The sequence below is a fragment of the Bacillus rossius genome, chromosome 1, assembly GCF_032445375.1.
Source record: "Bacillus rossius redtenbacheri isolate Brsri chromosome 1, Brsri_v3, whole genome shotgun sequence".
Lineage (NCBI taxonomy): Eukaryota > Metazoa > Arthropoda > Insecta > Phasmatodea > Bacillidae > Bacillus > Bacillus rossius.
In genome coordinates, this window is record NC_086330.1 from 42,158,754 (window position 1) to 42,261,453 (window position 102,700).

The 102,700-nt window shown below is 42.6% G+C and overlaps 1 protein-coding gene across 1 annotated transcript; it reads left to right on the forward strand.

The window, feature by feature from the left end:
* The first annotated feature begins 1,946 nt into the window (after positions 1-1,946).
* On the forward strand, positions 1,947-59,243 carry LOC134535095 (parafibromin). The gene is made up of 10 exons (XM_063373972.1): positions 1,947-2,113; positions 24,766-24,871; positions 24,959-25,221; positions 28,737-28,950; positions 32,377-32,554; positions 37,572-37,711; positions 41,065-41,183; positions 41,348-41,577; positions 47,023-47,164; positions 58,514-59,243. Exons 1-10 carry the CDS (start codon positions 1,983-1,985, stop codon positions 58,548-58,550), a joined length of 1,560 nt encoding a protein of 519 aa, XP_063230042.1. The 5' UTR covers positions 1,947-1,982; the 3' UTR covers positions 58,551-59,243.
* Positions 59,244-102,700: the final 43,457 nt, after the last annotated feature.

The following is a 102,700-nucleotide window of genomic DNA, read 5'->3' on the forward strand; positions in this document are numbered from 1 at the left end:
TGAATGCTTGAAAAGATCTCAGGGATTTTAATGGGGGTTCGGCCTCGTGGCTATAGGCAGGGGTGCGCCATGGATCCGTATTCACCTGGGCTGTTCAGGCCACCCAGGACGCCTTGAAAATGATTAATAAACGGATTACAAAACACTGCACTTTATTCAACGTTGATACACTGATTGGTCCCGTTACTGGCCGCGTCCGTTGTCGAACCGCTGTGACACACGTATAAACACGGGCGAACAATACGCGCGACCAGGGTAGATTGCAAAGTGAAATCAACGGGTTGAAGCGGTGGCTACGTGTCCCTGAGTAAGATTCAGTACACAGTCACGGAATTGTGGTTGCAACAAATTATGTAGAAAAGTAAACGAATAGCGGAAACCCTGTGATCAGGGTGGTTTGCAGTCTAGCCTGCGACGAAAAACTAAAGTCTCGAAAAGTTACGCAATCACGTCAGTGTGCGACGTACACGTAAAGTCTCAATGAATGGCAAGATAGTCACTTAAAACACACGTTACAAATTGCACTAAAATATGAAGAAAGTTACAATACGAAAGTTAGTCAGTATTTCACAAGATTCTCGACGATAACAATTAATTGGCTACTGAAGCCGAAAACTGTGTGCCAATATTACGCTGTCCTTAAACTGGACATGGCCTTACGTATTAAGTTAAAGATCCCTGTAGGGAATAAATTATTAAGCTAAGAGTCGCACGAAGTATCGTGCGACTGAAGTGGGGTCGGCGCCGAGCTGATTGAAAGGTTTGTAGAAACTTACACTATTGCTGAAATGTTGAAGAGAAACTAGAAGTGCTGGCCCGACGTTCGCGGAGCGTCCGACCCCTGAGAGCCCCTGATGGTAACTGAGCGCGAGACCGCCCGGCGGCCTCGCGCCTCAACGCGTGGAACGCGGGAAAACCGACCCGACCAGTTTTGGACTTAGAAACAAATTACACAACATATGCTTATGAGACAATTAGACATAATTTCCCTTACATGAACCCTTCTTTTAAATTGTCATTAATTTGGTTGTTCTAATTAACGAAATAATCAAGTGTTTAGTTAGGCGCATTGCCACACCCGGCCGGGCGCTGTCGTCGTCGCGGTGTTCGTTGCGGTGCACTTTCTTACACTTTGTGAAGATCACGCTTGGGCGTGTTCGCCGCACTTCGGAGCCAGTGTTGTTGTGGCATTACGACCTTTGCGGACCAGAGGGAGCACCGGCGGTTGGCGTCAACCGTTTCAGCTTGTCGATATTACTTTGCAACCTATCCTGGTCGCGCGCGTCGTTTACGTTCAGAGATACGCGTGTCACTGCGGTCCGACAACGGACACGGCCAGTACCGGGACCAATAAGTGTATCAATACTGAATAAAGTGCAGTGTCCTGTAACTCGTTTACTAATCATTTACAAGGCGTCCTGGGTGGCCTGAACAGCCCAGGTAGGTTCCGAACCACGACGCGCTCCTGCCTGCAGCCACGAGGCCGAACCCCCGTTAAAACCCCTGAGATCCTTTCCAACGTTAATATTTAATTAAAAACTTAAACAGGCAGCGGGATTGGCATCAGTGATATGACATTTTTACTGTCGCATTTTGTTTGCTTTGCCTTGCAACTTGCAGTTATAAGTCGCGATTGCGACACGCGACAAGGTAAATATTCTTCATCCTAATGCCACCAATAATTGTTGCATTCAAGCCTATGCTTACTGATTTCGTACACTCGTATGTGTCCCTGCCGGCATGGTATTGGCATAATGGCATTTAGTCTTCTCTGAGAAGCATTTAATTCCTTTTATAACTTGATTCTTTCCATACAATTATTGTTCAGGTTTCAAATTAGGTTGAGTAAAGATATTAAAAAATTTGGAAGATCTCAACAAAAATGCGACCAACTTCGGAACTCAAATTTTTTTTTTATCAATCCTCGATGAAATGGCATTACTTTCCGAAATGTATCCACTCATCCATGGTATGCAGCAAAGATGGCTGACCCGTTAAGTTTGTTGCGACAGTACAATGTCAATAAAAAAGAAATTATTGAACGTGATAATCAAATTATATTCGGTGAATTTTCATGGCCAAAGCATGTCAAGACCAATTACTTGACGTGGGGGTAAGTAAAATTTCTATTTTTACTTTTTTATCTATTGAGATTAAGCTTTTACCATATGGTGTCTCTTGTAATGCTCTTGTTGACGTCTGAGGTTTGCTATGAGGCCTAGTGGACTAAGCGTATAGCATAGCTAAAAATTATAAAAAAAAATATTTTTCTTTTGTTAAACAGTTTTTAGACAAGTAAAGTATGTAGTGATAAGTAGTGCAATACCTGTCCTTTGAGGTGTGTCACTTAAATTGGAATCTTTAATACAAGATAACTGTTGCAACTAATTGCACTCAAAAAATAATTTTAATTTTTCAGTAATATATGAGCAAGGCATTGTGCCAACTCTAGATACGTGATTAAAATGCCTAGTTTGCAAGACCATTTTAAATTATCTGTGTTTTACAGAAGTATGTCAAAAGTCATAATATAATCCTGTTTGTAAAGAGATGATTAGATATGCATATTGTACGGGAGTTTGTTTTTAATTTGTGGCATTTTAATAACTGGATGGAATATGGAATAAATGCCTGTTTTGGGAACTTTAAATATTAGCATTATTCATAGTGATATGTGTACAGCACAAAAAAAAGCACAAATATATAGGTTTAGAAAAACATTTTAATCTACATTTAACAAGGTTTTCTCCCCAAAAAAATTACATTCATTGTAAAATTTTATAATATTATTTTGTTGGTTTTTTTTTTATGTGAAGATTTTGAACTCATTCAAGTTTTTTATATACAATGTATTAATTCATGGAATTGAATGGTAGTAAGTATATTTTGTATTTATTTTATATAGACTAAGTTATTTGGCTTGAAGCACTGATTTGCAGCAGTGGAGTTAAATTGTGTTAGATTGTAGTTATGAAAAAAATTATAGGTATAAAAATAATGACTAAAGATTTTAGAGGGGAAAGATGGATATTTGGGTGACTCTGCAGATTAGTGGCATCTGTGATAAAGGTGAGTAATAATTTATGTATTAAATTCATATTATTAATCTAGCTGAAGTAGTCCAGATCACAATTTAATAACAATAGACTGAGTATCACCAGCATGGTATCACTTACATCATTACCACCCCTACATTCTTTCAGGACAAGGGTGGGAATATGGGGGTTTTGGTGGGGAACCACAAACAACACTGTTTTTAAAGTATTTAATTGATGAAATTTTATTCTTTTTTGGTATTGTAAATTAGACTATAATCCCCCTCACTCTAGTTTATTAGTCTATTTTGCGGTACTGATATTTCATTATCAATAAAATTATGTCTGCAAATGTTACAACTTTTGGCGTTATTGTAAAATATAACAGTGTGACTTATATAACTTATTAGAATACTTCTTGATACTGAAATATAAAAATTTTGGAAAAAGTTGTGAATTATAAATAAAATACCAGTATCACAAAATAGACTAGTCAGGGTGAGATTGTTTTTTTCTGTTTCATGATACTGATGAAATATCTCAAAAAGTCCCAATTTAAAAATTTAAATACCAGTATTGCCAAGTAGACTAGACCAAGTTAGAGTGAATTCTACTTAATGATACAGATGAAATATAATCACAAAAAGTTCCATTTCCAAAAAATTAAATACCAGTATCTCAAAGTACACTATACTGGGTGGACTGTAGTCTACTTCACAATCAGGGCTGGAAAGGAAAATAATAACAGGTTAAAAAAACTCAAACATCTGGGTAATTTTGTTTTAAACCAGGTTTTTTTATATATTTTTTTTTATTAAATTAGTTATTTTGATCCTACCATGTTAAATGAAAGCCATACAATATCCCTCTTTCTGCCACTCATGTTGAACCAGAAAAGTTATAACATCAAAGAAATTAAGTCCAGCAAATCTGCACATCTGACTGAGACTTAAACAAGAAAGGGTATTTCCCCACATGAGGAGGATTCTCCATAGAATGGGTGTTTCCCACAGAAAGGAGATTTACAGTACAGTCAAGGATTCCCCACAAAATCAGAATTTTTTAAAATTATTTATTTATTCTCTTTTTTTACACTTGACTACAATTTACTAATTAATTTAATTTGTAGAAGTGTTTAGCTGGCTATAATTTTTAACTTAATTCAGATAATTTAAATGATAAGTACTTAATTAGTATATAATTATTTGTTCCCGTAAATCACAAGAAACGTTAATGAGCAAATTATCTTATACCTATATTATTTCTCTAGCCTGTTTTTCTGTCTGTCCGCGCGATCATCCTTATTCCTTGATCAAATTCCATGATTTACCCCTCATTTTAAAATTTTATCGTGCTGACTAATGACGAAAAATAGATACACAGTCTAAAACTGTACCGCTTCTCTTAAATTTGAAATTTAAAGCCATCTAAGAAGAGGTCCTGTAATGGATGCGTCAATTTTTCGATAGATATTGAATATGGTTCAATAAATATTGAATCGGATATCCACTTGAAATGTCAGCATTTGCATATTTCTTTTTTAAATTGCACTTCTGTCATAATAAACAGAACTTATGGTAAAGAAATCTTAGAGGATCCTTTAACTCAACCAAAAAATTCCACCAAAAAACCACTGAACCAAAATTGTGGCACGTCAGACTTTTCTTATAAGTAAGTACTTTTGGAATTACTGCTGATATTTTGTATCACAAACATAACCTACAAACATAACCTCTTACATTTACTTCTCATAGCATCAGTTAGCCGCAATACTCCAGAGGTGCCCACCCCCCCAAACACTATGACTCACCCCCCCCTAACCTAATGATGCCCCCCCCCCCCCCCCCCCCCCGAAATTTTTTATGCCATTTTCTCAATGATTTACTCAATTATTTTATAATATTATACTTTTTTAGTATTATATTTTATCACATTTTGCATTAATTAAAAATGATTTTCTAATAATAATTTTGGTCATATATCAGGTACGTAATATTTCCATCCTGAACCGACAGATGCCAAACTGCTTTTGTTGAGGAAAGTGCGGGGTTGCCAATTTGATTTACAAGATCCCTTTCAATTATCAAAGCACCAGAAACGTATTTTCACATTAGAAGCTATAATTATGTAAATAATATATACATTTTTCTCGTCTTTTAACCACCCCCCCTGAAATTTTAATTACGCAGTCTGCGTCGTTACCCCCCCCTTGTGGGCACCCCTGAATACTCAATACTTGAATAAATTCTTTGTTAACATTGCAGGTTAATTAACATTGAGGAACTTTCAACTTCCATTTAATGTGAAAGTAAAATTGAATTGCATTGTTTCTTACAATACTTATGTAAAAAAATATATGTAGCAGCTATTTGTACTGATGTATTCAATTACATGTCTTCTTTTGTACCAACACCCGTTTACTTTATTCTATTCTTCTTCAAAATGTCAATTCTCCCAAATTTTTAAAGAATGGAATGCCATACAAAACAATTTGGTGCACTGCGGAATTCCGCACGGGTCGACAATTGTTATTAGAGTGGAATTAGATCTTTCATTAAAATTTATTAAGATATTCTTTGTAAAAATACGTTTAAAAAAACCTATTTGGTATAAAAAAAACACTTATTTTAAACCATGGTTTAAACAGTGGTTTAAATCAGCCAACCCTGATCACAATACCACGGAAATATTATGACAAAATGTCTCGGTTTCATCATATGAAATATTAGTATCGATAAATAACCTGGTAGAATATGTCTATTTTACGATAACCTTGACTTATAATTAACCTAAAGGAAATACGCAAAAATTTCTGCATCTACATTCTTTTTCGCCAAAGCCCATAAATTTCTCTGCTTATACCATAAGAATATACAGGTTATAATAGTGTCAGCACAGCCTTATTTATGACTTCATGAATATCCCTACCATAGTGTGATGTAAATGTATGTAATTAAGTTTTTTTTATTAGCTCAACTACCATATCCAAAATTTACGCTTTGTTTTATTTTTCACTTCAATAGTTGCAAAACTAACCTAACATGCAACTCACCTCTTACATACCACATCAAACAAAAATCCACATTAAACAACTACAAATCACAAATCTTTTAAAGGAATATAAACCCACTTTTGTTGTGTTTATGGCATTTTTTTACTGTCAATATTTCTCTTGTAGGTATTAAATTTATGCCAAAAACAAAAATTGCCATTTCTCCATTTAATTTATCCCATATCATGAAACACAAACTACTACAATTTCACAACCACACATTATTTATCTACACTGCACTGTTTTATTAATTTAATATAAATAAACATAGCCTTGCTCTTCTCATGTGACTACTATACTTTTACATGCTATATTTTTCTTTGTTCAATTTGTTATCATTGGCATTGCAACTTCCATGATGTCATACATTTCCCCTACTTTATTTTCAACCAATAGGAATCTGGTATCATTAAAGAACTTGATCCAGTGTAGCTAACCAAACCTAACCAACGTTTCACTTAAGTTATTATTCGACTTATTTCCCAGCAGCAGCGACTCTACTCAGTTATCTTATGTGTTCTTTGGAATTTCAGAGATCCCGTCAACCACAAACGTTCCAACATAAATTAACTATAGAAACTGTTAAATTGTATCACCTTCGTATATTTTTTAAAATAAATTTTGCTTTAAAATAATAAAAGCTGTGATAAAAAGTTTTTTTTTTAAAAGGTCCTGGGGTCAAATGTCCCACCAATCATAATGGAGTTGCCCAAATCAAAAAGGAATAAAAACATACTTGGATTATTAAACATGTGCATGCTACTTAAAATAGCATACACATCCACTACGAAAAAAGCACAGTTGTGGTTAAACAGGGACCCGGTTCTGTAACAGGGAAAAGCAGGAGTGCACTCTGGTGGTTTAAGCTCCAACCGACTTGGGTTCAATGTTCACAGACATTTATTTTCAAAACCAAGAATTGGTTCCATTAACATACTATCCCACACAAGCAATCCCTATTATTAAACACAGAGATAGCTCGTACATTGCTTGATTACAAAAGGATAACATACTGTAGCAAGCTTCAGTGATGTTAAAATATTACTGAATAGATTACCTTGACAGTATTGAATATGTAAGAAAAAAGTATGACTGAAATTGCAATTGCTTAATACATTACCAATAGGCCTATAAAGTTAAAAATAACACAAAGATTAAGAGTCGCAAGTAAAGTTCACAAATAAATTAAAAATCCACCAAAGTTGAACTCTCAGTTACATGAACATGCATGGGATTACAAGATATTTACAGTTACAAGCAATACCAAAAGCAAATGATTTGGGTCCTCTAAAGGCCCCGCCTACCTGGGCGCACATAAAGTGTGTAGAGCTTCAGAAGAAGCTATGTGATTTGAAAACTGTTAAAGATATCCTAGTGGTGTCTTTTAATGAAAAGAATTTAAGAGTACGCTGAGGGCAAATGGATAGTTCTGTTTCTGTACTTCATTTTTAATCTTTATTTTTAGGAAAGTGAAAAGAGCTAAAACACACGTTTAGAATCATTTTTAGACATAAATCATCCATAGAAGATTTTTGAAAGTACCATTACACTTTCATTTCTTTGCCATCTAGTGTTTTGTTTACACTCAAATTTCATAAAATTACATAATGATGAGAAGACCACACCATTTCACAGCCTTGTGCTTAGAGGAGGTACCATGCTAGAATCACCACCAAGCATCACACTTATCATCCCACCTGACTTATGTTACTAATTATTTCTTGGCAACTGGTTTCAAAAGGAATATTTGGTTAAAGTATAGAAACTTTTTTTCTGTGTAGTGTTAGTGTGTGTGTGTATGTGTGTTTCTGATTGCTATTTCTTAAAAAACATTAAAAAGACTGTAACACAATGCTTCTGTAGGCAACTCCCATCCTACATTTATATGCCTTGTTCGTAAATAAACTGTCAGACAAAAAAAAAGGATTGGCTCGCCTGAGACGTCTGCTACAGCCTGGGGCTAATGGTGCAGTCGGTGCTGCTCTCTGGCGGCCTACAGGGGAAAGAAAGAGGAAGGTTAATAATGTCGCCACCAGGTGTCGCAGGCGTTAGCTCCACTAGCTGGCGATAAGTGAAGAAGATACTATTTCTGCCGCTAGATGTCGTGTGTGGTCCATATTTGCACATATTTTTCCTGTGGCAAATTGTCCTTGAAGTAGACCACTGCCTGGCGGGTTCACGTCAGGGCAATGATCTTGGGCTAAATTCTGAGAACCAAAAGGGGGGGGGGGGGTGGCTGGGTGTGAGGGTGGACAAAAAATGCAACTAGGCTGGGAAAGCATGTCCTAACGTGACTTTCTATGAGTGAACCTAAGACGTGTGCGTGACGGGAAGAGCTGTTGTAAGCTCTTCTCTGAGAAGTGGTAACAACTCGTCCAGAGCTGTTGTGTGCAAATTTAGTCATGCAGGGAAATAATATTACAGACCACGGACATGACTGCAAGCGAGAGAAATGTCATCCGGGCTGCTAATGACGTCTTTAGACTTGCAAAAGATCAGATTGGCTCCTGAGAAAAGGTGCCTCGGGCCACTGGAGCAAAGTTTAACTAAGTAGAGTACACCAGCCTAACAAAGTGTAAATCACCCTTTTGTAACCAAATTATGTAGAAAATAAAATTTCCAAATATAACTTACAATTATAATAAAAATTTAAAAAAATGTTCCGAAATACCTAATTTCCGGCACATACAGCACCGCTCATAAATCAAACCAAAGAAGATAGAAATTTAATCACGCTAAATGCTACCATTTTGGTTACGTTGAAGCAGAGTAGGTAAAAAAACAAAACATATATATTACCATAAACATTCCACACTGCTGTAACAGTGGATCTTTTAGTTTCACAAGGACATGAGGAATGAACAGACACAAGGTGTGATTCCGTCTGAATATAATTACTCCATATTTATTTAAATGATAAAATTTATAACAGTTGAATGAGAGATATAAAATGTGTTAAAGTATAATTACAATTACATAATTAAAAGAGCTCTCGCATATGTTAAAAATATGGTGCCGGCTCTAATTAGTTTATTAAAGGTTTCATTTAACATAAATAAACAAATAAAAAAATACAAAGAGGCACAAACAATCCCATTGCAAGTTCTTAAAGTCCAGAACGTAAGTTTTATATAATTCTTATTTCTTTGAACGTAGTAATTTAAATGTTGTTCCAAAAGGTTCATAAATGCTGTAGGACCGGAGGTCTGATGTTCGCTGGCCAGAGTTCAGCAGTCAACGTGGTGTCAGGACACCTGTTTGTTGGAGAGGGCAGGTGAAAATGCGGCTAGTTCCATATCCGGCTCTTGGACCCTGTCTGTCAACAGTCAGAATCAAACATGATCAGAACTGGTACACAGACAGTTAGCAAACTGGGCAGAAAATGCCCGCAAAAAGATAAGGTCAGGGAATAAAGCTGATAGTAACTCACCAGACAGGGAAGTTGGCTTCTAGGGTCTGAAGCGTAGCACGTCCATATCTGAAGATCGCGTAAACGCGAGAGTCGCGGACGTTTCCATAATTTCAAAAAAAAATTATTTATAAAAAATAACTACTATGCTGTGTACTGTACAGATGGACTAAACTACTTAAAGAATTTATAGGGATAGCATCCCTTGTCTAATTGACTAATCGTCGGTTACGGCCGGACAGAAGTCTTGTGGTGCGTCTTGCCGATCCGCTGATAACCTAAAACAGTCCGTCTGGAATCGCGACGCGAAGTGTCCGCAGAGGGGCAGTGTCTCGTAATTAAAAGGAATAACTCCATTAAAAGGTGGTGGGGGGGGGGGTAGACTAGGGCGTCCGGACCGAAAGGTTCCGAAGTTCTCCGAGTGGGGAGTGGGAATCACAAAAAACTCTGACTTCGATATCTCGAAGTTGGTAGCACTGGCCGATATTAGCGCTACCTGTTGAGGGTTATCTGATACAAAAAAGGGATTGACTCGCCTGAGACGTCTGCTACAGCCTGAGGCTAATGGCGCAGTCGGTGCTGCTTTCTAGCGACCTCCACTAGCTGGCGACAAGTGAAGAAGTTACTATTTCTGCCGCTAGATGTCGTGTGTGGTCCATATTTGCACATATTATTTCTGTGGCAAATCGTCCTTGAAGTAGGCCACTGCCTGGCGGGTTCACGTCAGGGCAATGATCCTGGGCTAAATTCTGAGAACCAAAAGGGGGGGGGGGGTACTGGTGGGTGAGGGTGGACAAAAAACGCAACGAGGCTGGGAAAGCACGTCCTAAGACATGTGCGTGGCGGGAAGAGCTGTTGTGTGCAAATTTAGTCATGCAGGGAAATAATATTACAGACCACGGGCGTGACTGCAAGCAGGAGAAATGTCATCTGGGCTGCTAACAACGTCTTTAGACTTGCAAAAGATCAGATTGGCCTCTGAGTAAAGGTGCCTCGGGCCACTGGAGCAAAGTTTCACTAAGTAGAGTACACCAGCCTAACAAAGTGTAAATCACCCACTTGTAACCAAATTATATGGAAAATAAAATTTCCAAAAATAATTTAAAAGTATAATGAAAATTTAAAAAAAAAGTGCCGAAATACCTAATTTCCGGCACAGTGATGTGAAAATGTATTATTCATACAATCCAGATACATCAAGACTTATGACTTAGTGAGAATGATGATGGCATTAACAATGCTTGTAAGGTTGTAAGCAATGCCAACGACTTAGTAATTAAAGTTGAGCAGTGCTGTGTGGTTGAGCATGCTACACAGACTACAATCATGGCTCAATCAAAAATGGGCTCAAGCATAAAACAACAAAACAAGTAATCTAAAATTAATTAATTATTAATGAAAATAATTTTGACCATGGGTACCAAAACATTAGACAAATATTATTTTTAAGTTTCAATTTACAGGTAACTGTCTAGTTATCTATTGCATCTACAACACACGTCTTCCCTTCTGCAACACACACACAACAATTCAAGCACACTTAACCAGAACAAGAACACGGTGCTCTGGCCCTTATAAAGAAGTAGGTTTGCAACTCGTGCATGCGTACAATCCAGAATGCCGATTGGGGAATGGAGAAACAAAGCAAAGAGAACCTAGGGAAGAAGGAATGCAACCTTTCCAGAGCATAGAGTATTCCAGTCCAAATGCTTGGTAAATGAGTCCTCAGCACACTTTATTCCAGTAAATCAGTAAAACAAACAAATGCATAATTGCTATCCCTTAGTCTAATAAGCATTGAAACATTGATCCGGTACTTGTAACAAGAAATTCATTCAGATGATAAAGTGGCCTGATAGTAAGCCATTTGTACAAGGTTTTTTTTTGTACTATGAAGTTTATGAATTGAACTCCAACACTTACAGTACCACAGAGCTCCAGTTGGTATTAGCCAGTGGCCTCACAAACAAGTGAAATTTTAAAAATTCTCTATTTGGTAAAAGTTCATGAATTTAAAATTACTGCTTTGGATCAAGGAAATTGTGGATGTTTTTGTTCTGAGTGAAACTAAGTGGAGAGGTAGTTGGCAGATGGAACTGAGGGATAGCTATAATTTCTACTGGATGGGAAATGCTGAGGGAAAGATAAATGGAGTAGGCTTGGCAGTGAAGGAAGGATGGTAGGTGGAGTTAGGAGGCATCAGTGACCGGATTATACAAGTGGTATTGCATGACAAAGGAAAGAAATTGGAGGTGCACCAGGTGTATGCACCACAAGTGGGCTGTGTAGCTGAGGAGGAAAAGGAGAAGTGTGGGAAAGAACTGGAGAAATGATTTGACAGACAATGGCAGATAGTAGTGGGAGATCTTAAAGCACAAGTGGGCAAAGATAGAAAAGGTCTTGAGGAAGTGTTAGGAAACGAAGGGTGGAGAGAAAGAAACAATGAAGGTTAGAAGTTGCTGGAACTTTGTGCAAGAAATGGAATGAAGGTACAGGAAAATGAGACATACACAAGATAGCAAGGTACAGTTGGAATGGTGAACATAAATCCATCATATATTACTTCCTGCTGGGAAAAGATGTGAAACAGTAAACAAAAAATATTAAAATGATACCAAGTGTGTTCTGGGTGGGGATCATGGGTTATTAGTAGTAGAGTTAAAGGGCTGGATCATGCAGAAAGGAAGTAACCCAACAAGAGAAGAGAATAAGGGTGTGGAGACTAAAGAATGAAGAGAGACAGAAATATGTGAGAAAGGTAAAAAGAATGACCTTTCCAGGGATGAGATAAAAAGCGTCGAGAAGGAATAAGAGAGATTTAAGAAATGCCTGGTAGGAGATGCAGAGAAGGTGTGCGGAAGAACAAGCAGTAAAAAGAAATGGAAGGAAACACCTTGGTAAAATAAGAGAGTGAGAGAAGCAGTGAAGGAGGACAAAGCCTTCAGAAGATAGTTTAAAAGAAGGTGTTCCACTACAGAAAAGGAATATTAGGAGAGAAAAAAAACGTAAAGCAAAGAAAGTGATCGAAAAGGAGAGAAAGAAATAGATGCAATAATGAACAGAAATGCTAGAAAAGGATGTGGAAGGAAGCTATGGAAGAAGCTGTGATTGAAGAAGTGTTAATAAGTTGAGTTAGGAGTATGTACAAGTGAAACAAAGGCAGTGTGTAAACTATAAGAGGGATGACGAAGTGGTTTAAACAAGCCAATGGAGTGGAGCAGGTTAGAGCATTGTCGTCATTGCTATTTACAATAGTGGTGGAGAGAATTGTGAAGAGAGGGGAGAAGGAAAGATGAAGGCCATGCTATTTGCTAATGATTTGATGGTGTGGGGAGAAAAGGAATATGAGGTGCAATATAAACTAACAGCATGGAGTGAAGAAGTGAGGTATGAGATTCAACACTAAAAAGAGTGAAGTGATGTTCGTGACAAGGAACAAAAATGGATTAAGGAGATGCACTGAATTAAATGGTGTTTAGTTAAAACAAATAGAAACCTTCAAGTATCTAGGAAGTGTATTGGAGGGAAGGGACAAAAACAAGTAGGAAATAGTCAGATGAGGACAAAAAGGGAATGCATCTACAGATGTGTAAAAGATTTGGTATGGAAGAGAGAGGTGCTATTAAAATGCAAACAACTGTTGTACAATACATACTATTTGCCCATATTCACTTATGGAGCAGAGACTTGGGCTGTTGACAAGAGAGATTCTGGGAAAATCAGAGCAATAGGAATGAAGTTTATGAGGAGTGTGCTGGCACTTATGAAGCGAGACAGGATCAGGAATGAGATGGTACAAGCAAGAACAGGAGTACAGAAACTTTAATAAGATCATTGAAAAAGCAAGAACGAGATGGTATGGCCATGTCCAGAGAATGAGAAAAGAAGACTGCCTAGGAAAATGAGGGAGTTGAAGTACTTCGGAAGAAGACCCCAAGAAAGACTAAGGAGGGGATGGAAATAGCAGATATTTAAAGGAGTGCGGAAGATAGGAGAAGACTTGAATTAAGTGAAGGATGAGGAATAGTGGAGTGACAGAGGAAGATAGTGGCATTTTACTTTGCTGACCCGGCCATAGGATGGAAGCAGTTGGTGGTGGCAGTGATAGTGATGTGAAATAGTTTTATGATTTGTTTTTAACTTTTTGTAATTTGGTTTAAAATATGTTTTGAATTACTTTTATGGTGTCTCCATGCATAAATAATATTTTCACAAATATAAAAGAAACATGTTATGAAGAAAACTGAAGACTTGGGTGTTAGAAACCTTTTTATCTAGACAGACATGTTGAGTAGAACTTGTAAACATGTCTTTTATGACCCATCCTTACTATGACATAACTTAGCTAATTGTCATGTTTTAAAATAATTATACATTGTAAGAAGTTAATCAAGGGCCAGCCATGTAAATAAATCACTTAATAAATCTGATCTAGATATTCAATTTGTTTGGAATTTTCTGTCAGTTATCACAGTATGGCTGCTAGTACTTCCAAAGTTTGCTTTAGCAGTTTGACGCCGTCCCCGCTACCTCTGATTACTTAGACGTAATTTTGTTCAGTTCGTGATCTCAGGGAAGGTTCGGCCTTGTGGCTAGAGGTAGGGGTCAACGCAGTAGGGCCCCCCGAGCTGTTGAGGCCACTCGGGACGCCTGAATAATAACACAAAACTTCTTCAGATAGTTGGTGAATTTAATACAGCACAGCCCAATACATGGTGCTGCCCGTTCTGGCCGTAACGGTTTGCCCGACGCGACTAGTCACACGCGCAGCTCACTTCCTCAGTGGCGGCTCACGATTCTTATGCGCGTGAGGGGCAGACTCGTATACGTGACGCGAAAATTACAAAAGACACTCTGACATGGCACACGATATTTTGACGCACAATACACTACACTATACCTAACTCTACATAAACTGGGCTAGCAGCACGTAGGCCCGTGTCTCCGGCGACTCTACGTGGTGTCTAGGGATGTCCCAGGGACTGAATCGTTATTAAGTCTGATAGCACGTGTCGCCTGCTGGCTGCCCCGTGCGGGCCAAAACTAAGTAGCCGGTAGGCTAGGTTGGACGTGAAGCGCCGACGTAAAACCACATAATCTCCCCACAGTACTTACGTATGACGTTGAACACTCATCTTGAGCACTGATTGAATTAAGTTAAGTACCTCATGGTAAATTTAGGCCGACCGCGGAACTGTACGTAAAAGGTTGAAGAGAAATTACACTATTGAATACTACATGTCGGTGAATGCAAAGGTTGAAGGTTCCGCGTTGCGCGCAGGCTGCCGGCCTGGTTGAGCTCTCGAAGGACACTGGCTGTGTTGCCGCGCGCGACCCCCCTCCCCCGCCAGCCCTCCCGCGGAAACGTGTGAATTTCGCGGGAAACTGAACCGGCCAGGTTCGGGACAAATCGCACAGTGAAACATGGTTTTGCAAAGACTGAATTATTAATTAATAAAAAATAATGTTTAATAAAATCCTGTGGAAAAACATAATTATAACAATTTGTTGTAGTGTGGCGGAAGGATATGCCACACCCGGCCGGATCCTTGCGCCGGTGTAGCACTCGTTGTATGGCGTTCGCCTCGTCGCACGAACTGCACTTTGCTGCGCGCACGGGCACGTTCGGTGCACACGCTTTTGCGAGACGTTGATGAGGCATAGCGGTCTATGCGACAGAGGAGCATTGGTGGTCGGCGTCAAATGCCCCCCCTTCTCTGAGACCGCCATGTGCATCAACGCCTCGCTTCACACGCTGAGCACTTCACTGACGTTCGCCGCACTGCGAGCCCTACACTACGCGGCGGAGTGGATGGTGTGTTGTGATGTAAACATTCTGCCCTGAATACCTCTCCCACTCAATGAATGCTAAGGGGTTATGCCCTGACCCGTGTCCTTTCCCCCCCTGGGACTGGGCAGCGACGTGCGCCTCTTCTAGCTCAATATGGTGACAAGTGGGTGGGGGGGTCAGCGTGGTCGGGGTGTGGCAGGGTGGTGGAATGGATGACGTGGGCGGGGGGAATGATAGGGGTCCGGCCACGAGTGTTGGCACCCCTGGATCGCCCCTTACGGGCCGCGCCCGGGTGGAGTAGCTCGACGGGGACCTGGACCACTCGTAATCCGCCAGGTAGGCCGGGGGTCGGCGGGCCCTCTGTGGTCGTGTGGTGGGGACTGTGCTGGTAGGGGTCTCCACTGGGCAGAGTGTGGTAGGTTCCCTCGTGTCCGGTTGGGTTGTCGGGCAGCTCGCCTCCACGGCGGGGACAGGTGCGAACTCTACCGGCTCGCTGTCGTCCGCGCAGCACGTCCTGACCGGGGCCCGACGTCTGCGGGTGAGGCGCCTATCCCTACTGTCCGGCTCCTCCCCATCCTCGGGCTCGTCCACGGACACCCGGAACGTGGCGTCCGCCAGGCTGAGGTCCAGCGGCCACAGTGGCTCGTCGTCGTCCTCCTCACAGACCTCCTCCCCCTCCTCGTCAGGAAACCAGACCAACGGATTCCCCACCTCCTCGGGGACGTGCGGAACTGTGGCCAGCGGCACCGGGGACCTGCTCGGGGTGTCCCGGAGGTCAGGTTGGGTGCACTCATGTGCCTGATCGGGGCTACCCACGTCTGTGTCGCCCGTGTGCATGTCCCCCCGGGTGGTGGGTTCAGGTGCTGCTCCTTCCCGCGGCGTATCTGTAGCTTCCTGGAGTGTGGGGGATGGTGAAGAGGGGGTCGTTGGGCCAACTCTGACCCCGTGCGCGACTACGCGCAGGTCATCCCGGTGCATTTTAGCGGGCCGCCCCCTTGGCGTCCGGACCGCATAGGATGAGGGGCCCGTCCTCCACAGGACCTCCCGCGGCTCCGACCATCGGGGCGCCAACCCCGCACAAAAGTTACACGCCCCGGAAGACAAGTGGTGCTGCCTGACATATACCAGTTGACCTGGCTGGATGGGGGGTGGGGGGTGACTACTCATGGGCGTGTGGGCCGCCAGGAATTGGGCCTGCCGTTGTCTGGCGTGCTCCCTCCCCTCCTCATGATTGGGGCGCGCCACCGTGCCCATGGTGACATCGGCCACCCTGCTTTCCCCGGGCAACGCCAAGTTCTTCCCGTACAGGAGCTCGGCAGGGGAATGACCGGTGACAGCGTTGGTGCGGCGCCGGAGGCAATACAACAGCTTCGGCAGGTGGACGTCCCATTTGGAGTGGTTGTCCCCCAACCTCAGCCGCAGCTGCGCCTTGACCTCCTGGTTCCGCCTCTCAGTGGGGTTGGCCTGGGGATGGTAAATGGGGGTGGTGTGGTGGTCGAGACCCCAACGGCGACAGTCAGCTCTCCAGCGCCTCCCGCTGAACTGACAGCCGTTGTCCGTCAACAGCACGCGCGCAAAACCATACCGCGGGAATATCTCGTGGTCCAGCAGGGCGGCTATGGTTCCGGCGCGCACGTTGGACACCGGGAAGGCCTCGACCCACCGGGTGAAAATGTCTGTGATGACGACCAAGAACCTCCTTCCCCGGGTGGTCCGCGGGTAGGGCCCCATTATGTCCAGGGCCAGGGTGTGAAACGGGTCGCGGGGCCGGCGGGGACGCTGCTGCTCCACCCCGTCAGACCGCCTTGTCTTCCTCTGCTGGCACTGCTGGCAGCGCCGCACCAGGTCCCGTACGTCCCGCGTCACCCCCGGCCAATGGAAGGTCTTACGGATGTCTAACTGTGTTTGGTGCGCACCTGGGTGTCCCGCCAGCTCGTGCGTGTGGTGGAAGCCCATGACCTGCTCGCGGGCACCGAGCGGCACATGAAGGCGCTAGGCGTCCATGTCCCCTGGTACCCGGGTCTCCAACACCCCATCCACGCACCTGTGGTAGGGGTGAGCCTGCTCCCCACATGACCGCACCTCGGCCTGAGTGGGGTCGTCTGTCCGCTGGGCCTGTTTCACGAATTCCACTAATTCACTGAGGGTCTCCACAGGCAAGACGGCGGGATGATCGGGGGCCCTTGGGATGTGAAATAAAGTTGCGGGCGCCTCCCCCGGAGTGACCGGCGGCGCGGCTCCCTCTGGCGGCAACAGCCCCTCCCAGTCCTGGTCATCCTGAAACGTGTTGTGTGGGTCGGGATGGCGCGACAACTCGTCGGCGAACTGGTTGTCCCGTCCAGGGACGTGCTCGACCGCGAAGTCGAAGTTCTGGAGCATCAGCGCCCACCTCGTGAACTTCGACTTGCGGCCCTGGGCGGAGTCCAGCCAGCGGAGACACTGGCTGTCCGTCCGCAGCGTGAACCGGCGGCCCTCCAGGTGGTGGCGGTAGCGGCGCATAGCCCAAACGACGGCCATGCACTCCTGCTCGTTCACATGGTACCGCCGTTCGGGCTGGCCGAACTTGGCGCTGGCGTACTCCACCACCCGGCGCACGCCTTTGTCCCCCACCTGGTATAGGACGGCCCCCATCCCCTCCTGACTGGCGTCTGTCTGAAGGAACAGGGGAAGGTCAGGCTGCAGACGGGCGAGCTGGTGGCACTCGCGGAACTGCCGTTTCACCGCATCCAGGGCGGCGTCCGCTTCGCTGGTCCACTGAAACCGGAGCTTGGGTGACAGCAAGTCCGTCATTGGGGCTGTGACGCTGGCAAAATGCGGAATGAACGAGCGCAGCCAGTTGAGAAGGCCCATCAACTTCTGCAGCTGCTTGCGGGTTCGTGGGGCGGGTTTGGACTCAATAAGGTTCAGGTGCTTTGGCAGAGGGCGGCAACCCTCCCTGTCCACCATGTGCCCTAGGTACTCCAGTTCAGCCGCGCCCACGTGGCATTTCTGGGGGGCGCACGTCAGGCCGTGTCTGGCCAGCCGCTCAAGGACCAGGCCGAGGTGCCGGGCGTGGTCCTCCCACGACCGTGACCAGATGATGACGTCATCCAAGTACGCGGCGGCGAACTCGCCCGCGTACCCGTCTAACACACGCACCATCATGGCCTGGAAAGTCGCGGGGGCGTCCATCAGCCCGAACGGCATGGCACAGAACTGGAAACGCCGGCCGTCAGGGGCAGTGAACGCGGTCTTCGGGCGATCCTCTGGATGTACGGGCACCTGCCAGTACACGGACTTGAGGTCCAGGGACGTGAAGATGCCCAGCCCTGCCAAAGCGTCTGTTATGTTGATGAGCGGGGGTGGAGCGGGTATGGTTACTGAATTGACTGGTTTGAAATTCACACAAAAACGCATGGAGCCATCTTTCTTGTTCGCCATGACAATCTAGCAGTTGTATGGCGACTCACTGGGTTCGATGACTCCATCGCGTAGCATTTCGGTGATCTGGGTCTGGATGACGTGCCTTTCAGTGGGTCCGAACCCGTATGGTTTTACGAACTGGGGTTGGTGAGGTCGGGTGGGGATGGTGTGTTCCGTGGTTGTGGTACGGCGGAGCATATCGGTGGCCGCAAACACCTGTGGCTGTTGAGACAAGACACTGTTTATGAGCTCTACATGGGCAGTGGGCACACCATTCCTCAAGTCCGCGAGCGTGATGGGTGTCCCCTGCTCGGCGGGTGGCCGATAGCCCAGGCTGTAAACTGTGCGCCGCTCATGGTGGCCAACGTGCAACCTCCCCTCCCTGACCTCCACAGTGGCGTCCTCCTGCGCCAGCCAAGGCAGTCCTAGGATCAGCGTCTCCCGTAATCCCTCTACTACTAGTGCTGGTGTGTGACTAACATGGTCCCTGATAGAGATGGTGATGTTCGCGCGACCGACAATACGCGCTGTCGCCCCCTGCGTCGCTAGCTGTACCTCCTCCGCACCTGAGTCAATGTCCCGTACGCTCGAGCACTGAGCCGACACATACGTGTGGCTGGCGGCCGTGTCGACAAGGGCATGCACTGGCTGTCCATTCATCCGGACGGGAATCCGGAGTAAATGCCCCGCCCCAGGTCCCAACTGCCCTAATTGGAACGACTCACCATACTGCTCCCGGGGCACTGCCGCTGCCGTCCGGCGGTCCGCAGGTGCTGCTGGTGTCGCCGGGGCCACCTGGTGTCCGGTGCGGCTCGCCGACGACCTGGTGCAGGCCGCTGACGAATCGGGTGCGCCGCGCCCGTCCGTCCTGACGGGGCGTGCCGGTGTGTCAGCGGACACCGCAGGTGCTGCCGGTGTCGCCGGGGCCACCTGGTGTCCGGTGCGGCTCGCCGACGACCCGGTGCAGGCCGCTGACGAGTCGGGTGTGCCGCGCCCGTCCGTCCTGACGGGGCGTGCCGGTGTGTCAGCGGACACCGCAGGTGCTGCCGGTGTCGCCGGGGCCACCTGGTGTCCGGTGCGGCTCGCCGACGACCCGGTGCAGGCCGCTGACGAGTCGGGTGCGCGACGCCCGACCGTCCTGACGGGGCGCGCCGGGGTGACAGTGGAGGCCGGGCTAGGGTTCCGGGGACAGTGGCCAGCCATGGCACTACCCCCTAGCGGGCGTTTCCCGACGTGGGGCCGCCCGCCCCACGGGCTTGCCAGACAGCTGCCCGCGTGGGACAGACGTCGTGCCAGTGGTACCGCTCCTCACGGCAGTACTTGCAGCGCGGAGCCCCCTGGTTTGGTGCCCCGGTGTTTTCCCTGGGTGCGGCACGTCGGGACGGCTGCTCCCCCTTTTGCCTCGGCACTGGCTCCACGTACGGTACCAGAGCCCTGGAGTCCCCGGGGGCCGCTAACATCGGTGGCGACGCTCCTGGCCGTTGGGTGGACGGCTCGCGGCTGCGGCGGACAACTTGCATGTCGCGCTCCACCTCGTTCGCCAACCGCACGAATGTCTCCAGTCCCTTGTCGGTGGCGGCCCTAAGGAATGGCCGCAGTTCGGGCAGCATCAGCTGGACGACTACCCCTAGCATGCTGCTGTCGTCCTCTCCTTCCGCCAGCCGTCGGTGGAGCCGCGCCTTAGACCTGATGAAGGCCTCCGCGCTTTCCCCCGCCTCCTGAGGCCGGCAGAACAGTGACTGTTGACACCGGGCCCGGGCACGGGCGTCGTTTAAACGCTCCTCCATTCCGTTGGCGAAGTCGCCCCACTCCATGCCGTATTCTCCGGCTGTGGTCCACCAGTCAAGGGCACACCCCCTCAGCTGATCGCACGCCTTCTCCGTCCACTCATCTGTAGGAACCGCGTATCGTGCCAGCCTGTCTCGGCATGTCCGCAGGAACTTTGCGGGGTCCTCGTGCTCCTGCCCTCCGAACTCCGGCAGTTTGAGGGTGCCGCCGGGGCGCGGTGCGACAGAGGCCGCCGGCATCGCTGACGGTCTGTCCAGCGCGAGCTCGCACGCGCGGCACATGAACAGCCCATTCCGGAAGTTGAGGAACTCCCGGGCCTCGGTGCACGAGCGGTGCTTCACGGTGCCGCACTGGTGGCAGAACGCCACCTCATCGAGCCGCCGATGACATCCCCTCGCGCCGCACTTAATTGTCGACGTCGGCCCTGGTTTTCTGTCGTCAAAGTCTGTTTTGTGCTTTCTCTCTGTGTCGCAGGTACAGGTGGCGAAAATCCCTGCCGCGGCATGATTTATTGGCAACCCTGGCAGGAGGCATGCGTGGCATACCCCTTCCATGTCTATGCTTATCGCTCCGTCACGGCTCATGTTCGTGCTCATGTTCGGCGCGTAGCAGCTGCGCAGCTGCGCCACCTGATCCGTGTGTGAGGCGCGCGGACTTCCGCTCCCACAGCCGTTATCTCGCCTGGCGCGTAACTTGATGCGCGTCTGGCGTGTAACTTGACGCGCGCCTATCGCCAGGTGCCCGCTTTTTTGGCTGTCTGCGCGTCGCGTCCGTTTCCGCGCGATTTCTGACTACCTACGCGAGCCCTTACTGGTACACTAATTTGAAGTATAAAATTTGAAAAATTTGAGAAAAAATTTGAAAAATTTGAAAAATTTGAAACAAAATTTGGAAATTAATTTTTAGAAAATGAAAGCCACACTAGTTGGGCGCCAATTTGACGCCGTCCCCGCTACCTCTGATTAATTAGACGTGATTTTGTTCAGTTCGTGATCTCAGGGAAGGTTCGGCCTTGTGGCTAGAGGTAGGGGTCAACGCAGTAGGGCCCCCCGAGCTGTTGAGGCCACTCGGGACGCCTGAATAATAACACAAAACTTCTTCAGATAGTTGGTGAATTTAATACAGCACAGCCCAATACATGGTGCTGCCCGTTCTGGCCGTAACGGTTTGCCCGACGCGACTAGTCACACGCGCAGCTCACTTCCTCAGTGGCGGCTCACGATTCTTATGCGCGTGAGGGGCAGACTCGTATACGTGACGCGAAAATTACAAAAGACACTCTGACATGGCACACGATATTTTGACGCACAATACACTACACTATACCTAACTCTACATAAACTGGGCTAGCAGCACGTAGGCCCGTGTCTCCGGCGACTCTACGTGGTGTCTAGGGATGTCCCAGGGACTGAATCGTTATTAAGTCTGATAGCACGTGTCGCCTGCTGGCTGCCCCGTGCGGGCCAAAACTAAGTAGCCGGTAGGCTAGGTTGGACGTGAAGCGCCGACGTAAAACCACATAATCTCCCCACAGTACTTACGTATGACGTTGAACACTCATCTTGAGCACTGATTGAATTAAGTTAAGTACCTCATGGTAAATTTAGGCCGACCGCGGAACTGTACGTAAAAGGTTGAAGAGAAATTACACTATTGAATACTACATGTCGGTGAATGCAAAGGTTGAAGGTTCCGCGTTGCGCGCAGGCTGCCGGCCTGGTTGAGCTCTCGAAGGACACTGGCTGTGTTGCCGCGCGCGACCCCCCTCCCCCGCCAGCCCTCCCGCGGAAACGTGTGAATTTCGCGGGAAACTGAACCGGCCAGGTTCGGGACAAATCGCACAGTGAAACATGGTTTTGCAAAGACTGAATTATTAATTAATAAAAAATAATGTTTAATAAAATCCTGTGGAAAAACATAATTATAACAATTTGTTGTAGTGTGGCGGAAGGATATGCCACACCCGGCCGGATCCTTGCACCGGTGTAGCACTCGTTGTATGGCGTTCGCCTCGTCGCACGAACTGCACTTTGCTGCGCGCACGGGCACGTTCGGTGCACACGCTTTTGCGAGACGTTGATGAGGCATAGCGGTCTATGCGACAGAGGAGCATTGGCGGTCGGCGTCAAGTTTGCTTTCAAATTATCATCCAAATAAAAAAGTTCAAATTTTGTATATGTGATACTGTTCATACTGTAAATTTGTGTATGTTGAAGTGAAGTATCCACACTTCAAGATAAAAAAAATGCTAAGCTAGATGTAATTGGTTTTGTTCTGAAAGCCATGCCTTCAATTTTTTTTATGTATAAATGCACAGTATGCACATTTATTGGGCAACATTTGGATTGTGCAGTTAAAAAAATAATTAGTTATAAACTGATATTTTCATAATAATCTTTTTAATTCCAATTTTTATTGCCGTATGGTTACAAAATAACTTAATAACAACTTAATAATATGTGCATGTTTGATAAGAGGATCAAACACATGCAAAACTGTCTTGGAAAACAATTACTTGATATTACAAAATAATAACACATTTGAGTGGCATGTACTAAGTATGTGTGAGTAGCTTTTTCTTAAGAAGTGGCATGTCAGAACAAAGCCCGGACAACCTAAAGATAATGTTGCTACCATAGGCTTGTTGCTCAAAAGAGCACGAACAAAGTTCACATGTGTCGTAACTGAAAGGAAAGCGTTCTATTGTTTAGCGTGCTAGAACAGTAATCTGACTCATTGTCTCCCGTCCAAACCTCGGACATACTTCCGTACTTACTTCTTGCCTTCAAGTTACACAATTTGTTTTGGTCACTCTTGAAGTACCTTCCAGTTTTGAGCACTCTGAAAGTTTGCATCTGGGAAACACAGTCCACTGTCAAGGTGCACTAATTTACATCAGGATATACCTTTATGTATCTGGTGCAAAATAAAATTGATACATCTTATAAATTAAAAATTTTTTCAGGAGAAGCTTCTAAGGATTTTCATACTTATACTGTGAAGTAAATAGAAGACAGTCCAGTTCAAAGCTTTTTAATGGAGGTTGTAATAACTGTAGTTGTACCAAGCGATGGTGGCGCAAGAATAAAATGTCGTCTATGCTTTCGGGAGGACCCGGGTTCAATCCGTGTCAATCCATCCTTGTCTAGGTTTCTCGAAATTTTCCAGGCAAATGTAGGCCATTGGTTCTGAAATATTTTGAAGTCTGGCACATTTATAATCCTAAACGTAATTTTTGGGCAGACTATATACAAACATAATGTAAATCATAATGATAACACATATATAGCAATCACAATAATACTACTTAGAAAGCATAAATACTGTTATATAAATAATATCAGAAAACCTAACCATAGTTTTGAATGTAAGACAACATAATAAATTATTAATAAAACCATTTAACAAGTGGGAAGTGCAGTAACCTGGGTTGTTATAAGTCGTTAAAATAACACATAATAATGATGTGTTAACAAAAAGTAGTGTGTATTGTGTGTGTGTATATACACACACACACACACATATATACACACACACACCCACACACATATATATATATAAATGGTATAATAGAGTAACTACATTTATTTTTATATTTGGATACATATTTCTCTGGAATACCACAGTCTTCTAAGGTGCACTGGTGTGCCCTGGTGCACACTATGAGAACCACTGCTATATGCCAAGGATGATTCTTATTATAATTTCCTAGGTCTGTGTTTCATTTTGTTTGTTTCTGTCTCTGTTGACCTTGCTGTCAATGAGACATCAAGCCCAAATAATATAAGCAATATTTATTCTACTGAAGTGTTCAGTAAATAAGTTAAATTATTTAACTATCCAATATTACAAATTATGTATATTACTTGTATTGTAAGCAGACATTATGTGATTTTACTTATTTTCTAATGGTTAGAGAAAGAGATGGAACCACGGTTGAGAACACGTTATTCATGCTCTGTCATGGAAAAAAAATTAAATTGTAAGTAATAATTAAAATAAAAATTATTACAAACATTTTAAGTATACGGTATTTCCTATTCAATTAATTATTACACCTTTTATAAAAGTTTATGCTTATGAATTTTTAAACTCTAAAAAAAATATTCATAGGTACATGACCTTAGCCATATCAGATTGACAATTAAAAACGTCTGAGTACTGATTACATAAAAAAAATAACCAAGAAAACATGGTGACCATCTGTTCTCTAAGTACCTACATTTAGCAATATCTGGTTGAGAAGTAGCAGTTTCAGTGTGAGAACTAACTTTTTGTTTGTTACCAGCTCTGGTAAGGATGGAGCCCCAAAAGAGTATTACAGCTTGGAATGCTTGCTATTCCTTCTCAAGAATGTCACACTCACTCATCCCGTGTACGTCAGGCAAGCTGCGGTAAGTATCGAGGAGGATGGATGCTTCCGTCTCGTTGCTGAATGTAGTTTTGTTCAAACCACCAGGGGACCTCTTTTATTTTTCCAGGCCGAAAACATTCCAGTTGTACGTCGACCGGACAGGAAAGACCTGCTGGCGTATCTCAACGGAGAGACTGCGTCGTCGGCAAATATCGATAAATCTGCGCCTCTTGAGATCCCTACGCAGGTGAAAAGAACAGCGGAGGACACCCTGGAGTCGACTGCCAAGAAACCGCGGTTCGAAGAAACTCAAGTGCAGAAAGTGAAGGAGCAGCTGGCCGCCAGATTGGATGCCCCGAAGGAAGCTTCTGTCACAGTTGACAACATCAAGTAATATTTTTTTTCTTTCTAGCACTATTCATTTACAAAATCAGGCATCATGGGTGTAGATCTCGAGGGAGAGGGGGTAGGTGGCCACCCCCTTCCTCCTATAATTATAAAGCCCCTCACTGATGACTTTTGTCGGTTAATCACACTCGCAAATCCCTTTGGTTGCCGATTTTGCTTGCCCTTTCCTGTAAATCTTACAGATTTGCACCCCTTACTGTAATGGCCTCATTTTCACCACTGCCAGATTATCTGGTCACCAAGCATCAACATGTTTTCAATGGTTTTGACCTAATATTGTTTTTCATGCAGGAAGTTTTGGTAGAACAATAAAACGAAAATTTGTATGAGGTATCAGTTTGTTGCTGGTATTAATTGAACAGGTACATACGGTAATATCTAGTTAAACTGGAAGTACCCAATATCATCAACAAGTAGCTACATAACAGTAGAAAATGAATTTTTCAGTTGTATTTGTTACTACTTTTTAACATATAATCATGATTATCTATTTATAGAATTGAAGCACAAATTTTGTGACAACTTTCTTGATTAGAAATTTCATATGATTTTTTTATTTTTTTATTTTTTGGTTCATTAACATATATTAGCAATAATGTACAGCTGGAATTACAAATTCAGCAACAACAATAGAGAAACTTGCATCTCTGTGAAAAAAGTTCATTTTTACACTGTTTGGTCACTAGCTTTCTTACTCATCATTAATGAGAGTAATTTAGATTTATTAACAAAACTTTGTAAGGTACTCAGTCTGTACAATTTATTTTGTACATATATATGTGTCGTGCAGTCAAACCATTTTTTTTTTTACTCTCTTTCCTCTCCAATGCTTTGCTTTCCTGAAGTTAATGGCTTCTGTACAATCAATGCTCACACACTAATCATGTTGTTTTCTTATTAATTCTAGACACATGACTTTCTGTGCTCCTTGACTTAGGAATTTAAATTTATAAATGGTTGTTGGTTCACAAATAAGCAATACCCAGAATGTGTTGAGGCTGCAACATATAGACCTGAACAATATATATAATTTTTTGAACCTGGACCAGTGTGTCAAAATAAAAAAAAAGTACAATTTTTTATTTATTTCTAAGTTTATTCGTACGCATCCTTAATATCCTTAAAAATCCTTTATTTGTCTTAATTGAATAAGGGCACCGTCCTTAAATTTCACGAAGAATTCATAAAAACTCCTTTATAAAAACTGACAGCATGCAAGTAATGGATAAATGCGGAAAATTTTAATATTATTTTGTTTGTGACTTGGCGGTAAACATGTTTTTTGGGCCACGTGTTCAGATTTTATATATAAAAAACATTTTGAGTTAATTTTTTGTGTTTTGTATCTCACCTTCAAACTGAAAGCATGTGTTTTACTGTCTCTATATTATTTGTATCAAATTAAATTGTAGGGCTTCTAATTTCAGATAGTTACTGTGTTTGGTTAGATATGTGTTGCAGTGAGAATTATGGACAATAGGGGCTTATCGGTAAGAATCCAACTAACCAAAGAAGCTATATATTTTACATTAACTATTTTCTTGAGGGATGTTGTAATATTACAAATAGTTTTCTACCTCATGATAGTGGTGAAGGCGATTAAGTAAAAAGGTCCTTAAAAAGTCATTAATTTTTGTCTACACAAGAAGGTACGAACCATGTTACGTTTTTCCTGTTAGGAGAAAGTGCCCATTATTTGTCACCCATCCTTTCATGTCTACAGGTGAAATGGTATGTTCTAATTTTTTAATGAGAAAACTGAACTATATATTGCTAGTTTCATGCAAACACGTTAGTATGACATGTACCACAATCTCCTCCCAGAAATGCCTAAACGCTAGTGACGTGCCACAAAATGATGAATCCTACTAACAACGTATAATGTGAAAGTTTGGATGCTTGTTCCTCAATCATGTCTTTAATCATGAATGGATTTGGATTAAATTTAAAACTCAAGTAGCCCACATTCTGGATTAACAGATAGGTTACATATAAATTTTAATTTCTGCCCCTGGAGAGTGAAAATCATGTAAATTCAGTTTATTTTTATTCATTCGTAGGAGTTAAGACATTGGGCATGAATTAAAAACATATGAACTGGTGTTATTTTCTCTATGTATGCCAAGCAAAACTTGTTAAGTTTTGGAGTTAATATTGTTGTATCCAAAGGAGGCCACATTATCATTGTTAGCCTAAAACATTGGAATTTACAAATAAATAAAAGTTTAACTGTGTTTTTATGCTATTACGAGAACTATAAAGATGAAACAAAGAAGCAGGTATGTTCTTACTTACCTGAAATAGTTATAGAATACTACATAGACAATGTTGCTATACAGTTCTACTGCAAATAAATATTTGAAGATTGCTGATATTTTTAATCTAATCTTTTACATAATTTTTGAATGGAATATAATTGCTCTGGTCCTACTGAATATATAAATGTGAAAATGGAAATTTTCGGATGATTATTACTCAGTTACATCTTTACTACTGAACTGGTTTGAATAAAATTTTACTATTGTTAGAAAATTCCATTGCTAGTAGAGTGAAAAGGTGTAAGTTTAGTTTCATAAAAAGAAACATTCCTACAAGGCAAATTGAGTTTATTTGGTAGGAATAATAAACTTATAATAATATGAACTCATTTTTACCATTTTCGTCAATTAAGAGAATGAAAAAAATTCATTTGATTATTTATTTAAAAAAATATAAAACTAATTAATCAAATTTAAGATGAGTATCCTACTAACAAATAGTTGTAAAAGTTTGTAATTTTTGTTACTAATATCTTTACTAATGAACCAAATTGTATAAAATTTAGAACCGTGGTACTGGATTGACACATCGTATCCTACTTTAATATTAATGTGAAAGTTGCAAATTCTGGATAGTTGTTTCACAATCATTTCTTTGCTATTGAACTCATTTTTATTAGTTTTTTTAGTAGAGGTTGAAATATATAGGATTTTTAACATTAGGGACTTTTGTCCTGTAAATAGCATAGTTCTTTGGGGTATAGCCATTAAAATACATGTACAAAGATAACACAAGGTGACATGGGCCATGATAGCAATACTGCCTATGTTTGGGTTTCAATAAAAGTTTGGTTGCATCATTATTTAAATTTTATAATAAAAATAAAAGAGCAAAATCTTATAAATATTTTCCTACCACTATAATATGATGATATTGCAGATATAGATTCATGCAGAGATGAGTGTATATCTAGATTACATGCGACAAAATGGAAATCGGACTCATCAATGATGAATACTACAGCTAGTTTGTGATAAATAGTAGTAGTTTACATTAAATCTGTACACAAAAATCATTTCCTGTAGTAATTCAGGCAGAATTAAATTCCATTGGACTGGTCTGGATTTAATATTTAAGAGAACTGGTCTATGGTATTTTGCATTAGAAATGAATGTATTACGAAATAAATCAAGTTTGGGAAGAATGTGATATTGTGACTTAATTTTTTTTTTTTTCAGATCATTGTCTGAAGCTATGTCAGTAGAGAAAATTGCTGCGATAAAAGCAAAACGTTTAGCAAAGAAAAGGACTACCATCAAAGGAAACGATGATATTGGCCTTGGCTCGGACCTGAGGGCTATATTAGACTTTGATGTAGATGTTACTAAAGATATAATCTCTCGAGAACGCCAGTGGAGGACTAGAACGACAATCTTGCAGAGTGCAGGCAAGGTATGTCTGAAGAACATTATCTCATTTCATGAACAACTACCCAGTAACCTCGTTCATTGAGAATGTGTGTGAAAAATTAAAATACATTGTCAAGTTAATTTATAACCATATTTATTTATTACAGCTTATTTTAAATGAAAAGATGGTGAGTGAAAGTGGGAGGACTGGGTATTTTTATTTTTATATTTGGTATTTTACATCTTTAATGTTGCCTGCAAGCCAAACATGCCTGAATTACTAGAAACTTCCAGCACTCCCTGGTTGCTTGACACATACATTGAGCTGGTGAAAGAGAAACAAGATGATTAAAAAAAACACTGCAGAAGGTGATTGAACATGCGTGGCAAAGAAAGAGGTGACACTGGGGTCTTGTCAGGTCCCTGATATACTTATCAAACACTTTCCGTTAACTGGGCTCATTATTATGCCTCCTAAATGTTGTTTCACTTCCTCTACACTCTAAGTTTAAAATGGTGACTTACATTTTTAGTTAAATTTCTAAATTAGGATAGCCTATCAGTTTAGCACACAGTAAATTTGACTTCCCAAAAAAAAAAAACTTATCTGGTGGTATCATGTTACCTGCTACTCAACCAGGTTCTTTGTTCTCTATCATGAATGCTCTATCTTAAGTCTGTCTACATGATACAATTGCCAAGAGCCCTAATGAGTGGCCCACTACGAAGGGTGGTATTCTCCCAACTGGATTAACTTTTGCCATCAAACGCTTATAAGAAAACTCAATGAAGAATTCAACCTGCACATAGGTTTGAGTTTGGTTCCACCATTTTCAAAAAATTGTAATTTACTTTAGATTAGTTAAGCCTTTCTTTCACATGATTTGTGTCTACTGATTTACCCTAATGATTGTAGAAACCCCTTAAAAATAGGCTTCTGTTACCGAACTTCTTTTAAAGAAACAAGAACGTGGAAGGTTGTGTACTTTTGAGAGAAAATGCTGTGGAGTTTGAGATTTTTGCAACCACACGGGCTTGAAAACCAATAGATGTATGAAAATATATGAAGCATATAAAGCATAAAAGACAGATATCTTTTACTTCCCTGTGTAATGAATAGAAGTACAGTAAACTCCCGGTATATCGCGCCTCGATTGATCGCGGAATCGGGTATATCGCGGGTCAAACCATGTCCCCCAGTCAGAAATGAATAATAATAATGGAATAAATGGTTAACAGCCGATTAGGATAATTTTGCGTTGTAACTAACAAACTAAGCATCGGGCAGAAAAAAGCCTAGGCGTAGAAAATGTACGCATTAAAATTCTAAACAAGATATCTCCGTACATTATTCCTCTATCTTGTAGGGTTTTCAAATTATGGTCCAATCCAGCCCAGTGATATTTTCTGAAACACTAGTTCTTAACGTCGCTTTATCTCACAAATGAAGCATCGGAACGGGGACCTGATAAAGCCCACCGTCCAGCGACATTATCCAGCGTGACTCGGCTGGGGATTGATGTTGGATAGGCTTGGTTGTCGGCAAGCCCTGGGTAGGGAGAGGCGAGCCGAGAACATGGAGAGAGGTAGAGATTAGAGCGGGCAGAAACACCAGGGGGAGTGGGGGAGGGAATGTGTTCACGCAGCACACAGGCAGAGCATGAGTCACTTGACTGAGCAGCGTCGCTGCGTACAAGGCAAAATCAGGTAGTCCGGTGTTTAAAATTCCACTCCAGAATATTAATTGGTACTTTACTGGACATCTGTATATAAATGTTTTGTTACAACTTAAACCTACAGACGTAATATTATTGGGTAATTCATTGTATTATACAAGTTCATCTTTTAACTTTGGTATAATGTTTTAACATTAAATAGTAAAGTAAATCGGCTAGCGTAATTTTAATCTTTGCCCAGGAATTCCCAGTGGTCCAATATTTACGTGAACCATACTGTACCACTTTTGCCGTGAGGTAGTAAACAAGTCCCGGAAATGTTTATGTGTAGCGGTCTCCCGACCTTTAAACAGAGGCTGGGGAATATAACACTTGCCGATCCGAGCCACACACACTCAGCAACTCGACACAGCGTTTGGTGAAATAAGTAAAGACAAAGTTTAACACGGTTTTTAATACGGCGTCACTGATGGCGCTAAAATTGAATTGGCGCAATTTTTGTTTCCCACATGTGACCATTTATAATTTACTGTAAGCATGGATAATAAAGTTTAACCACTTGACACGATAGACGATTCTTTATTTTTTATTGTACGAATGCTAGACTCGTTTTTTTCCTGTATCTGCGGCCTGCTTCTACAAAATACAAGCTATCTGTAAGTAAATCTAGAATTTTTATTTTGTCAATCAAACTCGGTACTTTGCGATTAATATTCGGTTTGAAGTATCACTACGGCCTTTCTTTTTAGAAGACTTGGACCACAGAATCGTGTGTAACCGCACACACTGCACTTACTTTGTTACGGACTCTGACGAAGCAGATACTGTGGCTAACACCACGAGACTGGCAGCAGCAGCTTGTGTGCCGCACGTGTGTATGGCGGCGTGTGGCGCGCTCGTAGGCCGTGCGACAAACTGTGCGCGGCACGCGGAAAAATAAAAACAATTCAACATTTAATATTTATCTTTAAAATTTATTATTTTTATTTTTTCACCCGTGTTTAGTGAAAACTGCGGATGCAAAGTCCGCACAAAGGCGGGCCGTCTATACTGTGCGTGCTTGCCGACCTATTAGAACACAGGCGGTGTTTTATGCCTTTTGACCTTGGCACATCGAAACATCGCGGTTATGCAACAACGCGGGTAAAAGTTATGTCCCCCGACAACCGCGTTAAATAGGGAGTGTACTGTAGTAGAGAAAAGGTTTTTGCCAATGTAAGTGAACAATTTTTAGATTGTGTTTTCCTGCAATATTAAGAATAATTTTCATTGCATGAATTTTAAAATATAAAAAAACTAAAAATCTCCTTCACAGTAAGTGAACCCTGAAATATTTTTGGTTTTTTGGGAAAAACATTTCTGCTGTTAAATAATAATATATTATTGGCAAAGAAATATAAACGTGACCTGCAAAGTGACTCTGCACTAATCAAACTTATTTTGGAAAGGATAATGTTTAGAATTGCATGCCTTATTTCCAATAGTCAAACTGATTTAACCATCAACACACTAAAATAATGTAGAAAAAAAATATTATTGTAACGACAAACAGTATTGTACAAATTAATAACTACATAATAACTGTTGGGACTTAAGCTTACATCTTGTGTTGCAAAGCAGACTTTCTACACATTCCCATGTTGAAATTTCCTATCATATATGTGACATAGCTGGCTGAAAAATTGTAAGTGGTTCTGATTGGGTGTCATTAGACATGTATAACATATGCTAGGCCATTTGCTTGTCAGTAGATAGTGTCATGCAGAATAAAAGTTATTTTTGTTGTATTTCAGATGTTTGCCAAAAATATTTTGGCGATAATGCAGTCCATCAAGGCCCGTGAGGAGGGAAGGCACAGACCGCCACAGCCAACCCCTGTGATGACTCCCCACGCCACGCCCTTGAGGTCTATGCCACAGCCGGCTGTGTACAACCGGTATGACCAGGAGAGGTTCATTCGGCAGAAAGAAGGTCAGTCACTTCACATGTTTATGAGGGATTTCGCCCCGTTTAAAATATTAGGTGCAACGCACAGTACAAAATTGTTACTTTTTTTTCGGGCTCACCTTATTGTTTTTGACACTTGAAGAAGTCAACATTTTTTTTTTGTTTGGTGTAGGTATTATTAGTTAGTATTGGGTATGGCTATAACAACATAAATGGTATTATAAATGTTTCATTCATGCTTTATCCTACCAATAATCTTGATAAATTATTCAGCTTAGAAAAATTGTAAAAAATAGATGCCTGCAAGGTGGTGAAGTATGTTTTCAAATAGGCTCGGATCACATGCAATGTTGATCTTTTTTTTTAATTACTTTTATATAAGGCTATCTCTAAAATTTCAACTTGATACCTCCATTGCATTTGTTCCTCACTAAAAAAATTTTCAACGTATATTCACTTATTGTATTGTATTGGGTGAAAAAAGTCATGCAATAAATAATAATAACTAGCACATATCTAGTACCTTATTTTGCAAATATTTCATAGCCTAATCTCATATTTACATTATTCCAGGTTTCTTAAAGTACCTACAGTTAATTTTACGTGATTACATTGCTCAAAAAACTTAAAATGTTTATTCAGCTACAGTAAACTCCCGGTATACCGCGCCCCGATAGATCACGGAATCGGGTATATCGCGGGTCAAACCATGTCCCCCAATCAGAAATGAATAATAATAATAATAATAACACAGTAGAACCTCGTTAATTCGTGATGGTCGGGACCGAGATAATCACGGATAACCGAATTTCACGGACTAGCGATTAAAAGCCCGGAAGTTCTTGTCAAGCTTCTCAGACACCGGCGTGCAGCTGGGTTAAGGCCAAGGTCATGTGACGTAACATCTACCGAGGCTTACTGCGCCTTGGCAGCAGATGGATAAAAAATAGTAACCTCTCCATTATTTGTGTTAATTGGGACCCGCCGATGCCCGGATAATTAAAATCCTGTAAAAAAAAGTAATAAACCCGGATAATCCGTTCACGGTAAGGACCGTCTTCGAATTAGTCTCGGCTTAAAAAAATACGGCACTGCCTAACCATTAGTTCACGGTCTTAGAACAGCCAAAGAGAGAAAGATAAGATCGTGCTGAACCCCCCACCCCCCCTTCGTACAGCCGAATGCCAGCCAGACACGTCACTCGCCAGGCGCCTGCCGTGCGTTGGCGGGTGGAAACAAAGGGAGACGGGAAGCAGAAGTCAGGACATCCCCCGCAAGTTTAAAGAGTGACAAATGTGACAGCTGAAAGGGGGACGACACAAAGGGTCGGTACAAACAGCGTTACAGAGTTTGGCGGTCCATGCGAAGGCTTGCAGTGTTTGCCGGCCGCCGGCCCGCGTGACGTTAATTTTAAGCGCTGACAAATTTTACTTCTCTTTTTTTTCTGCACTTTTAAATCGTCCCGGATTATCCGATTCCCGAATTAGCGCGTTACGGATTAACGAGTTTCTACTGTAATAATAATGGAATAAATGGTTGACAGCCGATTAGGATAATTTTGCGTTGTAACTCACAAACTAAGCATCGGGCAGAAAAAAGCCTAGGCGTAGAAAATGTCCGCAGTGGGAATATAAGCGCCAGTGATGAGAGGGGCGATTAAGCCGAAAGGGGGAAGTCTGGTGACCTTGAGTAGTTCACTCATTTCCGTCTGCACACTTCTCGTGGTCACGTGTGTTGACAAGCGGAGACATATAAATGTTTTGTTACAACTTGAACCTACAGACGTAATATTATTCGTTGTATTATACACGTTCATCTTTTTACTTTGGTATAATGTTTTAACATTAAATAGTAAAGTAAATCAGCTAGCGTATTTTTGATCTTTGCCGAGGAATTCCCAGTGGTCTAATACTTACGTGAACCATACTGTACCACTTTTGCCGTGAGGTAGTAAACAAGCCCCGGAAATGTTTATGTGTAGCGGCCTCCCGACCTTTAACCAGAGGCTGGGGAATATAACACTTGCCGATCCGAGCCACACACACTCAGCAACTCGACACAGCGTTTGATGGAATAAGTAAAGACAACGTTTAACAGACTTTTTAATACGGCGCCACTGATTGCGCTAACATTATTTTGGCGCAATTTTTGTATCACACGTGTGACCATTTATAATTTACTGTAAGCATGGATAACAAAGTTTAACCACTTTACACGATAGACGATTCTTTATTTTATATTGTACGAATGCTAGAATCATTTTTCACGTATCTGCTGCATACTTCTGCAAAAGACACGCTATCTGTAAGTACGTAAATCTATAATTTTTATTTTGTCAATCAAACTCGGTACTTTGCGATTCATATTCGGTTTGAAGTATTACTATGGCCTTTCTATTTAGAAGACTTTGACCACAGAATCGTGTGTAACCGCACACACTGCACTTACTTTGTTACGTACACTCAGACGAAGCAGATACTGTGGCTGACACCACGAGACTGGCAGCAGCTTGTGTGCCGCACGTGTGTATGGCGGCGTGTGGCGCGCTCGTAGGCCGTGCGACAAACTGTGTGCGGCATGCGGAAAAATAAAAAATAAAATTCAACATTTAATATTTATCTTTAAAATTTATTATTTTTATTTTTTCACCCGCGTTTAGTGAAAACTGCGGATGCAAAGTCCGCACAAAGGCGGGCCGTCTATACTGTGCGTGCTTGCCGACCTATTAGAACACAGGCGGTGTTTTATGCCTTTTGACCTTTGTCACATCGAAACATCGCGGTTATGCAACAACGCGGGTAAAAGTTATGTCCCCCGACAACCGCGTTAAATAGGGAGTGTACTGTATTTATTTTTCAGAACACTGGAAAGGATGCCATTTTAGAATGGCTTGGCGTACGTATGTTGTACATTAGTAAATTAAAAAAACAAACTACGTAAAGAAAATATTTTGTCTGGAACCTACGTCTACAGCGGCAATTAATAGGTAGTATTGTTTTTCGTCCGAACACGAAAGTGTTTCACTATATATCTTTATAATATGGTGGATGACTTTATTTTTTGTCTACAACAAATATTATTTATTTAACATGTAGTTTCGTGTCTTTTATTGTAAAACAATTCTTGATGTGACATTTGAAAATGACTACGTTTTACAATTTTTGAAGTTAGGAAAAAGTTTTTCCAACCAGAAAATGGCATAAGAAAAGAAAAATAATATAAAGTTAATTTTCTGTTTGTTTACATTTTTCGTTTTGGTGAGGTTTTAGTTTATGTGCAGGATTTTTGGCACTCTATTTAATGGTGTCACAAGGAGTGTTTCATGATATTAGCTGTTTTTTATAAGCAAAAATATAAAAATAGCACTCCAAAAGTGTATTCTTCAATATTTACTAATGTTTCTAGATTATGCTGCAATGGGCCATTTTTTAAAATTGACTGGTTTTTATAAAACTCAATAGACTGAATGTAATTCTGAAGGAGAGCCTTTTGTCCATAAAAATTTAAAAAAAAATCAAATTTTTTTGTTACTTCCTGGTACGTTTTCAAGCCCGTTTATAAGAGGGTATTGTAATAAAAGTAGATTACCATTTTAACTACTGGTTAGATTAGTACATTTAAACTGGCATTAAATGGTGATAACAGTTGGTTAGAGTTGGGATATCTACGTAGAAAATACTGTTAAATCATGTTAGTTAGGAACTATGAATTTAAAAGTTAGCTTATTTTAACCTGAACAACTTTCCTTGGTAATTTTATAGTATTTTTAATGTAACTAATCTAACCTAAGAAACTATTCAAACAGTTTTACAGTATTTTTAATACAGCTAACATAACCCAATTGATAATTTTCACAATATGTTATATAGCTAACCTATCCTAACCATTCATTAAAACAGTGAACTGCAGTAAACTACATATTTGCTTAAATCACAACGATCTCTCAGAAAACAATTTGAAAATACATCTGAGAGTTAAAAAAATTTGAATTTTTTTTTCTAGATTAGATGCTTTCCTCCAGAAATCACAACTAACAAATTTTAGTTTAAAAAATAATTGTTAAAGTTATGTACTATCAATATTATCTTATTATTTTATTTGCAAAAACCACACAATTTTCCTTGACTGCAAATGCCTTCACATTTACTGATTTTTTTCCATAATCCAGTGGGAATAAAATATGTACTCAAGTTTAAAAGAATCATAAATAGATATAATTGATAAATATATATTTTACTTATTCATTGACACAAATGACCAACTCGTTGAAGACATATATAAACTTTGATATAATGGTAATGATATATTATCATAAACACCAGGAACATAAAATTATATTAAAGAATTTCTGCAATTACTTAAGCTTAGCTAGATTTTTAAGGACTCGATATGAATAAAAAAATTTTGAAGTGGGGACTCAACTCAGAAATTTTCATACTCGTCCATCTCTAATTATTTACAAAGTCTTAAACAAAATTTTACACCCACTGTATTACAAGTGAATATAATATGTTGAAAATATTTGTGACAACAAAAAAGGGCGTTATAGAGTTAAAATTTTAGAAATAGCCCTTAATTTATGAAAACATTAACATGGCATGTGTAACCAAACCGTAAGCTTCAAATTATTTATGGTTTAACTTGTTTAACAGTTAAATAGTTATGTAGTTGATAAATTATTCATTCAATGTTATTGTAATAATGGTTTGTAATGCATATTGATCTGTGTATAATTTCAGATGAAATTGAGTACTTACATTATGGGGTATATGGGCCATGCTGTACTCACAGTCCTTTGTAAAATGTGCAGAAAATTGACAATGTTTTATTTGCAAATCTAAAGTGTAATACAGCTTTCCCTCTCAAATTGATTGTTTTCTTTTGTCAGTGATTCCTGTTTATGGTTTTTTTTATCATATACAACATTACCACATAGAAACATTAGCAAGTGAATATTAATTTTTATCTTCTTTACATTAAAAATTGTAATAAACTCTCCATTGGATTTACAGAAATAAATATGTATATTTTATTTGTGCAGAGACTGAGGGTTTCAAAATCGACACCATGGGAACATACCACGGCATGACTTTGAAGTCTGTAACAGAAGGAACACAGCCAAAGAAACCAGTAGCGCCTGTTCAGCCAAACATTCAGCCTGTCAGTAGGCCTGTGTCGGAGGTACATATCTGTGTGAAATGTATAATTTTTAGTTTGTAGTATGTTCATTGGTTTTTGAAGTGGAACTTTTGTGTTGAAAGAGCTTCAATTTTATAGTGTTCTAAAAATTTTGATCGCATGAGGGGAATAGTTAGATAATATGTGGTGGGGGAACCGGTAGAGCAGGAGATGGCAGGGGAGAGGCAGAAATGACACATCATACCTGTACAAGTCTACATTTGTATACTTGTATACTTGCATACTGGCATACTTGCACAATTGCATTCTTGCACACTTTCGTACTTCCATACAGTAGAGTAATTTAGTACTTGCTTACTTGCATATATATTTTTTGACTTGTGACCTCAGCCAAAGAATTCAGTGGACTCCAAGCACACACTATTTTTTAATCATGGGCCTAGAGTGGTATTGTTTATGTAACACTCCCTTTCCCTCCCGACTTAAAAACAAATTATGTTAAAGACATGATTTTATTTGTTATTGTGTTTAATTCTTTACTTTATTGAACAGAAAACATGGCCACCATTCCATGATGCATTTACATGAAGACTAAACTCGTAGAACAAACAACTTCACTTGATCAAACACGTTAGTTCATCACTTGGAAACAATATTTACTGATGATTGTCCAATGTTAACTTGAAAGCTGATGGTCTCTTACAACTCGCAGTTACAGTGGTTGAGATTATCATTGTTCTCTTGGCATGGCCACCCCTTGGTATTTGAAGACTATATTTGTTACAGATAAAGCTGAAAATGTCTTAAGTTTTACTTAATGCAATATTGGAAGTACATGTGATTTTGATTAAGTTTTGTTCTTATATGTCTAGAGGTGTGAAAGTACCAGTTTTTCTTCACACTTATTAGGCATTTATTTGAAAATATAAATATACATATGTAGTGTGGTTTACCACCCCCACTAGTACAAAACTTCACAAAAAAATGAATGTATTACTACACCTGACATTTATATCACCATAAGTGTGTGAGCAAATCAAACTAAAAATTATCAATAAATTAAATTTTCTCTTAAATGTTTGGTTGATGAAGTGATAGCGGCATTACAGAAAATAACAATAAGTTTAAAAATCATTTAATTTTGCTGCAAAAAATATTTGTCATGAAACTGAAGCAATACAGTAGCAGTACAATAGCAGCAAGCTGTTCATCAATAACTTTGATCAACATGAACACAATTGAAAGAAATGTTCTAAAAATAAAATTTAAAAATATTATTTACTTACAAATTGCATACATACCGTATTTACTCGCGTAAAGGCCCCCCTTTTTTCCCCAAATTTTGACTCCAAAAAAGGGGAGGGGGCCTATACGCGAATTTGGAGGAAAAAATAGATTTTTCTTTTCAAATTGTGCGTCTTTGTTCGAATGAGGATTGGCAGGGGAGGCAGCGACGGCAGGAGGGAGAGAGAGGCAACGACTCCGCAGGGGGGAGAGGCAGCGACTCCGCAGGGGGGAGAGGCAGCGACGCACAAGAGGGAGAGAGAGGCATAGACTCCGCAGGGGGGAGAGGCAGCGCTTTGTCAGGGGGGGAGAGAGGCAGAAGCAGCGCTATGACAAGGGGGGAGAGAGGCAGAGGCAGCGCTGGGACAGGAGGGGAGAGAGGCAGAGGCGTGGCTTAACCTCCCTCCTGCCAGCTAGCCAGCCAACCAGACAAAGGAGTGTTAGAATCCTTGACCCACTTCCCTTCCTCCTTCACTTCCCCTCTTCTTCTCCGACAACACTGCACATCAACTGCTTACTTCTGGCATGCCTCACGTCGGTCCTACTGAGAACAGACAAACTATAATACCAGTCTCTGTATCACTGCCGCTTACAAAATCACCTCCCGCCGCTCACAATACATGGCTTGTTGTTTGATGCATGCCAAGCTGCCCTGCCCTCAGATAAACCCAGAAAAACACTTTTTTAAATTTTTTTCTCAAAAATGTTTACAAAACAAGGAGGGGGGCTTATACGCGGGCGGGGCCTTTACGCGAGTAAATACGGTAATATGTGTAATGATTATTTTCATATTACACCTATTTAAATATATTTAAAAATGAATACCTTAATGAGCAGCTAAAGGCTTACAAAATATATACACAAGACAAAATTTTAAATTACAAATTTGTATATGACAGTTGCGCAACTAAGAAATTTCTGGACATTGTAAAACTTAATTGGGTCAAAGAATTTACGTAAATTGCACTATCTTTAACACTCTAAAAAAACATACTGAGTATTAAACATATTTCTACCCTTTTTTTCTGTCCCACTAGTGGTATTTATGTGTGAAAAAGTTCCTGTGCACAGCTTTATTTACGAGTGGCAAACAATGTGACAACGCTGCGATTCATTTAAATTGCTGGTTCATAACAATGATGGGTGTGTCCAAGTTTGATGATTCTTTGAGACTTGTAGAACACCGCATGTATGGATGAACTGGCGGGACGAACTTGCTTGAAACGCTGCGTCAATTTCCTTCACCTGTGGTCTAGTGGGCATGCTTAATGCCTCATGCCCAGGCATAAACCAGGCCCCGGTAAATCTTGGTAAACTGGCCAGCTGTGATCACTGGCCTAGGCGTAAATGGTCCTCCAGCAGGGCAACAAAACATAGCTTGTAATGCTTGCCACTGTCACCTGCCACATCATGTCTTGAAGATGCAATAAGTTTGGGCGACACTCCAATCCACACTCCACAGTTGTACGTAAAATTTCATTAGCCACTTCCCGAAATTATTTTCCGCTTTGCACCAAACATCGCAGAAGCCCGGCGCATAAGCGCGTCACACACGTGCATACATTCCGGCCTGTCAGCTGATCTGCAGACTGTCAACTTGCCCCCTCTCTTGTCTCTTCTCGCACTCATCACTAGTGTATGATCAAAAGAAAATACGTCTGACAGACCATCATATGTTTACACACTTATAGGTTTTTTAATAAATATATAACTATTTCTTTGCCCAAATACTAATAAAATAATAAAATATAAATAAATTTAGGCCCTCGAAAATCACACAAAAATTCACTTTAAATATTCAAATTGACAGTTTGCTTTTTCATCTGGTTAATTCTAGTCCTTTCTAGACTGTCATTCCAAGTTTATGCCAACTTTGAAATAAAATCATCACATAATTTTTCTTAACCACTAATTAAAATAAGAGGAACAACTTATAAACTGAAATTAGTAACATAATAAATATATTAATTTAAAAAAAAGGGGGTAAGCACAAATAACAACTGGAATTGACGTAGCACTTACTACGTCATAGTAGTACCTGTTCATAATACAAAATTTTGTAATGATATGTATTTTTCTGTGTTGATTGTTTTTGATGAATTTCTTTTCAGGCTCGTGTAAGTCTGCAACCAAATAAAAGAATCTCAAGGACACCAATCATCATCATTCCTGCTGCCAATACTTCTCTTATAACTATGTACAATGCCAAGGACATCCTTCAAGACCTCAGGTACATATCACTTAAGTACTTGTAAAATACTTTTGTTGGGCCATATTGACTTTTGAAGGTTTATTATGATTGCACAAACAGCGTACACAGTTTTATAAGCTGGTTCAACTTAATTTTTGCCACTATCTTGGAGCATCAGTTTGACTTGTTATGCTTGTTTCCAGATTCGTGAGCACAGAAGAAAAGAAAATGCAAGGAGTGAAACGTGACAATGAGATCCTGCTTCAGCGACGCAAGGAAGGTGCGTTCACTGTTCCGTACAGGATCATCGACAACCCACAGAAGCTCACAAATGCAGACTGGGACCGAGTAGTTGCAGTTTTTGTCATGGGACCTGCGTGGCAGTTCAAGGGTTGGCCCTGGGACGGCAACCCTGTCGAGATATTCTCAAAAGGTGATTCATCTATACTGTCTCTTATTTTTATCTTCCACCTAAGAGAGCAGTTGAGCATTCAGAGCATGTCGTGAGTGGCGACACTACTGTAGTTAAGATTGAGCCCGGTGGCGCTGTGATAAGACTCTGAACTAGCATTTGAGGCCGGGGTTTGCCGCTCCATTCTCTAAAGGAAATTAGTATGTACTTGTCTATTAAAAATTTCTCCTCCTTTGAGACAAAAATAAATTTGTGGTATATATATTAGTAGATATTTTTACATTTGTGTACTCACATTATGATTGGATTTCTCGTACAATGGACATACACAAACACATAGTAAATACAAAAATTTTTCAAGACTATGATATTTTGAGCACTGTTACCATCCATTCAGGAAGAAAGTTTATTACATAGTATCAAATTTTGCATAAAGTATTACAGTGGAATTTCGTTACAACGTTGTTCAGGATAACGTATCTTTCAGTTCAACATAAGATTTTAAATTCCCTCTCAAACACCAATGTAAACAATGTAAAAATATTTCACTCTAACATTAAAAACGTATCCTACCTTTCAATACAATGGCCATTCTTTTCCAGTTATCAGGAAAATTTTACATAATTGTTATTGTGTTTGCGCAGGGGTTCTTTAATATAAATGTACATTATTAGTGATGGGATTTTCGATACTTCGATACCTCGATACCTTCGATACTTGACGGTATCGCAAAGTATCAAATATCGAAACTGTAAGTTCGATACATTTTTTCGATACCGGAATGCTTGTTCATTTGTATTGAATTAAGTTTTGAGTCGCCATCGTACAAAATACAACTACAGTAGAACCTCGATGATACGTTCCCGTTTCATACATTTTCCCGTGTCATACGCCGATTAATTTTGGTCCCGCCGAAAGTACTATATTTACAATGGTTTACTTTCCCAGAACATACACTTATAAAATCATTAATTTCCCGTTTAATACGTTTTTACGAAGCGGAAAAATCCTAAAATGCACAAATTATTTGTTATATTCCTCCTGATAAACTACGTTTTAATGCTTTTATTTTGAAAAACTTTCATTGTTTACCTTTGCAAACGTAAGAAAATAACTTTATCACACCATAGATATGGATAGTATCAGGAAGACTGTGCACTTCGCTAGTAGCATCTATGGCCAGCACCAAGCGAGACTAGTGGCGCAAACTAGCAATGATTATGAAAATGGAGCACGCGCTTTACCAAGGCACGGATCTCATATTTTGTGCATTCATTAATCTTTGAACTGAATATACCTGTTTGTTATTGTTTTCTTGCGATCGGATTGTTTTGTAATTTACATTTCTGAAGTTAAAATTTTATTGAAAATTTTTCTGTTGCATAAAGTTGTTTGTAAAATGAAACAAACAAGCAAATATTTCTGATTTTTTTTTTTTACAATAGCCTAATTTTTTTTATTTCTAATTTAGGCTTGGTGACTTTGCACCCCCTCCAAGAAAGGACTTCATAACATTTTGTAAGGCAACTGTTTCTCATTTTGTATTTCACTTCCATTTTTTATATTCATATTTATACTCAAGTCTTTAAAGTTGTTTGCAGTTTGTATTTTTGTAATAAAGAGGGAATTTATATAGTTTAAAACTAATTTATGTTATTTGTAATAATTGTTACTAATGGGAAAATATTTTTCCCTGGAGTATCGAAAGTATCGAACTGAAAAAACAATATAGAATCGAGTATCGAAAATGTGGTATCGTCCCACCTCTATACATTATGATTAATTTTTATCACTTTCAAGAATTGTTAACAAGTACCGTATTGGTCCGAAAATAGGCCAACCTCGAAAATAGGCCGACCCCTTCTACAGCACACTCAAAATCAGGGAAAACTGCATTTTTCAATTTATTTGCTTGAGCCCGCCAGCGGCGCACATTCTTCTCGTCAACACCATATTTCCGCCCAGCTTCCACATTATTTGTGGTTTCTGCATATCTTATTACACTTACTTTTGAAATTGGCAGAAAAAAAGCAAACAATGTTTATTTTTTGAATAATCGATAAAATAGCACTGTAACGTAAGACGACAATATGATAGTGTTATGATTCGAAACACCCGTAAATTCCGCAGTTAAACTCGCGATATCGTTCACACGACAATCCGGATATTTGTCTGAAAATGTTTTAAAAACATTCAACACAATAGTTTTCTGTGGACTTTTCAAAAGCTTTCCCGTTCTGTGTTTTACAAAACTCAGTCCAGCGTCAGCCATAACAAACCGTGCGCGCACGAATCCGAAATACAACTGTTGCGCCGGGCATCAACTGTACACCGTACACACGGCGTCTGCTAACATAATTGTAAGGAAATACTTGCTGACACGTTAAACTGTATTGGATATCAATGGTGAAACGCTATAATGCTACATAACAACAATTGTTATAAAAAAGGCAGTGTAAAAATACTTGCAAATGGTACGTAACCAAGGGACTATTTCTTGCGCACGAATAATGTGCGCGGCGGCCGGCAGCCAATGAAAATGTTTGTTTACAAGAGGCTTTGTCTATTCCAAAACTCAGGTAAGAGTGAAGGGAGAATACGGTAAATCTTACGGCAAAATAATTGCGGTTTCTACTAATTGTTTACTGTAAATACCACATTTTACAAGCAAATAAAATTACAGCAGCCAGTTAAATACAGTTAAAAAATAACCAGACCAGCTTTTAAAAGCTATGTGCTACAAGTGACCACATCTGTGTACATAACTTAAAGTATGATACGTTATTGGGGTTAAGTGTGTTTATTATTTTTCTAAGTTGGAAAAATTGCTAATTCCACGTAAGTACAGCATAATTTTAGGTCAATGAATTGTATATCTGATAACAGTTTTATGCCATAAGTGATTCTCCTTGAAATGTATGTGTTTAATTATACTATTTTGGCTAGTGCCCCATTATAGGCTGACTCTAGATTTCAAGGTTGACAAAACTGGCAAAAAAGGTCTGCCTATATAAAACTGCCGGTATAAAACGTAAAAAAACACTGTCTCAACGAATCATAGAATCATAGAATCATAGTACAGTATAACGCACCATTCTTCCTCCTCCATGGATCACACACTATAGTGCACAAGACTATCTAAACAATTAATTGCTGTCTCGCCCCTCTTCAAGACAATTGTTTTTAACTGCGCCATCTTTTGGTTATTTGTAGAGCACGTTTTAAAAGTTTTAATTAACGCATATATGTATATTTGTAGACACAAACATAAAATAAAAATTATATTATAACTTATATACGAAATAGAAAATCCAATAATGTTAATTTATGCAGGTTAAGTTTTGAACTGTTTGGTGTCACAACATGGCCGACACGCTTTAATTGTGTTGCCATGAAGGTTGGAGTGTCGCCTGGCACAGCCATGCTCGTGACGCGCGCTACTAGTGCGGCGCTATGGTTATCTATGGATGCGAGGTTTGTTTACGTTTGACGTGACGCGAGGCAAACAATATTGTTGATTGAATACTTTAATCAGGATGGATGGCCAAACAGATAAAAAGAAACGCAAGCAGTTCACTTTGAAGGAAAAAGTGTAAATTTTAAAAGAAGTTGACAAAGGCAGTAAAATTGCAGATGTGGCACGGTCGTTTGGTTTGGTGCCCACTACACTGTCAACAATAATAAAAGATCGCGAAAAAATTATTAAACTGTACGAGCAGTCATCTTTATTTGCTGGTCGCAAGAGACTTCGCCTAGGAGATAACAAGGGAATTCTATCCCAATAAATGTACATATCTGCAAAATAGTTTAACCCATTTGTCATTTTGTGTTCGACAGATATAAATTTTGTATATGTAGGCCTTGAATTTAGGCTACTGTATAATTTTCAGTAATTTTTTTTTATATTCTTGTGGTTTTACAAATATTTGCTTCCAAGCTAATGTAACATTTGATCCCCTAATACTTTATTTTTAAAAATTAAAAAATACTACGTTTTTAAAGGTAAATATATAGACTTTCAGAATAAAGTACTTTCATTACTAAGTATAAAAGTTGAGGCTTTATTTATGTACTTTATAACGAGATTCTACTGTATTTATTTATGATGTAATAATATTAAACCGTTATTCTTGTAGTAGCCCCTGTATATTAGATGTATTTATACACACACAGTATTTTTCTTTTACTTGTATTTGATTAATAGAGATAAAATTCTGTCAATTTAACGTGTTTTATAATAATTATAATAATAATAATAGTTGTGTATAATCATAGCACCGTTATTTTAGGGCGTCCAAATTTGAAGGAAAAAATTCTCGCATAAACGTTGCATGGTGGTTTTGGTCCTGCTGTTAGATTCCAAGCGTTTTGTGTAGGTAGTTTTCCCATGTAAAACAATGTATTTTAAAGTTAAAATCATTCTGATATTACTGCTTACTTATTTAACTAACAAAAATACACTATTGTTTGATGTGTAAATTTTTTTGAAAAGGCATCTTTAAACGTTATAACCTTTATTTGTTCGTCTTCATCGCCGCTGTGTACCGCTTATAAAAATGTAGCAAGCCCTAGTAAGCATCATTCTCATTCATGTTTTGTTATGTTGATTCCCGTATAGAGTGTGTGCATATAGTAGTCGAATATAGATAGCTCACCGATTGCATGCAATGCGTGCGCTCTGTGTAGTGTCTAATTAACTACCTTTGATAGCCCGCACTCTTTATTGGTAAGTTTGTACTACAACGATAGTTATGCGTTAGTTGCAGCTCATGTTGGGTCACAGTTTTAGCTTTTCTTTTTAAAGTTGGACAAAATGTTTTTGTTGTATGCCTTACTAATTTTAATTGTTTGGCGTGCTTTTGTGTACTCTAATTTTTAAATAAACATACTTTCCATGAATAAATTTTGTTTTTATGAATAACTTTACTTAACAAAAAGTTCTTTTTTTGCATAAAAGTTACACCCCTACTTTTCAAACTTAATTTTATTATAAAATGTGTGATTATTATATGATAAAACACAGTATTCAAAAATATTAGAATAATTATGTCAAATAAAATTTTAATAACAACTTCTTTGTGGGAAGGAGATAGTCAATTGTTTTCATGTAGAGTATATTCATTTGTGATTTCTGCAATGTTCTTGTTGACTATGTGTAGGTGGCGCCTATGTGTCTAGAAGGTCGGAGAAACTTGTGGATTCAGATCTGGAAAAGTCTGGGTATATTGAAATTTTAAGCTTGTAGAAACCCTGCTACAGGCGTGGTAAACTTGTTCCCAATTTCCCTGAATCAAAAATTTTTTTTCCATGGGAGTACAATACCTGTTTTTGGTACACTTAAAATTTGGGAACCAGAATTTATGGTACAATATTATGATTCTTGAATCAATTGAATTGAATTGACTCAACTCATTTCCCTGCTATATGATGTGTGTAAACAATACCATGATGGGATTTCTTTTATAGTATGTGCTTTCCACATGAAGTATGATGAAATGAAGTTAGATGGGAATGTTGGCCGATGGGCTGTTCATGTTATCGAGCTGTCCCGGACAAAACGGCACTTGGACAGAGCTGCGCTCATGGTGTTTTGGGAGAAACTAGACAAGTAAGTCCTTAAAACTGTCTAATGTTTCCTGCTTGCATGCTCTCATTGCATAAATTTACAGAATTTAATAAAATATGTTTTGCATTTTAATAATGAGTAGTTGTAATGGTTAAGGCCAAAGGATTTAGTTAACATAGGGATGATTAGTATTATTAGTATTGAAGTAATTTATAAGGGTCATAATACCAAAATTGTAACAATGTAAATAGTAATACAATGATATTTACTATTGTATTTTCCTTTTTGTTATGGATAAGTTTTGATTATTATTATTATTATTATTATTATTATTATTATTATTATTATATCATCATCTTGAGAAAGTGTGGTAATATGGTAAGTTTTCAGTGTAGGTAGTTGGGTTGTTTTAATTTTTCCAATTTATATCAGAAAATCTATTAATTATACTAGTAATTAGAAGGGTTATTGGTTTAGCAATGGTTTGTTAGATGCTACAGTTTTTTTTGTGTGTTCTGGTATTGTGTAAATATATTTATGGTTTAAGGCCAGTTTCACCATCTTTCGTTTCTGCAGTGGGTAACTCATTCGTGAACAAGGCAGTGTTACTTACAATGTGAGATATTATTCTTTTGTTAGCTAGCATGAGTGGCCTGTTTACTGGTTTAAATTTTAGAAATCAAGGAAAAATAAAATCAATTACTTTGTAACTCTTCAAAACCTATTTGTTGTAGTGATAATAATAAGCTATTAAAGTTTATTTTATTATCACTTGGCTGCGACTTGAATGACAATGGGGGGGAAAAAAAATGTGTGCATGTAAGTGTGTTTTGAAAACAATTGACCCTATTTTAAATATTCAGAAGTGTTGAGTGCTATTTATAGTCATTAGTTATTACAATTTATGATTTTATAAATGTTATCTTATGATTAATTTGTATACAATATTTATTTTTGTTATGTAGTAATAATAATAAATATAAAGTGACTCGCCAACATACATGTGAAATGACTTACGTATATATTATATCCCTTAACACTACCGTACAACACCATATATATATATATATATATATATATATATATATATATATATATATATATATATATATATATATATAAATTTGTTGATGCAACTCACTGCAGAGTATAATAACTGATTAAGTTGGCAGGGTGTTACTTATAACTAAATAAGAGACCATTGCATACCTTTAGTAAGAGAATTATCAATTTTTTTAATATGTTGCAGGGATTTATTTTGCATTTTAATGAAACTCTGTTAAAACTTTTCTCTTCTTAATGTATACAGTATGTTCCTATAAATGTAAATACCTTTTATGGATCCCCAAATCTGATTTTGAGTGGGATTTTTACCTTTAAAATTGTTTCATGTTCAGTAGAACTTCATTTTTATGTACCCAGGATTTGCGAATTTCCATAGTTCACATATTTTTATTTGCGCTGTCATTTCTCCATCAGTACTAATGCATTACTTTCTTGCTTTATGCGGAAGCATATCCAGTAATTTATGTTGAAACAGCACAGCATCTGATAGAATATCGTCAGTAAAAAGTTCAGACATTACATTATATAAAGTTAAAAGTGAAAATGATTATTGTTATTTTTAATACATTGATGCTGGTGTCTTAACACATGTCCATAAAAAATGTTTCTGGAAGCAGTTAGCAGCAATGAATTCCAAACATGGCAATGAAAATTTAATGTTTTTCTATTTCATAACTGTAGTGATTGTTTGAAAGTGGTTTCATAGTATTGTTTCCTCCAAAATCTTAAATCATATGCTAACATGAGATTATTCACTGTGTTCGGAAAAAAGTGTTGGAAATCTCTCTCAGTCAAAGAAAAACTGGACATTTTGAGATGCTATGATGCACAAGTGGGCACCCAAGTTTCTCTTGCTAACAAACCTAAGATTTTTTGTTCAACACTAAACATGATTTTGAAAAATTACATGATAGTAAAAAAACTCTGTTAAGTTTGGGGCACAACAGTAAAGAAGCAAATGTATACAAGGACATCAAATTTCAAAAAGCTGGAAGTGATTTTGAAAAAGTGGTTCATGATCAGCAAATATCCCCATCAGTGGAGTAGTACTTCGTGAAAAGGCACTGCAAATAGCTGGTAGGTTAGGTATCAAAGATTTCACTTCATCTAACAGCTGGATTTACTGGTTCAATGAAAGGAATAATATTGTGTTCAGTACAATATGTGGTGAAAGTAAAGGTGTGAACATAGAAACAGTTGAAACCTGGAAAACTGAGTAGTTGTGTCTTCATTTCTTGGACTATGCACTAAAGGATGTATTCAATGTAGACAAAACTGGACTTTTCTATGGTATTTTTCCAAGTAAGACACTCAGTTTTAAAGGAGAACGCTACCATGGAGCTAAGCACAGTGTTCTTCTTGCGACAAATGCAGATGTCAGAGAAAAGCTACTACCATTTAAAATTAAAAACATTAAGAATTCCAGATATCTTAGGCTGGTCTTTCAAGAGACAAAAATAAGGGTTTAGATGTTGAATATGCTACACCTCTACCCTAACCATGTTCCTATTGCACAAAACCACTCCTAAACCCTTAGATAGGACAGGACCCATTCTCTTATTTTTAGGAAATGAATTTTAGTGTCCTGTATGTGACCTATGTTGCCCAAACGTCAACGCATGCGCAGAGCTCACTCATTTGTTGATTTTGTCTAGATGGCTGACCCGTAAGTGGTGCCATTAACTCGTAAATAGCCACTTTCGTGAACATCGGGGAATTTATCAAGCGTATTGGTTTGCCAAGTAAAACTTTATGATAGTGAAACTACCTATCCTGGAATACATTTTTTACTTTAATGGTCATAACAAGATATTATCACATCTTAAAAAGTACTTGAGAAAATTAGAAAAGCAGTTCCATTTTTGTGCAATGAAGCTAGTATCTGTGAGATTTATGCCATAACAATTGTATTGAGGGATGCAAAATGTCTGCTGGAATGCATTGGAACCAATTTCTAGCCTCTCACAGGGCACAGTTTATTAAAACGGTTGAGAACTGTTACTTTACTGGGATTCGGTTAGGACACATTCTTGAATATGGCCCTCGAGTTAGGTTACGGTTGTATCCCAACAAAGGTAGTGCTTATTCGCTACCTTACCTGAACATCTTAGAATACTGCCCTTACGAACATAAAAATGCTACCCACAAAGTAACCATCAAACTTGATAGCTCGGATGACTGTGGTAGCATTTTTAAGAGTGCGAGGGAGATAATATTTTCTCGCGCGCGGTCAGTTGAAGTGGTTAATTTTTTTCCTCATAGGATAGCGTTGCATTCGGCCAGAAGAGCGTACAACGCGTCATCGTGTGGCGATCCCGCGAACTAGTAGGAAAACGGAATGCCACCGGGTGAGGGGGGGGATAGTGGTGTGAGATAGAAAGACAAATGAAGGACGGCTGATAGGTTGGAATGAGTCAGCTGAAGCAGCCGAGGCAACGGCTTTGTGATGTGCTGAGAAGCACAAGACGACACTGGACTATCACGCCCGTTTCATACAAACCAGACAGAGCGGATAGATTTTTTTTTTTTCGTTTAAAGGAACGCCGTTTTTATGCTTAACTGTTTCGGCATCCGTGGATGTTACTGTGTGATACAACACCACTTCATTTAAATTAAAACCGTTCAACAGTTCTGGTACATTAAATATTACAAAGTAAAATTATCACTCATGTTTATTTTACATTTTACTGCAAGCGAAAAAAAAAAAGAACTTTAGATACAAGTCTACACTACATACCTAATAGTTTATTATTGTCATCTGCCTGACAACTGCAGAACGAAACTTCTTATTTATACCTTTTTTAATACACTTGACGTTTCTGACTCGTGTTTTGTAACAAATATACCGTTGATTTGTAGAGAATAAAACACAACATAATTTGTTAATAGTTTGAGAAGATAACAGCATATTCAATTCTGAAAAATCTGCGATCTCGGCACTTTCCGCATTACAAAATATTGGTTTGACCTCAACTTTTTCTGCTCTTATCGCGCGAGGTGGCGTTAATACCAATGGCGCGTCCTGATAGGCTGGAACAGTTTTCCGCTCTGTCTGGCCGGCTTCCCGACAACTGAAGCTGAATTACTCCAGGAAATATTATCCTAATCAGTTTGCTAGTTTACTATTTTCTAAATGAAAATTTGTTAATTGTTTCTCCAAATTTTGTTTCGAAGTTAATAAAAAAAAGTGAAGTCCGTGTAGTCTACGTTTTTGATTTTAAGAAAAGTCAAACAAGAATTTGTCTTTTTTTCCCGCAATGGACCTAGATAATAGTTTCTATATTTTCTGTAAATCCAAATGTCCATACTTTAATTTTAACTTTAAGTTAACTTTTATAAATGTATGTTGTGTATAATTAAGTATACCTTTTTTTATCGATCAACATAATATTTGCTCCGTAACCAATTAAGTGAACTTAAAAATCAATGTTACTGGCATTACAGTATATTACACATAAATTATTATTATTATTATTATTGCAATCACAACTGGTAATCATAATTTAAACAAAACTACTATAATCTATTTCATTGTACGAATTTTGACGTTTAGCTTGTGAGAAAGGTCTCTGTGAACAGGATTGCAAAGATCTTATTTTACCAGAAAACTATTGGACTGCCAGAAACTTTTTAAAAAGTGAACGTCAAAGTTCGGACAACAAGGACTTTATCTCAATGGAAGTTAATTCTGAATACAAAATATTACCATATCGGTTTTTCGAAATTTAATGACAGTTCACTATATTATCATTGTGTTAAGTATATTGAAATTGAGCCAATTTCTCGCTACAGAAAGGAAACGTATGTCTCTTCTCATATAACGTAGAACATGGTCGTGGTAACTACCCACCTATATACTACCTCTGAAGGTACAATTACTAAACTCGCATTCGTGGTGGTCTGGGTTTCAATCCTTTTCCAGAGAGTCTTGTTATATTTTAAAAAGTGTATCTATATTGCTGCAAATATTAGAATAAATTATATGTGTCGTTAAGAGCCTTGACCGTCTATGGTGGAAGGCCGCGGCCTAAGGTGTGGGAGGGCTTGCTGCCTGTCGCTCAGTGGCTGTTCTGTAATTGAAGCTACTGTATATCTAAATATGATACAGAGACTATGACAGCTAATGAGCGACAGCCATTAACCCTAGCACACCGCGGCCTTCCAATAAAGATGCCCATGAAGAGCCCATCGAAAATTAATATTGAAACATGTAATTAATTTGAGTGAAAAATTATGTTTTACTTAAGATTTTTCTTCGTTCATGTTACGTAGCGTTTTCTTTCCATAGGCTAGTCATAGGTTCGCTAACGTAACCAAAGTAAGTTTACTCTTGGTTATTGAGCACTATATATATATATAGAATACATATAAAGTTTACATATATACACAACGTGTATCTAAAACATACGTACAAACTTCGGCAGGCTGTTTCTAGAAAGTATACAAGACGAAAGCCTAATAACCACTTTACTCATAAATCGAGTTACGAACCTCCGAAAATGGAATTTTCCATATCTTGAAATTAATATCACCAGTAAGTAAACTGTGGCATATGATTTTTTTAGAAAGGAAACTTTACACCTTGCAAACGTGCTTTGTAATGCCTGCCCCGGTTTTTTTAATTTATTATTAGCTTTTCAGGTGATAAAATGTGCTAAAACAGAAATGCCGTTATATTCATTGAAGGATGTTCATTACAACCTACGTATCTAGTGGTGAAAAATTTGCGTTCTACAAAATCATCAGACACAGTGCAAGTTATTCAAGAATAAGAAAATTTTATTTTTGGGGGTTCAAAACTCCGAATCCATTTACGAGAAAAGTATGGTACACAGGTTTTCGTCTTGAATTTTCGCCAGGAATATTCTGCCAGAATTTGTCAGTATGTTTTAGATACACGTTGTATATTGAATACATTAGAAAGTTTACATATATATATATTTATATTGAATACAGTAGAAAGTTTACACATATAATATATATAATACATTACTAACTTTAAAAATGTATATAGAATACTTTAGAAAGTTGACATTCCGTGTTCCGCCCTTGCAAGAATCAAAGTTTTACAAATCGCATCCACAAAATAATAAGTAATGTGTGCAGAAAATATAAAAGATTATGGAGTACCTATATTTTAAGAAAATGATATGAAATGCGTGGAATGCGCACTGGCCAGCCCGGCGCCGCGCCGCCCGCCCTTTCCCGCGCTATCTTCCCACGCTGCGGCCGGTCTCGATGCTAGTCTCTGCACTGCTGTTATTTGAAATATTCAGATACATGGAAAGTGTTATACAATCGTTTTAAAGATTTTGCAATCAAAAACAAACTAATATCATCAATTTAAAAATAAGTTACCTAACTTTTATTTTTCCGCCTTGCAGAAAGAAGCAGGTTTCCTTTGTCACTATTCTTTTTAAAACACGTCTTATTGCCACCAATTGCAGCGTTTCCCACCTATTTCAATTTAAAAATGTGGCTTCGTGGTAGCGCGATACAACAAAACAAGTAGTGACGACCTCCGACATGTGTGACATCTGTTATGTGTTACTGCAATGAACCTCTGCGTGCGGAGTGCCCGACATCTGTTTGTGGACACGTGAACTACGATGTGTAAAATTTGTTCTTCGTCTACCAATTACAAAGGTTACTGCAGAACAGATTTTTCAGCTGGTATTGCTTCTAAATGATCCTGCTGTTTCTAACTCATGCACACATGTGTGTTGTAAAATATTATTATTTTGTTTCCCATTTCCAATCAAATTATACTAGCATTCGTCTACTAAACTTCGCCGTTTTTAGGAATAATTAGTTAATAAAATAAGACGCATACCGAAATTTCGAGTAATAACATTTTTAAGATCCATCTTTACTCTGTAAATAATATTTTACCAAAATCCATTTTATGTCATGGCATTTACAGAATCTGCTCCGCCGCGAATGTCGATTTTGCTGCTCGGAACCACATGTATCGCGCACTCTTAAGTCTGTTACTTTAGATGCATAGTTTGGAATTCAAAATCAAAAAATTGACTTCTTTATTGACCAGTGTCCAGGACATCTACATAATGTTGAGCTGAGGAATGTAAAGTTAGTATTTTTTCCTGCTAACTGTAACAGCTATCTGCAGCCCTTAGACTTGGGCATAATACACATGTTCAAGGTGAACTACAGGAAAAGGTTGTGCTGAAAGCTTTGTGCATGTTTGAATCTGCAAAAGACCACAACACAATGAAGTTAAGTGTTCTTGATACACTTTATAATATTGCCTATTCTTGGAAAAAATTACAGCCAGAAACTGTAGCTAACTGTTTCAAGAAAGCTGGATTATTTTCCTCTGGAGTGACTGGTGTTGAAGATGTTTCCAGTCAGTAGTGAACAACTTTATAAAGATGTTTCAAAACTTCAAATTTTTGTGACATTCTGTGTTCTTCTAGTATTAGACAATACCTAATTGGAAATGACAGAGATTGAAGACCTGAATGACATTGGGAATAACCTTCTAGCATAAAATGCTTCTGTTGACAGCCAAGAAGACAGTGAAGAAAACGAAGATAATGATGATGAAACTATTCCAACGCAGGCCGAATGGCTATGTAAAAGTTTCTAGTTTCAGTAATATTGAAACCTAATCTCAGCCCTGCACAAACTTAAAGTAAACATTGAGCACTTGTGCAGACTCTATTTGAAACAGTTGCACATTTAAGATTTCTTTAAGGGCCAATTTTATAACCTGTCAAACCTAAAGCTAAAATTTAACTGCCATATAGCTCTCATTTTTGTCTTACTACCCCCAGATGCCTGACTCTTGAGATATTGTTTTCCATGGGTGGCTGGCTGGTTAGCCTGGAGCTAACGAGCATCATAAAAGAAAATGACGAGATATAAGGCGAGGTTAGTTGCTGACAGTGATAGTGAGGACTATTTAAGAAATTCCAATGCAGTTTAATGCAAGATTCTATAAACTGATTTAATACTTCACACAAAATGCATCTTTCCATGCATCGAAGTTTGGTTAAACATTACATGATGTGATAATGTAGGTAGGCCTATCGCTGAGTTGTGTATTACATTAGTGTTTAGTTAATCCCTAAGGAAATTTTATGTGTGTATGTGTGTGTGTGTGTGTATATATATATATATATACACACACACACACACACACACACACACACATACTGCATTTGAAAATATTGAAACCAGTGTCATTCCAACCTATAAAATTCGTGTGTTTGTGAGAAATATCTTGTAAATTAACTACAAGAACTCGTGGTAGGACTGAATATGCACATTTATTCGTACTAAAAGTAATTCTAATCCGGGATTGAAAAGTACGTGGCTTGTTTTCACCCAATTACAATTAAATTTGAAAATAAAGGTTATCCTTTCTTCCCCTCCCTATCTCACAAAACTTTACTGTATTCCTTCCGTGTAAGTAACATGCATTGATACAAAAATGGCACAACAATTAACCCCACACTAGTGAAATGAAAATCATCATATAGAGTTCCGAGGCAGGGTCTACGTGGATGGATTATTAAATAAACTATATGTTCTGTAACAGAAACCTATATTCTCTATATCTATAATTTTTGTGTGTAGACAATTATTTCCATTGGCTTTGCCTTTAATTAACCTAACAGAAATTGTGCTTTGAAATACAAGAGTGTCGTTGGGAACAAGAAAATGGTCTCGGTTATGCATCTTAAATATTAATTTTATTGTTTAATGCAAAGAAAGTTAGATATGAAAATAGTTTTTTTTAATTTTGTGTCATGTTATGTAATTCTGTTACCAGATAAAGTTTATGTATGACATATTATTTTGTTGTGCTACTGCAATGGGGGTTGAAGTGTTCGTTGAAGTTTAGGGCGCCACCACATGTATAATGGGCATGTGGACCCGGCTACTCTGTTCTCAGGGTCGTGACGTAGCCTGTGTGTGGCTCAGCCCGTTTCCCCCTGTAGCACTCAAAACCTCCGAAGTACGATGACAGGTGCATGAAGCTCCTTCCTCTCGCAGCGCTCGCGACTCACTCACCGTTCATCCTCGCTCGGCAACTCTCGGGAGCGGAGCACTGACGTCACATTGGTGGGCGCTGGCCGACACACGCACGCACACACACTTCGGCGGGCGGTCGTAGAGGGTGGTGGAAGGAGGGGGCTCGCAGCGTGTAAGGGGAGATGTGGTGGCACTTTGGGCTCAGAAGGGCGCAACCCTGGACGATGTCAGTTGCAGACGTCATAATTATGATTCACAATATAAACCAACACGCTGACTATTAGACTACTAGAGAGAGATATTGTGCAACACTTAAAAAAAAATTCTAGTTCATTGTATTACCAACACATCCAATGTTAGACAATTATCGGCACATTACAAGACTTAAAACAGCATTCGTTTTTCAACCAGAGGTTAATTTTACCATCGTTGGCTATCCTTCAGATTTAATGGGAGGTCGTAAAACCGGGCTTAAGAAGTTTTAAGTATGATTATATGTTATTAATTATTGTGCAGAAACTTTTTTTGTGCTTTCATCAGATGTGATTATGAATATAATTATGGTGTATTACATTATTTATACACAATTTTGTTTATAGTACTGGTAAGGATCTCTTTGTTTAATCACCTAAAATAATAAAGTGCTAATTATTGAGTAAAACTTGAGAATCTCTGACATGTGCTTTTGTTAAGGGCATGTTTTCATCACTGTTAAATAGTAATAAATAAACCTCATTTCATTTCACATTTTTTACGAATGTTTGGTCTGATCCCTTGAAATATATATATATAAAAAAAAGAGTTTCTACTGTATGTAAGGAATTTCTCTGGTACCTAAAGGAAAAAAGTGATAGATTTCCATTGTAAATAAATAGCTTAACACTAAATTACTGCGATAATACTTTCCATAAATGGTATTAACATGTAAAGCCAACAGGTAAGGAATTGACTATGAACACATTCCTTTAAGTTGATATGGGGGCCGGAGTCTCTGATATTTAATGACTAAATTTTAATGCGTGCTCGGGTTTTATGGGCGCCACCGTGCCACGTGCACGGACCGATGTGAGACTCTTTCCCAGGGTCGTGACGTCGCCCATTTGAGGCGTGATTTTAATTTCCCCCTGAATACACCTAGCACGAATCCCTGCCCGCTCTCAGCATCGGGCACGCTATTACCTACACAGTGGGCTCTCAGGCGTCCCACACGCCGCCACTCTCCACGTGGTCGAACAGATTTAAATAACAAAATAATACGTCGAATTTAAACACCTGATTTATTTGGTTACTGCAGCTTACACACGTACATGGTTGAAACTGTTTAAAACGCCCGCGGCACCAATTGGTTTAGGGGCCAAGACCTACCACGTGGTCACATCTCTAATTACGTAGTAAATAGGAGAAAAGACCGTTACTGGTCGTAATACAATTAATTATGCAGTCCCCCGACCGAGGGGAGCTCCGAGGACGAAAAGAAAACGATTTAGAATGAATTAAATTTAAACAGAATTACTTGGCTGTGAAAACAAGCGGTGAGGTCCCCGGAGTGCTGGCGCGTCTACTCTCTGTCGTTGATGGCGGCGGACTGGGCTGAGATCATGGCTCGGCTCGACTAACATGGCGTCCTCCCGCTGAAACAATTGCCGTTAAAGATATTTGCGAATTCGTGCCACGGGAAACTAAGGTAACATGACAAGAATGATTTAAAAATTATGTGACATTTTCTGAATACTGCAAAAGAATACTACAAATTACAATTATTAAAATGAACATTTAATTATTGTCTGGCTTCGGGTTTCCTCGGGAATGTCCGGAAATGCTATTATATTTTGTTACCTTATTTTAATTAAAAGTACATAAAACCCTCCCGGCCGATCTGCCGTCACGTTGCACTTAGGGGACATAAAAACAAATAACACAATTATATTTAATTATGTATTTCGGGGTGCGGCGCACTGACTCGACAGCACCCTCTTGCCGGGCGAACACACACGCACGCACACGTACGCACAGGTAGGCGGGAGGTTTGAATGGAGGGTGGGTGGTGTTTGGGCGGTGGCATATCGGACTTAAAAGGGGCCGCAGGCCCGGACGATGTCAAAGTTACTCTATTTAGCACTGATTTTAAGTAACAGATTAATTTTCATGTGTTGTTGTATTGTGAAACAGAATATAGCAGTTTTTTTCTGTAGTTACTAAGTTTTTTAATTCAAAACCAATAAAATAATCCTATCACTTTGATAGCTATGCTTCTATTAAGAAAAAAAAAATGCTAAAACTTCATGATTTGAAATTTAATTAGTAGTAATTGTTTTGTTCTTTCAGGCATATGATCAAGAACAAGCCACATCTGCGCTTCTGAATATTCAGTGCCTTTGTCGACTGGAGTGCCGTTTTAGCTGTAAACTTGCATGACAGATGTTACAATATTTTGTGTTGGTTGCGCTGTGCTCTTCCTTTCCCTTAGTAGCAGTGTTACCTTTGAAATATAGTGAGAAGAGTGTGTAGAAATAAAGAGAACCACAAGCTCATGTATATTATGTAGATATTTATGTTGGTATACCGTATGGCTTGTGTGTTACATATGTGACAAAAAAACCTTTGTTTACATTTGTGTTGTATAATGTGTAAGTAATGACGTAATAGGTTCTTGCAGTTAGTATAGATTAAATTTTGTAATTTCATAGCAAGATGTATAAATATTTCTCAATAAGTGTATTGAGATTGTTTTTAAGAGCTGTTAAGAAATTATAAATAAATTTAAAAAAATGATTCCTTCAATTTGTGATACCAATACACACCACTTTCAAACTAGCAGTTCTTAATATGTTGCATTGGTGATAGAGTATTCACAGCTGTTTTGGCCAGTGATTTGATCAATTTGTGTGTTGTATTTTTGTTAGTAACAAGTTTTCGTTTCTGTTGCTTGTTATTGTGCTTTCACAGTTTTTCATTTGTAGTGCCACAATTTCTGTGTATATTTTGTATCTAATACTAACAAATGATAATGAGTTATATCGTTATTTTAGTAAATAAACACACCTCTTTCAATGCATTTTTTAATGAAAAATTCTATTGTACAATAATTTTTTAAAAATATTTTCTTTCTGTACAACTTGTTTTTATTCAAGGGAATTTAAAATAATGTGTACACTGTGGTTTAAAACCTGTGTGTGGCCAACTGTAACTTAATATGGTGTGTTCACCAATTGTAAATAATTATTGTTGCGTTCACCACTCTCTAATTACTGGTGTGTTCTTGCGGGGTTTTGGGCGCCTACCCTCTTCGCAGTGGATATCAGGAACGTTGCTACTGGATTGACTACCAGACTGATAATCCAGCTAGCACGTCACTGCACTGTGTTACTGTCCAGAGAGTAATTATTAATAGGAAAATTTGTTAGTGTTGTGTGAATAGTGGAAATTTGCATTACCTCTGACCAGGTCTATTTTATGAGTAACCGACGTTTGCTATAAATGAAATAATAGCTGGAAAACATATGACTTTAATGGGTTCTTGAATATGGGCGTGAAGTTACTGTTAACATGTAATTAAGCGAGGACAACCAAGATAATATATTTTATATGTTAACTTCTGTTCAAACCTAGGTGTCGGTAATTAAATGCAAATGACGTCACTGGAACACATTGAATACCATGCCGGGTCTAGCTATATGCTGTCGGAGGCTTGAGGCTCTCTTCCCAAGACCTCCAGGTGGTCTGCTGCTGCGCTGGAACACTGGACGCTGTAAGCTGTAATTGGCGAACTACAGAAGATCTGAGGTAGCTGGGCATCTGGCTGAAGAATCGACTTCCCTCTCGTCCTAGAAAGTATGGTTTAATTTGGATCGGTCTCACCAATCGTCGTGGCCGATCGCAGCTGGCGCTGACATCAGTCGTCCAGAACCACTACGGGACGAAACGGGACCGACGCGGAAGTTGGCACTTGATGTCGCCGATACTCCCTATCTAAGACTTATTCAGTCTAGATACAATTCTCCCAACTTGTAGAATGGAGAATTCTGGATAGTACACGACCTTAGATGACGCGAATCTTCAATTCCTCGGGCGGCAACCAAGGCTTTGGTTCGCCCCAGCCCGAGAAACGTCTTCCCGCTGCAAGATGGCGATGGCGTCTCCTTTTCTTCCTCCTTATAACTATTTACTTTCAGTCCCTAGCAACCAAGGAGCTATAGCTATCAGCAAACCAAATAAACTGCATAGTGAAATAAAACTTGGATGTTAGCGTGAAAGAGTGCTGAACTATGACCAAATGAATAAAGTTTCCAAAGAATAATGCTTAGAAGACCCTGAAGTTAAAAGTGTGTTGTCTCTGGCAATAAGATGTGTAATATCTGTTATACTTTGGTTGTCCTCTTTACAATAAAACAATTAAATACATAATATTGGCTCATGAAATACACAATTAATGTTACAATAATAATAAAAATAATAATAATAATATAACTGTAAACAGTTGGACTGGTTACAACACTCACACCTTGAAGTAAACACCCTGATTCATTTCTGGAAAACTAGATGTTTTTACTTCGTAGTCTACACTGTCAGATTCGTTCAAACTTAATGTGAACCTTCTAAATGTAAATTTTACTATCTAAATTTTAAAATTATCTTTTACTCTGTAGTTTAATGTAATATTTGTATCAAATTAATATTTACAATACCTTATCTTGGAGCAGAGTGACATTGCCACAATGAAATTCCAAAGATCAGTTTTTAACTTTATTAAATGTTTTTTGAGTAATTTGTAAAGACATATTGCATTTCAACAAGTAGTTAATCAGTATTAATTGTTCTCTAGAGGCTAGGTTAGGGTAGTTACACTTCAAAAATGGTAATACCCTGTTAACAGTTATATTAGGTTAGCAATATTAATATTTTAAATGGTATCTTACGTTATATTAGCAGCAATAATTATAAACAATAAAAAAGCATTGCTAATTGTATAAACCTTTGAACCTATTTTATTGTATTATTGTGAAAATAAGATGTTAGTAAATTTTTACAACTAATAATACATTATGCATACGAAAGACGAAAGTCTAGCAATTTCTTACTTTCATTCAACTCAAGATACATAAGTTGAGGTGTGCATCTTTGTGGTCACTGAAATGCCTATTTTTTCTGGCATGATTCATGAGTATTAAAACAAAAACAAAACATTCCTAACCTCATCTGACGAACTACAACCACAATGTGGTGATATACTCACAAAACACTAGCTACTAGAAACAGATAGCCTCAGATACTATGTTTTTTGTGCTTGGTATGAAAAGTAACAGAATTTTTAATGGACGAGTTCAGTCTTCAAGGTTTGTGTATGTTAATGACTTTTAATCATCTTAAGTCATTGTTTCATCAAGCCAGAAGTAAGTCAAAGAAGCTCATTCTTGACTGAGCAGTCTTCATGAAGCTTGTCTTGTTCGCGAGCTATGAAACATTAAGATGGAGATTGCCATCTTGAGAAATTAAACAGTCTTCCCCAAGACAGTATCAAAGAGACAACTATGATAACCAGACCTAGTACGACTGTAGACCTTAGGTTCTTTGGAAGAATTAGCAGAGCATTGACAGTTTCGAGCAGTTTTCATGGAGGTTTTTGTAATGGGTTTTGTTCGAATTTCTGTGAAAGGGTTTGAATTCGTTTGAAATGTTAGCCACTAAGAATGAAGTGGTAATGTGCACCTAGTGTTAAAAACAGTAATTTATTTTGGAGGATTGAAGTGTTTTGTTTACTGATTTGAAATGTGATAAACATGTGGTCTGTTGAAGCAATTTCAGAATTGGGTGACCACATGTGTTGTTTACAATACAAAATTTACCAAAAATCAATCTAACCGCAACTCCAGTTGCATCAATGTCAATGTACCACTACCTTTTTTTTGTGTGTGTATGTGATGTGATGTGTAAACATCTTAGCTCTCTATACAGTATTTGGTAAGAGTAATTTCGTGAAAATGGAACGGAGATGTTAGAATGTGGTTCTGCATCTGCACAGAAATCACAGAAAGCTCAAAAAGATGGCAGATGCACGTTGTAGTAACATAAACCTGTACATCGTCATGTTGGTAAATATTAGGGTACATACCAAATGTAATGGTGTGCCAAATGAAACTTTATGATAGTGAAACTACGCTGGATTATCTTTGGTAAACTAAAAAAGGCATAGTAAATGTAAACCCAAGGTTTAAATGACCTAAAAATAACTGGCTTTACAATAATTATAATACATATTCTCCTTATTGCTCTCATAACGGTCTTGGTAGAATGAATCTCTTTGAAAGATTTTTTTTGTTTTTTTACTTTTTAATAACATTATGATACAAGAATAATATTGGACCAGCTCAATAAGTTTAAGTAACTATTTAAAGAACGATTTCAGTCATTTAAACAAAACAAAAGTGCAAACATATACTTAGTGTTGTGTTTTTTAAAATGTTTCAGGTTAATATTTTATGGTAGAAAAATTTATAATATTATATGTTTAATGAATTTTAACAAAATCCCTTGTCGAAAATTAAGACTGAATATGGGATCTAGTGGCCTGCCTTTTAATTTAACAAATACTTCAAAGATAGCACCACTTCATAATACTTTGGAGAACCAACAAGCTGTTGAATATCTTTCTCACCATTTTCATTCCAGCATAATTTTCTGCCAAATAAATTATAGGTATTTTTAAAGTTGCTATTATATATATTTTGTTATGACTATTCAAGTTTAAAAAATGTATTCCAGGATAGTTTCAGTACCGTATTTTACTTTGGCACTCCAATTCACTTAGTACATCCCCCATGGGTCCACTGTCTTGATGACTTTGGCATACTCATTAGACTTTCAACCTGTCAGATTTCCATTGTGTAGTTGCCACTTATTTCATTGCATTTCTGGTGCATACTAAAAATTTACCCTCAATGTGCCCAAAGAAGTATAACTTCAAAAATGATAGTACCATCTTGTTAAACTGAATTATAGTTTGGTTTTAAAAACTTTTCCTAAAATGAATACTGTTCAGTTCATATATTTATCATGCTCTGCATTGTTTTAAAAATTATATGTTCAGTTTTTTTTTTTATACATTCTCGTCCACGCTGAGCGACCTTTATTAAGCCCTTCTTCGTGCAGTTTTACTTCCTCTGCAATAATAATTGCTGCCGCACTTAAAAGGAATAGGTATCCGTAGAATTGGAAGCATTTGTTTATGATTTCACCTCACACAAGCTAGGCTTACACCAATCACAATGATACACTTGCTAGTTTCTCCCATAGAAACATCCATACCCGATGCCATGGAGGTTTAGCTAGTGGTTTTACTAGTAACTTCTAAAGGAGCCTGTAATTACCTTCCATATTGTGACAGGGCCCTAAGTTTTATAATTGGGCTAAAATAAATAAGCAATGAAGGAAGCGAATAGGTAATATGAGCAGTCGCATCGGCAAGGCCATAATGGCCAGAATCTCACAATTGGCATAATTGCTGGCCAGCTAGCCTTGTATTCAGCCGTGACCATCTTCAGGCTGCTACAACACGTCTGGCCGCTGCGGCCAAGTGAGCGCTCTTTCAGTTGACACGCACTAACTGCCACAACTTGGCCGCCTAGTGTCTGGGACCTGTAAGGAAAGGGTAAACTATTTATTATTGATTTGTGATATTATTAGGTAATTATTTACACTGTCAAGTGCTGTTTTCGAGCATAAATACTATCCTGGTAGTATCAATAGTATACATGTTTTTTTCTTTTTTTTCCTTTTTGATACATTCTGTTTTTATGAACTCTGCTATTTTTTTTTTGTATTTATTTAAATAAGTTATTTAAAACATAACTTCATATGGTTGGTAATGTATGTACCTTGAGGATTAATACGCACTAATTAAATAATAGATAAGCCCCATAAGGAGGCAGTATAGTTTTTCAGGGCAACCTCTGAGAAAGAATACTTGTTAGTAGACAAAGATAAGTGTTTGACACACTACCCTACATAGCATGTAGGTTGCACATTCGTGGCACTTTTACTTCTGAGGTGTCGATGGACAGGGCCAGTTGTAGACATTGTTCCGACACACCTTTTACAGGGGGTGTGGGGTAAGGAATATCTTACAGGTCGAGCAGGTACGGGAAAAATTTGAAAATGAAAGCTGCAGAAATATAGTTTTAGGTTATATGTATTTTGATTCAAACGGCAGTGTTATACACACAACTAGAATAAATAATCATGATAATGGTTTCCAAGTTTCACCTATCACTGGTGGAATGCACCCATTCATTCGGCTACGAAATTAAGTGTAAACCCCTATACCTACATGCAAATAGCAAAAGCCAGTGTTTAAGTGATCATCCCATATAATCTGTTGACCAAACAGTTCAGTACTCATGTAATCAAATTAATATAACCCCAAGGCCCTATTTCATAAAACTTATTAGTCTCATAATTAGGAGTCGGGAGTCATAGAAGTAGCTGCTAATTAAAAGTTTTGTTTCATAAAACTAGTAGTGTAGGACTCCTAATAATGAGTGATAAAATGAGTTCAAAATCAAGAGTGTTTCATAAACTTCAAACACAAATATATTGCACTGATTATTAGCACTGAAATTTATCAATCTTGGCTTTATAATAAATCATTTTAAGTCTCATCAATTTTTAGAGAACAGCAGTGGTATCTGTTTATGTATTACAAAAATTTAACAAAGAAAATGGAATCCTCAGATTCTAGTGGAAGTGAAGATGATAATGTCATAGTAAGACGTCCGAGACATTTTCAAGAAAGGAAAACCTATATGTTGTTAGAGGAAACACATGAGTACAATGAACGTTTTGGGTTAACACGTGGTGTTTTTAATTATGTGCTCACAAGCATTGAACCTGTTTTATTCCATCCAACAGCACGGAACCAGGCACTTTCACCTAAGCAACAACTGCAAATAGCACTACACTGGCTTGGTAGTGGTGTGCAATACCACTGCATAGCAGACATGCACAATGTTTCTAAAGCTACTGTCTGTAGGGCAATTGACAAAGTAGTGACTGCATTGAATAACACCCTCCTTGCAAATACTGTGTGCTGGCCCGAAAATGTTACTGACGTACATAAGTTCAGTGAAATAGCAGGTATGCCACTTTTTGTGGTGCACTGGATGGAACCCTCATTAAAAATCGATGCCCCTTCTGAAGATGAACAAGCTTATGTTGATCGACATGGTAATCATTCGTTAAATGTTATGTTAGTAGCAGGTCCAGACCTCCAGTTCTACTATGTTTGCGCTAATTGGCCTGGAAGTGTAAGTGATGCACGTGTTCTAAGGAATAGTTCTTTGTTCGACAGAATGGAAATGGGTTGGAGACCTTTCCCTGGTGGAGTGCTTCTTGGAGACTCTATTTATCCCTTGAAAACATGGCTGATTCCTCCTATATTACAAAATGTGGATGATCAGTCACAACGAAGATTCCTTCGTGCACATAAGCAATCATGACGTGTTGTAAAATGTGCAATAGGTAAACTGAAGGAAAAATTCCCTTGTTTGAACTATATGCACTTTCATCCTGTTTTTGCATGCAATATAGTTAAATGTTGTGTTGTATTAAGCAATCTATCAAAATAAAATGATTTCTTGGAAGAAAAGGAGTGGTTTGCTAATGAATTTGAGGAAAATCATGTACAACTAGAAGATTACGATAATGATGATGATGTCCAGCAGAATATCATACAAGCAGAAGAAAAGCTTCAATATTTCTACAGGCATTTTCAGAATAGAAGATAAGGCACAAACTACACTTCTCACAATGAAAAATGCGGGGCGGCCAGATGTTCAAGTCATTTAGTTAAGTTAAAGTATATAATGTCAATACAATGTACAATAATTTTTATGAAGAAAAAAAATGTTTAAAAAATAAGTATTTAGGAACAAACTCCAACCATTCCTAACTTTTCAGTGTTCTTATGATTTACTTTTTTTTTTTTTTTTTTTCATGTTTAACATTCTTGAAGTAATAGCAAATTGCCATCATCATTTGCAGTATATTGTCCATTGTTAACAATAACAATGTCTGTCTTTTCTTGCTGGAATACATCATTACAATTGTCAATGATATTTTTGATATCCTGTGTAAGTTCACAATGCTCAACACTGAGCCGGTTCTCTGTTTCCCAAACCTCCAGTTGCAGTTTCCTTACTTCTAGCTTCATTTTTCTTATTTTAAGTTCATCTAAACATTTTTTATTTTCCAAGGTTCTCACGATTACCCTTCTCTTTTTCAATGGTCTTGAACCTAAAACAAATTAATATTGCAAAAATAAATATTTTTAAGGAAACAATATACCAATATTTAATTAAAATTGGGGCAGGCCTACTCACCGATTTCTTCATTTGTAGTCTTTCCCGAAGAAGCAGTTGGTGAAAGATTTTGATACACATTCACATTCAATTCGTTAGAATGATGCCCGTGGTTGGCATTATCGTGATCACATATCTGGACGTTTGCACATGGTATATCATTTTCAACAGCATTGTGTCCTTCTATTTCCTGATTTACTTCAAAGGAATCAGGAACTCCTAATCCTCTCAAAACAGGGGACGATCTGCCAATTATTTCCACAATCAACTGGTCCATGACATCCAGCTTGCTGTGGACATCACCACCAGCCCCACTTTTAAAGGACCTCTCCAGTTTTGCCTGTAGAGAAATATAAAGTACAGTCTAAAACCGCACTGAAATACAATAAATATTTTCAGTTGTTCTTACATATGTATTTTGTATTGAACTTAAAAATATATCACTACTTCCTTTTGGAAGGGAGAAGTTTCATATGCTTGTTACATGCCTTGCATGCCTATAACCTAACCCATAACCTATATGCATCATTACATTTCAAAGTAGAATGTTTATCTTTTTTAAAGTCAATTGAAGTGTTAAAATTATAAACTGTTACATTTAAATATTTCTTAAGTACTTACCACTGTTCTATTTCTGAGATTTGGCCACGTGCTGTCTCTGATGTATGCATAGTCTTTGTTGTTTGTGACTAAACCGATTGCTACGGCATAATCACGTATTTCTGTCCAACACAACTACTTCTTATCTTTTGTTAAAGTGCCAGAAAATGCACCAAACAGAACATCTTTATTCTCCAAAATTTTCCTCAGAAAATTTTCATATTTCCTGTTTTTAAGTTCTCTTTTAGCCATGTTTACATAATGTTCAAAAATGTAAACATCAAAATATTACCCACCAACATCAGCTGACTATTAAACTAATAAAAATAGTGAACTATTTTAGCAGTCCTTCAGCTTTGTTTATGAAACACTATTTAGGAACTAATATTATTACTGTGTTTATGAAATAGGGACCAGTCTCACCCACAAGAGAATTTGCGACATAAGACATATGTTGGCCTCTTAAGAGCAGTGTGTTTGATGAACACCCTTAATTCACCTTGCGGCTTTGAGCCTTTATCAATTTCTACTATTATCTTAATTAGAACAAATAGGACTTATTTATGGGACTCACAGAGCTAGGTACCCTAATGCAAGAATGTTGCATATGTACAGAAAGAGGTTGGGGCAAATAATCTCAGAGGATGATGTAGAACCATACTATAGGGTATCCCATAAATTTGGCAATTTCTGAATTGTTTTATTAATTTCCGCATCCAAGCATGTCGCCTCCATTGCTTCATTGACAACTATATTGACTTTAATTACAGACTTCCGCAGCACCTCTGGAATTAAATTGGGGTCTGTCTCTTGTTTCTTGTACAGCTATCTCAAGCTGGCCATGCGTTGTTATTCCATCATCGTTCAGGATTCTGGTAACGACTTAACGACGTACTTGCTTTTGTTCTTTAATTATGGAAAATAATTTTTATTTTTCGTTGTCAAAAAGGCTCCTATTTTGTGATAGTATGTGAAGTTTTGTATTTTATTAGTGTATAAACATTACAATTTTTGTGCAGTGGCTCAGATATTACAGTATCCATTTAATTTACCTTCTGTTTTACTGTTGCTGTAATTCGTGCAGCATGTTTTCGCAAAAGATGTACGTTCCCCGTCGTTGCTCCGCCAGTCGATATGCATGCCTTTTGAAATGCCTCATCACGTCCGGTTTTACACACTTCTCCCATCAAATGCCTATCAAAAGAAACTGGTTTCCTTCCTCGCCAAAGTTGCCATCGTTCTGTGAAGTCAGCTATAATTTCTGTATTTTGTAACAATTGCATATTAAGACGCCACATGACTCTCTCATACCGTGCAACCTCAGCAAATTTTTCATATACCTACATAAATATTGCCGCACAATGAACACTGATTGCACTGGTAGTACCTCGTATCATTGCAGTTTATTTAAAAGGTTGTGTTTTGATGTAAAAGCGGCCAATATGTAATAGAGTATGCGTCATAAAAAAAACGTAAATTGCGTGTCCATCCTGCCGGCAGTGACATTGCTCATTTCCAATTGAGTTATGCAATTGAAATAGCTATTTAAAACAATCTGTTTGCAAGCGATGTTAAAGAAAGCGACCAAACAAACTTTGAAAAATTTTGTTCTTTATTATCTTGCTTGAGTTTCGGAGGCATAAATGTTTAAGAGTAGTACATCATTGACACGTCCTGCCATCACCCGGCCTGATGGATGGCAATGAAGGTCTTGAATTTCCAGTCCAGCTCGACTTATCATCGCTGTTTCCCGATCGCCAACAATTTTATACACATTGTAAGTTTTAAAGCCACAAAAATAGTGCGTCACAACTGAATGCAATATCACCTGCCTGTGTTCAAAGAAAATTTTTTAGGCCTGTTATTCTTGCAGGGACTGAGATTGTACAAATATTTAATGTAACTATGGTTAGTGCTGTAATCATGAATGACAAAAAAAACACCACAAATCCATAAACACAAAAAACCTCATAACTGTTGTAAACATTAACCAGCCGGGCAGATTTGAGGAAAGAGTTTTATTGTTTTGTTAATTTTTGTAATGTTGGTTATTCATGTTTGTTTGCAGAAAATATTCCCGAGCGATTATGTCTTTGTGAACTATGCTTTTTTTTTGAATACCTGATTTGGCATGTTCTAAAGATTCATGTCGGTCCTTTGCTCCGGTTGTTCAGATTGGAACAGTGCCATTGCTTTTTTTGCTGGGCTCTTACCTCCAGTTCTTCTGTCTCGTTCATGCGGTCGTTTACTTCACGTGTTATTTTTTAATCACTGAACGCGTGTCCGTGTTTATATTTTCACTCTGACAATTATGTCATCTGCCCACAATCCAGTTTCCAATATGTTATGAATTTTAAAACCACTCTGTGTGGGTTCTGATTTTTCGTTTCGCGTGAAGTGTGGTCTGTTGTTTCTCCCACCTTCATCTTACATGCATCGTTCAAAAGCTATTTAAGGTTGATAGCTCACTCCTCGACCAGTTTTGCAGTCTGCACTTGCACCAGTGGTTCCCAGTCACACGAGTTTAATGGAGGAAAATCCACTTCTCCAGAGGACACGACAGTTATGTCAGCCTGATAGCGTAAGCTGTCTTCAACTGTGTTCGGTGCGCTCCACTGGCGCATGGCACATGCCTCTTTTTCCTAGAGGCTCGGCAAGCAGTGGACTGGCAGTAGCTACACATTCGCGGTTGTACCGGGTATATTATAACACCACGTTATCCATCAATTGTTACATAGGACGGCCCACTCAAGCTAGATATTTTAGGATATTGAAAGGAGCACCTATCCGCTTCTACTTACACAATTTAAGCAAAATCAGTGAGCACCGACTCTGACCCTTATCCACATTAGATTTTTAAAAAATTTCTGGGCTTAATATTTATCAAAGAATGATACTGGCTTGAAGATAAAAATGTATAGCAACAAATATTTTGGATTTAAAAAAGTTTTTAACATTTAGAATATGTTTTATTATGGAAGATCCCAGTTCTTTTGGTCTACACTTTTTCAACACACCAACTTTTAACTGACAGTTGTGGCAATGTTACAAGTTATTTATATACATCCCAAAACCCCTACAGCTCCTAAATAAATTAACAAACCTAACCTTTATCCGACGTTTAAAACGTAAGTTTTAAAAATATTCCCACTTTTAAACGAAACTCCCATTTAACACAATGTTAATTATGGTCCAACCTACTACTCGGTGCGATGAGAATGATGGTAATTTGACAGACTTATCTATACGACCGTGCTCTCAACCATAGCCGCACAAGCGGCTATGAATTCATTGACAATGCTTGTAATCAGGTCACTGCCTCAAACTGCACTACACTTATTTTTGTCGCTCACTTTCTCTAACGCCCTTGGTATGATGCCAAGGGGAAATAATGACCTGTGTGAGGAGGGAGAGCACCGACGATGGTCGTCAGAATATTCACACGAAAATACGAATACAACTGTATTCATATTCACACTTTAATTAGAATTAATTCATATTTTCATCAATAGAGGTATATACCGTCATCTGGGGTGAATAGGGACATTTTTTAATGTTTTTTAAAAAATTATCTGGTGTCATAATTTTGTTTTATTTTGGTAATAAATTTATATAATACTATATATCACAAGCTATTTGCACTGTTTAATAACATTTTGTTTGATCATTTCCCCAAATACAATTTTTTTTCTTGGCGTCCCTATTCCCCCTAACGTCGGGGTGAATAGGGACACGTGTTTATTTTACTTTGTTTTCCCTATCCAACACCCCTATGGGGTCAATAGGGTTATTATTTATCAACTTTGTTGGTATAAATTTGATATTTTGTTGTAAAATTAAGACAACCAATACATTTTTTTAATGATTTAATTATGTACTAATCAGATACAAAATCCAGACAAGTTTAAACATGGAATCCGAAACATTAATACATATACATGAACTAAGATGAGTGTGTTTTTGGGTTGAACTTATAACGCCCTCTTCGCACTGTTGGTGACTTTAGAACAGCAAGAACATCAAAACCTGAAAAATCGTACTCATCTGGTACATCAGGAAACACAAAAATGTCTGAGCACTTGTTCGACTGGCGAAGAAAGATTCCGTTGTACCGGTACTTGTCTGTCAGAAATTTCCCTGTCACATTTCCTATATAAACCTTAATACCCTTATCATAACAAAACTTTACCTTTACCCAGCCCCCTTCCTTCAAAGTCTCAATGCCTCCAATCCCAATGTCTACTTCACCATTATTTTCATCTATGCCAATGGAATTACCTTCATCTGAAGGCAGTTCTTGGCTCTCATCTTCAGTTGAAGGTTCTGGATAAACAGGTTCTTCGAAGTCTGCTAAAGTAAAACTGCGCCCAGCTGGTACATTCAGCCTCTTCTTTCGCCCTGTTGGTTTGACTTCATCGCTTTCATGGTACCACATTTCTTTCAAGAAGTCTGTAATACTATTACTTGCTGTGACTGGGGCAACATTCTCTTCACCATCTTGTATGGTAACAATAGCTGGACATTCATGGGGAAGCCTATTTAGTACTCTGTTTCTATCTAGAGGAAAAATTCCTGCTTTACAAAACCCAGCCTGAATATCATGTTCCAAGCCCTTCCCCATCAAATGTAAAGTTTTCTTCAGAAGAGAAGGAAAATATTTCTTGTCGAAGGGCCTGTTGCTGTATGTTACGTTAGTTTTCTGTCTTCAAGTACTTTCCTCCACCTCACTTTAAGGGGTCTGAAAAGAGCCACATCTAAGGGTTGGGTAATATGTGTGGAGTTTGGAGGTAGAAACACAAACAATATGTCATGTCGTTCACACAGCCTAACAACTTCTGGAGATAAATGAGAACTAAGGTTGTCACCTATTAGGAGCTTTCTTCCCTCGAATTGACGACAGTATGGCACTGCAGCTCTCTGGAACCAGTCCAGAAAGCAATTCCCATCCATCCATCCATCCAGATTTGCTGCGGTTGAAGAAAGTGCCTGATGGTCCACCAAAAGTCCATAAATCATATAGGTATGTCGACTTGTAGATTACGTAAGGTGGCAATATTGTACCTGAAGCATTTGCTGCCATCATAACAGACACACTTGACTTGCTTTGATTCATAACTCGCTCTGGATACTTGCAACCTCTCTTGTAAATGAGTTTCCGGCGGCCTGGATCATCAGAGAGTGCAGTTTCATCATAGTTTATCAGCAAGTGTGGTGGTATACCTTCCACTGTTGCTTCCAATTCATCAAAGAATTTGTTGATGATCACAGGAGTTACACTTGCTCGGGTTGGTTTAATATTCTGACACATGCGTTGTGAGAGTGCGGTCCGGTGCCTAGTCAGAAAGTTGAGAGCCCAATCATAGCCAGGCAAGTTGTTTTTAAATTTAACAATGTGCTTTCCCTCCGGCCAAATGATACTTCACCAAACCACGTAAATCAAAGGCACTCAATGGATAACCCCATTCAGCACACTTCAAAAGAAAATCAACAAGTTCCTTTTCAAGTTCATCTGATAGAGAATTCTGACCACCTTTATTCTTAAGATGATGATGCTCACCTGTGTCATTCTATAATTTTTTCACATAGCGATGTAAGGCTGACTTGGAATCTGCAAAATGTTTTTGTGCCTTACTTATGGACATACCACGGTTAACTTCCTGAACTGCTCGTTGGACATTTTTTTTTTTTTTTTACTAAAAGGTCAATGGACTCTTGATTGAGGATCTATTTTGTAGTTCCTTGGCATTCACATTGTGAATTCCTGCACAAGAAAATATATTCATATTAGGTTAGACTAGAAGTACATTTTTTACCTTCCATTTCAAACTTTTGTATGTTAAAAAGTACCTATGTAGTTATGTTATTAAAAATAAGTAGGCCTGACTTACTTTTTTTTTACAAAATACATAGTTTCATACGTTTTTAAAGGTGTCCCTATCCACTCCAGTTTTATTTTAAAAATTTCTCTCTTTGTTAAAATAATTAGTTGTAAAATTCAGAACAGAGATAACTTAAATTTATTAATTTGAAAATACCAAATTACAGCAAACATACAATGCTATAACCACAACATGTCAACACTTCCAGAAGTCAGCACCAGTAAACATTTGTGAGGTTAGGGAAATTCCCTCCAATTTAATGGTTGATAATAATGGATGCCAACCAAACAAATAAAAATACAACATTTTTGATCCAACTCTATCATGCATAATGGTGTTTTCAACTTACCAGCACAGGCATTAAATATGGAGAAGCAATAATTAATTAGTTTTTTTAAAGGATTTGTCCCTATTCACTTCCACGTCCCTATTCACCCCAGATGACGGTATATTCAATAGTAGAGGCGAATGCATTAATATTATTTATAGAAATTACATTTTGCGAATACATTCTGCCGTCGTCCGCGGTCTCGAGTTCGAGTCCGGGCGCGAGTTCTAGCGGGGTGGCTGGTCTGATTAACGTTTTATGTTCCGGGAGGGCGCAGGCTAGCTCGGTGTCTAACCAATGAGGGTTCGTGGTTCGTTGCCCCAGCGTGGTCCGCTAGAACCGTCGGCGGTCTTGCCTGGGAATTTACGTTAAAGAAGAATGCGTGGGATTGCCGTAGTAGCGACGTGCCTTTATTCAAGGGATTGACGTCACACCATACAATTACTGAGCACAGACATGCCCCTGAGGGCTACTTGTCCGTTGCGAGGTGCAGGCCGGTACATGTTCAATGTTTCGTGGCACTGGTTTCTCAGGTAACAGTATGCAGGCCAAGTACACTTGGTGCAAGAGAGGCGCGCACAGATGACGTGGCGCAAAGTCACATTAACAAAGTACACTTAATGAAAATTAGGCGCGCACAAATGACGTGGCGCAAAGTTACGTTAACAAAGTACACTTAATGAAAATTAGGCGCGCACAAATGACGTGGCGCAAAGTTACGTTAACAAGTACACTTAATGAAAATTAGGCGCGCACAAATGACGTGGCGCAAAGTTACGTTAACAAAGTACACTTAATGAAAATTAGGCGCGCACAAATGACGTGGCGCACAGAGTTTGTGGGTGACTGGAGTCGGCCAGTCCCGTAAGCGATTGTTTCTACGCTGGTGCCGTGCCCACTGGGGTGGTACACGCACCGCCACTAAACTTGGCGAAGTTTTCCTTGCGGGTTTGTGGTCAGCGCGAAGGCGCGTGGCCTTAAGAAAAGTTCTGTGGTTTGCGGGAGACGGCCCGTGCCGTATGCTGAAGAGCGACCCTGCGCACCAGGTGTGGTGCGGGACGTCTTTACGTTTACGCGGTCGGATTAGGTCCTGAACCGTAAAAAACGGACCGGGCACGCGCAGAGAGGTGAATAGAAAAAGGTTTGGTTTATGCTAAATGACTATATTTACCGGACGTTACTTGCGATGAAGACAATGGTTGTGGTCTCTCCGTGGGACGTAGGTCCGTCCCGGTCCGCGAGTCGAGTAGAACTGCGGAACTGGCATGGCGTCCGGTGGCGCGTCGGCCCCTGCCGCGCCAAGCTTGACCTCATTACGTTAAAAACTAAATGACTGCGTCTGGAAGAGACTTTAAGGTCGCAAAATTCGTAATTAATTGTTTGAGGGGGAATGGGTGTGGTTCGTCTCTAGTCCACTCGGATTTAGTGTGCTTTATAATAATAATGTCTGGTTTGGCCGTTCGGCTCGGTGGCTCGCTCGACTCGGGTGGGCCAAGGCCAGGGGTGCGTTCCGTTAGCGGGAGAGTATACTGGCGGTTGCAGGTCGGGCTTAGGGGTGGTCGTCGGTCGGACGACGTCAATTCATATTTACATTTGTGAATACAAATTGACGTCGTACCGACCGGAGGCCATTAAGCCCAGCCTCGACCCGCCAGAATTGCTCCTGCTAGTGGAACGCACCCCTCGCAAACTCAACCCGGGCCAAACGCGGAGTAGATACGCTAGTACTCCCAGTGTATAAATTTTGTCACAGAACCGCACCTGATGCAAATAACCGATAATAATTCACGGAGTAAGCTCATAAAACCATCCCCTTAAATTAACACGTGATAAGAAATGTGCGTCGTAGAGAACGAGTGTTAGCCCCCTCCGGGCATAGTGTTTAATTAACCCCCTTAATTCTCATCGCAACCTAGAACCTTAATTTAACTAAGAAACAAGGTGCTGAAGCAATATTCAGAACAAACCAACATAAACATAACCAGTGGTTTTTACCAACTAGTCAGTAGTCTTAAAGTTGACTAATCTTTTTAAATAATATTTGTTCAATTTCTTAAACTAAAGCTTTAATCAATATTTCATACTATATCTAATGTCAGCATTAATATTCAAACAAGGGCCATGTACAATTAACAAGTAAGTTTTCAATTAAAAACCGAATAATGTTAATTTCTTTTCTTCAATCGTGTTTGGCACGTGGTGGAACTGTCCCCCCCCCCCCTCCTAACCCACGTGACAGCCCCCTCCGGAGTCCAGATCAGCTCGCGGCCCGGGGTAGATATGTTCGTGTGTTCGTTCCGTGGGGAACCTTCCATTTAGTAACTCACCGATTCTTCACTCTTGTAAATATAGTAATGAACCAAATCCTTTGTAATGTCAATTACCCACGCGACCCCGGGTCGGTTTTTACGGTGCAGGGCCTAACCCGGCCATCGTAATTCCAGCCTTAAGGCCACGTGCCACAGGGCCGCCTTAAGGTCATTCACTTAACGGACCTAACCGACTCTAGGAAAACCTACGATCTTCCCCCTCTAACGGACTGCCTTAATGAGAGATAATCATAATTAATCAAGATTAGTGTTGATGTCGTCCGACCGAAGGCCACCCTAAAGCCCGACCTGCAACCGCCAGTATTCACCCCGCTAACGGAACGCGCCCCTAGCCATGGCCCACCCGAGTCAGGCGAGCCACCAACAACTAAGGTAGAACCCGGCCTCCCCCAAATAAACAGACTTCAATCAACCACGTTATAAAAACAAACACTAATTATTAAACTATATTACATAGTAATTTAAAGTCGGTTGACGGAAGTGCGACGTAGGAGTGCCCGGGCACTCACGTGTGTAACTACAGCAATACGCGTGTGAGTGTTCCCCTGGCGGCCTTCTGCCGGAATCAATCAACCAGACCTTATGACATAATTATTCAAACCTTGTGTTGCGTCATTAACCCCACCAGAGCAATCTGACAAGAGACGAACAGTCGCTGGTGTGATGTAAAACATTCAAACATAAAAATTCTTAAATATAATAACTTTCAATTCATAGAAGGGACAAATGACCTTAATTCAGCCCTTATAATTAATATAAGAATTTAGCATCATTAAATTCTCTTATTAACTTATCAGATCAGAAATTAACGTAATGAGGTCAACCCTGGCGCGAGGGCCACCGGGCCTCGGCCGGACGCCATGACATGACGCCAGTTCAACGCGACTCATGGACCGGGGCGGACGCACATCCCACGGAGAGACATCATCCTTTGTCCACACCGAGTTCACTTCTGGTAAATATAGTCATTCTTCAAACCCTTTTAATAATCTCTCCGTGTGTACCCGGTCCAGCTTTTCGGTCCAGGACCTAATCCGGCCGCATAAATATCACACCCCCCCCCCCCCCCTGCACAACACTTGGTCCGCGGGGTAGGTGCATTATCCGGTACGGGCCGACTCCCGAGGACAGAACTTTTGTTAATCTCAGTCGCTCCGGCGCTGACACTCCCCGTAAGGGAACTCTTGAGCGAATTTAGCTGCGGTCCACGCTCCACTGCCGTGGATACGAGCACCGTCTCAATACGCAGATTTACGGGATTGGCCGCCTCCAATCACCCTCACCCCTCGTTGAATAACCAGGCTCAGAAACGCCTAGGGACACGATAATACGGAATAATTAGTGACTTTGTAACATTTCTTTGTAACCTTGTTCAACGCACCCTCGTGTAACATTTTTCTTTTGTAAACTTGTGCAACGCAACCTCGTGTAACAATTCTTTTGTAAACTTGTGCAACACACCCTCGTGTAACATTTTTCTTTTGTAAACTTGTTCGACGCATCTCTCCACGTAACATTCGTAAACTTGTATAACGCAACCTCGTGTAACATTCCTTTCGTAAACTTGTGCTACGGTAATTCAGTAACTCTCAGACTCAGTTGCGTGTAATTGTGTAATTTGTATCTTGTAACGTCACCTATTGTATGACGTGGCGTGTAACCAGCAACGTTACACCAGAGCCACCGTCGACTGAATAAATTACGCACGTCATTTATGACCTCACTTCAGCGTACGCTTCTTTCAACCTGCTATTCCCAACCCCCGCCGAGTAGGGAAGTCCTCAAACCCACGTAACACCGCCGACGGTCCTAGTGGGCCACGCAGGGCAATCGACCCCACGACCCAACTACCGACTAGCACCAGAACTAGTCTGGCGCCCACCCGGACTCATTACATTTGCAACAGCCACTCCCGCTAGGAACCGCACCGGGACTGGAGCCCGAGACCCCGGACGACGGCATTTGGCGCCCGCTGCGTGGGGCGAAGATAGAAAAATCAGGATTTTCCCCACGAAAAATCACAAGAACTTTCACGAAAAAACGGAAAATTTGAGCCTTTATTAAATCATAATTTTTTTTTTCCGGCCACGCCAAGCCACAGCACGGACACGGGACAGCCATTTTGCACAGGCAAAAGTAATTAGGGTCAAGACAGGCTGGCGCGACGAAGCAAGCGGACAAAGGGGCTTCAACCACCCCCCACCCCACTCGGCATTCCAGCGCCAGCCGCGACGCAGAAGCCTACGTCACAGCCCGACCCCCCTCTCCGCAGCGGCCATCATCGGCCTCCGCTTTGTGCGAGTGTCCGGGCGCCCTCGCCCGTTGCCTCGCACGCTCATCCGTACCCCCTCCCCAACGCGGACAGTTCTCGACCTCCGCTTTGTGCGGCTGTCCGGGCGCTCTCGGCCGCCGCTGCGCACGACGATCTGCGCACGACGATCTGCGCACCACCTCCGCCGCAGCCATTCTCGGCCTCCGTTTTGTGCGGCTGTCCGGGCACCTGCCCAGCCGGCGAACGCGACCCCGCGCGCAAGCCTGCACCGCGCACACAGAGCCGCGAGCGAGAAGCACAGAACAACACCGCTAAACACGCACCATAACTAGCGCAACATGCAAACCCGGAACTCCGACGTGGTATGCGCCCAGTGCTTACTGCCCAGGGGGACAGATCTACTGACGGGGTCGAGACCATGGTACATGACCTGCCAATGCACCCCCCACAGTCAGGACCCACACGACCACTCATGGGTACAGCCGTGGGACTGACAGTTCCCGGGGAAGAACCAAGCACCAACCGTAAAGACGGAAACAGTAACTAACACCACCATGGTGAGCACTCGCCCGACCACCTGCACGACATGCACACATGCCGCGAAAGAGGAACACCATGCGCAACAGCCACCGCCACCCGTCGACCCAAACCTCGTTACGTACAACCGCCCCCAAGGTTATCAGGGCAAGTTCACACTACCTGAATTCGGTGGCCTCACCCATGAGGACCCACGAACTTTCGTAGAAAACTGTGAAGTGCGATTGACCCGAGCAGGTATACCAGTAGACGAGTGGTCGGGACAGGCCAGCGGGCAACTGCGAGGCACAGCCCACGAATGGTGGGACATATGGGGACGGTTCGGCATGCCGTGGACGGAGTTCGCCGGCGCACTAACCCGCCGATTCGACACTGAACAGGCATTAGTCGACTGCACCTCACAGTTCTATGGCGAGCGGCAGAAGGACGGCGAGACGGCCGAACAATTCGTAGCACGGAAACTACGCCTCTTCGCACGCGTCAACCCGCACGCTCGATCCACGACAGCGCTACCCACTGTCACAGCATTACTTCACACCGGCCTCCAGCCTTTCATGCGTTGTTGTCGCCCAGAGTCGGTAGAGGAATACGTGCAACAAGCAGCGGCCATCGAACAGAACCTGCGCGACCTCTGGCAACGGGGCACACCGGACACGAGTCGGGGACGCCTCAGCCAGGCATCACAACGGGGGGGAGCTGACAACCAGCCACCGACCTGGCGACGAGCCATCGAAAACACGCCCCAAACCAACGCCACACCCACCAGGTCGGCAACGCAGGACGTCCAGGGACTACCACTGTGCCAGCGAGTTTGCCCAGACGGTACACGCCACTGGCACAAGGATTGCCCATTACCACCTCCTCGCGCGAACCAACTGCCGGGAAACGCCAACCCGGGGGCGGAGCATTAGGAACACCGCTCCCGGTTGTCACGGGAAGGGAAAGACCCCCCCAACTGTACCAGCTGACCCACCCGCGGGTCAGCCTCCTGCGCATCCCCGTAGAGGTTGACGGGCGAGCCGCGGCTGCTCTAGTCGACACAGGGGCGAGTCACGTAATCGTAGCCCCCCACCTGGTACCGCCCGGGAAACTCCAACCTCAACAGACGGAATTGCAATTAGCCACGAACACCCGACCAGGCCTGACCGTAGGGCGAGCGACACTCCAGGTTAGGATAAGGGGCTACACCACCACCGTGACCGCCCTCGTCGTCGAGGACCTCCGCGAGGAGATAGTCCTGGGGCAGCCCTGGCTAGCAGAGCAGGACGCCGTAATCGAGACCAAGGCCACTCGGGTACACATCGGCACGCAAGAGCGGCTGGTAGTCTATGCCGTCGGGTCCCTACCCGCACGGGCTCATGAAACCGTCACACTTCACCAGGTACGTCACGACGTCCCACCCGAGTACCGCGCCGCCGTAGACCGGGTACTAGCAGAGCGACAGGAAATATTCACGGTGTCCGACCCCCTCAGACGAACTACGGTCACCGAGCACCACATCTCGACAACCCACAACAACCCGGTGTACGAGCCCCCCAGAGGATACGGTTTCCAGGAGCAACGTGCCATACGGGAACAGGTCGCGGAGATGCTCCGGGATGGTGTTATTGAACCGTCGAATAGTCGCTACAACGCCTGCATAGTACTCGCGCCGAAGAAGGACGGATCACTGCGGTTCTGCGTAGACTTCCGGCCACTGAACACTATCACAGTTAGCGCCACGCCACCCCAGATCAGCGTGGAGAACGCGGTAGCAGGACTAGGACGAGCAACGGTGTTCAGTACCCTCGACCTTAAATCAGGGTACTGGCAGGTTCCCATCCGGACCGAAGACCACGAGAAGACCGCGTTCACCATCCCCGACGGTCGCAAATTCCAATTTCGAGCGATGCCATTCGGACTGAAATGCGCCCCTGCGACGTTCCAGGGGATGATGACGTGCGTACATGAGGGCTACGTCGATCGCTTCGCACTAGCGTACCTCGACGACGTAATCGTATTTTCGGAGACCTGGGAGGAACACATCCGACACCTTACACTGGTCCTAGAATGCCTCGCTACCCACCACTTGACCGTCGCGCACCACAAGTGCCACATCGGGACGCAGGAAGTCGAGTTTCTGGGGCATGTCGTGAGCGCCGCGGGTAACCGGCCGCAAACGAGCCACCTCACGAAGATCGCGGAAGCCGAGGTACCGCGAACGCGGAAACAGTTACAGCGCTTCATCGGCCTGATCAACTGGCTCCGGTGCTACGTCCCTAACTTCTCGAGGACAATAGCCCCCCTGACGGACCTCCTGTCACCCCAGTCACGTTACCGGTGGAACGACCACGCCCAGAACGCATTCGAAGAGGTCAAACTCGCCTTCACACAGTGTCACACGCTCACGCGTGTAAACCCAGAACGTCACCTCTACCTACAGACGGACGCGAGTAACCTCGGGGTGGGCGCGGTACTATACCACGTAGGCCCGGACGGCGAGCGTGAGGTCACAGACTACGCTAGCGCAAAGCTCGGCTCGGCAGAGCGCCGATATCACAGCAACGAGCAGGAGTGCCTAGCCGTAGTCTGGGCCATGAAAAAGTACCGGCCACACCTCGAGGGAAAGACCGTTACACTTCGGACAGATAACCGATGCCTGACGTGGCTACACACAATGCAGGGCAGGAAGGGCAAAATGATTCGGTGGGCCTTGTTTCTCCAATCGTTTGATTTTGAGGTAGAGCATGTCCCGGCACCGAAAATCAGCTGCCCGACCTGTTATCACGAGAACCCGACCAGAACACCGAACTGCGGGACGACGACGACTGGGACGCCATGCTACCCCCAGTCACGCCAAACCCACCCGAACACAGTGACACTACATGTAGCCGCCTCACGGCCGAAGCCCAGGACGAGGAAGGACCGCCCAACACCGCCGCCGACCTGTATCGGCGCGTATGCCAGGCCCAGGAGACGTCAGCCGACGCCGACCGCCGATGTCGACAGATCCCAGCGGCCGAGCACGGTACCTGGCGTGTGCAGGACGGCGTAGTCATGACGCGGACCCCAGGCAACCACGGCGACTGGCGAACCTACGTCCCCACGGAGGCGCGAGAGGCCACATTGCGGTTCCACCACGACCACGACCTCGCGGGGCACCCCGGGACGGACCAGACCCGCCGCGAAGTGGGCCGACACTACCACTGGTCAGGTCTGACCCACGACGTCCGTGAGTACGTACGCGAGTGCGAGGTCTGCCAGAGACGAAAGGCACGCCGACGGGACGGGGAGGAGCAACAACGGCCTAGGGAGCCCACCACCGCCTTCCAGACCATTGCACCGGACGTGATGGGCCCCTACCCCCGCACGCCCCGCGGGAAACGCTTCCTGCTTGTCGTGACGGACTTGTTCACGCGGTGGACCGAAGCGTACCCGTGCAGCAACATCAGGACCACCACTCTACTTCACATCCTGACCAACGAGTTTCTGTCACGTTGGGGCTACCCCCAGTCCATATTAACAGACAACGCCAGCCAGTTCCTGGGCCGTCAGTGGAAGGCCTGGTGCACCGACCACGAGGTCGAACACCACTCGACGCCAGCCTACCACCCGAGGGCAAACCCCACCGAAGACAGAACCAGGAGCTGAAGGCACAACTGCGCATACGACTGGGGGCGGACCACACTCAGTGGGATACCCACGTGCCAGACGCACTGTTCTGCGTCCGGAGACGCACCAACGCTGCCACCGGCCGCACACCGGCAGAGATGGTGCAGGGGCACAACCTGCCACTGCCAGGGGAATGGACCATACACTAACCACCCCGCCCGGCGGAAGACACAGCCGACCGCGATCGGCGGCGCACCGCCGAACACGACGAGGCTCGACAACGTCAGAGGCGATACGCCCAGGAAATAACACCCACGACCGAACACCCCCCGCCTGCGGTGCGGGTAGGCGACCAGGTGTTTGTCCGCGTGCACCCCCTCTCCAACGCGCCCCGCAACTATTGCGCTGGACTCGACCCAAGGTGGAGCGGCCCCCACCCCGTACGCCGACGGCTCGGGAGGACCACTTTCCTAGTACGCACCGGCGGGAGACGGGACAGGAAGGTACACCGCGACGATCTGCGGCTGGCCCACCTACCCGGGGAGAACCCCCCCGACGAGGAGGTAGCACCCACACCGGACACCGAGGGAGCGCCTGAGGGGGACACGCCTGCCGAGACCACCCCGGCACGAAGCCCAACTGGTCAGAGCCGACCACGGACGCTCGTGTACGAAGACACGACGGCCACACCGGCACCAGAGGTAGCCGACGAGCCCAGCGGGACACCTACCCGAGAAGACGAGCCCCAAGGACCCCTCATCGAGTGGCCTCCGGACACTGACGATCCCACGACTACACCGAGACCGCCAGAGGACGGCGTCGAGACACTCTCGATCACCGAGCTCCCGGACCCCCTCAGCACCCCGACAGAGGACGGCGAGGCTGAGACCATTCCCGTGGTGACGGAACCAGACGACGAGACCACTGACCTGGGGCCGCCTGGCATCCCAGAGCGAGAGAGACGTCCGTACCACACTACGCCGCGTTCAGCCCCGAACGACCTACGGCCAGACGCCGCCACATCGCCCCAGGAGCCCCCGGGCCCAGAAGACGCCCCAGGGAACCTCCCCCCGAGGAACCGCCGGCCACCCAGGTACCTGGACGACTACGTACGGGGGAAGACGCCACGATCCCCGCCCACGTCCCACCACCTGGACTCACGACGCGGGACGCATCAGGTCCAGAGCGCGGGCCCTACCAGCTGCCGGACCACCTCGGGCAATCAACGCAGGACGCACCAGGTCCAGAGCGCAGGCCCTACCAGCTGCCAGACCACCTCGGGCACTCGACGCAGGACGCACCAGGTCCAGAGCGCGGGCCCTACCAGCTGCCGGACCACCTCGGGCACTCGACGCGGGACGCACCAGGTCCACAGCGCGGGCCCTACCAGCTGCCTGACCACCTCGGGCACTCGACGCGGGACGCACCAGGTCCAGAGCGCGGGCCCTACCAGCTGCCGGACCACCTCGGGCACTCGACGCGGGACTCACCAGGTCCAGAGCGCGGGCCCTATCAGCTGCCGGACCACGCCGACGAGCCAACACCTGGCTGTTCGACGTGGGACGACCTGCATCCAGTACGCAGGCCCTACCAGCTGCGGCCGCCGCGAGCACCACCTGGCTGGAGCTGCTGCCGAAGCTAGGGGCGCCCCCACGTAGCGGGGTCACTAGCGGCGCAAGGTCGGGCTTCTCGAGGGGGGGGGGCGTTTGACGTCGTCCGACCGAAGGCCACCCTAAAGCCCGACCTGCAACCGCCAGTATTCACCCCGCTAATGGAACGCGCCCCTAGCCATGGCCCACCCGAGTCAGGCGAGCCACCAACAACTAAGGTAGAACCCAGCCTCCCCCAAATAAACAGACTTCAATCAACCACGTTATAAAAACAAACACTAATTATTAAACTATATTACGTAGTAATTTAAAGTCGGTTGACAGAAGTGCGACGTAGGAGTGCCCGGGCACTCACGTGTGTAACTACAGCAATACGCGTGTGAGTGTTCCCCTGGCGGCCTTCTGCCGGAATCAATCAACCAGACCTTATGACATAATTATTCAAACCTTGTGTTGCGTCATTAACCCCACCAGAGCAATCTGACAAGAGACGAACAGTCGCTGGTGTGACGTAAAACATTCAAACATAAAAATTCTTAAATATAAACACTTTCAATTCATAGAAGGGACAAATGACCTTAATTCAGCCCTTATAATTAATATAAGAATTTAGCATCATTAAATTCTCTTATTAACTTATCAGATCAGAAATTAACGTAATGAGGTCAACCCTGGCGCGAGGGCCACCGAGCCTCGGCCGGACGCCATGACATGACGCCAGTTCAACGCGACTCATGGACCGGGGCGGACGCACGTCCCACGGAGAGACATCATCCTTTGTCCACACCGAGTTCACTTCTGATAAATATAGTCATTCTTCAAACCCTTTTAATAATCTCTCCGTGTGTACCCGGTCCAGCTTTTCGGTCCAGGACCTAATCCGGCCGCATAAATATCACACCCCCCCCCCCCCCCCCCCCCCCACCCCTGCACCACACTTGGTCCGCGGGGTAGGTGCATTATCCGGTACGGGCCGACTCCCGAGGACAGAACTTTTGTTAATCTCAGTCGCTCCGGCGCTGACACTCCCCGTAAGGGAACTCTTGAGCGAATTTAGCTGCGGTCCGCGCTCCACTGCCGTGGACACGAGCACCGTCTCAATACGCAGATTTACGGGATTGGCCGCCTCCAATCACCCTCACCCCTCGTTGAATAACCAGGCTTAGAAACGCCTAGGGACACGATAATACGGAATAATTAGTGACTTTGTAACATTTCTTTGTAACCTTGTTCAACGCACCCTCGTGTAACATTTTTCTTTTGTAAACTTGTGCAACGCAACCTCGTGTAACAATTCTTTTGTAAACTTGTGCAACGCACCCTCGTGTAACATTTTTCTTTTGTAAACTTGTTCGACGCATCTCTCCACGTAACATTCGTAAACTTTTATAACGCAACCTCGTGTAACATTCCTTTCGTAAACTTGTGCTACGGTAATTCAGTAACTCTCAGACTCAGTTGCGTGTAATTGTGTAATTTGTATCTTGTAACGTCACCTCTTGTACGACGTGGCGTGTAACCAGCAACGTTACACCAGAGCCACTGTCGACTGAATAAATGACGCACGTCATTTATGACCTCACTTCAGCGTACGCTTCTTTCAACCTGCTATTCCCAACCCCCGCCGAGTAGGGAAGTCCTCAAACCCACGTAACACCGCCGACGGTCCTAGTGGCCCACGCATGGCAATCGACCCCACGACCCAACTACCGACTAGCACCAGAACTAGTCTGGCGCCCACCCGGACTCATTACATTTGCAACAGCCACTCCCGCTAGGAACCGCACCGGGACTCGAGCCCGAGACCCCGGACGACGGCAGTGTCGTGTAATATTGTGTATCAATTATGTCCAAATTATCAACCAAGAGTAGTGTAGTGCAATATTGTGTACCCAAATATGTCCGTTAATAAAAACGTGTACCACACGTTTTCAGTTCCAGTGTGTGTATTACATCTGTAGTTAGGCACCAGCCACCTCATGCTGAACAGGGAGTGTCACCATGGTCTACTAAGCAGTTAATAGCACCCTTAAAATACAGCCACCGAGTCTAGGGAAGCACTCTGGGGCCGAACGACCCACCCCATTGGTTAGTCATACGAGCTAACCTGGCACCCTCCCGGAAAACACACCACAGCTCCACCAGCCCCTTGTAGACTCGCCGCGGGACTCGAACCTTAGACCCCGGCCGACGGCATTTGTTGCCCCTGTATGTGGCAACAAACAGAAAAAAGCAGTAAAATTCAGCAAGAAAACACCCATTAGACAAGAAACGGACAAAAAAAAAATCAAAATTTTTTTTTCGAATAATTTTCACGCAATTCCCAACTTAAAGCGAACACGCGGACAAGTAACGGCCATTTTGGGTGCGAGAAGGGATTAGGGTCAGACAGGACGGCGTGACGAGGCGAGCGGACAAAGAATCTCCCCACCCCTTTCCAAAGATCGCCTTGCTGGAACAAGCGACTCGGGCGAGCGATGTCACTAACCACTACCCCCTCTTCTCAGTGGCCGTTTTCTCCGTCCGCTTTGTACAGTGTACCGAGCGCCCTCCATTCTGCTTTGCGCTACAGTCGCAAAATCCCTTCCACCAGGCAGTGGATCGGCATGCGCACCCGAGTTTGCGCATTCCTTCTTGTACGACTGTCTGGGCACCCAACCCGCGGATCAGCCTAGCACCACGTGACACGTCAGACAAGACAGCTGTTCGCATCGCCACGACCAACAACACGACAATGTTTACACAAACACCTCAGGAAATATGTGCACAATGTAGACAACCCCGGACAATGGACCTGTTGACCGGGTCACTGCCATGGCTGAGTACCTGCCAGTGCCTGCCACCGAACAACACGCCACAACAAACAACACGACCAAGTCACAATAAATGGGACGTGGACTGGGATCGGATATGAAAAGAAAAAATACAGACAGAATTCACAATGCAACTGCAACCAACTCCAACAACGCCAATGACCGAAACCAATTTGAACCCATACTTCGGGAGCACATCACACCAACTAACAGCACAACCATGCGGACACAAAATCGTAACGATACCACCCGCCGCACGAATAGGGCCGACACGGGCCACAAACCATGACAAACTCACCTTGAAGAACACCGATGGTCGTCACACCAACCCACGCCCGAACCAACAGGCATGGAAACGGCGCAGCAGCTCACCACGAGAAGCACCAATGGTCGCAACACCAACCCACGCGCAGCCAACAGGCACGACAACAGCGGGACAACTCGCCACGACAATCATCGATGGCCACAGCACATATCTATGCACCGTCGACAAGCACGACAATAGCGAGGCCACTTACCACGACGGCCCAAACAATGGCGAACGACCAACAGAGCGCCACACAACAGCCTCGCCAACGCACGACAATGCAACACAGGGACATCAACTATCACCAAGGCTAGGGCAACTGTCGCAACCACCCGACCACCTGTTCCGCATACCTGTCGAAGTCAATGGCCGTCAAGTCATCGCTCTCGTCGACACCGGAGCGAGCCAGGTGTACATACACCCATCACTAGTACCGCCTGGCACCCTACATCCACACCATGGCGAACTTCCGCTGGCGACACCACCCAATCCAGCCAGATGTTGGGATACACGGATATCAAGGTAAGCCTAAGAGAAATGACTACTAAAGTGACCGCTGTCATCATAGATTTGGGAGAGGAACATGTGCTGGGACAACCCTGGCTGGCTGAGAACTATGCCATGCTGGAGATGGGCCCTGCCAAAATAAATTTAGGACGAACCAAGAGGTTCGCGGTGTATGTGGTTGGCCGAGCACCCATGCCGACAGGCACGACCATAACCCTCAATGGCCTTAAAATCCTCCACGAACAACGGGAGGTTTTCACCACCACGATCACTTACGGCCCACAACAGTAGCGGAACACTCAATTACAATCAACACAGACCAACCCATTTACGAGGTGCCACAAGGTTATGGTTTCAAAGAGCAGCGAATCATACGTGAACAGGTCACATAGATGTTGCAGTGTAGAGTAATCGAACCTTCAAATAGTCCGTACAATGTGTGCATTGTAATGGCCTCCAAAAAAGATGGCACATTATATTTCTGTACAGATTTTCGCCTGCTGAATGCCGTAACAGTTAGCTCACCACCCCCACAGGTAAGCGTAGAGACAGCCATGGCCGGCCTCGATAGAGCCCGAGGCATTTTCGACTACGCACTATGCTCTGCTAAGACGTTGATTGAAATTTTTTTCGCATGCCAGCAATTGTAGCTCTTGGAAAAGGACGCATTAAATACGTCTGCAAAGCAAAACCTTCGTAACCTATGAAAACGTGGGAAAAGGTGGACTGACAGTTCCTGGAAGTGGTTTTGGTGGCAAAATAGTTTTTCCATGAACGAATTCTTTATACAAAGTTTAACATTCAAAAATACCACTGTCACTATGCCTTCCGTAACTGCCAATATCTAGAACGATAAACTTGTAATATGGATCAACTATAGCTAGCAGGACAATTAAAAAAAAAATGTTTGTAGTTGAAAAAATTTGAGCTGCTTTTTGCAGGACATTTGAGCCTGATGTGCTTCCCATCAATGCTACCCAAACAATTAGGAAAGTCCCAAACTTGTTCGAATTATGTAACAGCACGCTTCCAAATTTCCTCTGAAGGTGTGGGCAAATATAATGGTTGTAAAACCACCCACAGTTGTTGGCAGACCTCTTTCACAATTTCTGAGACAGTTGACCGTCCAACTCGAAAAGAAAAAGCGATGGTCTGATGCGTGTCACCAGTAGGTACTCAAATATCTGAAACAGAAAGATCATAATAGTGATTCATTTAATGTTTGAAAAGTTGTCCACACTAATTATTATTGGCAAAATTTCGTGCAAAATTGGACTACTACACTAGCCAACCCCAGCACAAGTGTGCCACATGTTGAAAAATTTTATTCAGATATTTATCATTGTGACTGAAGACTATTTACAAGATAGTAATTTTCATGTTGTGGAATTTTCAAAACTTCATTAAATGTTTTCTAGAACATTACATTTGAAACTTTACTGTACGCTGCGCAGTGTGACTGATTGTTGCATTCCTTTCTGTTTCAGGTGAAGCACTAAAGCAGAAGTGGAAAAATCTGTGAGACTGCTACATTAAACACAAGAACAGCATTGCTGGTAATACAGGGCAAGCAGCCCTGGCCATGGAGTGCTCATATGGAGTTTGTGATTATATTATTGTGAAGTATCAGGGGAAGGGGAAATCCACCTCACTTTACCTCAATGACGTTTACAATTATAAACATAAAATAAAGCAATGGCCCTTGTAAAGGGACAGGCAGAGAGCCAGACGTGTTGTGCGAGAACAATTAAGCCCCAAAAAAAACTAAATAAATAAGCGTAAATATCAGAAATACAAAAATACACAACTTTATTATTCTTTAAATCAAGCCCCGTATGAATGTAGAGGGGCAACACATAACAAGAATTACGAAAGAAAGAATTACGTAAACAGGTACTGGTGAGCGATACAAATAACCAATATACAAATGTTATGTGCTAACGTTATTTAAATCAAGCAATCGCAGATGGAATGCTGTCTGTCCAGACGTGATTGGTGCGGCGGAGAAAAATGGCAAACGCCCCAACAGAAAATGGGTCAAAGCAAAAAAAAAAAACAAAATCAAAGAAATGCACAAGGTGAAACACACTGGCAATGCAAACCAGAAAATTACGAAACAAATTCGGTGTCCAGCAAACATTAATTTATGCCAAAAGGAGGCAAGCCAAACATGACGCAGAAGGCAAACTACAGAATTATCAAGAAAGAAAAAAAAATCTAAGACACCGACCAGAGAACATCTCCTAGCCATGCGTAACACGGCGCGACGCCGAAGCACCCCTCACGGCGATCGCTCCCGGAACAGAACAGAACGAGCAAAATAATTACAGCCCTATACATAAAAAATCCAGATGGTGCTAGTGTCGCATTCAGTAGGCCTGGAAGGAGGCGCCTACGTCACGCGGACGTCACAAGGGAGTGTGGGAGGGGGTTTTAAGGGGAACGAGGGAAGGGGAGGAGCCAGCGGGCGTCTGAATGCCGAAGCGCACGTTGCAAATTCCCGCCCCCTGGCGAAGCCTTCCGCAGGACGATGAAGCAGATGAATGCGACAATACGAGGAGCGACGAGTAGAGTATCTTGTATGTGGTTGCTTCGAAGTAGAGTGAAAACTCAGCGACGTCAGTAGGCAGCTGTAGTACAGAAGGCTCGCGCGCACCAAGTCCAGTCCGCAGATGGGGGAAGCACCGAACAGGACCGCAGCGCCCGGAGCACCCCAGCGGCGCGGAACGGCGGTAAGCAGGAAGAAGCTAAAGCACAATCCATGAAGAAGCCGCCACACGACACACAGCGCAAGCGCCCGCCCCCAAAACACCACAAGAGCTGGTGGAAGGCGAATGAGAAGGGGGGCGGCGGTATCGGAGAATAATAGCAAGTAGGTATCACAGCTTCCGATACAGCCCGAAACTTTAAGTCTCACAGGGCATCACCGCCGGGCGCAGCAGTGCACGGAGGGGAGGCGGCTCGCAGCGGCGCTCGAAAATGGGCGCCAGCATGCTGCCACATCATAAACACGCCGACGAAGCGCGCCACAGCAGGTATCACTGCTCGACGAATCTCTGGGCTAGGCAGGGGCTGCGCAAACAGTACACGGAAGTCTCTAACACTACGAGAGGGCCCACCTCGTAGGAGACAACCAGCAGGAGCGGCGGGCACACCGACGAGAAGAGATGGCGCAGTCACAGTCGAGGCTTACGTCCATAACACGTAGGAAGCAGGAGCCGCCAGAAGAGCGTGACGCAGGCAGTGAAGAGTGGACGTCTCCTCTCTTCGCTGGGTGATGACTGAAGAAGAGCGGCGAAGACGGCTCGCCAGCAAAAGGATAATGGAGTGGCGGAGAGGAGATTACGAGGAAAAACATACAACACACTGCGCCATCCACAAATACTAAAAAGATACCTTCGCAATCACACAACTTACTTTCCAGTGCACTGGAAAGATTCACATAATTTAGTAGGGAATAAATATACAATAAAACATAAAAAACATTGTAAAAAAAATAGCAGTCCACTCAGCCAACAACCTTTTTATAGAGCTGGGCTGCCATACTAGTTGCATACTGTAAACACTTATTCAAAGATTATTAGGACATAAATAATAAATCAAAATATGGCTATTACTGTTAAAATACAAGTCTTAAACTATCCCTAGAAAATAATTCCAAACTTCTATGGGAAAATTTTGACAATAAGGCTAGGCCAGAGCAAACAGCTCCAGAAGAATATTCATAAATGAGATGCAGGTAAAATCAATAAAAATACAACGGGAGAGAAGACCTGCTAAATACTTATTAACAAAACAACTTACACGTTAAGACACATAAACTTTCAGCTGGCTTACATGGCACTTTTTATACCTGGATTTTTTCTTACAATCCTGTAGAAGTACCCAAAAAACGCACAATAGTGAACGGGCCCTCATATGGGGGAAGCAACTTAACATTGATCTGTGCCGCTAAAGAAGGGAGAACATATGAACGCACCAGAACAATTTCGCCAACCTTAAAACCATGGGGCTGCCTAGTTTTGTTGTACTGTGTCTCGACAATGTGGCGGGCCTTCTGGAGATTACAAGGAACAAGATCAAGAATTTTCTCGAGGTCAGCCTCAGTTAGGGCGGAGCTTAGAGACAGCAGTCCCCAGAGATTCAGGAGAGGGTGAGTGAGCTCGCGGCCCAAAAAGGGAATGGAATGAGGAAAACCGGTGGCGGAGTGCACTGCAGAGTTAAGACCCATGTTAATGTAGTCCAGATTAGAACCCCAAAGTGTCTGATCTGAACGATAAAAGGAAGTGAGAACCCCTTGAGCACCTTGTTGACACGCTCTGACTGGTTGCCCTAAGGGAAATATGCCGAACTATAGATGGGTTTAATTGCCCATTCAAAGTACATATCCTTGTAGATGCTAGACTGGAAGTATCTGGCATTATCAGACACGAGCATGGCAGGGGCTCCAAAGAGCTTCCACACTTGTTCCCGAAGGGCTTTGACAATCGAAACTGCTTTCATGTTTTTTTAGAGGAAGAAGTATGACAGATTTAGTGAAAATATAGACCACGACAAGCAGACACATATTACCCTTACGCGAGCGCGTCAATGGTCCAAAGATATCTAGATGGACAACATGCCAGGGTGCCACTGGTGGGTCTGCACAGTACAGGCCACCCTAGTGTTTTGGGGTGGCTTCGAAATCTGGCAATCATGACAGGATCTGACAAAGGCACGAACATCGTTGCGAAGATCCGGCCAGTATAAATGCGCAGAAATGCGGCGGAAGGTTTTATCCATACCAAGATGGCCTCGATCAGGGATGAATGGTAGTATTTAAGTACCATAGGCCTTAATATTAATGGCACAACTGCCTTACGAGCTCGACCCGAGATGCCAGTAAAATAAATCAGACCCTGATCCTCCACAAATGGGACCACTTTCTTGTCTCGCAAGTCCTTGCGGATTTTCTGACAAACGACGTCGTCAAGCTGACGCTCACGAACATTAAGGTAGGACTCCGGGAAAACCTTGCACACACATAGGAGGTCATCGGGACTAGATGACTCGTTCTCTTCAACCAAAAACTCCTCGGGACAAAATATCCGCGAAAGCGTGTCGGCAAATACATTGTCGGCTCCTCGATGATGATGGATAAAAAAGTTAAAACGAGAAAGACGAAGTATCCAACGTCCCAGCTTGCCCAGTTGTTGAGGATGGTTACAGAGCCAGCTCAAAGCCTGATTATCTGTAAAAAGATCGAATTCCCTACAGTCGAGATAACATTCGAACTTTTCCAAGCCAAACAGGCAGGCAAGAGCCTCCTTCTCGTAAGTACCTAACTTTCGTTCAGACTCCAGTAACGAGCGGCTGGCGAAGGCTATTGGCCGGAGTTTGCCCTCTTCCAGGTGGCCAAGAAATGCTCCTACAGCAATGGACGAGGCATCAACAAACAGGGCAAAACGCTTGCTGAAATCAGGCAGGACCAGAACGGGAGGAGAGCCCAATTGAGACTTCAGGGTAGCAAACGCCTTTTCCTGTTCCGGGCCCCAAACAAAAGGAACGTTGACGCCGACCGCCGGTGCTCGCTCTGGTTCGCACAGGCCGTTATGTCACAACAACACTTACTCTTAAGTGCATCAAACACGCCCGAGCGTGATCTTCTCAAAGTGTGAGAAAGTGCACCGCAACGAACGCCGCAGCGACGTCAGCGCCCGGCCGGGTGTGGCAATGCGCCTAACTAATTATATATAATTATTTGTCAAGTTTAGAACAACCAAATTAATAACAATTTAAAAGAAGGGTTCATGTAAGGGTAATTATGTCTAATTGTTTTATAAGCATATTTTTTGTAACTTGTCTTTAAGTCCAAAACTGGCCGGGTCGGTTTTCCCGCATTTCACGTGGTTAGGCGCGAGGCCGCAGGGCGGTCTCGCGCTCAGTTACCGTCTGGGACTCGAAGGGGTCGGACGCTTCGCGATCGTCGGGTCTTCAACTTTAGCATCTCTTCAACATTTCAGCAATAGTGTAAGTTTTCGGAAACCTTTTGATTAACTCGGCGCCGACCCCAACCCAGTCGCACGATATTTCGTGGGGCTCTTAATTAATTTAAATTCTTCCCACCGGGAAGCTTTACTTGTCATACGTAAATCCATGTCCAGTTTAAGGACCGCGTAGTAGTGGTACGCAGTTTCCGGCTAATGAGCCAATTAATCGTTATCGTCGTAGATCCTCAGTAATAAGTGTTGAGAATAACACTGACTAACTTTCGTCTTGTAACTTTCTCCGTTTTATTGTGCAAAGTGTAACGTGTAATTAAGTGACTAACTTTTATGTGTAAGAAACTTTTACGTGCACGTCTTCAGTCGGCGTGCCCACGTAATTTCAGAGACGTTAATCTCGTAGCAGGCTAGACTGCAAACTATCCTGAGCATAGGATCTTTTCTAAGTATTTACGTGCCAGCCAAAATTGTGGCAATAACCATTCATTTACATGCTAAACCTTCCATAGGGACATGAAGCCACGGTTTCAGTGTGTCAATATAACTTTGCAATCTATCTTGGTCGCGCGAACCGCCAGGTTTAGAGATACGCGTGTCATAGCGGTCCGACAACGGACGCGGCCAGTCTCGGGGCGTATGAGTGTATTGATACTGAATAAAGTGCAGTGTCTTATAAATCGTTTACTATTTATTTACAAGGCGTCCTGGCTTGGCCTGAACAGCCCAGGTAATTTTTGAACGTAATTTTCAAACTCCGAGACGCGCTCCTGCCTGCAGCCACGAGGCCGAACCCCCGTAAAACCCCTGAGATATTTCACATTATTAATAATTAAATAAAAGCTAAAAACAGGCAGCGGGAGTAGCGTCATTTGGTGCGCAACTAGTGTGGCTTTCGAAAAACGAACTTTTGAACGTTTTTCAAACTTTATAAGGAACATCAAAATTAATTCAGCACAAGTGAGTTAAAGGCCGGCAAGTGGAAGTCAGTTTTGTTGACATTTCATCATTCCGGGACTATTCATTAAGGAACATTTGTATTTTAAAACATTTTAAATTTACTTTCATTACTCGACGCGACGGTCTCACGCCAGGGCGACAGCGGAAGCCGGCGCGCCAGGACACGGGAGACGGCGCCGCGAGATAGCGACGGGAGACGGCGCGGCGAGATAGTAACGGGAGACAAGGAGATCGGTTTCGCCGCGACGCGATAACGCCGGCACCGCGGGATACGGCCGGGATCGGTTGCACGGCGTCTCACCGCGATCGGTTACGTCTCGGAACCGCGGGAACAGCGCGCCGCGACCGCGGGACACCTGCGCGGCGCAGAGTGACGTCACAGAGGCACAGCCGCGCACAGCCGCGCGCGCATCACCGGGCTTCCGCGAGACAGGAGGCGTGCGAGCACGGGACACTGACCTGGGGGTGAGGGGAGGCGGTCCTCCCTACCTGCTCGCGCCCTGTCATCGACGCCCTGATCCGTCGACCGGACAGACAGCCGCGCACAGCCACGCACAGCCGCGCGCGCATCACCGGGCTTCCGCGAGACAGGAGGCGTGCGAGCACGGGACACCGACTCGAGGGTGAGGGGAGGCAGTCCTCCCTACCTGCTCGCGCCCTGTCATCGACGTCCTGATCCGTCGACCGGACAGTCTGCCGCGACCGCGTGACAGAGGCCGCACGTCGGTATCAACATGAACGACTTCCAGGAAGCATATGAGTCCTGGGCCGACGCGGGCTTCCCAGAGCCAGCCGACAGTTACTTACACTACTCAGATTATGAGTGTGGATATTGCTACGAGTACCGGACACATGGAATGATGGTGTGCGGTGTGCCATCATGCCCCGGCGGGACATCCGATGGGTGGTTCTGCTGGACGTGCGAGAGTTTATGGCACAATGAGTGTGTATATCCGCTCGCTCGAGAAGAGGCGGAGGTGTTTGGATTATTGAGGTGTGAACGTTGCCGAAAGAGGCAGTGTACAGGCGGGGCCGCAATCATCACGACGCCGGCCCCGGAAGTTCACACATCCACAACTCCTGCGGGTCAGACAACCACGAAAGACGAGGGGTTACACTGTGCGGACGTCGACATGCTTCTCATAATGTCTCTGCCTGAGACGAGTATACTCCCGATGCCACTGCAGCCGACACCACCGCCCCCGACGCCGCCGCCACCGCCTGCCGAGAACGCTACTGGTGCGGCGCTGCGTCCCAACTTGGCAACATCGCTACACTTCTCAGCCGGCCAACAGGCCGCCGAAGTGGACAGAAACCATGCTATGAACATCACGCCGCCCCCGACGCCGCCGCCACCGCCTGCCAAGAACGCTACTGGTGCGGCACTGCGTCCCAACTTGGCAACATCGCTGCACTTCTCAGCCGGCCAACAGGCCGCCGAAGTGGACAGAAACCATGCTATGAACATCACGCCGCCCCCGACGCCGCCGCCACCGCCTGCCGAGAACGCTACTGGTGCGGCGCTGCGTCCCAACTGGGCAACATCGCCGCACTTCCCAGCCGGCCAACAGGCCGCAGAGGCAGTTACACAACATTCTATGACCATCACGCCGCCCCCGACGCCGCCGCCACCGCCTGCCGAGAACGCTACTGGTGCGGCGCTGCGTCCCAACTTGGCAACATCGCCGCACTTCCCAGCCGGCCAACAGGTCGCAGAGGCAGTTACACAACATGCTATGACCATCACACCGCCCCCGACGCCGCCGCCACCGCCTGCCGAGAACGCTACTGGTGCGGCGCTGCATCCCAACTGAGCAACATCGCCGCACTTCCCAGCCGGCCAACAGGCCGCAGAGGCAGTTACACAACATGCTATGACCATCACGCCGCCCCCGACGCCGCCGCCACCGCCTGCCGAGAACGCTACTGGTGCGGCGCTGCGTCCCAACTGGGCAACATCGCCGCACTTCCCAGCCGGCCAACAGGCCGCAGAGGCAGTTACACAACATGCTATGACCATCACGCCACCCCCGACGCCGCCGCCACCGCCTGCCGAGAACGCTACTGGTGCGGCGCTGCGTCCCAACTGGGCAACATCGCCGCACTTCCCAGCCGGCCAACAGGCCGCCGAAGCAGTAAGGCACCATGCTCTGACCATCACGCCGCCCCCGATGCCACCACTTCCGCCCGCCGCGCACGTCACAGGGGGCGTGCCACTTCCGCCCGCCGCGCACGTCACAGGGGGCGTGCCACTTCCGCCCGCCGCGCACGTCACAGGGGGCGTGCCACTTCCGCCCGCCGCGCACGTCACAGGGGGCGTGCCACTTCCGCCCGCCGCGCACGTCACAGGGGGCGTGCCACTTCCGCCCGCCGTGTACATCACAGGGGGCGTGCCACTTCCGTCGCCCTGCCCGCCACTGAGGGTGCGCCACTGCAGCCCGCCACTGAGGGTGCGCCACTGCCGCCCGCCACTGAGGGTGCGCCACTGCCGCCCGCCACTGAGGGTGCGCCACTGCCGCCCGCCTCTGAGGGTGCGCCACTGCCGCCCGCCACTGAGGGTGTGCCACTGCCGCCCGCCACTGAGGGTGCGCCACTGCCGCCCGCCACTGAGGGTGCGCCACTGCCGCCCGCCACTGAGGGTGCGCCACTGCCGCCCGCCACTGAGGGTGCGCCACTGCCGCCCGCCACGCGTGCCACATTGGGCGCGTCGCATGCTGCTGAATGCACCACGATGCCGCCGCCGCCGCCCACCTCGGCCGCCCCCATGGCGACAGGTGCGGCCCACAAAGGCGCCACGACGCCGCCTCCCACCTTGGCCGCCCCCATGGCAACAGGAGCGGCCCACGCGCACACCACGACGCCGCCGGACACAGCAGGTTAGTGCTTAGTGCGCCAACCGGTGTACCACTTCCATGCGAGTGAGGGGTAGTGCTGTTGAGCATAACGGCCTCGTTGGAGGGGGGGCATTTGACGCCGACCGCCGGTGCTCCCTCTGGTTCGCACAGGCCGTTATGTCACAACAACACTTACTCTTAAGTGCATCAAACACGCCCGAGCGTGATCTTCTCAAAGTGTGAGAAAGTGCACCGCAACGAACGCCGCAGCGACGTCAGCGCCAGGCCGGGTGTGGCAATGCGCCTAACTAATTATATATAATTATTTGTCAAGTTTAGAACAACCAAATTAATAACAATTTAAAAGAAGGGTTCATGTAAGGGTAATTATGTCTAATTGTTTTATAAGCATATTTTTTGTAACTTGTCTTTAAGTCCAAAACTGGCCGGGTCGGTTTTCCCGCGTTTCACGTGGTTAGGCGCGAGGCCGCAGGGCGGTCTCGCGCTCAGTTACCGTCTGGGACTCGAAGGGGTCGGACGCTCCGCGATCGTCGGGTCTTCAACTTTAGCATCTCTTCAACATTTCAGCAATAGTGTAAGTTTTCGGAAACCTTTTGATTAACTCGGCGCCGACCCCAACCCAGTCGCACGATATTTCGTGGGGCTCTTAATTAATTTAAATTCTTCCCACCGGGAAGCTTTACTTGTCATACGTAAATCCATGTCCAGTTTAAGGACCGCGTAGTAGTGGTACGCAGTTTCCGGCTAATGAGCCAATTAATCGTTATCGTCGTAGATCCTCAGTAATAAGTGTTGAGAATAACACTGACTAACTTTCGTCTAGTAACTTTCTCCGTTTTATTGTGCAAAGTGTAACGTGTTATTAAGTGACTAACTTTTATGTGTAAGAAACTTTTACGTGCACGTCTTCAGTCGGTGTGCCCACGTAATTTCAGAGACGTTAATCTCGTAGCAGGCTAGACTGCAAACTATCCTGAGCATAGGATCTTTTCTAAGTATTTACGTGCCAGCCAAAATTGTGGCAATAACCATTCATTTACATGCTAAACCTTCCATAGGGACGTGGAGCCACGGTTTCAGTGTGTCAATATAACTTTGCAATCTATCTTGGTCGCGCGAACCGCCACGTTTAGAGATACGCGTGTCATAGCGGTCCGACAACGGACGCGGCCAGTCTCGGGGCGTATGAGTGTATTGATACTGAATAAAGTGCAGTGTCTTATAAATCGTTTACCATTTATTTACAAGGCGTCCTGGGTGGCCTGAACAGCCCAGGTAATTTTTGAACGTAATTTTCAAACTCCGAGACGCGCTCCTGCCTGCAGCCACGAGGCCGAACCCCCGTAACACCCCTGAGATATTTCACATTATTAATAATTAAATAAAAGCTAAAAACAGGCAGCGGGAGTAGCGTCAACGTCCTTTTTACGAAGGGAATTTAAGGGGGCACAAAGGGCAGCAAAATTCTTGATGAAGCAGGAATAATACCCAAGCATGCTCAAAAAAGTTGCACACTTGACACCTACTCAGGTTCCAGACAGTGTTGTGAGTTTACCACAAGAAACAGACTCCGGCTCCGAGACACATATTTCGCAAGACCAGTCACAGTCGACAGATTTCTTCGCTGGGCAAATCGCACAACAAACCAGTGGCCACAACACGCTCGTATAGCTGAGGAGCGCATACGAAAATGCATTCGATGTATTATCATAATAAATTGTGAAAGGTACCGTAAACTGGGGTGAATAGGGACAGTTTTTAATTGTTTTTACAAGTAACTTTTAAATGTAATTTTTTTGTGAACAGGCAGTATTTTTTCCTTCTTGCACTACCCTTAAGCTATTCATAGCCTGTTATAAATGTTTGCTACCTGCGGTCATTTAACATATATTAATTTTTTTAATGGTATTCCTATTCACCCCAATGTCGGGGTTATTAGGGACAATAGTGTATCATTAATGGTAGTCCCTATTATTAAATCACTGGGGTGTATAGGGACATAATTTACAAAGCATCAAAAAGACATTTACATTTGTACCAAATAAGGAAATAGTAATTATTTAATTTTACATGGTATTTTCTATTTTATTTCATGAAAGGAGGCTCCTAACGAAATGTTGACAATATTGTTCTGTTTACAAAAAAAAAAATCTTTATAGTTGCCGTCCGCCGCGGTCTCGTGTTCGAGGTCGGGCGCAGGTCCTAGCGTGGTGGCTGGCTTTCTTAGAGATTTCTGTTCCGGGAAGGGCGCCAGGCTAGCTCGGTGTCTAACTGTGTGATGGTCGTGGGTTCGTTGCTCCAGCGTGGTCCGCTAGAACCGTCGGCGGTGATGGAATTTGTTTCCTGATTAGGTTGGGTTGTTTAGGTTAATTTACATACACTGTTCGGGTTGTTCTACGGGTCGCACGTCGCGCACGGGAGGGGGGGGTGGACGTTTTATTGTTCACGATTTACACTGGTTCATTACATTGGGTGCGAGGTCTACTCGGCGGTACATGACTGCCAATGAGGCGTCGGAACACGTAGAAGTTTTGATTACACTATTATTACAATTACACTTGACAAAACGGCACTCTGTGGTGCTTTTACGTACACGATTACACTGCACACGTTATCTGAGAGGGACACCTGCGTGCCTCTACGTGTGTTTACTTATTAAATCCTCACGCCAGTCGCAGTCGAGGGAGAGCATTCGATTAGCATCGGCTAATCTCGTAATCGGTAACTTGCGACTCGCGGGCCTACCTGTGCGGACCGCGGCTCGCTACTAAATTAAAAACACGTTTAAGCTTGAATGTAGCCTGTGCCTGTGCACTGGGCGATTAACTAAAGTTCTGGGGTGGCGGGAGACGGCCCGTACCGTATACTGCACGGCCCCACGTAATGCTTTGTGTGGGGCGTGTTAAATTGACGCGGCTGGGTTAGGCCCTACTCCGGAAAAGGACCGGGCGCACACGGGGAGTATTTAAAAAAAAGGTTTTGGTTGTGACTATAATTACCAGATGTACGTTCGGTGAAACAAAGAGATGCTGGCTCCCCGTGGGACGTGCGTCCGTCCCGGTCCGCGAGTCACGCTGTACTCGCGTCTAGCCCTGGCGCGAGGGGAGGGGTGAGCTCCCTGTCGCGCCAGAGTTTCTAAAGTTCCGTTATTCGTAAAAATCTATATAATTAACTAAATTTAAGTGGCTCTAAATTCACACAATAAAACTTAATTATTAACTTAATATCTATATATGTTTTAGAATTGACATTTAATAAGTTTGTCTAAAATAAGTTTGAATATTAGAGTCAAGCTGGAGACTGTCTGTTTCTTGATAACTACTCCAGTGGCGAATGATAATGCTAATTTGGGGCGGTTTGCGTTACGTCACACGTTTCACTACTGAATTTAGGCTGAAGGCCGCAAGGGTTGCACTCACAGCTGTTTTAGTAGAAAACTACACTGAATGACCCGGGCACTCCTACGTCGCACTCTATTAATTAGGGGCTTTTGTTTGTTTTTGATTACTTTATTATTGTGTGGGGAATTTTGTAGGCACGGGGAGTGCGTTGCATGCGTAATTAAAATGGTTCGCTATTCTCTACCTTGAGCTGCGGTCTGCTCACTTGACTCAGGTGGGCCATGGCTAGGGGTGCTTTCCGTTAGCGGAGCCGAGTATTGGCGGGTGCAGGTCGGGCTTTGGGGTGGCCTTCGGCCGTACGATGTCATAGCAATGATAAATGCACACTAATAATATTTGGAACACATGTCAATAATTATAAGAATTATGAAACTGCTCTCAAATTTACACTGAGTTCAAGTCGAAAGTGGATTTGGAGTGAATGAGTAACGTCCCCTGCGCACAGTTGGTTCATTCAGGACAGCTAAAATGTCATTCTTTGAGAAGTCACTTTCATCTGGCACATTGGGAAAAACAAATATGTTTGAGCACTTGGTTGATTGCCACAGAAATGTTCCAATGTACCGGTGCTCATCCGTCTCAAATTTCTTCACTATCCTTCCTATGAAAATCTTGATGCCCCGATCGTATGCAAATCTTACTTTTACCCAGTTCCCTTCTGTTGGATCTTTTTCTCCTTCCTTGCCGTTAGGTATCTCACATTCACTGGATGCGTGTCTATTTAAAACCAATTCATCATGTTCTGACATCACATGTTCTGATTCAGAATCACTTGTATCAGATCCCTCTAAATCTGCAACTGTCACACTACGCCCTGCAGGGACATTTAGTCTCTTTTTTCTGCCCCTTGTTACTTATTCATCAGAAGTTCCATAACTCATAGTTTTTAGGAATTCTGTTAGGCTGCTGTCTACAGTCTGTTCTTTTTGTTCATCCTCATTGTGTCCAGAAGGTAGCTTGTCGAGCACTCTTTTTCTGTTAAGAGGAAAAATGCCTGCCTTAGCAAATCCAGCCTGGATGTTATGTTCAAGTTCCCTCTCCATAAAATTCATGGTCTTTTTCAGGAGGGAAGGGAAATATTTATTATCAAATGGCTTGTGTTTTCCTTGAGCCTTGGCCTTCGTTTCTTCTAGAACTTTTCTCCAGCTCATCTTGAGAGGCCTGAATAGACTGACATCCAAAGGCTGTGTCAGATGTGTCGAGTTTGGAGGAAGGAAAACAAACAAGATTTCATTTTCCACGCATAATCTGACTACTGTAGGAGATAAGTGTGAGCTTAAGTTGTCACATATGAGAAGTTTCTATCCTTCGAATCGATGACAGTATGGGATGATAACTCGTTTGAACCAGTCGAGAAAGCAGTTGCCATCCATCCAACCGGACTTACTACGATTGTAAAAGGTTCCAGGAGGTCCACCTTCACTCCACAAATCGTACAAATATGTGGACTTGTAAATCACATATGGAGACAACATCTTCCCAGAAGCAGTTGCAGCAAACATGACAGATACACTTGCTTTACTCTGATTCATTACTCGTTCGGGGTACTTGCAGCCTCTTTTGAAAATGAGTTTCCGCCAGCCTGGGTCGTCTGAGAGTGCTGTCTAATCATAATTAATTATTAAATATGATGGTATGCCATCTGCAGTCGTTTCTAGTTCATCAAAGAACTTATTGATGACAGGAGGTGAGACTTCTGCTCTTCTCCTTTTAATGTTTTGACATAATCTTTGAGAGAGGTCAGTTTTGTGTCGAGTTAAAAAGCGAAGTGCCCACTCATAGCCAGGCATGTTGTTTTTGAATTTTGCTATGGTCTTGCCCTCTCTGTCTAAGTGGTATTTGACAAAACAGCGTAAGTCGAACGCACTTAGAGGACATCCCCATCCAGCACAAGTTTGGAGGCACTCAACAATATCCTTCTCAAAATCTGAAGGGAGCAAAGTTTGACTACCTTTACTCTTGAAATCAATATGTTTATCTTCATTGACTCTAAACTGCTTCAAATAACGATGCAGGGCAGACTTTGAAACTCCAAATTTTTCTTCAGCCTTCCTAATAGTCATGCCATTTTTAACTGCTTGCACTGCCAGATTCACCTTTTTCCTGTCTATAGTACGATGCTCTTTTGAACGAGGATCCCTTTTTTATTTTCTAGGCATTTTAATCACTGAAAAAGAAAGTAAAGTCCT

What these genes read in the sequence shown, in the direction of transcription:
- LOC134535095 (XM_063373972.1), top strand. Translation starts at nt 1,983, where the DNA reads ATGGCTGACCCGTTAAGTTTGTTGCGACAGTACAATGTCAATAAAAAA. An exon ending in TGTACGTCAGGCAAGCTGCG is followed by an intron (nt 24,872 to 24,958) that starts GTAAGTATCGAG and finishes TTATTTTTCCAG; the next exon opens with GCCGAAAACATTCCAGTTGT. An exon ending in GTCACAGTTGACAACATCAA is followed by an intron (nt 25,222 to 28,736) that starts GTAATATTTTTT and finishes TTTTTTTTTCAG; the next exon opens with ATCATTGTCTGAAGCTATGT.